Consider the following 144,179-nt stretch of genomic DNA (forward strand, 5'->3'; position numbering starts at 1 on the left):
ACGTGAAAACACTGATTTTTTTCAAAAAAGGACTTCAATAAAAGCTTCTCCCAGGTATAAAATCTCTGCTGAGCAGAGTTGTGTAGCTTAATTTGCCTCTGGGTTTTCCTCATGTGCATTTTATTTCTGGAAGTCTGGGTTGGTGCATGCAAAGCAGTGGTTCTCCTTCATCTAAGTTAATTGAGTAAGATCTAGTAAATTAAATTTGCTTAAAAAACAATGTTACAATAGTTATCTGGGTGAGCTAATGAATGCTTGTTATATATAGAAAAGATATGAAAGACGAAGCAAATTAAGGTTGACACAGAAACTCAGTATCTCTAATGAAAAATGGTCTAAGAAAATTGCTTTTACTGTACTTTCATCAACTCTCAGGAGAGATTTCAAAACTTAACAGAGACTTACAAAAGGTGCCACTTTATCTGATGGCATCCAAAAATGAATCCTCATAAGCAGCCCTGTTTCAGGCCATTTGTTTCCTTTGAAAATGCTGTAACATCTCAGTCAGATACATATGGATTTACTAAAGGTCTATTAAGCCAGGCTGGCCTTGTGTCCTCTTGGATACAGTGATTTGCTATATTTTTAGGTTAAAGGACATATATAATATTTCATCTGCCTTGAATTTATGACAGCATCTGAAAGAATGCCAAACAGAAAATTAATTAAAATGGCAAAGATGGGATTAACAGAAATATTATAAGATGGAGAAGGAATTAAAGGGAAAGGAAAATGGAAGCTACTGGCTTGGAAAGAACTTATTGGGATACCTCAAGGACCTGTCTGGAAATAACCTAATTTAACATTTGTAATCATGGCATGACCTCAGGTAATTTATTAGTCATATTCACAAATGATGCAAAGTGGGAAGGCATCATCAGTACAGAGAAGGCGGAATATTGTGCAAGAGGAACTGAATTGTAAAGCCTGGAATAAGAGAAGTGGGGTGAAATTTAGGGGTATAAATAAAAAGGTAATGCTCTTGGACAGAAAATGAGGTAGAGAACACAACACTAAGGGAAAACCCTGAGATCCTGAATATGGTGTAGTATTCTGACTGCTCACATTTAGGAACAATTACTTCAAACCAGAATAAATACAGGAAGAGACTGCTAGGATAGATAGGGGGAAAATGAAAATTTATAAAATGGAACAAAGAGCCATAAAATAGAAGTTTCTGAGAGGACATGATGCTTTGTCATGCAAACAAATGTGTCAGGGGAATAAACACCAGAGAGGTAAAATAACTATTTCTCTTAAAGGTCAAGAACAAGATTTGGCACAGAAAGAAAATGGATATAAACAGTCTGAATAAATTTCAGACACAAATTAGAAGAAGGCTTCAGCTTATCAAGGGAACAAAATTCTGGGAGAGCTTTCCAATAGTACAAGAGGAGAGAAGCAAACCTGATCAGCTTTGCAAAAGATTTCACAATGCAGGTAATCGAGGTATGACTGCATGATATGATCGCCTGGCATGATACAGGACTGGACATGTAGTCCTATTACCTGCATTGCTGATTGCTGGAGTTGTATTTGCAGCAACACCAGATTTATTATAATTTCATAGCTACTATTCAGTAACTACAGTTATTAACAAAGAAGGGTTAAGAAAATAATTTAAATAGTTTCTTACAGAAAATATTCTGTATACTCATGTAACCATCGATGTTAAAAATGTCACATTATTTCCCATAAATATTTTTCAATCTAGAAAATTACTAGACTACTGAAAAACTACATATGAAAGAGTACAGCTTCAAACAATGTATGGGAATACATTTGTATGGCTCCTATGGCTTTAAGGGATTCACATTGAGCTAACTCTCACTCCAGTCTCTTCATAGCTATCTCCAAAATAACTCAATTAAAAAAATTCTTAAAAAATTAAGCCAGCAACAAAATCTGCTTCAAGGACTGAACTATAATTCACAGATTTTCATTATTCTTCCTGGAGAATTAGACTGCCAGTGGAAACTTCTCCTTCACTAAGTTTGTCTTTTTCTGCATATTGAGTTTATAGGACTGACCCCAAAAACAAATGCTAAGCAACATGAAGTAACTGCAACAGGTTTTTTTATCAAAGCCGGTAAGGGCTAGAGCTCCACTATATGGAGAACGCATCCTGCCAAAAGTCTCAAAACAGACAAACGACCACTGCAGACATTGAACAAAGGATTTAGAATAAACTGCTGAAAATCAACAAAGTTAAATACCCAAATCCCACTGCTGTCATATGTCTCAGCTGAGTTGTCCTTCTCAGGTACCCTAGATATTGAAATTACCTGTTGTGAGATGGGTGCTGTTTCTCAAGAAGGAGCAGTGTTGAATGTGTCAATGGTGCATGGAACCAGAGGTGTTGGTAAGGCAGGGTCTGCATTGGGTAGTGGAGTCAACATGCTCCCCAGAAATGAAGGAGTCATAATTGATCAATTATTACACAGGGAGTAAGACTCAGTCCCAAGTCCAAATAACTTACCCTCTTTAAAACAGACATGCATGGTTACATTAAACTTCCATGACAGATATGAGCTGTCATCAGCCAGTTCTGGGAAGGGGGTGAGTTTGGCTTTCCTCTTGGCTCTGCTGGTCCTTTTTACCCCTGTATTTGTTTCTTTCTTCATGAGAGCACAAGCACTCAGGTCAATGTGTAGTAAAAAAGGCTGTTGACCCAACCTGGACTAAAATTAGCCAGATCTGAGTGTGTTTGTGTGTGCGTGTTTAGCTGGGATCAGTGCCCCTGAAGAACACTATATTATCTAATTATTCAAGTGTTTGCCGACTTCTGGCAAATGAAATTGCTTGTGGGGCTACCCAGCTAGATTATATTTGCAGTTTTGTTGTCCAGGTTCTTTCAGAAGCAGTTAATTTACCAAAAATAATTTCAGATTAATATAGGTTGCTTTACACTAACCAACTCAGTTTATTTCACACAAAGCCCTTCTTGAAAAATGCCTGAAAGTCAGAATGTCATTACATTTGGAAATGAACTACCAACTACTCTAACCCAATGCTTTCAGTTCTGAGTCTCAAGAGCTTGCAGCATTTGAGGTTGAGATATGGTGTCAACATGGTCAACAATGAATAAATAAATGAAGAAAAAATGTATTTTAATGTTCTGGCATGATGAGACCTACTGAGAGTGACCAGCCAGGACCTTGTTAAAGTTGTACTAAGCTCAGTCAATGAAAACAAATGTTTTATCAGCAAAGCCTGCAATGTGGTTGGTGGGCAAGCCCAACTGGACCGACTGTATGTCAGCTATTTTTCAAAATGACAGAAATAGTAATGGATCATCTGGAATGCTGTTATTTAGTACTAATGAATGATTGTTTGGTGATGGAAGAAAAATCAATTATGACAGCTGTGAGAGATGCTGCCCCCGTTCCATTATTCCGAAAATAAATAGCAAAGCTGCCTGCTAAGGTAGGAAATAAGCTCACATTCCCTGTGAGAGGCAAAAGTTATAGACAAAGAAGCAACTGGAACTTGTGTTTACTGCACATAAACGATGACGGGGCCCCAAGGTGGAAGCAGAAGTCCTTGAACTATTGAAAAAACCCACAACTTTTTCTTACTTATATTGCAAGAGATCAACATGCTTTCTCTCTCCAGACAGTTGGACAATTTTTCCTTGAGCATCAAACTCTGGGAAAACTTCTTGCCTGATCCAAGACGAACAGTGGCTGAGAGGAGATGATGGGTGAGACACCATTATATTTGGACTGCTAAGAATTTAAGGAACAACAAGGGTTTAAAAAAACAACAAAGAGAACCATAATTTAAAATAAAAAAGTCATTCCATTAAAAAACTAGTAGAAAGGCACACATTGGCCAGCTTAGGCGGAGCCCAAATAAGACTGTTTTCCCTCTGAGACTAGATGTGTTGCTTGGAGTAGGAACTCTGTGCAACTAAATGAAGCTAAAAGCCAAACATTAAATACAATTTCAGCAAAGATAGTATGCAGCATGTTGCTGCCTTCTAAAAAGACTACAGTTAATGCAAACTATTTAAGACTCCTAGGGATTTTTCTGTGCATCAATCCGCATACAGGTAGATATAGACAGATAGATATAGAAATACATAGATATGTAGACATAGACATAGATATATAGATACCAGAGTCATCTGACAACATCTCACTTGAAAGTTGTCATCCCAGAAGGATCCAAGGAAGATCTCAATTTCTATCTGCTTCCCAGGAATGAGGGAGCCCTGGTTCTCTTCCTGAAAGGAAATGTGGCAATGAAGCCATGGAGTTGGATTGTGCCAAAGCTCAGAGCTGAGTGCTGAGAGCTAGTTACCTCCTCACTGCCTCCTCAGCCCCAGCTCTTATCGACCAGACCCAGGGGACTATTGTCTTGTTCAATAGCAGCATGCTGTTACCTGTGCTTCACTCCTCTTTTTCTGTCCCACCAGCGCAGAGGAAGAGGGGGAAGACAAGGCATGAAAGGGATGGACTGAGTGTGCAGGCAATCAGGCAATGTCCACTTATGCATGGGCCACTTCTCTGGCAGTCTGCAGCTATAAGCAGCTGTCTCCTATGTGTAATGCCAGCCAAGCATGAACTTGTTTGAAAAGCAGCATATATATGTATGGTCAGAACCTCAACAGACTGGTCTAGCATCCACTGATTCAGCTGAAACCTTCCTCTTCCTATCAACAGACTTGTCCAGTGTCTGACCATATTGTGCAGACATGAGGAAGCAAATTGCAGCAGAAGTCTCATCTTTAGGATACCTAACCTGACAGGTGTCCACTGATAAATAGTGAAGAAATAGGACAGGGAAGAGAGAATAAAAATAGTAAGTTTATAAAATTTCATGAAACTAAGCAAGTTTAATTTGTGAATTCATTACTCTAGTGACAAGCTGCTAAAACATCAGTAGTACTAATGTGTCACAAAACTAGACACAAATTGAAGGAGACTAAACTTTCCATTAGCCAAAACTCCCTTGGTAATGGAACATGATTATTAAAGACAGTTGCTAATATATCTTACTATGAATTTATCTGGGAACTAATACCTTTGATTACCAATTGAAATTAGCATTTTAGTTATTTTAGCTCAATGCTATATGACAGCACAGCCAAAGGGATATTTGCCACTAAAGTCAAGGACAGCAGGAGAAGGATATTGGTTTAGTTATTGGACCTTTTGAGGGAGCTATTACAAACTTTAATGAGCATAATATATAAGTTAATGCTGGGAAAAGAATTCTGGAAGAATACAAAAACTCATGGTGCAGTTATCACAGAATTCTCTTCAGAAAAAGATGAAAGACTGCCAGGGAACTGACTATCCAACATCTGCCATATCTGGAACTACCTACGTCTTTCTGAGAATCTTACCTTGTTGGAGAATGACAGATTATTTGGGGGGCAGACAGGTGTTATCTAGCCTCGTCATTCTTAGGCACAGCATGAGGTGATAACTAGCCCAGTATATGCAGCTAAAGCTGTTACAAAAAATGAAAGTTGGGGTTATTCCCTGCCATCAGCCATGGAAATCATAAAGGAATTTTTTTTGCATGGATATTTTCCCTGGTATAAAACAATGTAATGCTGTTGCAAGGTGGAAAGAGGAAAGTTAGAGCATTTTATTTCTTCATCAAGAGACCAATATGGATTATGGTATCCAAAGTAAAATAAAATAATTTTCTCATTGATCTTGGATCCTTCTAGTGGCTCTAAGGTCTGAGAGCCCTATGACAGAGCCCTGTGACAGCTTGCCACAGAAGCCCAATGACAGTGCAGACAGGAGAATTTGACAAAGAATATGGATGAATACGCAATAAAGCTTCATGGCCAGAAAAAAATAATTTTCAGGCCTGCTGAGGATACCATTGGGCAGCTTCGAAGATATACAATTAATAATCAAGGACAACTGCAGATCTCTTGCAAGCCTTCAGTTCCAGATAGGATGAAAGATCAAGCTCCTTCTTCAATATAATTTTGCTGCTGCTAAATTTCTTTGAAGTCATTTGTCATGCTGTGACAAGCTATAGATAGGTTTCTGAGGACTTACGATTTTCTCAGATAAATATAATTATGGTAAGTATAGTCCAGGTTTTCTTACAGCAAATACAAGCTAATTGTCTTCTGGCTTGAATATTGCTTAAAATTTGTTGCCCTAACTGAACCAATGACAATTAAAAATACTCTACTTGGGATTAATTCACCGTATTTTCCATTTTCAGTCAAATGAAAAGTTTTACTCAACAGAAAGCAGTCTGCCTTACTTTTGGTGTTTTAACATTTGCATTAAAAATACGTATTTCGCTAGGTTTGGAAAAGAAAACATATTTATGCTATAACAAACTGAAATGTTGAAAATGTTGAACTGCAGCAATATTGTAAAATGAAGCAGCCTTCCCCCTTGTTCATCTGTTCATTGGAATTGATGCACGGTTGAAAAGACTTCAGTGAATTTTTTCAGTGAATAAAATGAGTAAACAACAATATTGAGGGGTTTATAAATTCTGTAAACATTACCCATGTCTATAATGTGGTTTATTAGTACTGTGTGTCTTAGTGGTCTGGTCAGAAACAGCTTCAAAGTAACTGCATTCCAGTGCAGTTCCTACTCTTATTGCCTCATCTAGGGTGGGCTTTTGGGACCGGATGAATCCCATTGAGCTTTAGAGACCTGACTGATTTACTATCATAGAGACATATTCATCTCATCTGCATAATGCAACAGAAGGACACAGGAATGTCCTGAAGACTGGATCTCAAGCAGACTATCTGGGCTCAAAACAAGAAAGTGCAGGTAAAACACAGAGTCTAAAACACAAGCCTGGCTGAAAATAAGTTTGGGGAAAGGGCCAAACAATGGCCTAAAAAAGTAAGTGTCATTAGTTTTCACTATAATGTTGAGTTTTATGTTATCTGGAGCATTTTAATATCTGCAGTTTCTGGGAGGAAATGGTTACAAGAGAACCTTCTCATTGCATTCAAAATAAATACAAAAAATACCCAAACAAAACAGAAAGAATTCTGGTCTGATTGCTGGGGAAGAAAAAGCTGGAAATAGTAATCTTAAAGGATTAACAACCAGAAGGAAATTAAAGAATCGGATATCTACATTTAGAAGCAGCAACAGCAATAAACTGTTACGAATTGAAGAATTGATGCAACAATGAAATATGGAAAAGAGTACGCAAAATTAGAGGCAACATTTGCAAACAAGAGTCTAAAAAGAAATTTTAATGACGAGCAAAAATGTTGCTATCATTTTTGATATCAGCTAAATCAGCTGTTGATAAAGGTACATTCATGGAACACCCTTCTTGGATCTGCCTCTCTAAATAACACATGGGAATTAGTGATAAACACTATACAAGATGTTGCATACCTGCATAGTAAACATAAATAAGATGTAAAGCTTCACCTTCCTTTTTGCTAAAGTCAGGCAAGCATTCCCTAACCAAAGGAAAAGCTTGAACAATTTCTTATGCTCAAAATCCCATGGGTCGGCAAAACAAAGTTGTTAGGAAAACAATTTCAAAACATACATATTCATTTAAGGATACAGATACAGAATATGTTAGAATATCATATTCTACTGGCTAAGCATTACATTTATGTCACATCAACATTAACAAGGGTTTGAGGGTCACCAAAGTATCATTATCAGAGCTTGGCCTTGCAAGCATCTAAAAATGTTTGGTGTCAGCACAGCTTGATTTTATAGCCATCTTGTAAGAATATTTGATGTTAAAACATCCTTATTATGCACTCTACGCACATTTCTAATCTAACAAATCAACACATTACAGGGCTTATTGCCTTATTACCCGTTTACAAAATCATGATCCTTCTCCTATGTTCAAGGTAAATCCTGACATGATATCTTACATATAATTATGGTATATAAATGATAAAACTCTTAATCAGCTAGGTCTCTCAAGAGCCTGATTGCTTCTGCCTACTTAAAGAGAAGCTTTAATATAGGTAACAGAGCAGTGTGGCTAAATATACACCCTTAGGGAAGAATATTTTTCCATATATTTTTAATGTGGAGATCGCAAGGATTTTGATCACAGTTTTTCTCTAACAAATTTTCAGTGGCCATAGGCAGGATGGAGAAAGGTAGGTTTGTTTCAGGAGTTAATTTGAAATTTGGACATATGATTTCTCATCTAATCTTGAGTGCAAGCCAAAAGCCAGTTGGCAATTCAAATGTTCCAAATGGACAAGTTGGCTACAAGATTAACGTGAAGCAGTAGAGATGGAAAACCAGAGGGGCCCAAGATATAGCTAATGCTTTCTTTCAGTTTTCACCCTCCTTAGATACTGAAAGTCCTTTTGTCCCTGTACCTGAAAGCACATATCGTGGTAACCGTACTTTACTAAAACCTGCCAGGTGGACAACTGATAAGTTGTGTGGATGGCTTATAGGATATTTTGTTTAAATTTGCCTCTTCAACCTTGGTAAAGTCATGCTGCTTCTCCTAAGAGTAATCAGAAAAATCTGAGTTTTTAAACTGAGTTTTTAAACTGAGTTTTTAAAGTGGAGTTTTTCCACTTTAACAACAAGAAAATATGATCCACATGGCACCTTCAAACTCTTTAAACTGTTTGCATCCTCCTTTTGAAAACTGTAGAAATTCTGGGCATGGTGTATCTGATTGGAATCCAGGGAGGCTTGGGAATGATCCAAGGGTTTGGAGTTATCTCCATCTGTTGAGCTGCTCGGTCACTTGTTGTACACAGAATGGACAGAGTGCCACTGTGTAGACAGACGTGCACACTGCGCTGCACTGCTGGAGCAAATTGGTATTGTTCGCTGGCAGTCTTTGCAGAGAGAAAACTGAAAGTTAGCCTGGTTTCATCTGCAAGAGGGTTTCTGCTGCAATTTAACATTTAAATAACCTGTGTGATTGATTTGTGCAAATAACCTTTTTTTCTCATCTTTCCTCTATCCAGAAACAGGTAAGATTCACTCAGTTAATCTCTCCAATGTGAAGACTGGACCATATTAATTTACTAATGAAAGGACAAGGTTTTGAAAGCAGCTTTGGAAAGCTCCTCCTGTTGCCATCTGTGCTCCTTTTTGCTTCTTCAGTATTTGAGATGTTTTGATCTAGATATCTTGTTTGTTGCCATTTCTGAGTTCTGACCTTACTCGGGATTGTTTTGCTGATACACTGTGAAAACCCAGATCCATTAAAGCCATTTTATGTACTTTAGGAGAAGGAGTGGGAGAAAGGGATAAAGAACAACAAAGAAAGAAAGAAAAATGAATCTACGTCAAGAACTCTTTTTTTTTTTTCCCCTGAAAAAGAGCAGAAGGATCAAATGTCACAAGCTTCCAAGAATAATCTCATGATTGATAGGGGTATAAATTGATGGTTGTCAATCTTAATGAGGAGGTAGCAAGACTGCTGTGTTTCATAACCAAAGTTTCTGTCCTTGTAGGAAATCAACACCACGCTAAGGATGTTTTCAAATGTATATATGAGAAAATAAACCATCTGTAAAACTTCATTTCTTTCAGGATTAATACTAGATGCCTTAATGCTGTTACCGTGCCACTAGAATGCTGAAAAAATTGCAGATGTAAATCTTCCCTTCTCTATCTACTCTGGCTGCAGCCAGAGACATCCAGGCATTTTAAAATAAAAAGGCTGTGGACATGCCTACAGTCTTTTCCTGGTGTTTTTATTGGAGGCATGGGGAGCCAGCAGTGAAGCTTCACCCATGTCTTCTGCTAGTTTAACCCTGTTGTGGATTAACCGTGGTCATCAGTACAAAGCCGCAGAGACATCAGTTAGACAGTGCCACTTCCCAGTCGTACCTGCTAACAATGTATTTCATCATATAAATCACCCCGTTGCCAGTGAGGGATTGTTTCAAACACTGTTCAGTCTAGTCTGAAATATTTTGCAACAATGAGATTTCCATGGAAGGAAGATTTCACAGGCTAATAATTTTCCTGGTATGTGCAAGTCACCAGGTATTCCAATTGCATTTTTCTTTTCTCAGTTCCACATCTCTTAAACTATGCCTAATAAGCAGTGCTGCTCTGATGTACAATACTTCCCAACATGGGATCTTGATGAGCTGAAACAAATATTAACTAGTTTGCAAGACCTTGGTGGAGTTGTAATTTAAATGTAGTAATTGAATGATATGAATGGATAAGAGAGTTTTAAGGGAGACTAGCAAGAAAATAGTCCTGGAAAAAATGCTGGAAACTACAAACAGATATCCATTTTTTTGTTAAAAATGTTTCTCTAGGGGGTTTTGATCAAAATATCCACAGTGTGTGCCAACAGTGGATGCTTTGAGTTGGGAGAATTTCACGTGCATTCCCACAGAGAAAAAATAGATCTAATGTAATTCTGATATAAAATTTTAACATGAAAATGTCCCAGTGTTCCTGAGGTTAGGTGACTCCCCAAACACGCAAAGAGCATGTGTGCACCGTGGAGGCTAGAATGCCAAAGCTGACTCTGTGTCCGCTAATGCTAGAAAGGAAGAGAATGAGCCACAAGAACCCATTAGCTTAATGACACACAAATGCACCTGCCAGACCTGGCGCACCTTACACACATACGAAGTGCACTGGATGGGCGCTTTGGGTAAGAGCAGCACTAATTCAGGGGGCTCTGCTCTGTGCTTACCAGTATAGTGTTGGGATACCATACCATGGTAACATAACTGACAGTAAAGTTTGGCAAGGGGTGAAGGTGTCCTCATTTTAGTTAATGCTGGGTTAAGCTCTTCCCCAGAGGGGCAGTAGGAGGTTTGAGGAAGGAAAGAAATTTCCTTCTGTGTTTGGAAATGGCAATGCAGATACCTTGGGTAGTAGTAGGGCAGTCAATAGAGGTGTGTTGGAAGACTGTTAAACATCCTCTTTTCCTCCCATTACTTCTGGAATGGTCTCTCCAGTATTCATACCTCCAGGAAATAATACTGCAAGCTCTCTGCAGACTCAGCAAGATGACATTACACTAGGGTGAACTTTCCCAAGTTACCTTCTTAAATTTGTATAAAAGCTTTGTCTTCTTGATAAAATAGAAACTGAAGTTTGGAGGTCACCCATCTGCTGCAGAAGTGGGGACCCCTGTTAGGGAGTTTAGCTCTCGACACAGCTCCTTTGCAGGAGACCTTCTTTTACAGCAGCTGTTTGCTCCCCAACCCTGCAGCAAAGGCTCAATTCTTTAGTGAGCTATCTAATCCCTGGGATTACCTATTTAGGCTTCAGGGCATTAAACTGTTAGCACTACCACTGACCATAAATGTCATTAACTTTAATTAAAAAAAAAAAAAAAAGATAAGGATCTCAATAATGACCTCTAGTGCTTCAGTTAATAAAATAGATTATATCTTTCTTTGTACTGCTGCTTCCATGAAGTAATTTCATTTCTATTTAAAGCATAGATTACAGATTAGAAAAGAAGATAAGTAAAGTATTTTGCTTGTACAGATAAAGTTCAGATGTCACCCATCTTTTCTCCTTTACTTCTCTTAGATGTCCGAATAGAGAATATGACAGAGTATTCAGCAACAGATGACGCATTGCAGGTCATTTCTCTCTCATCAAATCACACTTCACAGGATATTAACATTCCACATAATTAGACTCGTTTCTCAGAGATTACAGTTCTACTATTCTGCACATTATTTCTATCTCTTCACCTGTTGCTGCACCTCAAACTAGTGCTGATCATTTCAGAGATCTTGTAAACCCCCCTATGCCTTATATATACAGATATTTTTTTCTTTTTCTGGAGTTCATTTTTGGATTTTGTTTCCATTGGCCTCTGTAAACTCCAAATCAGTTTTTGTGATCAAATTCTGGTCTTTTAATCATTTTAATCTGAATGACATTAATTAAAACAGCTACAGTAGATAGACAACGAATCAGATGTTCATTTATTCTTCCTACAGCAAATGTTCAAACTTTCACACACATTTCAGTGAGTAATAAAAAAAAATTCTAAGGATAAAATGTGTCTGTCAACATGATTTTTAAATGCAGCATTAAAGAGGAGCAGAGTGTTTGCTTCCTATTGAAAAAGAAATATTTCTTCTCCACTAGTAAACAGGGTAGCTATTAAACAGAAACTGCTAAACATTTTTAAATTAAACAATCCAAATATCTCAAGTCAACAATCATAAAATTTGTGACAAACAGAGCTCCCTGAATCTGTACTGCTGATTTTTAACAGGTAGTAAAACAATACTGAAAGACCTGAGAGGACCAGAAATAAACTGGTATTGTGGCAGTATCTAAGAAAAGATAACTAAGGATTAATTAGGCCATTTAGTTTCAATTCAATCTCAAGCACAGTCATATAAAACAATGTGGGATCCAACCATGAGAGCTCATATTGATAATGAAATCAAAGCTACACAAATTGTTTTACGGATGTTACATCCTGTCACAAAATATTATTGGTTTTTACAAGATCAGAAGTTTGGTTTATACAGAAATGTTGGGTAGAGTCCCGAATGATGTTCAAATAAAGCTTAATATAAAATAAAATAATATAAATGACAAAATAGAAAATCAAGTGGAACACATCATTAAATTTCAGAATGTCACCTAAAATGGAGAACCATCAGCCAGTGGGAGTGCTTTAAGTGGAATATCTCAGAGTTTTTGTCTCAGCTTAGTGTTATTCATTACATATAGAAATGATGTGTAATAAAATCTAAAATAACCGTTAGTAAAATTTATAGATGAACAAGCAATTAAAGCTTAGCAAGTGGGGCTTATTTCAGCATAGGGCATTTCTGACGCATATGAAAAATTGATCATTTATAAACAATTACTATTAGCCACATTATCAAGCTAAGTAAGATCCCAGCATCCTCATGTCTAGTGACTTCAAAAGGTTACTAGACTTCAAAAAGAATTGTAGACCCTGGTATATAATTTATTAAATTCTTCCATGTATACCTGAAATAGAAAGCTAAACATTCAAAGATGGTTGAGAGAAAAAAGAAAAACACAAAGCAAAACACTCCCCCGCGGACTGATGGACGCAGCTTATACTGAGTGACTAAAAGCCTCTCTCTATTTAATAGTTAAACTCTATCTATCTAGTAGTATGTGATCTGCTAACAAATATGTGTACAGCAAAAAGATTTCTCACAGCTGATTATTCTTTAATTCAGGAGAAAAAAACAATTGGTAAAATCTACCAGTTGGAAACTGAAGTTAAACACACGCATATGAGAGACAGGGTGCGCATTTTGTAACAAGAGTAAGTAACACCTGGGACTCCCTGTTTAATAATGTTAATGCCTGGATATCTTCCAAAAAGATGTAATTTACCTCAAATACATGTACAGTCTTACTTCAGAAGAGCTTGGGTAAGACATTTAGGCACATTAGTGAAAGTAACAGATCAGGTATTTGTGACGGTTCTTCCCAGCCTTAGCTTTACTGGTCTATATAAATGGGGTGGTTTGACTGATGTCTTGAGTGCTCCCCAGTTCAACATGAAGATTTTGGGGGAAAGATGTTATATGAGATTTTGTGGCAAAGTTATCTGTTCCAACGTAGATCTCTACCACTGAACCCGTCATCCTGCATCTGCTTAGAGTAAATAAAAGAAACAGGGACATCAAGACATGATTGATCTCAGTGTTTCAACAGATGATGCAAGAAGGCTGAAGCATCTAGCCCAGCTGCAGAGGTCTGCACTGCAAATACATGTGAATTTGTTAAATGAAGCTACTCTTCCCATCAGAGGGATAAATCTCTATGATGGAAAGACAAATGGGATAAAGACAGGACTCAGGACCAAGGTTTCAGGAAGAAACTATTCACTGCATGAAAATATGATGGCTTCCAACAGTTTTGATGTCAGTTCTCAAACATTTCCCCATGGGGACAGTATCCCAGAAAATATTTTAGTGTCTTCCATATCTATTGTTTTATGCTTTTTTGAAGTATCAAGATGCTGACCCTAAAGTTATGCTTGCTCATTGTTTTAAGGTTATCTCATTGACTTTCAGTGCAGAAAACCTTTTTAAAGGAACTTCAGTTCCTGGAGCATAATTTTGCAACGTGAAGTAAAATCTACACAATCAGGATATCAGTTCATAAAAGTCATTTAAGACTTGACATGACAGGGTTTCAAAATGCAAAAAGAATCTTTGCTTTCAGGGACTGCTCCTATCTTCTGAAAGAGGTGTTTATGTGAGATTTTGTGTTGCATCAGTGATAGAATCATGAGTCCATCTCTCATTCTGCTAGTCTCTCAAGAAGGTAGTGTTTACACACATTAATTGGCAAAGCCTCAGAAGTAAAATGATGTCAGTCTCATGTTCTCACGCACTTTCATAGTTGGTCTTTCTATTATGACAAGTTGCCATGCTTAAGAATAATGAGAGAATTCATTTCAAGTAGTGTATCAAGCATTTGGAAAAGACAAAGTTACTGTAACTTAACGTTTACGCATCACACACATTGTACAGCTCTCTGTCTTTATCATTGTGAACCAGCAAAGTTGTATAAAGTAATCCAGTTGTGAAATAGAGTATTCTTTTCTGATGTTTCCCTAAGGAGTCTATGTGGTCCATGTGGATCAGGTAAAAAATTACAACTCATAGAAACACCCACAAAAATAAGACAAAAATCCCTAAGTATGACTCCAGACAGCTAACTTAATTGAACATGGCCATGATCCAAATTCAGGCCTTTGCTTAGGTCACCCAAAGTATTCAGACACCAACATCACACTAAATTTATTTAATGGACAGTGATAAACCTTAGCTCTGCCTTTCCATCAGAATTTTCAGAATAACCAGGAAATCCTGGAGAAACAAAAATGTATTTCTAACATTGATAACTGTTCACACAAAAAAATCCAAAGATATGAAATATAAATCTAGACAAATTGTAGTTTCTTTCCATGGAGCCTGATAATTTGCTGGACTAGTAATTATGCAAACCTCATTACAAAGAAAATATCTAAACATACACGAAATGCCATACTATGCATCAAATCATATACATTTTGACTCAGTCATGGTAAAATGATTTTAAAAAGGAAGAATCATCAATTTAGAGTAAATATATATAGTAACTTATCAAATTATAATTTATAGTATAAAATTACATACCGATGGGCTTTCAGTTCATCATTGGATTTTGAATTTAGATTTAAAATAAGAATAAGAACACTGGAGCAGAAATGCACCTGTATGTGTGCTGCCATTGGCAATGTTTCTGTTTGTGCTGCATGCATGCATTTATGTGTGGGCTTTGTTGTTGTAATACCTTTATTCATTAATGAATTCTTTTTATTCCTATTAATTTATTCATTAATTTACTCTTGTGGTGCTTCATCTCTGAAGTGTCAAAATCACTTTGGAAAGCATAATTTAAGCTACAAGGTTCTGCTAATATTTTTATTTTACTGCAGTCGTATGCAGGGAATTACAGCGTACCCGTAATGAAAAGTAGGTAATATTTCCATTAAGTTTGAGAAGTTTATCATGAACTCATCAGACATTAACTATGTTCTTTGTACCTAAATTGTACAAGTACAGCTTGTTAAGGTCAAGTAGTAGTTTTCAGGCTTTTGGATCACCTTGTCTGCTGTATCTCCTGGTGCACCATGGTAGGATGGAGATGAAGGGGAATTATAGAATCTGAGTGTAATTTAGGTTGTAAAGGGACTTTGGAGGTCACTTGGTCCAATGTCTTCACTGTACTGAAAATCCCCAAACTGGACATACTTTGCGAGATGTCCTCTCACAAGTGCGGAAGAGGAGGAAACAGCCGCTTCCCCTGTCCTGCTGGATATGCTCTTACTAATGCAGCCCATGGTTTTGTTGACCTTCACTGCTGTGAGGGCACATTGATGGCTGGTGGATTCTCCACTGCAACTGTCTGGTCCTCTTCTACAAAGCTGTCTTTTCTCCAGTCAGTGCCTAACTTGTATGGGTGTATGGGGTTATTCAGTCTCAAGTGTATGACTCCGCATTTGCCTTTGCTGAATTTCATGAGGTTTCTGCCAGCCTGTTGAGGTCCCTCTGGATGACAGCCCTCCAGCACACGGGTTGCTCCCTCCAGCTTGGTGCAGGCTTTTGCGTCATTCACGTTGTTAACAAAGATAGGAATAAGTTCACAAGCAGAAACTTTGTGGTACTCTCAAAAGTCCTCTTTTGGACAACCTAAGCTCCAGCTGCCTTTTGGAGGGTCACAAGGGCACATTTACCCCACAGAGCCACAGTCCAGAGCCAGAACACTTGAGGCTTGCCCATACTCTCCAGAGATAACTCTATAGCATTAAAAGGATATGCAACCACCTACAAACAGTATAGCACATTGTTAATACTAGTTATTATAGGAAAAATGATTAGGAAGAAAGAAGGAGAGAAAGAGAGAAGTGAAGAGACATACCTCACATTCAGGATGTCAGAGGACATTGCTTTTGGGAAAGGTCAACACTTTTTCTTTTTTAAAAAGCAACTCACAAGTGGTACATGAAGAAATGAAGAGGAGCAAGGATGACTCTGGAGTAAAGAAGGGCTTTGGGAATAATGCCCCAAAGCACAGAAAAGCACAAGGTTCCTAAATGACAGTAAGGACAAGAAGGAAATATCCTGAAGAAGGAAAAAATCCTGAAAGCCACACTAAACCAGAGGCCATAAACCAAAGGAGACATCCATAAAAGTAAACGGCTGAAAACAGAGAAGACATTAAGTATATGATTAAGAACATTATTGAAAAGCACTGGTAGCATGGTAGTATGGTTTTAGAGGATAGAAATTTGTCACACATACTTGAAATACTCCATTGGGTTCAAGAAGTTAGCGGTCTAGAAGCTAGGAGCCTCTATCCGACTTTCTTCTAAAGTCAGGGAGAGCAGGAAAATCCTTCAGATAATGACTGAAAAGTTGTCCTCTGGAGGCAAGTCAAGGATGACTACACACCTAACATGAATGTCTCAATCAAATTAGTCCTGGGATCATCTAACCTAAACACCTCAATCACCTTTTCACAATTATTCAGCTATTTCCACTCATGGCCTCCTACGTGGTTTCATGCCCTAAAGATGAAGTACACTTTCTTTACAACTGTTTTAAAAGAAGTGAATTTTAAAATTCACTCCATGTAGCAGGCACAGATATAACAAATGTACAGCTTCAACCAACATAAAAGTTATAGGAGCTAGCATCTCCATGCTTCTTCTGAAATCCTGCTATGAAAATTAAGCTTCTGTAATTTTTAATAAGAATTTCTATTTTATTTAAAAATAAGTAGCAATGGGATTTATAAGATTAGGCAATCAAGGTTTAAGTGGTGTTTATATATTATTATTTTGTAGCCTGGGTGCCATCTTTAAAATTAAATTTTTAATAACCTTTCAGACTTATAGCCTTAGGGAAATAATTTCCTTAACAGTAGTTCAAAGGTTTAATGTCACAGTAAAGGCTTTGAAATATGATGTGATGCCTTTCATTCTAGAAAATTAGCATTTAAAAAAAAATAATATATCAAAGTAAAAATACTAATGAGGAAAAGATATGGAGCCCAGCTCCAAAACATGACAGGAGGATAGGGGAATAAACTCAGCTATGACAATGCTTTTGTGAGATTTCCTCCTGTGTTTTCTAAACTGTAAGAGTTCCGAAATCTTCACAATCAGGCTGCAAAAATTTATGATTTAGGAATGTGAGAGGGGGCAATTACTCTGAACTTCACCTCCAAGTGAAGGCTAGACAAAACTTTGACCTTGGGAGCATTCTCCCTTCCCTCCATCCTATGGCTGATGTCCAGCCCGGATCCATTATGGTGCAAATCCTTCAGTGAATATGGAAATGAACTCACTGATGAGATACAGTAGGGCTTTTGGAAGGTTACACCCCATTCAAAGTAATACAGTTGGTCTGACCCTAAGTCTCTGCTTAACACTACATTTTTACAGAGGTTTCTTATTTGATCAAATTTCAGCAGATAGTCAGTTACCAATGGTAGCTCTGGATTTCAAATCCTGCCTTTATTTCTCAGGATAAGGTCATTGTTATTTGTGAAAGCAGGAGCATTATTTTGTGTTTCAAACCCCTTCCCAGAAAATTACTGAACCACTTGGATTGAAATTGTCTGTAGGAGTATGTATTCTTTGTTAGTTATTGATGGGGTTTTTTTTCCAAAACAGAAAAATAGTCTCACTAATCAAAGTTTGCTTATGTTGTAAATAAATGAAAACAGACTTTTAAAAGATTTATCTGTCAACTTCTTTAATAGCTTTCAGCTGACCTATAAACATTTAGACGGTCCATTTCAGAGCTTATCTGCATTCTTGAATGGCACAAAATAGATTTCAGTTATCATGATACTGCTCACATTCTTGTGAAGCAGGTTGGATGACAGTATACAGCCCAAAATAATAACAATGGTATAAAAATGATAATACCAAAAAAGTCAGCAACTGGCTTCAAGTAGAGTTGAATGCTGAAATGTTAAATATATGCTCAGCAAGAAAATAGAAAACGTGAATTATCCTTCATATTTTCCTGTCGCATGATTTTAAGTAATAATTCTGTCACAAACTTTGATGCCAACAGAGATTTCACAGCATTCATGCCAGTAGTAGTGATCATACACCAAAAGCCAGCATACTGCTATTTAGTTTCAAGGGTTAGGTATGGTCTCTTTTTTTTCCTTTTCACTTTCCACATCGCAAATAACTGACTAATACGGATTATCCACAAATCTGTTATCACAAGAACAGCAGGAATGGCTGAAAAACAAGTGTAAATTTTGGAGAGACTGCCACCTGTCTTCTTTATTTGAACTGATAGGTAAAGCTATGGAAATAGTGCGAAATAAATGAAAGATTTCAATGCTTATTCCGAGCTACAAATAGGAGACAAACAGATGGTTAAAGAAAGGAAGAGGAGTTCAAGGAAAAAAAAGGAAATCATATTGGTCAGTTTGATTCCTACTGTTCCCATAAAAGGACTACATAACCAAAGATCAACAAAAATAGTACTAAAAAATATATTAATAGCAGGCTAACACATTGCTTAACATAATATATAAGAGTTTATTATGTTTTCCAATTTAGTGTCTAAATTTTTGCACATTAAACAGGAGAAGTCATTGTTTTCAGTGGAGTTGGGCTACTCCATCTTCGAAATCAAGGTATAAATAATAGACTTGGCCCATGGGCCAAATGGGAAGAAAACAGGTGTCATCTACAAACCAACCAACAAGATTCTGCCTTTTCTGCATGCTGGATGTTGATATCACACAAGAAAGAGGAAAAATATTTGCAACTTTTTTTTCCAAATTAAAATATTTAAGTCCTTTGAGTTTCCCTCAGAACAGTTTTACATTTTGGTTTTTTTTTTTTTTCCCCAGACATAAAATAACCAAGGAGAGGAAGGGGGGAATAGGAAGAGAAAGAGAAAAAAGAACACAAAATCAAGAGAGGTGGAGACAAACCCATTCCATCTCTTTTGGAATTAGAAGGAACAATCTGTGTTTCTATTCATAAGTCAGCAGGCTTCTGGCCTAAATCCCATATTATTTCTATGGACAAATCTTTTTCCATAGAAAAGCAATGTTAACAAGTTTTTTTTTTTTTTCACAATAAGTTTCCTGTTCTTTTTCAGCAAGTTATTAGACATGCTAGAAACAATGCCATACTTAAACTTCTTTTTATTTTTCAGCATGTTTATTACCATGACAAAAATCAAAAGCAACTAAATATTTGCTTTACTAGCAAAACCAAAGTGAAAATAGAGTTTCAACACAAACTTTTCTTGATGGAAAATTATCAGCAATTTTTTCTGCTTTCTATTAGCAGGCCTTTTTCATCCTTTTTACCCCCCTGGGTCTCTTCCAGATGGAAACAAGTGGGATAATCAATAAATGAAGCTGCTCAGCATGGTTGCCAGATTTTAAATATTAAAATCCAGGCCCAGAGAGGGAAATCATGCGTGTACATGTAAATGTGCATGAATAAGTAAGTCCAATGTCTCAGACATTGCCCAGGCCATCTAGTGCTACTTTATGCCTGAACATTACCCAACACACCTGGCATTGGACCTAGTGCATACTCGTGATTTATCCACAAGTTTGCTATGACCACTTTTGCCTCCTCTATAGACATAAATTTGCTTTCTGTGCTTGCAACCAGTTGCTGCAAAAAAATTTTGGGGAAAAAAGTTATGTAGGGAAAGCATAGTTAGGGTCTGACTGCATCAATCAGGATAGCCCAGATCACATTAAGAGCTTTGGCAACTCTCCCATTCAGCTCTCTGCTAGTAAGCATCATCTGATATCGGGGCCATAAGGAACTGATTAAGAGCTTGCTTTCTCATGTCAATCTTCCGCTAAAAATATCTATGAGGATCTATTTTATGTTGAAGGAGAAATTCCAAGATATCTTGTGTAAGTCAATGAAATTCATTGCATGAATTTTGGCGTAGAAAAAAACCCCAACACTGAAGACAAGCCAAATTATGATCTCAGAAGACTATGTAAAGCTTAATGGCTTCTCTGGAATAACCTCAAGTTTATGTGAGTGTCACATAAATCAGAATCTGACATTTTTCAACTCAAAATCATCCAAGAAGAAAAAAAAAACTATTTTTTTTATCACTCCCCACACAAACACAAACCGTACTATTATTTTACAAGCTCATCTCAGCTCTGCATCCTTTTTTGCAAGGCCATAGGGGAGGATGGATTGGATAATTTGCTCCAGCATTGAATGGCCTGAGCGCACAAAGCAAAATGGGATTCATGCACTTCTTCCTAGACCTATCCCATGTTGTTTCACATGACTATGATTAAAGAATAAAGAAAATAAACAGCAAAAGATGTGTTTCTGGCTCACTGAGATTAACCAAATTCAATTATTCTGCCCACAATATTTTGGGGAATGCAATAAAAACACGAGCATAAAACAGCCACACCTCACCAAGGCTATGACATATAGTCACTCAGCATCCTGCTGTTAGTCATTCTAACTACAAGTAATCTACTAGCACAGATTGCAGTAACAGGGTAATTTTTTACTGTCTTTTTCCCAGTACAGAGGTTCATGCTTCTCTGATCATCTCACAAAAGGGCAAGATTGTCTGCAAAGAAGGTCAAGTCCGTCTCTTTTTCAAGCATGGGTACTGTAATGCTTTGACCATTCAGCGCAGAATTTAAACTAAGCCACCAGATTTAATACAAGTATGTGCCTTTACTCCTCCACTGCTGCATGCATAATGGCTTTCATTGTACTCAGGATCACAGCATGGTCACCACTTAACCTCATTACTTTCTAAAGCATTTTGAGAGATGCTCCGAGCTCAGAATGGTGCTACATAAAACTGTCTCCCCACTCTAAGGGTAGCTGGCAATTTAAGCAGCATAGAATGAGTGTTGTATATTGAAAAGAAAGATAAATCAGTGGCTGGAAGGAGAAGCCAGCAGAGGGGATTGTGTGGTCTCTTCTCAGATTTCCTTCTGCCTTGGTGACTGACTGCAAGGAATCTGTATATAGATCTGATGGGAACAATTAGTTGTGGTTTCAAAAGTGAAGGACTTCAAAATATGTCCCTGCACTTTGGCTTTGTGTCATCTAAAGAGTTCATTGGATTTTTCTGAATTGTCAGAGCAAAGGGGAGAAATATAGTTCCTCTCTCCAGTGAAAGCATCAGCTAGTAGACATTGCTTCCATTCCCCACTGTGCCATGGTGCCTCCCTAGTGTCCTTCATCTTCTCTCACTGCTCAGCACCTAAAGTTCAGATATTCTGCACTGGAAATCTCTGTGTCCCTGGAGATTTATCTTCAGGATCACCACAAAGTATCAACAGATTTCTTTCCACGCTCATTTCCCTGGCCCAATGTAATATTTGTGAGGTCAAAGGCAAATCTGAATCCTCTTCTTGTTCTTCACCTCCCTATTGCTCCCCCCATATCTCATATGAACTTTTAAGAATGAAGACGGTATGTATCAGATTCCCTCAGTAATGTTTTAGATCTTAGAGTGCAAAGAAGAAATTAGAGGATTATGCTAATGTCACATATTCAGTACTGTTCTGCACTGGAATGCGTCTCTCTCTTAAAATAAAGTAAAGAAAGTCCTTATTAATTGAAAAAAAATGCAATCCATTTCCATGGAGGAAGAAAGAATTAAAGATGTAAGAACATGACTACAACTTTAACTGAGACATGGAAAACCCACAGAGCAAAACAAAAAAAACCCAAGAAGCAGAAAACACCAAACAAAAATCTCCAGTGTAAGAGATTTATTTTTTCCCCCAGCAGCAGAGGAGATTATGTGTGCTGGAAAGAGATGCTGTTTCAGCTTTGCTTGAGTAGCTGTAGCCTCGTCTTTGACAAATTCAAGAAACATAAACCAACAATGGTGACATTGTAAGGGTGAAATTACAGAGCATAAAACAGAACGATGACATCGGAATGAGTATTGTTCCTGGCTTGCATCACGGTAGTGAAGGTGTAAAAAAAGGTTACAGTTTGTCTAGTGCCTGACATTTTTCTCCCGTTGGGACACCCTCATCACCAGTGACAACGCAATGACCTTGTATGAGAATTTTCAGTAGAATGGTGGAGTCAAAGGGTAGAACGTTCAAATGCAATTAGAAGTCACTTACATATGCTTGCGTTCACCTAGCTTGCTTCATTAATGTTCACATTAATTGTATTCACAAGCTACCCTCCTTATCATCTTTTTTACCTACTTGAAAAGAGCAAAAGTCTTCCTGATGTATGAGTCACTACTATACACTGCCAGCTCTCAAAAGACAAGGAAAGAAAAAAAAAAAAGAAAAAAAAAAGTAATGAAATTTTGCCACTCTTCAGCTCTGGATTAGTTCCAGACCTCCCAATTAACACCACTGTCATTTAAGTAAATGCCAGCTTCTGCGAAGATTTTTATTTATTAGCCTTTTGCTCATTTCAATATTCATTTATAAGTTAACATATAAAGTGTGACAGTCAGATAAGATACTATGTGGCAAAGCATAACACCAACACGAAAATGATTTCAAAAATTAAGCTGCAGGAAATTGGACATTAACCTCCTTCACAAATATTGTGTATAACAACACAGATTTCTCTAGCAACTTGCATCTGATTTAAGGCATTCAGCTTCAGCTGTTGTCTTAGAAGTGTGAAACAACCATTGGTGAAACTGTTAAGATAATTTTGTTGAGTTTCTAGAAATAAAATACATCAACAAATCACAAGTCATGTCTCTAAGTCTTGGCCAGGGCAGCTACCCTTTTTCAAACACACCTGTAATATTGTTCCCTTTTGCCTTGACTTTGCTTAGCTTCTCTCCTTGCGATTCCAGCTCCTTATTTTCAGCCCTGTATTCTCATTATATCTCTAACTATGGTCATTTATTTAGTGATTGCAGTAATCTAACCCTACTATATTGAATGTAATCACTGAACTGAAGACTCTTCTTTCCTCCTGAGGGAACATCTCTTAATAAGAGGGCTGCTTGCCCTTCTGGATAATCTTGATACTTTGACAGCATGTCACTTTTTATGTACTTTCATTTTGTTAATCTGTGGTGATGATGGCATAGACGACTGTGCCTTCAGTTTGAAAATTCTTCTGCAGTCCTGTGTTATAACTTTATGATTCTTCCAGATGATATTTTATAATTACTAACCCAGTTAAAAGTCAGAATAGGTTAGGATAAACCCAGAAGGTCAATCAGGAACTGAACTAAAAAGTTGGGGTTTTTTTTTTATATAGACTAATCTTTAATTTAGCATGGTACTTTGTTTTAATATATTTAATTGGTATTAAAAATGTTTGACTGCATCAACATGCAGTGCACAAATTAACACTAATTAGTTTTCTGCCATTTACAACTAAGAAAATCTTTCCCATCCTTGATATAAGAAACTAGTTGGAACTCCAGGCACTGCATTTTGTGATGGGTATTTAATTATTAGTAGAGCCAAATGTTCCTTTCTATCATACAACACAGAATCCCAATATGTTTTTAGTCTCAGATCCAAGCTTCTGGCTATAGTAGGATCTCTTTTTTGTCAGTGATCCACAAGGATGGTGTACTGAGTCTGCGTGGCATGGCTTTGGTAGCAGGGGTGCTACAGGGGTGGCTTCTGTGAGAAGATGCTAGAAGCTTCCCCCATGTCTGATAGAGCCAATGCCAGCCGGCTCCGAGATGGACCTGCTGCTGGCCAAGGCTGAGCCTATCAGCGACGGTGGTAGCGCCTCTGTGACAACATATTTAAGAAGGGAAAAATAACTGTGCAACAGCAGCCGGGAGAGAGGAGTGAGAAAATGTGAGAGAAAGAACTCTGCAGACCCCAAGGTCAGTGAAGAAGGAGGGGGAGGAGGAGCTCCAGGCACCGGAGCAGAGATTCCCCGGCAGCCCCTGGAGAAGACCATGGTGAGGCAGGCTGTCTGGAGCAGTCTGTTCCTGAAGGACTGCACCCTGTGGAAAGGACCCGCGCTGGGGCAGTTTGTGAAGCACTACAGCCTGTGGGAAGAAGTCACGTTGGAGAAGTTCATGGACAACCATCTCCCGTGGGAGGGAACCCACGCTGGAGCAGGGGAAGAGTGTGAGGAGTCCTCCCCCTGAGGAGGAAGGAGTGAATGAGACGTGTGATGAACTGACCACAACCCCCATTCCCTGTCCCCCTGTGCCACTCAGGGGAGGAAGTAGAGACATCGTGAGTAAAGTTAAGCCAGGGAAGAAGGGAGGTGTGGGGGGAAGGTGGTTTAAGATTTGGTTTCTCATTATCCTACTCTGATTTTGATGGGTAATAAATTAAATTAATTTTCCCTAAGTCAAGTCTGTTTTGCCCGTGACAGTAACTGTTGAGTGATCTCTCCCTGTCCTTATCTCGACCCACGAGCTTTTTGTTATATTTTCTCTCCCCTGTCCAGCTGAGGAGGGGAGTGATAGAGCAGCTTTGGTGGGCACCTGGTATCCAGCCAGGGTTAACCCACCACAGATGGTTATAGTCCTCAGAAACAAATTGACAAGTCCAATGTGAATGGCTAAAAATCAAAAGTTGATCCGTGCCAAGTTCCTGAGAATTCGCAGGACTTTGGATCTTGCTTCCAGCACAGGTCCTACTCCTAAGAATATTCTCTTGGCCACAACCCTTTTACCAAGGAAAACACCAAAATACATCTTGAGAAGATGCCACTCACTGCGCAAACAGAATGTATGCAGGAACTGTTGGAATCTACAGAAATAGGAAGTAGTAAAGTTTTTAACAAGACTTGTTGTCATTTTTCTTGCATTACTCTTTCAGGAAGCACATTCTTTTCCAGGTATATGTACTATGACATACTGGTGATCACAGCGACTAACCAGTAAATAAGAATCCAGTCATAACCATGAGCACACTATTACACAGAGGCAAGGAGCATGGAAGGATGATCCATCTATAACTACCTGTAAGATCTCTCTATATTCGAAATGACATGATGCCGTAACAAAGTTATTACTACCTTGGTACTGCTCTTTTTACACATGTAGATAAGGAGGAGCGCTGGGGTTTGTTCGTCATGCTCTTTTTAGGACAGAGATATGATGTGACAAAGTAAAAAGCAACTTATCTGACATCCTTTGATTCATAAATTCACTCCCAGTTGGCATAATTTTCTGTGTTTTCCTCAAGGCAAATTGCAAGGTACTGTCCTAGATCACATTAGGATAAACATTTCTTCTTCACTAAGTTTTCTAGTTAGAAATATGTTCTTTAACTACAGATAAAAGATTTAAAGTACTAAAAGCAGAAGAGGTACTGATCAGTGGCTTCATTAGGAATGACTGGCTTCTCTGGCTGTCAAAATGTCAAGTTACTTGCATTAAAGAAACTAAAAGATTTCTGCTTGCCATGTCGTTAGTGGAGACATGAGCTAATTTGAAGAATAAACATTTCCTTTGCACGTTTTACTTGTTAATCTTTCAAGTTCGTTTGAGGTACTTATCCTGTTGCTCATTTCCATATTCAAGCTGGAATGGAGCCAAGTGACTCACTTGTGCCTAGTTTTAGGATTTTTTTTCTTTTGAATATGAAAAGCCAAGAAATATTATTTCTAAAAACATAGAAGAGCATTAGAAATTCCAAATTCTGATTTCACAACTTACTTGGTCCTAGAACACAATGAATTTTACATTTTAAAGTAATTCTAGTGAATTTAAATTATGTCTTTAAGCAAAAAAAAAAAAAATCTGCAAAATACAGAACATTTTTTTTTCATTTCATGAAAAAGAAACACCAAACACACAAAACCAGAAAAGGCAAAATAGTTAAGAATATGTTTCTTCCTTCCCTTTGAAGATACTTCTAATTCAAAATTAACCTGATTTTGAGTGGTTCAGATCAGATAATATCCATGGGTACCTTCCAACCAAACCCACCCTCAGATTCTATGATTTACATGCTCTAAGTATGAAACAAGTCTACATTTAATTATTCATTCACTAGAAACTAAGATTGATTGATATTTTTTCAAATTTTAGCAGATGGAATAACTGAATTTTTCCACCAAATGTATAAACCTCCATAATTTATGAAAAAGAACCAACCTTTATTAACTGATAGAATACACAAAATGCCTGAGTCAATAAAAAATAAACTTATAGCACACAAGGTGATACCAGAAGATGTATATTCATGAACCTGAGATAATATCCTGAAAGTCATTAAAAATTGTCATCTAGTATCTTTCTGATTTAAAAGATAAAGAGTTACTTTTATAGTTTTATAAGAATGATCAAAATTAATAATTTAAATATTCAGTAGAAAATTACAATGCTGGTTAGATAACTCTCTGCATCATGTTTATCATCTTGGTCTAAATCTTGGAAGACACTTATACTTTTCTATGTCAGCATAGTTTTACTTTCTCAGAAAAAATACAGAGGTGAATTCCAAATTCTTTGCTTTAGCTCAGAGAGATAGAGAAGTTGCAGAAAGCTTGAAGAAAATTAACTGGAAACTGAATTTGTCCTCATTCCCAAATTAGTCACACTGGAAAATTCTTGAAGGCTGCATCTCCACCCCACTAGTGCCTCTGATTTTCCTTCTCATGGGCAGATGATGCTACCAAGAACTTGTCTTCACATAGCAGAGAAAGGCTTGAGACTGCACAGAGGACATGTAACCTGAGGTCCAAAGCTCAAGCAAAGAAAATTATATTTGCACTAAGGAATGAGAAAAAATCATCAGCAAAAGCCAAAATCTCAGCAACAGGTCCAGGGCTCAAACGCTCAGTTTCCCAGCTGCTAATGCACTTTTGAGCAAACAGATTATGCTGCACAGTCTGCAAGAAGCCAGTCACTTCTGAATAGGTTTCCTCTCGAAGGACCAGAGCATAATGTACGCAGCCAAAGCAGGACAAGTATTGCCAAATATCTACTACAAAATTCTTCTGATAGTGAGAGGTCCTTGATTCCTCAAAGACTGCTAGTGGGAACACTGCATTTGCTAGGAGGAATTTATAGGGCAAGACTGCAGTATTCTGCACTATGCTGGAATGTGTTTCATGCGTAGGGTTAACAGACTCCTTCCTAAAAAGATACTGATATGTCAGGAGGTCTGAAACTGCTTCGAGATTCTGCCACATCGTATGGCCGGAATTTGCAATGCAAAAGTCATTATTACAACTCAAATACCCCGTGTCTGAATTTTATTTGCATGTCTGATGCATGGAGATTAGCAGAAAGAGAAAAACCCCAACAGACAAAGGGGTAAGAAGAGGAGACGGTCACAAAGGTTTGCTTTAGCTCCAGGAGGCTGAACAGCCCTGAGTTTAATTGTAGTCAACGGAGAAAGATCAACATCTCCAAAGGGCAATGCTCAAAATTAGGCTCCTGCTCTGAAACTTTCCCCATTTCACAAAAGAATCTCCCTCCGACCACTAACTAGACCAGGACTCAAGGGAGTATGGCCTTGTTACTTTTGGGGAATATCACTGCAAGATGTCATTCAGAACTCAATAAACGTACGTCTGCAATGACTGTGCAGACAGATGTGTCTCCACTTTCAGGGGGTTTCTCTTTTCTTTTGGTTGAGTGGGTTGTTTTGTTTGTTTGCTTTTTTCTAGATCATTCTTGAGAGCTGTTGATATACTGTATTGGGTTTGCGTGGCAAGGTTTTGGTAGCAGGGGGGGCTACAGGGGTGGCTTCTGTGAGAAGCTGCTAGAAGCTTCCTCCATGTCTGATAGAGCCAATGCCAGCCGGCTCCAGGATGGACCTGCTGCTGGCCAAGGCTGAGCCCATCAGCGACAGTGGTAGAGCCTCTGTGATAACATATTTAAGAAGGGAAAAATAACTGTGCAAATGCAGCCAGAAGAGAGGAGTGACAATCTGTAAAAGAAACAACCCTGCAGACTCCAAGGTCAGTGAAGAAGAAGGAGCAGGAGGTGCTCCAGGCACCGGAGCAGAGATTCCCCTGCAGCCCCTGGAGAAGACCATGGTGAGGCAGGCTGTGCCCCTGCACCCATGGAGGTCCACGGTGGAGCAGATATCCACCTGCAGCCCGTGGAGAACCCCACGCTGGAGCAGGTGGATGCCCAAAGGAGGCTGTGACCCTGTGGGAAGCCTGTGCTGGAGCAGACTCCGGACAGGACCTGTGGATCCATGGAAAGAGAGGAGCCCACGCTGGAGCAGGTTTGCTGGCAGGACTTGTGACCCTGCGGGGGACCCACACTGGAGCAGTCTGTTCGTGAAGGACTGCACCCCGTGGAAGGGACCCACGCTGGAGCAGTTTGTGAAGAACTGCAGCCTGTGGGAAGGACCCACGTTGGAGAAGTTCATGGAGAAGTGTCCCCTGTGGGAGGGACCCCACGCTGGAGCAGGGGAAGAGTGTGAGGAGGAAGGAGCGGCAGAGACAATGTGTGATGAACTGAACACAACCCCCATTCCCTCGTCTCCCTGTGACACTTGGAGGGTGGAGGTAGAGAAAGTCGTGAGTAAAGCTGAGCCCAGGAAGAAGGGAGGGGTGGGGGGAAGGCGTTTTAAGATTTGGTTTTTATTTCTCATTACCCTAATCTGATTTGATTGGTACTAAATTAAATTAATTTTCCCCAAGTCAAGTCTGTTTTGCCTGTGATGGCAATGGGTGAGTGATCTCTCCCTGTCCTTATCTTGACCCAGGAGCCTTTCATTGTGTTTTTCTTCCCCTGTCCATCTGAGGAAGGGAGTGATAGAGCAGCTTGGGTGGGCACCTGACGTCCAGCCAAGGTCAACCCACCACATATACAATAGCAGTATTTAAGCTGACAACATTTCTGCATGCACCAGACACAGACTGAAGACATTGTTACGTTCAATATAGGATAAACTATTCCGCTAGATGCAGTAATTACATAGCTGGAGCCATGTAATAATATGACAGATTAGGATCCCAACAACGCAGTGGAAAGGAGAATGAGATCATTATGCAGTTACACATTTTACCTTAGCTTATGGGATGTCTTTCATACTGTTTTCCTCAGTGGGGTTACTTTGTAAATACAGCTTGTCTTCTCTCTGTGCTCACCTAACCCTTCTGACAGGAGCTTTACATACCAATAAACTTTTCCCATTCCCTATCTTTTCTTTTTGTGCTATGCCCATAATTTTAAGATGACTCCATCTGTACTGCTTATAGAGATGTGTTCCAATGCTGTCAGTGAATTAGGTCATGTTTTTACCAGGCAAAAATGATTTTTTCTCCATTACATTGTCAAAGAAGTTAAAATCTCAGGGTAGTCTAATTAGACAAAGTGTTCCTTTTAACTTTTGATATAGTGTCTGTGAAGGGTCTTGAAATGCAGAAGCAGATCACACCATGACAATTATAGACTAAATGTATCCCTTTGGTTTTACATTTATCTTTTTCTTCCCCCCCCTCTACAAAACTCAATTAAGAATTACTTATCTGCCTGTTCCAATTACTTCAGTACTTAAGTGGAGGATATAGGGAATACTCTTCTAGGAGGAATAGTGTAGAAGTTTATTAGTGACCCCAACAGCATTTTAGAGGTAGAACATAATACTTCAGAATGTCAAAGCTGAGTCTTACTTATGCCTTTAAACCCATAAGTGTCACTCCCAGTGCTGGTTTTAGAACAAGAGAAGACAATCACTTCATTGGTACCGTGCTGAAAATTCTGTGTGACAGCAGAAGACAATTTGGTATAAAATCCTTGAGAGAAGTGGAAGGAGCCATGCTGCAGGATTTATAACCATTTCAGTAAGAAATACAAAAGAGAAATCAACCCAGACTGGATTTGAGATAACAACCCAACATTTGTTAAAAATTTTTTGGTAAAAATTATGAAACCAGATATTTTTGCTTAACTAAAAAGTATTTTTAAAAAAGCTAAAAAAGAGAGTGAGATTTAATTAAAAAATAAAAAAGGAAAATTCATTAAAACAAATGGGTGTCTCAATGAACTTTGCACCTCATTCCTCAGAAGTTAGAATTGTTTTGTGGTCCCACTCTAGGTACACCTATGCATTTCAGCAAGAAAGGTTTGAAAAGAAAAGAAGAGCTTACCTATGTCAACAATTTCCGTAACTGCATCAATCACGTCTTCACTTCAGAGTCATCGATAGATTAATGTTGTCTGGAGGACTACAGTGTCCTGTAATGACAAGTTATAAATCATATGAAAAAGGAATCTATCATGTTCAGACAATAATAGCATAGAGCAGCCCAAACTGGGATCCAGAACATTGCATTCATCTACCATTTCTACATAGATGCTTACAAGACAGATATTACTTTTGTATCTTGTGTCTATATAACTAAGAAGTGGAAAGAAAACTTATGTTTTAATATGGGTAAAATATATTCAAAGGTTAAGTTTTAACCTTGACATGAAATTGCTGTTATTGTTTTTTACAGCAGCTAAAGGAAGAGGAATAATCCAATTAACACATTATAATATCAGTAATTATCTAAAACATATTTTTACATGTCATGTCATAATTTTGAGGTCAAATATCTGGAAGTCTTATTGTCATTTTAATATAAAGTAAAAATTCTTCTCCTGCCACGGTAGTATATAAAGATAATTCCTAACTTTTAATATCAAGAGGTACAAAACATAAGTAGGAGAGGACTGGATTAAAAAAAAAAAAAATCATCCAGTTTTACTACCAGAAAAAAAAATAGTATGAGCCTGGAGAGAAAAAAGAAAATGGGAATAGATCTCTGCAATTGTTAAACTGATATAGGGGACTTTTTTTTTTTTTTCCTCCAGGTTGGACTTGATGATCTTACAGGTCTTTTCCAACCGTAGTGATTCTGTGATTCTGTGATTCTGTGACTTAAGTCCTTTTCTTTTTAATTCACATCTGAGACTTCAGCATTGGTCTTTGACGTTTATGTTAAGTGCTCTAACAGTAAGTTGATTAACTATTCTGAGCTGAAAATCCGCAGTTCATCCATCTCTTTCTTACACACATATATGGAAATTCAATTCTGGACTGAAGAAACCTTCCAGGGTAAAAGTTTTGTTAGAATTGGCATATTTCAAGAGAAGAATTTGTTTTAGTGGAAATGGGTTTTCTTCAGTGGGAAAAGTCTGTCAGAATATATACAACCAGCATTAAAAACGAAGCTTTGACTTCTACTTATCCTAAACCACAAGGCATTCCAATTAAACTTCATATCACTGTAATTAAGATTTGGCAAGAACTCTACATTCATGACAAGTATAAGCAAAGTACTTCTTTCTGGATTTCCAGAACAATCATGGGGATACCAACACCTCTGTATTTTGTTGAATGATCACTTGGCATTTTCCAATCTGCACTGCTTTTAACATCTCATTGCCTCCCTAGGAGTCTTTAAGGTTCTCACACTAACCCTACAAGCCCAGAATTACAGAGTCATAGAACATTTTAGGTTGGAGGGGACCTCTGGAGGTCATCTAGTCCAACCTTAGATCACGTCCCGCTTCAAAATTCTTTCAAACCTGGTTTCTTTTACAGTACACTACAAATTTCATGAACTGTTAATTTACATTGTGCTCACAATTGCATCACAGATTGCACATAATGTTTTACTATTTTGCGGGTATACTACATCACAGGATTAAAAGAAAAATGAGATCAGGTACTGAAGCACAGAACAGAATATTAGAAACCAAGGGGCAGAATTGTTTTAGCCTTTAAAAGTTGAATCAAAATTATCTTGGGACTCATGAAATGCTCACCAGGTCCAATGAAAATTTCCCAAATAAGATCTTTTTTTCAAAATAAAGTATGTTTTTCCCGTGTTTCCACTAAGTGATTTAGGTCGTTGGTTGGCTTGTTGGCTTCCTGTTGATACCTGCCTCTGGGTTTTGACTGTATAGAGATCCTAGCATTGCTGTACCCCTATATATCTTCAGCACCTTCAATAGATACCTTTAATTAGAATGGATAAACCTGGGCCTTATGTCTTCATGAAGACTTGTATTCCTTGTTATTTCATAGGATAATAAAGCTGGATAAATTTCAGACAAGTAATTTTTTTTCTTCCAGGTATTATTTCCATAGTGCAGTTTTGGAATACTTCCAACTATGCAGATTAAGTTTTGGAGTGTATTTCCGTATGTTATGTAACTGCCAGTTACTAAAATTGTGTATTTTTATCAAATAACAGATTAAGTCAGCATTCTATTTGAAACAAAAAAAAAATTTAAGCTGTAAAGTATCAGTTTCAGAGGAAATATTGGAACACTTTGATTAGCAAGATGAAAAGTGAATTTGGGAAATAGTAAGTAGAATCTACATGTTGTATTATTTTCCACTGAGTAAGGAGGACACATGCACAAAAAAAACCTAGAAAAGATTGTTTGTACTATTCTAGAAATTATATGACTGGTGTTTCTTCTCCAATGTTCTGACATTTAGGAAAGAAGCTTATTTTCCTTCTTTCCATAATCATTGAAATAACTCTAAACAAACTGCTGTGCATCGTATCACTCACTTTAGTAATTTGCAGGGATTTACAACTACTAAAAACAGTGCCACCCACAGAGAAGACTGCTGTTGAATTATGCAAGAGCAAGCCACATATTTCAGCCTGAATGAGGAAAGTAAGAGCCATGTTGGATATTAAGAAAACATATCAGGTTCAGAGGTCTGTAATTAATCTTGTCAGTGCATGAAGCAGTCTAACCTGTGTGCAGGAACACAACATCTTGGCACATTTCTCTTCTATGAATGCAGAGCCAACCATGGACATCTGGGATTTGAATCCATTAAAGTGATTGGACACAGTCTTTGTGAAGTTCTTGAATATTATACTGCATTCTTAGAAGTATTAAATATTTACGTCATCGGTTCAAAAATGTTGTACAGAAAACAGGCAAACGGAATGCATTTTTATTAGCTAGCCTACAAGGAATAATACAGATATTTCTAGAAGAGAGTTCCATCCTGCTATCAGTGGAAGCACAGAAATTTGCTCTGCGGTTGATCACAGTGTGTCTGATTGATGGATAGAAAAGTCAATATAGCGCCCATAAATACATTTTTAAAACAACATTGTCCTTGTTTTGTACAACCAATACAATAACATAATTGAATACATTTACTTCTAGAACCTGTTAACACTCAAGATACACGTAGTGAAATTGACTGAAAATAAAGTCAAATGGATTAGTTTCTTTTATTGACCTTGACAAATGTACAAATGCCATACATGATGATTATGATGACAAAGAAAAACTATAACCAAGCATGTTGCAAAGGCCACTGCCATTAGCAGGGCTCTCTCCATTGATTGCATGGAGCCTTCAATGAGAAGTCCAATAGTAGGTATTTTTTAAGGAAATTGATTGTAATGATTAAAAAGACATAAATTTCCCTTTGATGTTGCACAAAAGAAATATTCTGGTCGCAAATGTAAGTGTCTAGTTTAAGTTCCTTAATAGGGACAAATGGTCCTCAAGAGGACCATTCATACTTACGATTTTTTATTGACTTAAGTGGTCTACATCAGAACCTAAAAGATAAGTTAGGGAAGGCATCTAATTTCTGGTGACTGAAGGGAGACATGAGAAATGCCACCTGGGCTACTTATGCTTGGCATGCAGGGAGCTTTTTGGTGTTAGAAAACTCTTTCAGTAAAGAGTGTTATAAAAAAAAAAAAGACACTGTGTACACAAAACTGAAGTACTATGATCGTGCAAAGCACTGCGCAGTTTCATAGGAAAAATGAACTCTGCCACCGTTACCTTCACAAATAGACAATTGTACTGATTTTTCTATAAAGGTGCATTTAAAATGAGAGAGCTTGCATGTATCAGTAAGGTTGGTTAGTTGTTTGCTTGTTTTTCGTAGAGAGTAATAAAAAACAAAAAAGGAAAGAAAGGAATGATCTTGGACGTAATTAATCTGGAAGTCAAGCTTGTACAAAAAATCTCCAAAAGTCTTAATATTTCCATCAAAAGTTCTACTTCTACTAGAAAGCAAAACTAATTTTAAAAAAAGGCAAAAAAAATATGTTGAAAAGCATATTTGGAAATGAACATTCTGTATCTCACATTCTTTAAAACTTTACATTCTAGTATAAAATAAACTATCACAACAATATGTGTCAATTTTGTCAGATTATAATGTTTTGATCCAGTCTTTTGTCTTCCTTCTGAAATCAAATACAGTTTACAAATCTTCAAATCGTTGCAAAGCTCTAACTTTCACAGTACATCAGAATACCCTGTGATGATGTTCTGGACATGTCTGAAAGGTGGACTTCTTAGTGTTGTTTTATTTTTCAGTGTCTCAGCACTTAAAGAGCTGATTATCTTATGCCATTCAGCATCCCACATGACAATATACATGATACATTTGAGTTTTTACCCATACATGGATCCAGTGAACCAGTATAAACATCTATTAAGACATTCAAGAACTGTGTAAAGTAGCAAAATAATTTTATATTTTTTTAAATTATTCACCAAGATGGTAGAATCAGACTTTCCCAGTCTCCTAAAATTTCATGCCAAGTTAACATTTGTAACTGATCCTGCTGATTACTGTACCTTCTGAGCACCTAGTAAGTCATCTGAGACAAAATCAATCTTTTTTACAAAAGTTTCCTATGAGCTCCATCCTTCAGGATTGCTATCCTTGTACAACAGATTTCTATTTAAATTTCGCCTCTGCTTTCAAAAAACTGAGTATGAACAAGACCAGATACATATGTTCTCAGGTGCCAATGTCCCCAGCTCTAATAGAGATAATAAAGTGAAAAGTGGAAAAGATAAGGTAATTACCACTACCTTTTCTTAGCTTTCAGAGCAGGTTATGAAAGTACGATTTACTGCCTGTTCCAATTATTAGAGTGATTCTTGGTTACAAGAAGCAGCCTGTGGTTCTCACACGTACAAATATTTAGATTAATGTCATAATTTTTGGAAGCAATGGAACACGTCATAAGCAATGATAAATTTCTACATTAAGATTAGAACTGAACCTTGAGTTGATTCTCTTGCTTAGTCCCAATGATTTCAGTAGGGCTACAATTTCCTTGCTACATTGGTCTGGACAACCACACTTGCTCAGTAAGAGCAAAGGAAAGCTAATGGCATAAGTAAGAAAAATCTCAGTTTTTCAAGTCAGACACTTTCAGTTGTCATAATGTGGGATCAGTGCATTTTGGACTGGAAAAGGGGCAAGGAAAGAGGGAGATGGGACAGCCGAGGAACAACCCAGATCCTGTGTTCAAAGAAGCGGAGAGGATATAGTAAAGCTTTACTTCAGCAAACCCATCAGTTTGCCAGTCACTCCTGCACATACTTAGTAGTGCTCTCGAGTTCAAAATGGAAAACCTGCATATAGAAAGTTATCCAAGTATTAAAGCGATGTCAGAGACCACACATTTGTTTGAGCTCTAAGCTGCCCAAATGTCCTATCAAAAACTCTCCAAGCCTTGAAACCACTTCTTTATTTTGTGGGAAAAGAAAAATTTAATGTCCCAATTTCTTGCTTCCACAAATATGTTTAAATAGCTTCTGAGCTTCTGAACACAGAAAAATATACTTAATGACCTAAGACAGCAATTTAAATAACAGTTTTAAACTTTAGCCTGCTCTGTGATGTTTCTCAGTAATTTAATTGAAGCCTTTTTACCTCATTAATTATTAAATGAATGTATTTTCCTTACAACTTGGAATCTTACTGACCCAGTCTACGTGGAATTTAAGAGTTGCAGCTACCTTGCACATACTGATAAAAAGAAGGTATGAAGTGCAGAGCTGACTAGTTGTTTTAAAGTACAAGCATTTCCAAATGAGATTGCTTGGTCACCTTTGGTGATCAAGGAGCTCCAATAGCACGGTTGGGGTGAGTCTTGATTTAAGGAACTGCAGTTCTTTAATCAGTGCATGAAGTAGACCCTTAGCAGAAGCAAGAGGAAAAGCTAAATATGTGTTCAGCATAATAATTCAAAGCTAAATATACGAAACAACTTAATTTCTGAGGTTGACAATGGTCCTTTGCATTGCATTCACTACAGTGCAGGCGTATTGCAGAGAGGTGGACCTCAAAGTCATCATATGTAGAACAAATTTTCAAACAGAATAGTCATTAAATGGATGTGGGCATAGTTAGCAGAGCTGTACTATGTTTTTGCAGAGTGAGTCTGTTTCTCTGCTCAGTGTTACAGTTTTGAGCACTTTCACTGAAGTTAGGTAAGCCGCTGAAACAAAATTGTACAACCAGCTCTTTAGATTTCAATTTTTTCATATAAAAGATGTGTTTTTTCTAGTAAACAAGTAACTGGGGAAACAAGAAAATCTCTACAGACAACATTCTTCACAGTTTTGCCACTTAGTCATGTGAATGACTGGCAGTTTTAGGCTTAAATTTGCTGGGAAAAGAGAATAAAAGAGAAGCCGGAGCTAAAAGGACATGGTTTCTTCATCTTCCAAAGTCCTGGTGCAACTCTGCTTGTTTAAAGACACATAAAATTTGGAGTCAGGCACCACTGTAAGAATTGTATATTCAGTAGAGTATTATATAATGAACTGATTCTTTTTTTTCTTTTTTTTTCCCTCCAGAAATAATTCTTAGCCAAAATCAGTGATGAAGATTGGATGAAGACATATGAAAAAAACATAAATATATGTTCAATCACAGAATCACTAAGGTTGGAAAAGACCTGTAAGATCATCAAGTCCAACCATAAAAAAAAACCCAAAAAAACCACACACCCACACACAAAAAAAAAAAACCAAAACCACCCACAAACCACACCACAACCCACACCAAAACAACCCACCCACACCAGACAGCACCATGCACATAAAGCCACATCCTACAATGCCACATCCACACGCTCCTTGAATACCTCCAGGAAGAGTGACTCTACCACCTCCCTGGGCAGCCTGTTCCAATGCTTCACTGCTCTCTCAGGAAAGACATTTTTCCTAATATCCAGCCGGCACCTCCCCTGGCGCAACTTGAGGCCATTTCCTCTTGTCCTGTCATTAGTCACTTGGGAAAAGAGGCCAACACCCACCTCTCTGCAACCCCCTTTCAGGTAATTGTAGAGAGCGATAAGGTCTCCCCTCAGCCTCCTCTTCTCCAGACTGAACAACCCCAGCTCCCTCAGCCGCTCCTCATCAGACTTGTGCTCCAGACCCCTCACCAGCTTCGTCGCCCTTCTCTGGACACACTCCAGCACCTCAAGGTCCTTCTTGTAGTGAGGGGCCCAAAACTGAACACAGCATTCGAGGTGCGGCCTCACCAGCGCCGAGTACAGGGGCACGATCCCCTCCCTGCTCCTGCTGGCCACACTGTTTCTGATACAGGCCAGGATGCCGTTGGCCTTCTTGGCCACCTGGGCACACTGCTGGCTCATCTTCAGCCGGCTGTCGACCAGCACCCCCAGGTCCTTTTCTGCAGGGCAGCTTTCCAGCCACTCGTCCCCAAGCCTGTAGCGTTGCATGGGGTTGTTGTGACCCAAGTGCAGGACCCGGCACTTGGCCTTGTTGAACCTCATCCGGTTGGCCTCAGCCCATCGATCCAGCCTCTCCAGATCCCTCTGCAGAGCCTTCCGACCCTCCAGCAGATCAACACTCCTGCCCAACTTGATGTCGTCTGCAAACTTGCTGAGGGTGCACTCTATCCCCTCATCCAGATCATCAATAAAGACATTAAACAAGACCGGTCCCAAAACTGAGCCCTGGGGGACTCCGCTTGTGACCGGCCGCCAGCTGGATTTCACCCCATTCACCACAAATGTTATGCCATGATGTCCTCTCCTGGCAACTGATCTTCCTATGTCCAACTCCTCATTTAGCAAAATGGACTATATAACGACAAAAAAATTCCCCCTAAGAATCAAAAAGGCAGAAAAGATCTGAATTTCCTAAGCGGTGCTTAACTATTATATGTCCTTCTCATAACAGACTTAGGAATTCCCAGGCCACTGTATACAGTTTTACCTAAGGGACATGAACTAACTTTTATACTTTAATATTATCCTAAGCACCCTTTGAGATCGCAGCTCCATTCTACCAGGCACTGAACAAATACACAGGTGGAGGAGATACATCCTGACCCAGAAACCGTATACTCCAAACAGAAGGAGAAATAAGAGCAATAATACATAATACTATGATTATTGCCATATAGTAACTCAGCTGTGGAACTGGAACGAAAAGCAGTTGTATCAGGTCAGCTCAAAAGACATATACCCCACTAGGACATGTAATAAAGGACATACACTAGAAAACAGCCTAAACCAGTGCAGCCTATACAGCAATACTTCTCTACACAGTGTACCAAGCACTTCCTGAGCCACAGGTGGTGTCTTTGTGTTTAATACCCCTGGATTAATTTTTTTCTTCAATAAATCCATCCAAATGAATTATTTTAAAGCCTAGGTAACCTGCATGTTCTCGATACCTGGTTGTGTACTACTTAAGCTAGCCAACACTGCTGTAGATATGAGTTCTATATCATCCTGGGATTTCAGTACCTTAAAGACTGAGGAACAGGACTCTGTCTGCTGGGAAGTGATGATTTTTCCTTTCCCTCAAGTGTCTGAATTCCTCATCATTACGCTATGCAAAGCACCTCCTTGGTAGTACTTGATGTGAGGATACAGTCAAGGATCACACTTTTACTTTAGCTGGTGTTGAACCTTTTGATATTCAAAGAGTATCTGGAATACTTCCCAGTCTATACATCTGCCCATCTAATTTAGATTTCAGCAAATAATATTTCACTGGGATGCTACAAGGATGATTAAGAACCTTAGTACCAATACTACACCACTTTCCCTCTCTGTTAGACCACCATGGGCTGTACTTTAAAGAAAATCAGGCAGATGGCTGGATGGTCAACAAATATGCGACAAAACACTTCTTCTAGATATTTGCAGTTTAACATGTGCTAGTGTTTATCCATCTGTAGAACAAGCCACCTGCCAGTTGTTTGAGTGATATGACTGGCTAAGCATTGCTAAGCACTCTGTAATAACAACAACAATAATACTGCCAAAAAAAAAAAAAAGTTGTATACAAGGTATGCACATTGATGGCTTTTACAGACAAAAGGTGCAAATTAAGACTCAGAAGAAAGCAATCTTATGTTGCCAAGATATTTATTCATGGCATGCATTATCTGCACAATTCAGAAACGCGTACGCCACTACCATATTACAAATTTTGCTGACAAGATGCAGAAAAGGCTATAACGCTACAGCGTCTATGCACTTTCTTTGTTACTATGCTGAGGTAGAAGTACATGCATACATTTTCAAAACTAGTTATATAGCTGATTGTCAGCAATTCATTCTCTAACATTTCTGCTGCATATTCTTCATTCAATTAACCCCAGAGCTATCAACATTTGGAGGCAAATGTGAAAATAAAATCTTTGCAGCATGCAATGGAAGCAGACATCATTTAGTAATACATGTGTTTACAGCAGTAATGATACCTCACTAGAAAGATCAGCTGGCCTCAAATCATAAATGGACTTGTGACATCAGGTAATTCTCCTTGTTCTATTACAGATTAGGTGTCTGTACAAGGCTTTAAAAATCCTCCCAGTTCCTGTTTTGGAGAGAATTCAGTAAATTTTCTCCTTGGTGTGTTTGAATGCACTTTGAAACTTTAAACACGTGAACAATTTCTATTTGTACTAATAAAATTCTGTTTCTGTATTCATAAAAGCAGAAGCATTTTTATTTCCAGTCATTCTTCCTCAACCTTTCAGCATTACAATGATATTACTGGATCCTAGCTGTTATGCAATACCCAAGTGGTTTATAATCGAGGAATTTTTTGGAGTAGGTGGTGTATCGTGGCATGAACAGCTTCCTTTCAAGGGTAAGCAAGGTATACTAGCCTGAGTAGGTAAAGCACCGATGCCTTCTTCTGAGACCCTAGCTAGTTTCAATGTCCCTTTTGGGATGCTATGTTCCATAACATGGTCTAAGAGCCCTTGTGCTAGAGTACCCAAAAATCGAATATTCTTTTGTACAGGTGTTTTTGGCACTCAGAGCACATGCAAGTATTAATGGGCTGATGCTCAGTGACAAACTTGGGACACTTCTCCCTATTTCTTTCAGATTAGATGGTAGATAACATGAACACTGCCCATCTCCATCTACTATTTCCTTAGAATACGGAACATTACAGGCAGAAAAATGCCTGAGAGACACGTATTGCTAAAGGCTGAATCCTTCCATAGCAGTCTGCAAAACAGATGTTGGGATTTCTCCAGCAACATCAAATCAAACACACTGCATACAGGTTCATTTAGTTCTGCAGTCCCATATTCTCTGTTTGATACAGATGCCCTGTGCCAAGAATGCAAACTGTTCAGCTGCCAGAAGCAGGCACCCACAACACATTCAAATGAAATCTTGAGAAGCATAGGAAAAATAAAAAGTTATGTCCAGGCATACAGAAGCCTCATTATTATTATAAGCTCTGCCCACTTTTCAGAGAGACTTCTTAGCTATGAATCTCTACCAATACATTCCTTTCTAAACCCTATTATATATTATTCATTGCTATACTCAAAGTCCCCAGTCAGGATGTTTTTATGTTTTAGAACTATGCTGATGATTTTCCTCAACTCTCTGAATTCAGAGATACAGGGGGAAAAGACTTGATTGCATTGCCAAGTTTATTGCAGTGCAGAGGGTTGTGATGCACAGAAAGGATACAGACGCTTTATTTCTTTTCCTCACAGTTTCGTACCTTTCCTGCCAAACTGTGAGAGCAGGATTATGAAGCTTCTAGAGCTCCCCAGTCAGAGGGAAAGGCTCTCTGCATTTTTGTTCTGCACATTTCTGTTAGCAGATGCTTGGCTTAGTACATTTTATGCTGCGAAGATCAAACCACAACAAACAGGTCCTGAAAAGAATTACTAGTTTTGCATCCCCACTGGAGAGGTCTTTGGTTACTAGCAATTTCCATATTTGTTAGCTCTACCCAGTCATAATAGACTCCTCCAAATAAAGAGAGGAATACCCAATATTGACTTGTTGCCTGACAAACTCAAGCCCAGGTCAGACTGAAATAGCAGAGGTGCAATGCTCTGAAATGGGAGTCTTAAAATGAAATCGCAATAACACTAGTTTGCTAAAGTAGTATTATACTTGTGTTGGAAACAGAGCAACAATCCGAAAAATTAACATAAAAAACTGGAGTCTGGTGCAGCACAGGAGCACAGTGGTCAAGGGCTGAAAATGTCTACACTTTCAATTTTTTCATTAAAGATGCTGGGACAAACCTTCAGTTTTTTGCAAGGTCTTGTCCAACTCTAAGAATTTAATATTCAAATGACATTCCTCAATATAACTATCTCATACATAATGAACATGAAAACACCTCAATGAATATCTGAACTTCAGTATCATTCTCTCCTGCTGAAAAAAAAGGAATTTAATTTGCATTGGGGATGGGTGTCCTTTGCTTGGGCTGGTGCTAGACCTTATGGATTCTAGCGTGGCTCTCATGTCTAGTCTGAAATCACGACTTTATACATATACAGTGTTTACCTCACTGTCTGTGAGACATGAACAAAACGTGATTGTGCTCTAAAGTTTGTTTAACTGTAGGAACGTGTGGGATCTGAGAGCAGGGAATACAATGAACTGAAAATTCACATAAAGGAGAGTGTTGGGAGTGAAGGAAGAGGACTGCACTCACAGAACAAAATATGTCCACCTGTACAGGGTCTGGGGCAGGTTAGACTTGCCTTGTGCTATCTGAGCCCAAACAGAGTATTTCCCATTAGGAAAATACCACCTGTCTCCTCTGTGGGAGTTTCCAAAATAAGCTATTCCACAAATGAGGCTTAGGGATCTACGGAAGAAACAATTAGAGTGCCTTATAAGATTCTTTCTACAACAAGTTGCAGTCATGTTGTTTGTGTTGACATATGGCTTTGGGAAAAAAGAAACAAGCAAACAAACAAACAAACAAGCTCAATGCTCTTTTCTCCAAATATTTAATGTTAGAGAAAAAAAAAATTAAAAAAATTCCATTATTAATGTTTATGACGAATGAGGAGGAGAGAAGACTCAGAAAGATTTCTGAGACTTGAAGAGTCTGTTTTGGTTTTGCAATAAAGTTGGCAAAATACAGTAGGAGACACAACAATTTAGTTCTCAATACATTTTTATGAACAGATAACATCAAAGGCAAAAAAAGGAAGCACAGTGGAGAAGAAGAGGTTTTGAGCCAGAAGTTAGTTTAGCAGAAGGAGCAGTAGTATGGCTCCTTCACTGGTACAGGACCCTCTGAACAATGAACTGGTGGCAATAAGGTACCAACTAATAAGGAAGCACATGTAAGGAGCAGGAGTTTAGTTTAATTTGGGAAAATAGGAAGCTTACCATAAGAGTGGCCGCAGCTTTTGCATGAGGTGTTTTAAAGCAGTGTTGCCCTGATGGGAAGCATGGAGACACATAAGTGAATCAGGAAGGAAGAGATGCAGAATTTGTTCATGTGACTAAAGACACGCTGGGGGCCAACACCAAGAATAACAACAAATCCCATTTGTATTATGAAAAGGCCAATGACAGCTGAAAGTTATTAGGAAAAGGCTGTCTGGTGAAGTCATTATCCATATGGGTATCCAGGTGTGCCCATTTGGGGTCTTGATGGATAAATCTACATACCTAAACCAAACAAAAAAAGGGCAGAGGCTTTGTAATGGTCCAACATCATGCATACTATCAGATTATTAATATAGTTCCTGCAGTTTTAGCCCAAGATGAATACCAGTCTTCCAAGCAGTGTCTGGGAATGGTCTGAGGTTGACCCAGGCCAGGGACGTTTGGAGATGCCCAACAGAAGCAATAGAGCCCGCCCCAGTATAGATCCCCCAGGAGCTGGCCTTGGACACGCAGTCCATCCAACGGCTGCTTCTGGATCCTCACTCTGCCCGAGGCCTCATCCCTAAAGACACCTACATACAGGCACACACTCTCGCACACACACGAACGCAACTTGATGGGTGTCACGCTGGGTCAATGCTCATACTCCTGTTATCTAATGCAGTGCAATTTGTTAAGTAAATGTGGAAAGGGTATGTTTTGTGCTTATACCAACAAACAGAATCAGATTTCAAATCATAAACATCAGCTAGGGGGGAAAAAAAAAGCAGATAACGTGAGTATGAGCATCCGAATTTGTTTCAGACTCAGAGAGCTGCTATTAAGGTTCTTCAAGAAAGTAAAGTGTTTAAGATTATGAGAAACATATTGCAAATCTTCTTAGTTTCTTTTGTTTACTGTTTTCACAAACTACTCTGAAGAACTCGTTAACAGAAACTAATTGGAAGAGGTTCTGTGTCCATGTCCAGTTTCTCTTATAATTGGTGAAGTCACTGACTTGGCATGAAACAGCTCCTATTTAATCTGTCTGATTAAAAAGGGCACTTTCTCTTGCTGTATTCATTGGAGTGGAAATGAATCGTTCGCTGTCATGCACCAGACTGTTCTCTTCATTTGATAAACCAAAGGATTAGGCAAATTTAGTCAAGGAGTCTTGAGGACTCTTCCCTCCGTCTATTGCCTTCATACCATGAGGTGAAACACTGTACTGATTATGAGATCTCTTTTTAATTTTTTGATTACCTGAATTAATTGGACTGTCAGACTGGACTGAATATATCCCAGTCTATTCTTCAGGAAATTATTTTCACGTAACTCTGTTCCTTATTTGAAAGGAGGATGCAAATTCCTTTGTCTTAAAGAAAAGCTCAATATAGAATGCAAGAAAGCATTTCATTCATGGATATCCCTTCTTTCGTGATGAAAATTAAAAGTGTGGGGCTGGAGAGCCCTGGTCTGCTACTGTCTGACAAGTGATTTAAATATTAACAACTGCTTGAAGTGGGAGAAAACTGCTGGGTTTATAGGGCAGTGCATTGTACCAATGGTATTGGCTGCAAAACTGGGAGGGAGCATGGAGAGGTCAGGCCTGAAAAACTTGTGAGGTTACCATCAGGGCAATTCAGAAAATCTACAACACAGTGAACAAGCAAACTCGTGCTTCAGGTGTGCTATTTATACACAAAGGCCATGCATTGCAAAGCACTTAAGGGAAGAAAAACATTTCCCACCAAGTTCTGCAGCAGGATTTACCAGAGATGTTATAACAAACCTGCTACTCGTTACCTGTGCACTTTCAGGATGCTCTTGGGACTCTGAAGTCCTCTGCAGCCAACTTGTCTCTGTGTCCTCACAGCAATGCCCTGTACCATCCTCCCACCTCCTGCACTATGTTTCTGCCTTGGAAACACAAACCGCAAGGCTGAGGCTGCACAGCAGCTTTCAGCGCGACTCAAAACCGAGGAGGGGAACCTAGGTCAAAAAAAAGGTCAAAATCACTGCCGTTAACATGAGTGGGTAAATGCATGGCATTACATCACAGCGATCGCAGCTTGTGCACATCACCTCTGAAATAAGGAGTAGGTGATTAAGCAGTGCTGAGAGAAAAAGAAGAAAGAAAGAAAAAATTTCATCTTCTTTTTCCCCCCTGAAGACCAAAGGAAAAAGGGTGGGCAGAAGAGCAAAACTATATTTCAACCAGCTTAAGTATCACAAAAAGTAATAACCTTTTATTTTTTTGCTTGTTTGTTTGTTTTTCCCCACTAAAGATCCACAAAAGATCTCCCTGCTGGTAAATTAATAGGTTTTTTTTTCTAGGAAACAGACACAAACTACATTTTCTGGAATGGAAAAGTTCCCCCTCATTTTTTCCACTTCCCAAAAAAGAAGTAAGTCATGACTTCCATGTCTAAAAATCACAGCAATTGCAGGTCCAAGAAGCGGGGGCACTTACAGAAGCAGCTAGAAGTCCACACAAAGCAAGCATAATGTAACTTTAAGAGGTGAGTTGCCTGTTGCAGAGATGTGGGACCTACCAGTTACCATGCCAAGTATGAATTAGAAAGCAGTTAATGTTATTTTTGGCAGAATGCCTTAGCTTCAGCATGATTTGATAAATCACTTGCTCCCCTTAAAGTAAAAGGCCTTATCTTAAGTTTAAAGACTCAATTTACTCCAGTGTGTCAGATGTACTTAGAATATCACCTCTCCTCTTTCAAGCAGCTTATCAGTATCCCAGACACTGACTCCTGGAGACAAGAAGTCCGCAATATTCAAGCTGACTCGTTTCTGAAGAGGACTAAAATTCAAGCTTTCTAGGAACTGCGGGCGCTTTTGTTTCCTTGGAGATGGAGTGACCACTAGACCACTGAGCTGAGCTCCTGTGACCCCAATCTAAACAGCTGTCACACTCTCTAGCAAGAAAGGGCTGAAAGCGGAGAGACAGATGTAGTAAAGCAACCCCATTCTCTTCCAAACACTCAAGACATTTTTCATCCCTTTGCAGGAAATTTGGTCAAAAAATGCTCTAGTGGCTTGTGTTTCGTTCTGCATTATTTGCAGAATAATCTGATTGCATAGACAAATCCTGACAATCAGGGACTGTTTTGTTAGATATGTTTGGCTGCTATTATCCAGCCTTATTCCCTTGGGAAGCCATCTCAAGTGTGATCATGGTCCATCTTGCAAAGTTTTTTTGCGTAAATGCATCTTCCATGACTCTAGCCAATCACAGTTTATTTGTAGGGTTAGATTAAAAAGAGAGGACCTTATCTCTTATACTCTCCCCAAAAATGGCTTTTCCCCTTGCCCTAAAAGTATGAACAGAAGCCAGACTGTAAGAAGTTTTTTTGTTCAATATTTGGAGGTACCAATTCTGCAATGCATCATCTGCTAGTAAGATTCTTTCTGAGAGTGCCATTAATAGTTTTCTGTCCCTGTCCTTGTTTCTCCCTGTCCTGCCAAAGTCTTTCATGAAAAATTCTTCTGTTTGTGCTCTTTGGATCCCTAAGGAAATAGGGAGCAGAACCCCAAAAGTGTGTCAGGCCATGCATGAAAGTCATGCTTAGTGTTTCCACCTGCGTGGTTGTAGGTACCTCTGGGCAGCTACAGCTTTTCCTCATGCGAGTTGGAATAGCTACAGCTTTTAGATGGTTTGGATACTTCTATTCACTATTGGTGAAACACTGGAATAAGCTGCCCAGGGAAGTGGTGCAGTCTCCATCACTGGAGGTGTTCAAGGAACGTGTGGATGAGGCATTGTGGGACATGGTTTAATGGGCATGATAGTGTTGGGTTGATGGTTGGACTTGATGATTTTACAGGTCTTTTCCAACTGTAGTGATTCTGTGATTCTGTGATTCTGTATTTGAAGTCAGGCAGAAGAAGGAAATGCTCAGGGCTTGTGGTCCAAAGAGCAACCATGCCTCAATGCAATCACAAGCCAAACTTTGCAACATTAGCAATAAGCTGTGATATTGTATAACTGGGAGTGTTGATCTGCTTGAGGGTAGGAAGGCTCTGCAGAGGGATCTGGACAGGCTGGATCAATGGGCTGAGGCCAACCGGATGAAGTTCAATAAGGCCAAGTGCCGGGTTCTACACTTTGGCCACAACAACCCCAGGCAACGCTACAGGCTTGGGGACGAGTGGCTGGAAAGCTGCCCCGCAGAAAAGGACCTGGGGATGTTGATCGACACCCGGCTGAATATGAGCCAGCAGTGTGCCCAGGTGGCCAAGAAGGCCAACGGCATCCTGGCTTGTATCAGCAATGGTGTGGCCAGCAGGAGTAGGGAGGTGATCGTGCCTCTGTACTCGGCGCTGGTGAGGCCTCACCTCGAATACTGTGTTCAGTTTTGGGCCCCTCCCTACAAGAAAGACATGGAGGTGCTGGAGCGTGTCCAGAGAAGGGCGACGAAGCTGGTGAGGGGTCTGGAGCACAAGTCTGATGAGGAGCGGCTGAGGGAACTGGGGTTGTTCAGTCTGGAGAGGAGGAGGCTGAGGGGAGACCTTATCGCTCTCTACAACTACCTGAAAAGAGGTTGCAGAGAGGTGGGTGTTGGTCTCTTCTCCCAAGTGACTAATGACAGGACAAGAGGAAATGGCCTCAAGTTGCGCCAGGGGAGGTTCAGGCTAGATATTAGGAAAAAGTTCTTTACCGAGAGAGTAGTGAAACATTGGAACAGGCTGCCCAGGGAGGTGGTAGAGTCACCCTCCCTGGAGGTATTCAAGGAGCGTGTGGATGTGGCATTGTGGGATGTGGCTTGATGGGCATGGAGCTGTGTGGTGTTGGGTGGGTTGGTTTTTGGTGTGTTGTGCCTTGTTGTTGTGTGGTGGTTGGCTTGCGTGGGTTGTTTGTTTGGTTTTTTTTTTGGTTGTTTTTTTTTTTTTTTTTTTTTTTTTCAGGTTGGACTTGATGATCTTACAGGTCTTTTCCAACCGTAGTGATTCTGTGATTCTGTGATTCTGTGAACTTAGAGTGCACTGGAGCTGTCTTATTCCTTAGTTGCAGAAGGACTTTTCATAATAGGGCCCTGCCTGCACACCCTTGAGGGCAATAAAGCTCAGTGAGTTTTTGGCAATAAGCCAGTGGGCTACAGTTTGCATTGCACTGAATCTCTCTTGCATTTTTTATCTGTTCTTAGGGCAAATTTGACTCTTAGACCTTCTGTAATTCCACCTAAATCAATTGGACTGCCTGATGAGCAATTCAGAGCTGAATTCAAACTTCTGAGACACAAGTGATCCCTAACTAATTAACCTACAAACATTATTGTGCATTGACAATTTGCCAAGGTATATTCTGTATTGCAGATCCAAATCCATCAACATTTATCATGTTTTCTCTTTCTTGCTTAAAACTGTATTCTCAGGTACAAGTCTTCTCCCAAAATCTGTGCTGAAGTGAACCGGTATAGACCACTGAAAAGCAAACATTTGTCCCATGAAACATCTGAGGGCAGAACGGCAACTGCTAAGTAGTTAATAAACAGAACCATTGCGGCTTCATTTTCCTTGGCATGGTTTATAATACTTAATAATGGCAAATCTGAGAGGGTTACTGTTCTGAAAATAGCACTTAGCACTTAGCAGGAGGGGTTCTGTGTTCACAGCATTGCAATGCCTTACAGCTTGGACAGCTTTGACCCCTACCACTCCTAAAATTTTGTTATAAACTTTGACATCAGACCTGCCTTATCTCTGCACATGCACAGTATTTAGCAATAAGGCAGTGAAGAGTAAAAATACATTCCCAGCCTCATCTGTTTAACACTGACCACACCATCAGCAAAACCAGTGAAACCCCATGAGAAACCTCAACAATTTGAGGATCACCAAGAGCATCAGTCAAAGGCAATGCTGCTGCAGGAAGCATTTTCACAGGCAAATCCTGATTCTGAAAAAGGATCCTCTTGTCACCCTTATGGACTGAAATAAATTTGTATAGGTGTTTAAAAGGTAGAGGAAGGGAAAGAGAAACAGCACTTTAAAGATGATAAAGTTAGACATTCAGTATGGTACACAGTATGAGGCAACAGGCACTTTCTTAGTAAAACCATTTTCAGTGACTGCTCTTTTGAAATGGTGTGAAAAAAATAGCTGTAAAATACTAGGGGTTTTATAATATTGATAATTCTTCTTTATATGAAGACCTCACATCTTTTAAATTGCTACGTACTTGTTCTTGTACTCAGAAGAAAACCACTTCTGAGTACTACTCCCTTCAACACTGAGCAATTCCCTTCCACACGAGCCCATTTCCAGTTTTCAGCATTCACATTCAGATCCATCACTCTTTTTTTTTAGTTTTGACTCTGCTGTTCAAAACAGAATTATTATATTTTAATTGACAGAGATGACGATACCATTTGCAGCTGTTAAATATTCTGTAAGTGCTCAGTATGCAAATTGAACACCAGTAACCTATGTTCTTGATATATTTAATTTCTCAAGTTGTCTGTGGTTATGAACAATGCAAAATGATTCTGCTCTTCCTATTCAGCAACTATGAACAAAATTCCACCATCTGGAAAAACTTTTAAAAACTTAAATATTTGAGAAATCTAATAAATTTGTATCCATTTTTTTCTTTAACTGTGTTTTTTGTTTTCCTCATAAATAACAATTTATTGAAAATTCTCCCAGTTCTCAGCTGTGACTTTTTATTTATTCAATTGGCAAGTGAGAAAAAAAACCCATTCTGATTTAAACTCTGATTCGGCATGTACCCTGTGTTATACCTCGTGTCAAATCAGACTGAAAATCTTTTATTTTCTTTTTCCTTAATGAAAGCTATGGACAATAAGAATAGCAGAAATATGAATAGTTATTCCACTTCAGTCATAATGCTATGGTTCAGAGCTTCTCCTGCTGTCCTTGTCTGGACTTTAAAATAGAAAGGCTGGGTCAGAATAGACAACAAAGGAAGGCCATTTTTTCTTGAAAATATAATTTTTAAAACAGATAACTGCTTTGGCAAGGCCTGAAGCTTGACAATATTAGATGTCAGTTTGCACAACTGAAACCAATCTGAATTTTGATACTATCTGGAAACAATAGATTAAAATTATTTCATCATCTCTTATCATTGAACTGATGAACAATAAAATGTTTTTTGGTATCGTTGATCTACATTTTTCTTACATGCCTAACCTTGAAGTGATCTACCTGTATAATAGTTTCTTAGTGCATCTTTATCCCAGGTTTTCTGATGCAACAGTCCCACTAATGCCAAATGTAGCCATTTTAAATATTTATACAAATTCCACTGTGAATTAACATGTTTTGCCCCCAGACTTGAAAAGGGAGAGCTGAGAAAAGAAAAAGAAAACAAACAATAATAATCGGGGGAAGACTGTTAATAGAGTTTTACAAGAGTATTAAATTCAAATAAAATATTTACAGAGGATAAGCAATGCTTTTTGTACACTAAGTAATTTACATTACAAGTAGGAGCAACTAATCTTCCACACATTCTGGTTTATAATAGTGAAGCATGCACACACCAATGGAAGGGAACAGAGTTTTCATTATGAAACTATTTAAAAATAAATGTGTGACTAAAAATGATCTATTTGTATCCAAGCTCCAGTAGATCTAAAATGAAAGCCAAAAAGCAAGATGGTGTTGAACAATATTGCTTTCAAGAACTGATTTATGTTGGGTTTTGGTACTAGAGTTATTCCCAGCTTATGAGTCCTGCATAACAACAATCTCAACCTAACAACAATGAAGATTTCTGCTTACTTAAATGGCTACTTACTTAATTTTCTTTTTAACAGTGTTGCTCATACCAATTAAACACAAGTGCACATTAACTGCTATATAGATGCTATTAGTTTTTCTTTTCCAGTTGGTAGCTCAAGACAAATAGCCAGGCTGCTGTTGTAAAGATTACTGTGTACATGTTTTTTCAGCTTGCTGACAATTTGGAGCAAGCGAGAATAAAATTATTTCAGTTGGCATAAACATATGGTAAACTGATATGCATATTTTACCAAACACAAAATGTAAAAATAAAGAAGCTCACAAATACCAATACATTTTCGAATGAACGTAATTTCCGTTTGACCTGAGAAATGTGATTTCCTCAATTTAGGAAAAAAAAAAAAGAAAAACTCTGAAAAAATACACATTCTAAACCAAAAGGAACCATTCAAGTACAAAAGTAGAGATGCCGACTTCTATCTAGTTTTTCTTTATTTCTCTTGAATTTACACCAATAAAATCAGAGAATTGTAGAATGCTTTGGGTTGCAAGGGACCTTTAAAGATCACCTAGTCCAATTCCCCTTGCCATGGACAGGACATCTTTCGCTAGATCATATAAAATCATAATAAAATTAACAGGAACGTCAAAATATATTAGAAATCAACAAAGCCATATTTTTCAATGAAATTTACAGTAAGTACAGGATGTCTCCAGTTCTAGCTACATGCATACATGTACACTAGGTGATTGCACAGAATAGACATATAGTAATACACGTACATATACACACATATATTTTACATCTACTTACAGAAGTCACAGAATCACTAAGGTTGGAAAAGACCTGTAAGATCATCAAGTCCAACCATAAAAAAACCAAACCAAACCAAACCAAAACAAAACAAAAAAAAAAACAAAAAACCCACCCACACACACCCACAAAAAACCAAAACCACCCACAAACCACAAAACACACCACAACCCACACCAAAAAACCCACCCCCACCACACAGCACCATGCCCATCAAGCCACATCCCACAATGCCACATCCACACGCTCCTTGAATACCTCCAGGGAGGGTCACTCTACCACCTCCCTGGGCAGCCTGTTCCAATGTTTCACTACTTTCTCAGTAAAGAACTTTTTCCTCATATCCAGCCGGCACCTCCCCTGGCGCAACTTGAGGCCATTTCCTCTTGTCCTGTTATTAGTCACTTTGGAGAAGAGACCAACACCCACCTCTCTGCAACCTCCTTTCAGGTAGTTGTAGAGAGCGATGAGGTCTCCCCTCAGCCTCCTCTTCTCCAGACTGAACAACCCCAGCTCCCTCAGCCGCTCCTCATCAGACTTGTGCTCCAGACCCCTCACCAGCTTCGTCGCCCTTCTCTGGACACCCTCCAGCACCTCAATGTCCTTCTTGTAGTGAGGGGCAATATATATATATGTGTGTATATATATATATATACATACATATATATTTGAGACATATATTTATATTATGTTTCTGTTATGTTAGAAATGTTATACAATCTATGTGTCTACATCCAAAAATGCTCCTTTTAGTTTGTCTTCTCTTGCTTGACTGAAGAGAGTCGTCAACTTGGCTTTCACTGCTGCTTTTTCAAAGCAAGTGTCCAGGACCCCACAGTTACGAACGTTTTTTCTGCCAAGTTAATTTGCTCTACTCAATGGGATTGTCCCAAGCAATTTCGCTTTTGAGTGTTTATGCAATAAGGCAAGGAAATTGTACTGTTGATGATACAGTGTAAAGTTTTAATATTTTCTTTAGTCGATGCAGATTTGAACTGCTGGAAGCTACCCAGGATCTCGGCATGTTCACTGCTTTGCTACTGTTTAAGACTACAGTCATTTTACTGAAAGACTGCTCCTGTATGGCATTGACCCAGCTGTGTATCTGAAGATCTTCACAATCACAGGTGTACGCCTCTAACATCTGGGCTAACAACCACTTTCCAAATATGGCCTTGGCTCTAAAGGCAGCCTGAAGTGGACAAGAGTGGCATTTTTCTTATGTTATAGTAAGTTAGCTTTTCTTTCATTTGGGCCAGTTTATAGAAATTGTCCTAGCTTTGATTTAAACTCACTTCTCTCAAATATCTGCAGATGATGATCAAAATCACTACTTGCCTACTTCAGCCAACATTTTCTATGTATTTATTTATTTTGTGAATGCAAAAGCTTCTAAATCTTTAATAAACATTTCCAGTTTGAACTCTTTACCAGCGTGGCTAGTAAAGCTGGTCAGAAAAGGAGCTCTATAGACTCTCACGTCAATGTCTTCCCATTCCACTCAATGGAAAAGTAAGAGTTTTTATGAAAAAAAAGCAACATGAAAATTTTCTCTTTTTTTGGTCTGAAATATCATTTGTCATAGAAAAAGACATCTCCCCCAGCCAGAACTGTCTGTTCTTTCCCACGTATGTATTATTCAAGTTTTGTGCATTAAAGTCTACAAAGTTCTGTGAATAACAAAATCCTACTGGGAAGACCCAGCTCCAAAATGTCCATAGCACCATCAAAACAGCACATTTTCCAATCCATCTGTAGTCAGGGGTACTTTCCCACACTATGAGTTGTCCTTTATGGAGATGGAGTTACAGTGAACACTTTACTGAAAGAGCTTTTTTTTTTTTTTTCCTAGTGAATACGTAAGTGCCTAACGTTTGCTGCCAATTAAAATAATAAACAAACAGCATAAACTGTATGGATTAGAAAAGGGTATAATTGCCCTTTTTAGTCATATAAATGAGTGGTTGCCTTGCTACAGGGAAGAGATAAACTAGACGGGAAGAGACAAACTAGACTGGAATTCATTTTCACCTCCCATGGTGAAATCTTTTATTGTTGTTTTTCTGTGCTACAATGGTGGAATACAAAGCCGAAGTCACAACAAAGCAATAAAGCTGCATTGATGCGTTCCCAGAATTGAAGCCAAAGGCAAGCAACACTACTTACTGCCGGGCCCCAGTTGAAGTCTCCTTACAGCCCTCCGGGCGTTTCCAGACTAAATAGCTTTGAAAAGGGGAACAGCACATTAGCAGCCCCTCTGAGACACTCTGAGCAGAGTTACTGCATAAAAACCCCAGTTTAAATTATGTTAATAGAGCTGCAAGCTGCAAAGAAATTATTTATCAGAACTAGTGCAAGACCCTAGAGTTTATGGATTTTTTTACATCAGACTACAATTCCCTTGCTGCAGTCCTGGGTCTCTCCAACAAACCTTTATATGCCACCAGCAAATGGGAATCTCTGGTTTATATCATCTATGCTTTGACCAGCTGTGGTCTTTAATGCCATTCATACCATGGCTTCTCTGTGTCTGTTCCCTAGAGTGCATCAAACCACTCTTTGTGCCCCAGAGAGCATCAAAGCCCTCCGTGCAATCCCAGCACGGCCATGACGTTGTGTGAACGATGCGCGGCAGATGGCATACACCACAGACCACGTCCATCCTCACTGCTGAGAAATGCAAGGTAAAGTGCTTCAAAGGAATTGCTGCAGTGGCCTGAATGGGTAACACGTACATTGGGAAGATAATTCTTAAATATTTGGGAACAAGGACTACCTTTCATTGCGTGTTAATAATTGAGAACTTGAGTTTGGAGCATGAACTACGGTATGAAATGACAATCAGCCAAGCCCAGGCTTCTCCCAGTGAATGTCTATGTATCAGGAGCCTTCATGGATCAGACAAACAAATGAACAAAACCAAGAGCAGAGTGGGGAGGGGGAAAAATTGTATATAAAGTATCCAAAGTGACCCCAGAAAGGTTAATTGGTTTGGTTCTGGGACAACTATGTGCCAGGCTCAGTGATTATGAGAATTTTCACCAGAGGATGTTTCTACTGGCAACAACCTGTGCTTTAAGGAAAGAAAATTCGATTGTCTTCAGCCCCAGTTTCATCCTCTCTGATTTCACAGTGCACTCAGCTGCTTGAAGGAGGGAGAATTGCTCAACAGAATGCCATCTGAGATGGCTGAATGGCATTGCTACAATGAGAAGAGGATTGCATTCAAACTTTCATCAAGAGAGACACCGCTGCGAGACAGGACCTGATTCCTGTCTCACTAACACCAGCTCAAATCAGCAGGAAGCCAATGAAGTCAATAGACTATCAAAAGCAATGGGGTTAGACCCACATTTAATGTGTGTAAAAATCAGTGGGAAGAGATAACAGCTCAACATATCTGTATGTACATTCAACCTTGCAATTCATGAAAATACCAAGCATGAGAAAAATCAAAGGTAATCTCGGATTATAAATGGGTCCATTTAGGTTTGACATTAAAAGGTCGGTGTCATCTTGCTGGCTTTTAGGTCTCTAATCATTTCATTCTGCTTTTCCATAATTCATAGCCTTTTACACTTTATTGAATCGTTCAAGACTACTCACCCTTTCTTTTTCATCTTTTTATTTTAGTTCTAAAATTTGTGTGTGCGTACATGCTTAGGAAGAAACGTGAAAGAGCTACTTAGCATTTGAAGGAGTGCTACAAACAGTTATTTCAAGCCTTTTGTTCTAAAATAAAATAAAAAGCCAAGGGAGGGGATTTTTCAAATTTGTTTCAGAAGAGTTTTTATCACTCAGGTTTAAGAGAAAGATTTTTCCCCTGGCATAAGCCATCATCAATCTATGGTGCTGCTCTAATTTACACCACCTGAGGATTGAAAATGACATTAAGTGAGCAACTAAAAAGAAAGAGACCACACGTGACTAACATCTGTCACATTGCTTAATATACTGTTGCTCAAGGAGTGAGGTGACAAGATTTGGTGTAGTGCCAAAAAACAGAGCAGGAGAAAAGCTTCAACTTCATAACTTACTGCAAGTTTTCATTATTCCTACAATTACTTTAAAAATGCAGCAAACAGAAATACAACCTGTTAATACTAGCAGAAAATGGTTGGACAGTTTTATGATATGACACAAGATGAGCTGCTGCAGGTGAGTTTGCAGAATGGCTTCTGCAATTTTATGCGGCCCAAGGATCTCTTGTAGGATCTTTCTCACGGATAACTTGTAGTATCTTCTATTGACTCACAGAATAAGAGACTCTGCAAAACCAAGTGTTGGATACAATGAGAACATGGGGACTGTGCACACATGCAATGGCATGCAGAACAGGCGTCACACAAGCAAAACTCACTTTCTTTTCAGAACAAGTGTCTTGGGGAAGCTGCAGGAAGAAGGCAGTCTCGGGGTTCATATGCCAATAAAGACCTTTGCTCTGGAGACCTTGTGCATTGCTTTGGAAATGAGACCCTGACCTTATGGATACTACATGAAAAGGATTATAGGAGTATAAAAAGATATTCCAGAAGAAACCTGGAGGCAGGCAGAAGTGAATGTGTTAGCCAGTTAAGGCATTCCTCTCCTAATTTCAACATCTGTAGTACCATGCTGGGTCTTCATACTTTGTTAACAGAATACTACTAGTTATAAATGTAATACTACATGGTATAATTTCTCATAAAACAATTTATGAAGCTGTACAGTATGTCTTCTTAAAGTTCTAATAGAAACAAGAAGACTGAAGCAGAAAATATGTAATTAAAATTGCCTGCACTTGTACTAATAAAAGAACCCGGGGGATGAGGAGAGAAGGTAAAACTCCCATCACGCCATCACAGTAGCAGAAACCCCAGTCACAGGAGTGAGGAATGACTAAGGGGCAGCAGAGGAGAAGTCTCGCTTCCAAGCATCTTTCCACATCCCTTGGAAACAAGGAAAAGAGGACAGTGATAGAAGGCAGGGAGGACAGCAGCAGTCAACTAACTTAAGCTAAGAAAAGATTTTCCAAGGGGAGAGTTGGAGAGTTCCATTTACTATGAAAGAAAGACAGATAAAGAGCTAACATATTAAAACAGCCAATATCATATCTAGATGAGGATTACAATTTAGTAATTAAATAATTATTAAAAGACCAAAGCATAACTTTAATAATGTTAACAGAACTTAGTATTTTGCTTCATTTATGCAGGTATGTCTGTACTTATTTTTCTAATGCCCTGTACTTTAAATTTATGTTTTGACATAAACATATTCTTTTAGCCTTAAATCTTGTCCAGGATGGAAGATGCCCCTGAATGACCTGACACACAATTCCATATCCATTGGTATAGTGAGTCTTAAAAATAATTTAAGTGGTCATCTTGACAAGTGTCCAGCTGCTTAGCATATACTACAAGGGTGAGTGGTGTGTGCCACCACAGAAAGGGTTGTATAGATTGGTTTGAGGTCTGATCCCACAAAAGTCAGAGAAGAGGGGTCTTCTGGAAATCAGTGACAACTGCAACAATTTTCTGCATCATAGGCAGGGAACAAGGATCAAGCTTGAATCTGAGGGACTGAGAGAACATTTACAGCAAGAGGCCAAATTCTTTTAAGGGGTACTTCTTGCAAGTAATTTTCTTTCTTTTTTTCCTGTTTTTTTTTTTCTTTTTTTTTTCCTTTTTTTCCAGGAGCAGGAAGAGAAAGGGCGGAGGAAGAGAGTATGCTCAGCACAGGGGCAATAGACAAACCTTGCAAGTTGTTAACCCAAAAGAAGGTGATGCCTGGGTTTCTGCTTTTTAAATTCTACATCAGCAGAGAGAGAACAAAGGACCTCTGTGTGTCTGTGTGTGTGTGTGTTGTTATTTACTTCTAGAAGAGCACTCAGACTCTTTCTGTACTGCAGCAACACCAACCCATCAATAAATCATAATGAAAATAAGAACGTGTATAAATGTTCCTGGGGGACAACTCCTTGTTTGATTGATAGAAAGTATCCATCTTTTATAAACCATCACGCAATATTTTCTTCGTGCATCATATAAAATTAATGCAAAGAAAATCTGGTTAACATTACTGTGATAACAGCCAGCAGGTATGCAATATACAATTTTCCCCCAAATCCTTTCATTTGGGAGAAAAACCTAAAAGCTATTTGCCCATAGTTGAGTGAAACCAGGGAGCATTGTTAATTACAGGGTCAAGTCAGCCACAAAAATCTCATCTGTCTTAAAATGCTGCAAAAATGTTTAAAATATTCAGAGATCTTGACTGAAAACCTCAAGACAACTTTGGGTTGGGTGACACCCATATTTGTCTGGCCATATGCCTGCTCTGGAAAGAGAACTATATAACCATGTCTCTTACTACTCCAAAGTCCATGACACCCTGTCCATGCCCAAAGTATTTAGGCTCAGAGCTGGTTATTAGCAGTTTTTCAGAAGAGTGGGTAAACGCAGGTTCCTTCTGCACTTGAACCAGGCAGACATAGGTGGAGGATCATTTGGGCTTTCAAGCAACGTTGCACATTGCCCCCTCCTTCTCCCAGAAAACAAGCCTGTAAAAATATCTTCATCTAGTTGAAAATATCATCTCTATATGACCAGTTGCATTGGAAAATGTTGGTCATATTGAAAATAAGTATCAAAGCTTTCTTAATTGCTACTGTCTTGGTTTATTTTCTTACATTCCTCAGGCATCCATAAATAACACGTCATTTTGACAGTCTAGAGTGATTAAGTACAGAAAGAGAAAATGAAAGAAACAGATTGGTGTGGGAGCACATGGACTGTAAGAGCTATACGGGTCACACCAGAGGTTCAGTTAGGCCACTGGTTCATGTGATCAGTAGTGGAGGCTCAGTAAAACAGAAGAGGTGGCCACAGTTAGAGGATCGTACACTCCCAGCAATATCTTCCCTCCTTCTGGGAATCTGTCACCTTCTTGGTGTCTTGAGCTGGTGGTTGTATCTTTAAATTTATCATCTAGAATCACTTGTATTTAACTTATCATTCCTATGAGGATAGAAAAACATTTAAATTAATAGAATGGCAAAATAATTTATATGGAAAGGATCTCTGGAGGTCATCTGAATTAAGTCCCGGTTCAAAGCAGGGTCAGCATTGGAATATTTCCAGAATACCTGATGTCTGTAGCAATTTTCAATCACAAGAGTCAAAAACCAACAAAACAAAACCCCCCACAATAATTAGCCACCAGTAAATTTCTGCTGTAGTCCACAGTTTGCAAACTTTTCAGAACTTTCTTCGCGATGTATGAGCTACATTTGTACAGTTTTAAAGGTACAATATACTCTAAAGCCAAATCACAGAGCTAACATGATGGGCAGAACTGAAAGCAGATAATATGTTGAAAGTAAATCTATAGAGAAAGAGAAATAAGCCAATACGTAAGGATAAATTATTTAGTCTGACACACATATTGTTGAGCATCATTTATCAACTATATAGCAAGTTACAGTCCTGTTACAGCACCAGTTATTCCAGGAAAAAAACTTCCAAGACCTGGAGGCATTCTGGATCCCTGAGTGTGCTATGTCCTGTATCCCCCCACCACCCATGCAGTATTCATGGCTTCACAAATCCCAGGCTTACCCAAAATCATGGAGAGACTCCCTCCCCGGCAAAATACAGGCATGTATTACATGTAGCAATTTCCCTCTAAACACCCCATGACTGTGCAACGCTATTTTGATGTGCTTCTTTTATACCGTAGTATGGGTGCCCTTTTTCGGGCTATTCTGACCAGACTGTCCAACAGATGGCAAGGAAAAGTCATGTATGTCCTCAGCAGCTAACCCACATGCGGCTTGAAAAGAAGATGCAGAAGGCTACAGTAATGTGACAGAATCCATTACTGGCTTTTAATCCTGAGAGTGATGCAGAGATGAGCCATGAGCACAGCTGTATGTGCCTTCAGGAGAACACTTTGCCCAGCTCTGGTTCAGAAACAGATCATTAGAAGTAAATCAATATAACCTGCCGTTCTTCTTCACTCTCTCCTCTTTCAGAAAACTAATCAGCAGCACAGCACTGGATATTGAGAGCTATATTCTGGCTGAACCAATTCACATCAGACTGAAAACCAGATGAAGCCAGCAGCAGCAAAAAGGGGAGGATTTATTCTTTCTAAAGAAAAGTGAGGGTAAAAAGTCACTTGCAAAGAAAATTATCATGCTGTTTCCAGGCTATGAAAACCCTGATGTGACAACCTGCATCAGTAATTTCTGTGCAGGAAGAAAGAGCCAGGGCTAGATTTTATTTTGCCAGTTCAAGCATTTGAAGTGTGCATATAATATTGCATGTTTCCATGTTTGTGTGTTCTTAGTAATACGCTGCGTCCTAACCAACATTTGCCATGCACAGTAAATGAGCGCTCGCATCAATAACTTTTAAACATATTGTTCTTTTGCCTGCTTTGTTTCATGAGTGAAAAAAAAATTTATGAAGAGATTAGGTGGCTTGTGTAAGGCTGTGCAAAATACCTATTTGGCAGTGCTGTGCTGAATTATGGAGCCCTGAATGCCAAGCCCCTGCCTTAACCATAGCACTACCCTTATCTTTCTGTTCTTGTGATCCTACAAAAGTCTCCATTGCTCTGAGCTAGATTTTTTTGCCCTCTGGGAGAAAAATGCTTTAGCATTTAAATTTCCTAAACTTTCAAAGTTACACATTGAACAAACTCTGAAGTTCTCAAGAGTCCCACCAGCCCTACTGGAAGAGCTAGCCAGGAAAACAGAATTTCAATTCTGTGAAAAATGTCACAGTTGAGGGAAAAATAATCAAAAAACAAGAATAAAATTGCTTGTCTACTATATATAGAAATGAGATGTCTTGATGTTCCTGAGAACAAGCTTCTGGATCCCGAAATATATTCCTGGCAGCCCTGCCCAGGTGGGTGCATTTCTACACTGGGATCCTGGAGGGTCTCACCCTCAGCTCATCTGCAATCTGCTTGCTGATCTCCTGCAGACACACACCAGTATCTGGAGGCATTTTGACTAAGACTGAAAGTTTCTTGGAAGGCAGATTGGCGGGTGAGCTGGCAGGAAACCAGGCAGGTTTGCTGTCAGCCTCGCTCCTCTTGGAATCGACATGCTCCCAGGGAACGTTTCACTTTGACAAATCGGCGTTTTTCCCATGGAAAACATTCTGTTAGAACATTTCTGCCCACTTCTGCTGTGCCTTCATCCTTGTCACTCTCTGCCCCAATAATAAAATTTGATTGTTAAGATTAGCACAGATCGGCGGCCCTTTTCTCCAGGCAAGAGGTTGAACTTGCTCATCCCCCATTCCTTCCCCTTGGGCAATGCCAGTAGGATGTGACATAGGAAAAATTTTCTTGTGCTCCTTCTCTGTTACCTTCCCTTTACACTATCCTGCCAGAATATTGGCTACAGAAAAAGCACACAAGCTATGTTTTGTCCCTTAACAATGGTTATGAGCTTTTGTGTAAGAGAACAGAGGTTGGGGGTGATATTTGTTTACAGTCTCTAGTACAACACGCTATCGCTTAGATGTAATGAAATGCGAGTGCATTATTTTTAAATACTGCAGCAGATTTAATTACTGCTACTTGCAAAAATAAATGCCACTTGTTGCCGCAATTATCGGGTACAATAGCAGACATCAAGCACTCTGCTGTTCTCACAGCTTTAATGAGAAGCAGTCACTTCATTCAGGTTCCCTTTTTCCTCCAAAATGCAATTAACAAACAGTGATTAGTTGAGCCAATTCCAAATTGTATTCAAATGAAAGCAATTTGGCTAGTTTGTAAGTCCAATAGGTGATATTTTCTGAAGTCCCTAAAAGAATTAATTGCATGTTTCCACCCAAACATGTTCTAGGGAGGGGAAAGATAAAAGTTCTCTTTGATAGAAAGGCTTTGTTTTTGACAGTGCAAATAATTTTTCTATAAAAGCATATCATTTGGACCAGCCTACGAGACTGCCTGAGAAATTTGTATCTGCACAGAACTTTCTCTTCTTTGGAGAAAGTATTGTCCCTTAATGTCCAAAATGTTCCTCTTCAGCACAACCGCACATCTGAAACCCTCCAGCTGTTGATAATTTAACAAACTTCACATAAATAAAGATGGTTTTTAATAGTAATTTCTAATTTATGTCCAAATCCTGAAAGGAAACATTCAGATATGTTCTAATAACTTCTAGTGACTGATAGATCAGTATGTGTTTATACGGATGTGGTTTTCTTATCTTCTGTGCAAAGCACTTGGTCAGAGATCTCAGCTTCACAGTAAATAGAGAACATCACTGCAGTTTAGTTTTCAGACAAGTTCAGACCCAGAAGCTGGGGCAGCATAACGACAATTCTGATGGCAGGATTAATGGCTTCAGCTCCTACCCAGAGCAAGCAGAAAGCTTTCTATTTATAACTGCATTATTTCCTTATCATTTATTATTTCTCAGTTATCCCAAGAGTTAAAAGTCTGAAAAAGAAACTGCAAAGTACAAGTAACCAAGAATGCAAGGACTTCAAAATGCTAAGATCAGTAACTCCTCCAAATCTCCCACGGACTATTTCCACAAACCTAATGGGGTCGATAAAAATCCCATTGTATTTTATGCAAGAATAAGATGGTTTTCTTTGGAGTCCTGGCCAAATTCTAATTACCTTCAGCCTACCTAGAATTCTCCCTGAAGTATTAATGGGATGTGGTTTTCTTCACTTTCTGTCCTAAATTGTTGTAAAGTGCTCTATTAAACAGCTGCCCAAACCTGGTTATGTTTTACTGGGGAGCAAAATAATAATGGATTTATACACAGCGCACATACACATGCAGTAGGTATGCTACACAGGTGGTAAAAACACTGTCATCGGAGGATGTTATTAGCTGTGCGGACTGACCACCAGCTGTCTCAAAACAGATACAATAAGAGTTAATAATAAAAGCAAGGTTTTATTTGTGATTAAGGACTTTTTACTGGTTTGCATTGAAATTTATCCCAGGATTTGCTTGCGACTCTGCTTGCATGACAACTAAGTCAATAAAGGTTCACTGAAGTTAAAAATGGGTCTGTTATTCCATGTTTTTCCCCTCCATAGAGCTGCAGAAGTAGCTGATCTGCATTCAGTCCCTGGTGAGGATGAAAACTCATTGCACATAGATGAAAAGTGAGACATAAAAATATTATTTTTTGATGGTACTCTCACTGGATTGTTCCTATGTGGTAATTAAGGTTACAGCTAGAATTGCAATAACCAAACCACGTTTTAGACTAGTGTTTTTCCTCGACATATCCACTCATCTCTTACTTTCTTGGACTCCCACCCTCAGTCACACCTCAGGTTTTGCAATTTACACAGATGTATGGAATAAAGGCCCATGAAATGTTCAGAGATTTTTCTTTTGTCTTTTTAGTCCTCATCACTCATTAATGACACTCACAGACACGGCTTTGACTGTTTTCATTTGTTCTCTTCCACTCCCCCTATTTCATGTTGCACAAAGAGCTGTGAAACAAAGGCTCATCAAAGTCATCATTACACTACATTTATCTGCACAGAACGGCCTTTCTCATCTATTAGCCTTTTTAAACATTCCAAGTCCTTCTGTGGCTGGATTCCCTGTCATTACTTTCGATTCCTTGTCACCCATTGCTGACTATTTCTGCAATTTTCCTCCTCCTCCTTTCCCCCCTTCTCAATTTTTTCTGGGCCAAATACCGCTATGCATAATATTCCATTTGTTTGAATTCAAACAAAATAGCAATTTTTGTTATTGTTAGCAAAATTAAAATTTTAAATGAGTTATTGTTTGCACTGATTTTCATCTGTACAACTTATTAGTCCCTTTTTCTTCTCTTTCAAAGAGTGAAAAATCTCTGCTGGTCAACTATTTATATATATTTTTAATAAAGTGTAAATATGAAACAACCAGATAGTCTGGGTTTTTTTGCATCAGATTAAGTGCAGAAATCCCTTTACAGAAGTCTTTTGTAATAGATCATAGGTTTTTATAGATGAAGAGCAATAAGTTAATAGTGAAAAAAGAAAAATAAAATATATATACATCAGTACTGTTACCCACAATTTTTTCTTGGCCCACCTAAAGGAGAATGTCCCAAAATCATTCTTCTGCCCCATGACCGAGGAGCTGCTCCATGAGGTGGTGACTCACTGGCTTTTGACAAGCTGCCTTTCAGACCTTCTCTGTCTGTATGTGTCCTGCTAACTGGGAGGTTTTCCCTGGCTCCACCTTCTTTACTCCCTGCTGTTGGATATTTATACACATTGATAAAATCCCCCAGGAGCTTTCTTTTCTCCAGGCTCATCAGTCGCAACCTTCAGCCTCTCCTTATATGTCAAGTGGTCCAGCGCCTTAGTCATCTTCACGGCCCTTCGCTGGACGTGCTCTGGTATGTCCATGTCTCCCTTGTACTGCGGAGCCCAGCACTGGGCTCAGCATCCCAGGTGTGTCTCACAGGACCTGAGCAGGGGAGAAGGATCACCTCCCTCAGCCTTTGCCGTGAGTGCACATTCCTCACTCATGGTCAGCTTGGGGTCCTCCTGGACCCCCAGGTCCTTCTCTGCCAAGAAGCTTTCCAGTTGGTTGGTCCCCGGGTTGTCCTGGTGCCTGGGGTTATTCCTCCCCAGAGACAGGAATTGGCATTTCCCTTTGTTGGACTTCATGCCATCAGCAACATATTGGCATTTTTAGACCCTGACACAGCCTTTTCAGTAAAACACATTGGAGTAAATTCTACTTCCATGAAAAAAAAAAAATGCCCAGCAACAACAGCAGCATCTGTAGCTTTAAAGTTAACACATAGAATTAAAGCAGTGTGTAACAGGATTGTGACAGGTCACTTCTCGTCTAACATAACATACGTGCCGCATTGTATTCTCCAAATGACATATATTTCTGGAAGCTCTACTAAAAAGATTTGTGAACATCAAGAATTTTTTCAAAGTATCTACTGGTGTAGTGATGTCAGTAATGTAAGGCTGAGATGTACCATTTGAAACAGAACAGCCACAATAAAAATACAAACTGCCTCTGACTTGGAGAAAGGTTATAGGCAAAATGCCCTTATCCTAAAATCTGTTATCACCTTCCAAAAGATCCTTTCACAGTGCTGGTTTAATGCAAGGCTCTGAGCCTCATCAGTGATTTTCATCTGAAGCCAAAAGCACAGGTCAGTCACTGTTACGTGCCAATGTTTCCTTGTAAAAAAGAAAAGGCTACAAACCAAAGCTGCTGGAATAACAATCTGAGCAGGAAAAAAAATTATAATTATTTCCTGCTACTGATCTGTTCACTTTTGCTGCACTGCTTTGTAATCTACAGGCAGTCAAAATGTGCAGGATCGATACCACCTGCATACTTAGTGGAAGTCCCATGGGTTTTCCCTTTATCTGTATGGATGACAGGAATCCCAGGCCACACTGTAGTGGGTGCAGACTGCCCGGGGAAGATTCACCCGTGCCTACTCCAGCATTCTGCAGTTTAAGAGATGGTTTTTTCCAGCATTATATGAATACAGAGACTGTGGTAGGAGCGGAATTATACCTAAAAGGAAAATATTTTGTGTGTATATCCAACTTACTCTTAAATAATTAAACATATATTTATAAGCTAACCAATTTCATTTGCTAACATTCAGACTTAAAGAACATGAATGTTTCTAAAATGTTTGCAAATTTTTCAGGCTACTCTATTTTTTCCGCATTGCTTAATAAAGCTTAATAGCTCTTCTCAAATTAAACTAAATTAATATGCCAGCTGTACCCAGTTTTGAGCACACAAAGCCCCCAATGGTTTATAATAAATTAATACATATGGTTATGGTACATCTTAACATGAAACTCTCATTTGCATGTTGGATGCCAGAATCTATTAGTTTTGCTTCACAGTTCTTACATTAAGTTTATCTCAAGACATCACTCTCCCTGCTGATAAGTACAATTAACTACATATTAATTTACCGTAAGTGGATTTTCGTATTCTGGTTTGTAACCGATGGAAGCGTGTTTACTGAAGAACTGTTCTAAATTCTAATGTTTTCGTATTGCCCCACTAAACTTGTAATCCCTCTCCCCTGTGGGTTCCATTATCCAGCTGTGACTTGCATTGATTATTTTTTTCAGTTTAGGACCTTTACCAGTTAATACAGGCACCATTGTTTTAAATGGGTATTGGTTCTGTTGTCACATGGACTCCAGGCTCGAGTACAATTAAGCGTGTGTACATAAGTGTTTCCAGAATCAGCATCTCAGCAGCAACCTCTCTTCTTCATTTGTCATCCACTAAAAAGAAACACTGGAAGCACAGATACTCTTAACCAGTTATTGAGCTTTAAGTTCTAGCAGAGACCAGACATGAAGGCATCATGACGACTTACAGTGCAGATGTCTTCCAAGATTAGGAAGAAAAAGTCAGATCCTCTGTAGTGTTTAGTATTTCAGTTCTGGGTTCCATTTCAGGTACAGATGTCTAAGGCAGTTTGAAATATTGTAAAATATCTTATTTGGCTTTCAGCTTCTGGTTTAGAAGGGTCCAGTCTCCCCTAGACCCTGTGTCATATCTGCCTGACTTGCATGGACGCCTCTCATATTCTATGGCAATTCAGATGACAAAAAGCACTCGTGTGGGCAATCGAGGGAAGCCATCAGTGCGTGAAAGGAATATTAAGGGTAAAATTCAGCCTGAGACAGACAACTTCATTTAGGTGTTCTCAAATGAGTGAAGTCTCCAAGTTCCCACTACAATCAAAAGAGAGCTATTCAACAGAGAGATTCATTTGTCTAAAAGCACTAACACCATTTTAGAAACAATGGGCTATCCTTCCTGACCTCTGCCTGATACCCCAGTTGATCATTCAGTGTAACATCTACCAGCCATCTAAGTTGCATCTAAACAAGCATCTATCCAGCTTGGACAACTAAGGGAATCCAAAATGACTATTATGTTTATGCATCTGAATCCCAGCCACGGATCGTGTTCAGCTCTAGGTTCTACTGGCTCTACTGATGTATTGCATCTGCCTGGGATGGAGTTAACTTTCCCCATAGCAGCCCTTACAGTGCTGTGCTTCGTATTTGTAGCTAGAATGGTGTTGATGACACACCAGTGTTTTGGCAATTGCTGAGTAGCACTTGCACAGCATCAAGGCTGTCTCTCCACCCACCCCCACCCCCAATGACCAGTAGGATGGGGATGGGCAAGAGGCCAGGAGGGGACACAGCCGGGACAGTTGACCCAAACTGACCAGAGGGATATTCTATATCATATGACATCGTGCTCAGCAATAAAAGCTAAGAGAAAGGAGGAGGAGTGGGAGCATTCATTATTTAGGTGTTTGTCCTCCAATGCAGCCACCACACATACTGAGGCCCTGCTTCCCAGAAAGTGTCTGGCCACCACCTCCTAATGGGAAGTAGAGAATAAATCTTTTTTGCTTTGCTTTGCTTTCGTGTGTGGCCTTTGCTTTTCTTTATTAAACTACCTTTATCTCGACCCGTGAGCTTTTAATCTTATTTTCTCCCTCTGTCCCACTGAGGAGGAGGAGTGATAGAGCAGCTTGGTGGGCACCTGGAGGCCAGCCAAGGTCAGCCCACTGCAACTGAGTGCCTACAGACATGCAGAAATCTAAATACAAGCATCCCATCCTAGTGGTCCAAATATTTTCAAAGATTTAGCTAAAAGCTGTATGTGCTATATGTGCTAAGGGTATATGTTTTAAAGGTCTATAAATACATATATATACACACACATACACACCTATAAGTATAGGTATATATATGTATCAATAGAGAAATAAAGCTTTAAAGTAACCAGAAGCATACATGCCTAGAAATATCCATTTTGATAGAACAGTGCTAATGAAAATACCCCCTACACCATATTTATACTATACTTACATGCAGTATTTGGGGGTCTGTGCAGAATACTAGCAGAGTAATGTCACCTTTCCTAAATCAATTTTCAAAACAGAATACTATACAGTGAGAGGATTTTTGTGAAGCTTCACTCTTACCAATTTCAAAGATGTCTGTCCTCCTTTACAGAGGTTAGGATGTTCCTATATTAATCAACTATCTTTGAAAGTTTCATGACAGGTATAAAAGATAGGGACAGTTAAACAAATTAAATACAGTTAGTCTATTTTTGTGAGTATTAGCTTTCAGTGTCAGCGAATTTGCCGTTAGATCGTTATTGGGAAAAGTATCCACAACATAGTTACAGCACTGTGACTCCTTTTTATGGGAATGAGAAAAAACGTTAAGTCAAAACTTAACAGTATGGATTTGCCCAAGATGTAACTGTGATTAGGATATATTAGACACTTCATGAGAAGTAATGCCTAATACATTAGCCAATTAGACAGCTTAATACTTGTACCCAATATTGCATCTTATCTCTAATGGTCTATTAATTTACAGCATCAAGATCAGCAGCTTTCTCCTCTACAGAGAGCTCAAGGTAAGTCTTCTGGAAGAATAGGCATGTCTGCAGGATTCCCTGGAGATTTCAAGAGAAGCTATGACTTTTTTGGGAGCCAGCAAGCCACAAAGTATTAAACATGCAATTCCACAGCTGAAATTGTAAAATTGTTGAACGGAAACGTTGTAGCAAATATTTTGCCTCTTCAACATTTTAATATGGTGGGACGTATTTGGAGGAACTGCGGTTTATTCTACCCATCTGTAGAGAATGAAACTGGACTTTAAGGGAGGGGACCAACACTGAAAACTCATCACTGGCCTGATGAACAACCTAACAAATTTGAAAATGATCCAAGAAAATCTTTGTGTTTCTGTTCCCTGAGCCAGTGACTACTTACGTATTTACTTGAGAGAGTCATCAGGTAAAATAGCATCGGAAGAAGCCACTGGGACCAAGACTCTTCCTTTCCAAGGGAATAACTTCCAAATCAGACTCCAGGTTCCCTCACTTCTCCTGGTCTGATGAATATTGCTTCCCATTCTGCTTGTGGCCAGATCCATAAGGGCTACAAAGAATGCTATCAGCACTTACAGCTTTCGGATAGGCACTCTACAGGCAGATATGAATCTTCTCAGACTGAGAAGGATATTGGATCATGATACTTTAGTTCCAATAAGTGTGAAGAGCTGGATATGAACGCCTTTGCTGAGCTTTAGAATTCTTGAAGAATTTTTCCTTAAATTACTATCATGTTGCCTTCAGGGAGTTAAACTGATCAACACACCTCAAGGCTCTGACCATCATGACAGTTAATCTGAATAACCTGGCCAAACTCCGCTCTAATTCTGTTCAGCTCTGCTGAGCAAGCTGAGCTCTTCTTATTCAAAATAATTGTTGAGAAGTATTGGCCAAAGGCCAAGAAAGACATAAAAACATGAAGGTTACCATGAAAACTCATAACTGTGTCTTTCCTTGCATCACAGAATCACAGAATCACAGAATCACTAAGGTTGGAAAAGACCTGTAAGATCATCAAGTCCAACCTAAAAAACAAAACAAAACAAAACAAAACAAAAACAAACAAACAAAAAAAAAAACACACCAAAAACCAACCCACCCAACACCACACAGCACCATGCCCATCAAGCCACTTCCCACAATGCCACATCCACACGCTCCTTGAATACCTCCAGGGAGGGTGACTCTACCACCTCCCTGGGCAGCCTGTTCCAATGTTTCACCACTCTCTCAGTAAAGACATTTTTCCTAATATCCAGCCTGAACCTCCCTTGGTGCAACTTGAGGCCATTTCCTCTTGTCCTGTCACTTGTCACTTGGGAGAAGAGACCAACACCCACCTCTCTGCAACCCCCTTTCAGGTAGTTGTAGAGAGCGATAAGGTCTCCCCTCAGCCTCCTCTTCTCCAGGCTAAACAACTCCAGTGCACAAGGGTATTCAGAAACTCTGTGGTCCTTCTAGAAATGGTCTTGTTTTCTACGACACCTCTGTTTGGTAACCTTAGCATCAGTATCTTAGGTGAGGGCAGCTGGGAGATGTCATCACCACAGGGACACTGGCCAAGAATGAATCACAGATGATGGGAGGATGGGAACAGGCAACAATTTTTTGTCAGGTTCTCTTGTACAAATAAAAACCAGAACTTTTGGTGGAAGCTCATCAAATTTTTCTAAGACTTACAAAGAAAGAAGTAGCTATACTTTGGTAGTTGCTACATTGTGAGATTTCCTGCTGTTCTTCTAACAGCAACAACCATCAAAAAGGACCATTCACCTTTTCTATCTATCTCTTGTAAATGCTCAAAGGTTTCCAAAGTGGAGGTAATACATGCCTTCCAAACCATATTAGGTGTTGTGAGCTGGATACCCTATTGGGGTTATTCTTCCCTTAACCATTGTTTTCCCACAAATATCTGGGTTTTGTAGCAATCCCATTAATAGCAAATCTTTTGGGGTCCAGGTGGTTGAGGTGTTAAGCTCTTCAAGCAGTCATTGTCATTCTAGAAGTCAGGAGATCTATATGCGGTTAGCTAGGTTGCAAAATAGCTACTGGGTAATGAAGCCATCCAGTAGACACTTCTCTGAGGTGGGTATCTGGTAAGTCGGGAGGTATAGTTTGAGAGAGTGAGGAGATTTTCAGCAGGACAGCGTATTTTATGAATCATACAGACATAATTATGAAATTTAGAGGATGACGGAGGATATTTTAAGGGAGTCCCTTTCTGAGCCCTGGCAGCAGATGACTGCAGCAGTTCTTTCTATTCTGGAACATCTGTTCATTCTGTGGAGTTTAATATACATACAAATGAATGTTTTAAAAATCAAAATAGAAATTGAGTTACATGCCTTCTAAATTTCACGTGTTTTGACATGACAAAAGTGAATAAAGAACAGTGTCTGTTTGTTATAGCCATACAAATATTGGTGTATATAAACTGTACGCAGTAAAATATAGAGCTGTAGCTAGCAGGTATGGCGATGGAATCTAGTAACCTTTTAGCCTGTGTTATTTGCCATTAGCATGATTCAAGGGATGCATAGTACTGCATGTAAAAATAAATGGCTGTCTCTATTAGAATGGAATAGCTAAAGTGAAAGGTTTTCTAAAAAATGCTGATGGCCTACTTGTGATAGAGCCACTATAATTGGCCTGGTTCCAGCACTTTGCACAGTTTGAGTTTTACCCTAAACCATTAAATTTCATCTGAATAATCATGACTCTTTCAACACCAGAAATGGGATTTTTAAGACGTCCACCGTTTCTCTAGGGAACAAAACCACTTCACATGCCACGCGCCTAAATACAACAGTTTGAATTTTAAGCAACCAGCATTTGCAAGGAAATGAAATGCAATCTAAAAACCAGGACGTTTTCAAAGCAGTTATTTGCAGAATAATAAGGCTTGCTGGGAACTGCAATGTGCTCTGGGAAAACCTGCAAAGAGCAGAGAAATTCACTGAATGGAATATTTATTATTTGCCTAGCTCTAGTCACCACCTCTCAAATGTTTCCGCTACGCAAGGGAAGCACTGTTCGGTGTCCAATAACATTAGACAAACCCCAGTAACACAACAAACCTTCAGTTTTACCTACGCTCCATAGACAAGTGCAGGATTTAGGTTCGTGTGTGAGACACCCTTCAGAGTTATGGTTTCCAGCTTTGTATCTTCTGTGACAAAGAGGACCGTGATTAATGCAGCATCTTCCACAATCTGACTGCTCAAAAGAGACAGAAAAACTAAGTAATTTCCTGGCCCAATGGAATTTTTATTAGTTCCCATCCTATCTCTCTTTATTTTCTGATCAAGCCGAACATTTTAACATCAGTTTTCCAAACTAATGTTATTAGAGAGCCGCTCCAGAATTCAACTCTTCTAATGAAGAGAAGTCACCTTCCAACTTTCTTTTTTTTTTCTTTTTTCTTTTTTTTTTCATGAGCCATTTGTATCCATCTGTTCTTATTGCAGTGTTGTCCTTTATTTTAGCTTACACTTTTCTCGCTGTCCTTAACTTCTTGATGCATTTACACTCTGCTGTGCAGGGCTGAGCACAGTCAAATCCAAAGGCTACAAATTAGCGAAGCATTCAAATCTGCATTTAATTTTAATTTGTGTGTAAGTGACTTGTCTGAGTTAGAATTTAAGTACATAAGGCTTCATACGGATAAACTGAAATCTGTTTTTTAGGGCAAAATATTTATCTGACAGTTATGCCTTTTCATACATCTGTTTAATCCACATTGCAAACTGGTGTCAATACCCACACAGTTACAAGGAGAAATAATTTACAAGGATGAGATCTTATTTTATGGATATTTTTATAATTTTATGCATTTGGGCTAAATTTTCCCATCAGGTTATGTGACTAAAGGATCATCTCCATGAACACAAAGGAGCACAGAGGAACGGTGGTGGGCACAGGGTGGTTACTAGTAACCCCATCAGAGACAGAAGCCCCTGACCTGGTCCTGCCCGGGGCTGTCCCTGGGGACCCTCAGCCCCATGGGCTGGGAGTGACACCAGTGGGAGAGCACATTGCAGACTGGTGGGGTCACTGCCTATGGGAGTTGTGGGATGAAGGGGAGCAAGAGTTGGGGATCGCACAAGGCTTATTATGGAATGTCTAAGGGAGAAACCAAAGGTGGGGACAGGAAGGGATCAAGGTACAGAAATGTGGGAAAAGAGATAAAGGGACAAAAAGGGCCAGTAGTCTAAACAGCGCACGTGTGTGGCCGTGCCCCACACCTGATGGACACAGTCTGTGCTGTCTTCTCATTTAAATCCACTTCTTTGGTGAGGGGCTCCCTGTTCTGCCTTTGTGCATGTGTACAGGGCTCCAAGTGCCAGCAAACGGGGAGGGACCAGGGCTCACGGGGGTCCCTGTGTCTGTGGTGCCATCAACAGGAGTGACCGGAGCACGTGCACATCATGTGGGTGTGTATCTCAGTGGGTGATCGCTAGCAAACATCAAGCCAGACTAGGTGGTGAGTAGGACTTGACACATGGAAGCCCTAAACCTGGATTGGACCCAAGGGGCTGTCAGTTGGCTGCTGGAGGGAGCAGGGGGTCCCAGCTGGGGGGTCCCAGCCATAGGTCTGAACCAGCTACTGGTGAGACCCATCGCACGTGTGTGTGTGAGTGAATTGGTCTCTGCCAGCAGCTGGGGAGACTGGGATCCAGGGGCAGGTACTGGGCAGAGTGAGGGTCTGATCCTAGCTGCTGGGGGGATCCACACTGTATATATGTATATTTATGTATATGTATGTGTGTATATATATATTTCCCACTAGCAGACCTTCATCCTGATGAGTCAGAAGATGAGGCTACTTGCGCTGATTGTGTTTGTGTGAGTGCTGTGGGGTTTTTATGTGCTGATAAGTGCATCAGCGACGAAGGGCGACGAAGCTGGTGAGGGGTCTGGAGCACAAGTCTTATGAGGAGCGGCTGAGGGAGCTGGGGTTGTTTAGCCTGGAGAAGAGGAGGCTGAGGGGAGACCTCATCGCTCTCTACAACTACCTGAAAGGGGGTTGCAGAGAGGTGGGTGTTGGTCTCTTCTCCCAAGTGACTAGTGACAGGACTAGAGGAAAAGGCCTCAAGTTGTGCCAGGGGAGGTTCAGGCTGGATATTAGGAAAAAGTTCTTTACTGAGAGAGTGGTGAAACATTGGAACAGGCTGCCCAGGGAGGTGGTAGAGTCACCCTCCCTGGAGATATTCAAGGAGCGTGTGGATGTGGCATTGTGGGATGTAGCTTGATGGGCATGGTGCTGTGTGGTGTTGGGTGGGTTGTGGCTTGTTGTTGTTGTGTGATGGGTTTTTTTTTTTTTTTGGGGGGGGTGTGTTTCCTTTTTTTTTTTGTTTTGGTTTGGTTTGGTTTGGTTTTTTTGTTTTTTTTTTTTTTTCCAGGTTGGACTTGATGATCTTACAGGTCTTTTCCAACCGTAGTGATTCTGTGATTCTGTGATTCTGTGCGACCAGGCATATGCATATGTAGAAATGTATTGAATATGCTTATATGTCTCTGTGTGTGTGCCTGTGTGGAATACATCTTTAGCCTCACTCCTGTCTGGACCTGAGAACAGGTCAGGCTACTGCATTAGGAAACTCATAACATCTTACACAGGTCTTTCATTTGCCTTTGACAAACATGCAAAATAATGAAAATAACAGAAACATTTCTCAAATTTAAGTTGGGGAGAAAAAGCGTGAGATCTTCAGGGCCTAAGGAAGGCATTAGAGAAAGGCAAATTGGCTTTTGTTAGAGATATTTGTTTTGAAACTGTTTTTAAAAAAAAGTTACTTAAATTTAACCAACACTATGTGTCCAAAAGCCAAACAAACCCAGCATTTTCCTCAAAGGAGACTGAGCACAGTATATGTGTATGCATACAAGCAGGGAGGCTAAAATAAATTTGCACAGGGTTGTACACACATCTATCTGATGGGCGCTGGGAAAAGCAGGAGTGAGCGTTCTTGCAGTGCATGACCCTGAATATGTGCAGCACCGGACATAGGGGTAATCAGAGACGCTGAAGCCCCTTGAGCAAATCTGAGTCTACAGGCACTAATTCATTCTTGACCCACGTGAGCTTTTGAAGACTTCGCTTGGCAAGAATAGCAGCATTTGTACCACATGCGGCATTTTACTAAAATGAAGAGATACTACAGAGGCCATTAGGCACACACCAGGTTTCTATATATTAAGCATGCATGTGTGCGAGGAGGCTACATTGCTATTGCAATTTTGCAGTGTCAAAAGTTGTCAGGTACCAAGTAGGAGATGACAAGAGAAAAGCATTAGTAATGGTGCCATCTTGTGTTTGAAGTCTGAAAATGTTGCATGACTTTTCCTTGTCATAATCCGTTTGTAACGAACTGTATGAAGCCAGAGCATATAGGAGACTTCAGCCTAAATTTGATAGTCAGAGAAGAAATCAGCCTTTATTCTGCAAATCAGAATCCTATATAAACATATGGGATTGTGTTTTAAATGAATGTTAGGGATGTTTGTTCTAGAAGAAATAAAATAGTACTAGCAGTGATTTTCTCAGTCTCCCAATTAAGAAGTCTTTACACATTGCCTTTTTTTTGTGTATTTTAAACTGCGTATAGCATTCCAAATCTAAACTTCATCATAGAAATTTTAATGGAAGAGATTACTATAAAATTTTCAAAAGAGGAAGCCAAGTAAATACAAAATCTTAGGAACACCAAGAAGGGTCTGCAAATTGCACAAATGTTTCCCACCTCTTTCCTCATACCTGAAGTGAAATAAAAAGGCAAGAAAAATACAACCTTTTGCAAACCGAAATAAAGATAACAAGCCAGCACCAGGGCCATCTGGCTGCAAACACACAGGAAGTCACAAAAAGTACTTGCTTTTAGTGAAGGTGATTTCGTTTGATGTAGGCTTACAAGATGCAAACCATGCAAAGAACTATGAAAACCTCTCGACATTCAGATGAGCGCCACCATATATGCAAAAACCCCAAATATATTTCAATGCACACACGCGTGTCCCAGAATACTGAGAGATCTGGCCAAAATAAAAGTACACTTTTTTGGGGCTTTACATATTAAACAATTTTTATCTAACCACAAACAGTCCTGGAATGTGAAATAGTTTGCATTTGAGCATTTATTTCATCGGTTGTACTTATCTTGGGCATGCAAATACCAGCCTCAAAGACTCAAAGTGTACGTATGAACTTAACCTGGTTTCAATGGAAACAGCTCGAGGTCCATTTTACTTAGGTATCTATTATTCAATGCAATATTTCAGTTATATCAAGTAATTAATTGCACTGTGTGACGGATAAGACTGCACCACCTACTGAAAAAAAAACTCCACCCAAATCAGCTTTACTTAAGACCTTAAAATAAATAGTTACTTGCTGAAATTTATAATGACACAAATTTGTTGCGTACAGTTTGCTGATGGATTCAGGGAAAGAAAGAACAGCTTATATAGCTTATTTTTTATGTTAGCTGTTGATGTTTGAATTGCAAATCTCTGGATGCAAAATGTTTTACAATAACTGCTGAGCTGCAACATATCCTAAAGAAGGCTTTCAGTGCGGTAATAAGCAGAGTATGTTACCCTTGATCTGACCATATACTCCTGTTGGACAGAGTTCAATAGCACTTGGCTGGGCAGTAGTCTCATTTTGCATGGAGTAAAATGTGACCACTTGCAAAATACAGGCTTAACTTAGCTTCTTTCTAATGTTGCTAGATACGCTTGGTGTATCCTTGCCATCAACTTTTTATTTAAATATGGATTATAAAACCCAATCCATATTTCTATTAATATTAATAAGAATGCGATTGCAACAACGATGGAATAATCTACACAAGTTGGTTTCAGTGACAGCAGCCTTGATCAACTGCTTCTCCATCACTCTCAGAAATGCTTCTGGGTATTTTTTCCATAATGCTCTCAGGGCATGGGGAAAAACTGTCTTGCAAGTGATTAACCTGATATTTTCCCTTTTTTTAAAGCTGTCACAACATCTACAGATTACTTCATCATGGCAGTGGGTAGAAAACTGATGAATTTCACTCCAGCACTTACTGCAAATGTTACTACTTATTCCCAAATGCCTTCACTAACCCCCCAGTTTGTCCCAGTACCCACCAGGGCCCAGGTCCACAAATTCCTTTAGTCCCTTAATCTGCCCGTAGAGGGACTGCCTTTGTACTATGTTGTTCTCTACAGTGTTGTTAACACTCTCAATTAAAAGTGTAAATTAAGAAGGAACAGTTTATGGGGGTTTTTTTTGTTTTTTGTTGGTTTTTTTTGTTTGTTTGTTTGGTTTTTTTTTCTTTTGTTTTTTTTTCAGGGGTTGCTGTTGTTTTCTTTTAAGGGCCTCTCAAGCTCTACCACAGATCTGAACTTCCATCAGCTGTCATGGATACTCCTCTTGGTCTACTCCCAGCTCCACTCTTTAACAGTTACCTTTTTTATTTATCTGCTCTTAAAGTTATTTAGATACGCACACTGGTACCTAGTAAAATATATTCAGGGGATCTGCTTATATTTATAACCTAGTTCCAGACCAGGCACACAAAACAAAGTGGTCATATTTTTATGAAACTAAGTTATGTTCTGATTTTGGAGCTGCGGTTCACTTTTTATCAGGCTATAAATGAAAAATACTTTTGGAGATAGACTTGATTTTCTGAGTTATGGTTTAAAACAGTGGTTATTATGAATATTTTGTTCAGCACTATTTGTGTGGGGAAATTGAAGCTCATATTACTTTCAATAAATTATAAATAAGATCTTTAAGATCTTTCCTTGAGAAAAAAACAAACAAACAAAAAAAACAACAACCCCCGCTGTGCCAAGAAGTAGAAAGATCACTTCAGTGCTATGGCATGATGGAATTTGTTAACTAACTGCTAACATTTATGAAATATTGAGTGGAGAATCTGTTTACTGACCTGAAAATCAAATGAAAAAGCTATAGACAAGGCAACAAAGTATTTAAAACAATCTGGCACAGAGGAAAAAAAAAACCACAACAAACCTAACAACAAAAAAACCCACAAACCAGCAACACCAACAAAATTCTTCTGTTCTTTAGAGTAAAAGGACTACTGCAGTAGCTGTGAGGGGCTATGAAGTGACAAATCCAGGCTCACTGGTCTCTCAGAATCACAGAATCACAGAATCACTACAGTTGGAAAAGACCTGTAAGATCATCAAGTCCAACCATCAACCAATACCACCATGCCCACTAAACCATGTCCCACAATGCCATGTCCACGTGTTTTTTGAAGACCTCCAGTGAGGGTGACTCCACCACTTCCCTGGGCAGCCTGTTCCAGTGCTTCACCACTCTCTCAGTAAAGATATTTTTCCTAATATCCAGCCTGAACCTCCCCTGGTGCAACTTGAGGCCATTTCCTCTTGTCCTGTCACTAGTCACTTGGGAGAAGAGACCAACACCCACCTCTCTGCAACCCCCTTTCAGGCAGTTGTAGAGAGCGATGAGGTCTCCCCTCAGCCTCCTCTTCTCCAGACTGAACAACCCCAGCTCCCTCAGCCGCTCCTCATCAGACCTGTGCTCCAGACCCCTCACCAGCTTCGTCGCCCTTCTCTGGACACCCTCCAGCACCTCAATGTCCTTCTTGTAGGGAGGGGCCCAAAACTGAACACAGCATTTGAGGTGCGGCCTCACCAGCGCCGAGTACAGGGGCACGATCCCCTCCCTGCTCCTGCTGGCCACACTGTTTCTGATACAGGCCAGGATGCCGTTGGCCTTCTTGGCCACCCAGAGGAAGCCACTTAGAAACAGAGACTCAAAGGATATGAAAGGTCTACACTACATGGTGCTTCAAGATCTGTGTGATTTCAGTAGGTATGACATCTTTAGAAAAGATAGGTGCTTGGATGCCTGTAGCCCTTCAGTGGCTCCCCAGCATCTCTAAGACAAAGCAGAGGTTATATAAATACCTTCAATACTCAGATGTTGCTGCCTGCTGAAACACACCTCAACACAGATGTAAATACTTTTGCAAAGATAACAAAGAATTACCTAGAAGGTTTGTGTTTTTTAAGCTCTCTTGCAAAATTCAGTCGAGGAGAAAGAACTTAAATATCAGTATTTGGATGTGGATATACATGTGAAAAGATTTTTTCACTACATCTTCAACAACTGGACCTCAAAACATCACCCAGGAAGTATGATGCATGTCTACATGTTTAGGAGAGAGAAGGTTTAGGAGACATCATGCACTAACCTCCCTTTATACTTCACTGCAGCCCCAAAAGTCCACATTTTCTGTGCCAGCTTCCTCAAGCCAGAACTCCAAATGAACTTAGTTCAGTGGCTTTGCAATTGATAGACACTACAAAACTAGCTATTTTCATTAACATTAGTTATTATTTCCTAAAAATGAAAAAAATTCCAGCAGACAGAGTGCTATCAGCTAAGGAAATATGTTAGCAGAAATTCTGCTCTGCAGATATTTGAAATGCCTGTATTTCTTTTCTGCTTAAGCCCAGGTGGGACATCACTCCTCATGACTGGACAAAACCAAAGTCTATGAATTTTACAGCAGCAGAAGAAATAGCATGATTGTTTTTTATGTGATCAAAGTCAGAGGGAGAAACCGAACATCAGCTCAGGAATGGGGAGTTTCCATCAGAGAAACACTGAGGATACTGGGCATATGCTGAGAAGACTGAAGAGGAGAAAATGAAGGTATGTACAGGAGCAGTAATGCATCTTCATTCTCAAAGTCTTCTTCATTTAAAGAATAAATTCTGGCAGCCCTCTTTTTCACAAAACTATTGGAGGATGCAAGCTCTCAACGCGATGAAATGTGTTCAAGTAACACCCTGCTGACTCATGGCTACATTGCATTGAAAGGATCTAAATATTTTATGAAGCATAAAATGAGCAATGAACTGTGTAGCATTTCAACACTTGCTTACAATTCCAGCAATTACAAACTGAAGCACGGTAAATCTTTAAAAGGGGAGAGAGAGGGAGAGAGAAGAAACACCCTAAACACCAGTGTTGCTGGCTAATATCTTTTACAAAGAATTCTGACTGACTCCATAGAGGAGCAAACCCTAGAGGGTGATATTAAGAGGTTGCAGGGTGGCAGAAGAACCTTACATCGGAACAACAGCACAAAACAAAGGAAAACAAATTTAGTAGTTTAGGGCAGTGTTTGCGTCATCAGATTGCAATTCTCCCACGGCTTACGGTGATGTATAGCAGGGATGCCACAGGCAACTTCGGTGGTGATTCTGTGCAACGTACACAACAGAATCCTTTGGACAACAAACTCATGCTATAAGCAATAAAGCTTCATGTTGCTTTCTTTGATCCCCATCACTATGGTGGCTGAAACAGAACTACAAGCAGTGATCGAGATAATAAATTTGGTCCAAGCAGCACTTCATAAATGTTTTTTTATCTTAGTCTGCTTACCTGCAAGGCAGAGTCCATTTGGCTGTAAAAATCCCGTTGTAGCCAGTATTTCTGTTGACATCAGAAGATTGGTTTGGTTCTAGGTGAGTAAGGTGTCTCTCAGACTTCATCCTCACTTGGTGTGTTGGAGCTTCAGTATGACAAACTAGCCCACCCTCCAGAATATTTTCAGATTTCTGGCTTGTGTTTGCTTTGCAGTTGTGTACAGACATGCATTGTGTACAGCCAGTGATGAGTTATTCTCTGAGGAAGAATATACTTTATATTATTTTTTTTCTTCATACTTTGGATTTCAGTACAAACAAAACAGATGTGGACCAGTTAGGTCTGTAAAAGGTTAAAAGGCTGCACTCTACTGTTCAAAACCGATACTGCACAACGTTTCTAAAATCAATCTATTCTTGAATGCTTCCTTTCTTTATGCAACTAAATTTGCATATCCTGCAGCTGAAAAAGGCATAATTAGTAATTTGTGATTAACTTAAGCGGGAGCAGCTATAAAAATCCTAGGTATTTACATAGTTCTCATAAATTAGAGTCACAAACTGTAATTTGTTAAATTGAAATTCTGCTAAAAGCTTGCATTTACATAGATGTTCAGATGTTAAAGTGTTGACACGCATTTTAAAATCAACACTGCTGGCACATTCATAATTCATGCCAATGAGCTGGAAGGTTTATTTGGGAAGTTATTTGGACAGTAAAATATGATGGTCAGTAAGAAACTACAGTTGTAACCACTCTCAACCAATGAAAACATGCATCTTCTTTATTAAGAGTCAAAGATGTTCCTATGGAAGATCTGCATGCATGATCATGGCCAAAAACAGAGATACACTGACTGATGTAGTATAGTATCTTGGATTAACCCCATGGTCCTGCTTCATATTCACTATTTACAAGAAAAAGGATGAGGAAATGGGCTGCACAAACCTGTCTGGACAAGCCAACCCTCGGTACTTGATGAAAGTTTGCAGATGAAGACACCAAACAAGATGTTCTCTTCAAGAATGGAATATGAAAAATGTAAAAAGTCAAAACTGTCTCATTTTAAGATCTGTGTCAGTGCATCTGAATTCAAAGTGGAAAGGTCTGTTAAGGTCTGGGAAAGCTCTTTTCTATAATGTTGCAACTGTCAGTGGTACTAATGCAAATAGTGAGATGGTTAATGGACTGAAAGAGAAACATCAATGCCAGGTCACCCATTAACTGACACAAGTCAGCATAGATCTACAGAGGCATAGCTAGCTTTACGTCCTCTAAGAATCTGTCATCTAATCTACTCAAAAGAAATTAAATTTTACTTCTTAGCACTGAAGAAGCAGTGTTTTAGTACTTCAAAATACTAATATCAAGAGTTTCCTGGGTAGATCAGTGATTTTATTTTTGTTTTCAAGTAACACGCTGTGTAACCAGATATGACTAACTTATGACTAAGTGGCTATGCATACAAATATTTGTATATCTATAGAGAAGTAAGATACTATAGAATTGCCTTCTAAAATGTCAACATGGTTCTGTAAGAGCATAAACGGATAAAATTGTATTGAAATATGCCTGCTGTATAGATACACCACCTGCAGCAAAAGATGGAAAAGTAAAATGCCCAGTCAGTGCTTAGTAATGGTGTCAGGTGGGATGTTCTCCCAACCATCTTCAGAAATCTCTGGGAAAACAGTTTTTTCTGGCACTGCTATTTATCCACACAGAACTGGTGAGGCAACATCCTCTCTCTTGACTCAGCAGAGGATTTGAACAGAGTTGCCCAGATTCATCTCACTTGGTCTGAAGTGCTGACAATAGGAACAGTGTTGCTCTTAATGCAGTCAAGGGTAAAGACAGACCACTCCAGGCCCAGGTAAGATCATAGGTGGGCTGAAACTCCCTCTGAAGACATCTGGCTCCTTTCTTTCTCTCTCTCACTTGCAGAGAATTAGCTTTTTTCCCATCCAGGTGCCTAAAGTTTGGTGAGATGGATCAACACCATTGTATTTCAAAGGAAAACAAGAAGTACAAACTCTTGCCCTATTCTCCAAAACTTTCTTTTAGTTTTTTCACTCCTTTTTGGTCTTGTTCCTTGTTGGAAAACTGGATATGCACATCTCCATATACGCTAGCCTTTTACCCACAGAGATGCTATACAAATTTATATCTGTCTTTTATTTTACTGAATTGCCCAACACAAGCTTGATGACATTCTCTTAATGGTGCACTCATGTCCATGCCTATATCCAGAGGCAATCTTCCAATAGGACAGTCTTCTCTCTCTTGGGCTCCCTTTCTGCCCAACTGCCCTGCCAGAGCCTTTGCAACCTCTAGTAGCTGCACAGTGATCTATCCCTTGTTAAGTCAAATCCCTAGTGAACGCAATAGGAGTTTGTGCCTGCCTCTGTCCCAAAAAGCACTGAAACAGTGGGTTGCATACTACAGTCCCATCAATGTTGGCTTGAATCTGATACCATTTAACATTAGATCACAGGCGTGAGCTAAGGCAGTGCCCTGGAAACCGGCTGTAACAGTAAAATCCTAGTGGGTCCAACAGTATGGAAGAATATCCTCTGACCAGCCAGAGCTGATGTGCAGTCCGGTGCTTTGCACTGGGGTACTTATGATGGGGTTAGGTTATCCATAAGGTTTAACAGATGTATGTGACAGCAGCCAAGCTGCTGATTTTAGGTGTTGAGAATACATGTCAATGAAAGCAAAAATCCAATAGAATGAAAAAAATTACATAAGATACAATTTTCAAAATAATAATTGTCTATTTTAATTTGATTTTATTTATGAAGTATTACATTTCCTTTCTTACTCTGTGGCACTTTACTTGAGATTGAGTCCCACAATCTAGTGTACTGTAAGCTCCTCAGAGAACAGAAAATTATGTTATCAGCGCTTAATTTTCGTGCACAGCTTGCCACAGTGACTAGTTCCCCTTAGAAGAGAAGTTGAGTTATTTGTTACTGCAAAGCATGCTGCTGATAATAAGATTAGAGGTGATGCATGCTCATATTTTCACCATTACGAATAAAGCCTAGCTCCCATGTGTTTAACCGTTCAAATCTTCCCAGTGATCTGCTTTATAAAATTCCAGGGGCCCAGGAGTTTCCACAGAAGTCAGCGGAAACAGTACTCATCAGTTTTGAAAATAGATTTTGGAAACAGAATAATCATATAATCTAACATTTTTCATCCTGTTGGCCCCATAAAATCTATTTAGATGCCTACGTAAGTTTTTAAAGACTTTTTAGAGACAGCTGTATCTTAAAAGAAATTAACATTGTCTCTGGTTTTTAGTATTGGCACTATTAAATAATGCTACAATGTTCAAGGGACATTTTAAAATTTTTACCTATATTTCTTGGGGGAGGCATTAGATTGATTAGCTTTTGCATCATTTGAGTTGTGAGTTTCACATAATCAAAACATATATACCTCCATTTTTGAGTTTTTATCTTGTTACTTAAATACAATGGTCAAAAACTGCTTGCCAGAGGTTAAACACTGTTTTTACAAGATGTTAGAAGTTTTGGAAATGTTTGTTGTGAAGAACATATAACATACAGTATATAGTGACAGACTTGTTATTCAGTCTAAGAAATTTACAGTAGACCCATCACCATGGGTGAAATGGTCAACACTCAATGAGAGCTAAATAATCTTCTTTTTAATTTTCTTTTATTTTTGAACTGCGTGCCCATATATCATTGCATCTTATCTATTGTTAAGTCACTAAGAGAGTTTATCTGGGGGACCATCAAATGCCTGTCAGTGAATACTGTGAGAAGGAGATTAGCCAAATTTCTGTCAGGAATGGTTTAGGCTGAGGTAGTCGAGGGAGGAAAATAGGAAGAAATGGCCACTGGAAGTCCACTGCTTCTATCAATATATTTTAATAAAGAGAAACAGATCAGCTTATGAACACCGTGCTAACATACACAGTTCCTTACATATACCCCTCTATATATGAGATTCTTTGCTTCTCTATAGTGAAGGGAAAAGGCAGATGGTTTCAGAGAGAAATTTAGATTAATGTTTTAATGCCCAGCCGGTAAAAACTGGCACTTTCACCTGCTCTCAATCCATTTCACTACTGCACCGTCAATACGTAGCTTCGCCTCTTGTCTCTGGTACAGATTATGCAGACAGCCTGAATTCAGATTCTCCTGTCTCTAGTACCTCTGATGAGCAAGCAGGGAATAAAATTGTACTGTTGAAATGCAACAGGAGTTTGACTATGGTGAATGTGCCAGATGCAGATCTGTCACCAAGACCTCGTTGTCTAAGCAAACACACTCTTTGGAAAGTACCTTCTTAACTCCACCCAGTTTAGTGGACACACATGTAAATAGAAAACTAGGGGAATAATTTGGCCAGGCCTTTGTCCCTGTCCCAGAGTATAACTCAACTGCAGATCAAGAGAAAAGCTACCAATTTTCAAAAATGCTTAAATTCTGAAGTGTGGTAGACACTGTCTAGTGTTTTCAAGGAAATTTTAACACACTTTTAGATGCCTGAGGTTACCAAAAAGTCCAATCCAGCAAGGGGTTTCTGAAAGTACCTTGCCAAGAATTATTACCATCACATCTCCCATAAAACACAGATGTACCTGTTTTCTTTCCAGGGTAATGATGGTGTTGCCCCCTCTGCCCTCAGGTTGCTCAACCAGGACACAGGAGGTGTAGGTTCGACCAGTCAGAACCTCCAAGCGTTTAAAAACAATTTGCAGGAGGATTCATGAATCAGCAAACCAGAGATTTGGCTTAGGGTAGGGAAGTTTCCATTCCTTCTTACTGAACTCCTGCTCCTGAGCAGAAGGCAATGAAGAATTCAAGTGGTCAGAAAAATAAAGGATAGAGGGACTCAGCAGTGGAATAATTACAAATGTCTTTGGAGATCAGGGAATTTTGAGAGTCTGCTTCTGTTCCTAGCACTGTTCAAATTTTTCTATAAAATTGAAATTATTTGGGGTGCAAGGAAGGTAAGTACTGACTAAAACCTGTCATATACAGAGCCAGAAGAATTTTCTCCAACTTACTGGTTAAAGCAGAATCCAAACCACAGACAAATGTCTGAGCTTTTGTGAGATTATCTGCCTCAAACAAGTCTTTTGGAGCTATATCTGGTGAAATGCATCAAAAGCGTTGTGTCAGCATCTAAGGATGTCAAAGAAAAATGCTTCAGCTTGTGTCTGGTTCAAGAACTAAACCAAATTTTGGAAAGCTCTGCAGCATTCTTAAAGGCAGTGGAGGTTCATGGGGGTAGATGTAACAGTTTCCAGAAAAGGTGTATGCACAGATACCACTGCACTTTATTTATGCATCATACTTGCAAATCTAAATCAAGATCCAAATCCAATCACTGCAGCAGTAGCTTGCTTGGTCCCTAACCAGAAACCTCCAGCAGTGATTCAGTCTTGCCACTCAGGATGCCATATCTTAAGTACTGGCCACAGTAGCCGTATCCTCCTTCAGTATGCTGAATTTTTTAAATTTAATATTATTATTTTTAAAATAAGAATGAAAAATAATCTTGTCTGGTCTGTCCCTATATTTAATTAATGCTGTCCCCCCCCACGTCTGAATAGCCATTCCTTTAACATTCTCCCAGGCCTACTGAAGATTCTAGTTACTATTTTTTTATCTCCAGACTCCAGCTCTGCACAGTTATTCCTGCTCTTGGGAACATTAGAAAATCTCTCCCTAATTGGTCATATGCTATCTTTTAAAGGTCATACCCATGATTCTTCTTATTCACTTGAGAGCAATTCTTTTAAAGGGCAGGCCTGGGTGCAGATTTATAATCATGTTCCTATATTGTTGCTGGATGGAAAACAAGAAAAAATGTAAGCAATCCTATAGGGAAGTCAGCTGTCATAAGATTTCCAATCCGTAAGACTCTTGACTGAGTTCCAGCAAGTTTTTCAGAAAAGGATCCAAACTCCTAAATTCTTCCCCGTGCTGTGAAACTTTAGACGTTTATGGCTAGGCGTATGAATTTACTTTTATACAAGTGATGTAACATCCCAGAGCTGACTTCTTATCTGTCAATCAAGAAGTTCTTTTAATAATATTTGAAAATACTAAAGGGCATTTATTTATCCTTTGAAAGAAGCAATTTAGGTCTCAGAAGGTAGTTTGCATATGTCAATAGTTTAACTAAGCAAGGATTAGCAAATTAAAATGTAAGTAGGCTTTTGCATAATTTGTCAAAATTATATGGTTTGTGTGAGTGACAAGGGGGTGGTAAAGCTTTTAATACAAAGTGTATTCCAAAAGTTTCTCTGACTTTGTAGGGACTTCAGTGGAAAAGTAACTATTTATTGTATTGTATTATTTTATTTTAGTCAATAGGGCTCTATCACAAACTCCTGGTTAATATAGAGGAATTAGACAATAGTTCATAAAGTTTGTCCAAACTGTAAGACAATTTACTTTTTATTTTCATAAACTCCAGCAGCACTTTAGGATCCTACCCAGAAAAACGTAGAGTCTCATCAGGCTAGACAGCTTGTCAGACAAACAACAAAAGAAATGCAATTATCATTTTGCTAGTGGAAAACCATCGCCCAAAGGGATTATGCGACTTGTTCAAAGTCATGTAACAAAACCCAGGAGGTGGAACTGGATTTTCTGGGTCTCGCAGCAGCTCCTTCACTGCAGTCAGTGCCTTCAAACTCACCTCAGATGGGCTTTCTCCCAATCACTGCAACCCTTTCAGGTTCATGCTGCATTCGGAATTATGAAAAGAGGGGATTTAGGCTATGCAACCTGAACAAATGTGTGCAGTATTAAGAAGATATAAATTTATAATTTTGTATATTAATCCCATGGAATGTCAAAATAGAGGAGCATCAGAGAAATGTTTTGGTAAAACTTATGTGAATTGTCTGTATCTGGTCACCCTTCATAGAAACTGCTTCATCTCATAGATGTGTGTTTTCTATTTAATAGGATGACATGGGATATTGTAAAAAGGCATAACTGTGAGACAGCCAAGAGGAGAAAGCTCCTGACTCTTATTAGTCACACAGTCTTAGAGCATTTCCTACTTTGTATAACAACATAATGCAGGGTACTTCTGCAGAGGCCTCTTAAATTCAACTAATGAACTGCCACGCACAAGAACTTGCAGCATTAACAGCACCTACTCATTAGTCAGCTGAGCCACCTGAAAATGAAGGTATACTTGGAATCAGGGTTCTTAAAGCCCCGGGAGTTGAATGCATTGCAACGTGGTCCAGGGAGGCCTCCTTAACATATTTGGTCTTTAGTACACTCCAAAATGTTTATTGTTAACAGTAGTGTATCTACTCATGCTTGCACAGCATCATTTTGAGAGGATAGGGAGGAACACCTGTTGCCTTTGCAGAAGGAAAGAATACATGGAAAATCAGTTTGGGCTCGTGGCCTGATCCAAAATGCATCCAGGGTCAATGGAGCATGCACTGATTTTAGTGGATTTAGGCTGCGTCCTGTGATGAAAAGAACAAGGGACTACTCTGCAGAAACGATCCTGAACATTACAGATTTCAGCACAGGGAGAAGTACAAGGGTAATGCTGGTGGCTCATTTTCTTTCTTCACTGACATCATGTCTCCACTTGGAAAGGATGCTGCATTAATTCAATTCAACTTCTACAAATAACACAGCTGTTACAGAAATGGAAAAACTTTCCAATGATGTGTTTCACCGGCTAGCAACCACAAGGGACATCCTGAGATGTAGCAATCTACTTAGGTACCAGAGTGGGAGGACACCAGCCACAGTTACTCTATGTTTACACTGCGTTCCAGCCAGCAGCTATAGACAGGCAGGTATTCATACCTCTTTTAAACTGATAAAAGTAAAACAATGGTCTTTTTTCAAAACACATGATATTATTTTATTACCTGAGCCAGATTTGCTAATCCAGGAAGCCACCTTTGACCCTAAATGTCAGTCTAGAGTAAATATCTTAGACTCATAAATAGGTTTTGGCTGATCGAAGCATGAGGAGGTTTCAAGAAGTGTTTACAATGTGGATGCAGGGTATCATGAAAATGCCTTGTATGTGGCTAGAAGTAAGATTCAGATTTACACAGACTAGAAGCATGAGACATATCTCTGAAAATAGCTATTCACTTGCTAAGGGTTCCACCGAGGCTTGAAGGATGACAGGGTGTGATTATAAATAAGCTGTTGTCTGCTCAGCTTTGGATGACAAATTTAGGTGCTATAATGCTTTGCCTTTCGCCATACATCATTTTCTTAAAACATGCAGTGGTTTAGGCAAAACTCCGCTCAGGTGCTAAAAATTCACAGAAGGACAATTAGCAGAAGTAGGACGATTGTATCTGACATTTCTATAATAATACAAACTCTGTTGAGTTGCCCAAAAGAATAGTGGCAGGTAAACCAGAGCCATGGTGTGTGTTTGGTCTTTTGTCTATAATTTAAGGGATAACTTACATCTCCTGCTGTGTGATAACACAATTAATTATATTTTCCCACAGGTGCCTATTTTCAGTGTTGGAAAGGAATAAGGAAGTTGTGACTGGAGAAGGGAAAAAAAGTTTTTTTAAAAAAAGCACCTGAGACAGTGGTGTTTTGTGGCTGATACGGCTCCTTGTGCAAGAAGTGGCAGCGTGGCCACTTTCCAGCAGATCACCAGTTCTCCCTTAGGTTAACATCAGCTACCTCTGCATCTGGCAGTTGATCTCTAGCGCAGCTTTATCGTTCATATCTAGTTGCAGCAATTAAATGGCTTAAAATTAATAAATTAAATGATACCATAAATAAAATTTTAATAAATTATACCCCTTCTCGCCACTAATTCTCCAAGGAGCTTCAACAGTTGTCCTCAGAATAACCACCTACACAAGATGCAGGGGCTGCCAGGACTTTTAAAATATTTTCCACTCTGGAATAAAATACACAAGCAATCCTCTCCCTCTCCCTTATGCTCACTAACCTTGCATACAAGAGACCAAGATACTGTATGCAGTTGGTGCTCTCTAAAAATCCCATAAACACTTTAAAGGAAAGGAATATGTACATACTCTGAGCTGATGGCTCAGGGCTGTCTATTCTGATGGGTAAATGCACATCCCTGCAAGCCAGAGGGATGCAGCTCAGTTCAAGACTTATGCTTTTAGCATTTCTCTCTGGCTAACACGAAGCAGCTGTAGACCATGTACTTTGACTTTAAGTGCCAGGTTACTTAATGCCCTGCTTTGATCCTTATTCTGAAGTACCCCCTTCTCATGTACCGCAACAGAAATTAGCATTTGTACAAGGATCACAAGGGGTCAGGGTCCTTAGCGTTCTGCAAGTCCTTTATTGCACCTACATACTTGTTAAAGAACTCTGGATTTGGGTGTATGATCACTCAGTGGTTCCTGTCCACCCAAAAGGGAAACAAATTATTCTACCTTTACACACCATCTCTATGTCCACAGTCAAACACATGCTTAAAGTCCTCTTTCTCATGGAAAGATTTGACTTAGTAAGATTTCAGTGTTTCTACAATATTTGTTGTTTCAGAAGTTTAAAGAATAGAAAAACAGGTAAACAGATACAAAGGTTTTATTTTACAGGGAAGGGAAGGGAAGGGAAGGGAAGGGAAGGGAAGGGAAGGGAAGGGAAGGGAAGGGAAGGGAAGGGAAGGGAAGGGAAGGGAAGGGAAGGGAAGGGAAGGGAAGGGAAGGGAAGGGAAGGGAAGGGAAGGGAAGGGAAGGGAAGAAGAAAGGGACTGAAAGACGTTGTTTTAAATTCATATATCAGAAGGTATATCTGCAACTGGTGAAGGGCAGCCAGTCCATGGGCCTTGTAGTTTATAAATATATTGGAAGGATGGAGTAGCTTATATACTTTGAGGAATGGACACCTTTAAAAAAGCCCCAAACTTTATAGTAAAATCAGATATATAACTTGACTGATCAAGAATTAGTACAGACTGAAATCCCTGGAATATATAAGATATTTCATTACTAGAATGAAAAAGGTTCTGGTAAAATGGTAATAGACTAAGAAATGCTAGAGTAGTGAGGACAGGAAACACAATAAAAATAGAAGAGTTCAATTATCCTCAGTAACTATGTAAATATCACATGACAGTGTGATGGTGAAACTCCATCTTAGGTATCATAAGTGCCTTCCTCATGGGTCAAGTAGTTAATGATACTAAAGGGAAGAAGCAGCTCTTGACTTGATCCAGAATAGAAAAAAAAGAGCTGATTTAAAATTTTATTATTAAAGAATATCTCAGTTACAGTGCACATAAGATGTTTAGAGTTAACAATCCTCATAAGTGAATCAAGAACCAAAATACACTCCAAGGGCTTTTAATTTCAAAAAGGGTGACCAGTGCATAAACTTGTTACAAAGGAACTAAGAGCTAAAAGGTTTAAATGTTTGCAGGTGTTGTAGAGATTAAGGACATCATTGTAGGCACTCTAAGCAAGTGTATGTCAGTTGTATGGCAACCAAAAACCACTATAGAAAGACCAGAAAAGAAAAAGAAGAAAAAAAAAAGGCAGTAAGACTGGAGAGGAGGACCAGGGAGGCTATTAAAAGTAAAACATTCCTTAAGAAAGCTATACTTATGTTCAACCAAGGAAAACAGAAAAGGACACAAATGTAAGCAGGAAAAATATATAAGGCTGGCCAAACTAACTCTGAAAAAAGAACTTGCTAAAGGCATAAAAGCTAATGTGGTTTGGTTGTTCTTTTTTTTTTTTCAAACACACCCAAAGCAGAAAGTTTTCCTGCTAGCCGTTAGAGCCAGTATGCACTTAAGACACCAAAGCAGCACAGGTTGGTTGTAAGTATAATACTGACCAGAGCTAGTGAATAACTATAAAGTGTGATCAATACTGGATAACAGGAAACAGCCAATATGCCAAAGGCAGGCATGCGTTGCAATCCACTTGCAGTTCTCTGAAGATACTGAGAAGCATGTTGCTAAAAAAGACTCAATTGTTATCGTTTGCCTTTTTGGATGGCCAAAGGCTTTTGATAAATCTCCCATTAATGATTCCTATAGAAACTAAGCTTCTGTAGGCCAGGAAGAAATTTACCTTCTAAATTAATATAAAAAGGTGAAAATACAGAAAACAAAGTTTAGGCATTGATGATCAGTTTTGGGAATGTTAGGAAGATCACCACTAAAGTCCCACAGGGACTAGAGACCACTAAAATGCTAGACTTGTGCTAGTAACTTATACTGGTTGACATCTTCATAAATTACCTAGGAAATGAGTTACTAATGAGGTAATAAAGCTTGCTGATCAAACTAAGCCATTTAGACCAATAAAACTGAAAAACTGATTGAGAAGAACTGCAGAAAAACCTCATAATACTGAGAGTGCCATTCATTTGAACAAATCTGTGCATCTGCAGTGCATGGAGGCCTTTGCTCCCTTTTTACAATCAGTAGAAGGAAATAGGTACTTTTATGAAGTGACTTATCTCACTGTAATGCAGGGTGGGATAAATCATCCCTTAAAAAAGGCAGTTTGTCTCCATTGATTATAAAGGGAGCCAAAGGCAAAGAGCTCAGATGTCACCGGATAAATCTCACCTTGAAAGACTTGGACATAAAATGTCAGATGAAATTTAATATAAGTATTTACAAAGAGGGGTATGGGATAAACAATCCTAACTTTTCATACACAATATGGAATATCAGCTAGATATTACCACTCAGGAAAGAGGTGACAGAGATAATGACAGCCACATAATGAGACCAGGAGTCTCTGGTCTGAAAAAGAGAGGGTGGAGGGGACTGTGATAGTAGTCTATGAAATAGAGAGTGGCATAAAAAAAGTGAAAAGGCAGTGACCATTCACTGCATTTTTTTTACTACGTAGCCAGGTACGTTAAATTAGATTACTGGAATGAGAAGTGTAGCAGAAACAAAGGGAACAGCTTTTCCACACAGCTGGAGTTAAGGTGGGGAGTCCGTTGCTGCAGAAGACTGTGGACTTTAAACATTTCTATCAATTCAAAGAGCAATTTGAAAAATTAATGGGGGAAAAAAAGATAACAAGTGCTGCTAAAAACAAAAATACCCTTCTTGCTCTTGCCCCAGAAGTCTCAAGATGCAGAATTCAGGTTGCTGGGAGGATATAGTGGAGGAAGTGTACCTGTGTGTTTGCCCTGTTATTATATTTAGTCATTTTTTCTAGACCACTGCCATAGACAGTGCACTAGAACTATATGAACTATAGTCTGACTTAGTAAACCTGTTCTCACATTCTAATGTAAATCTTTTGACCTATTATTTCCTATCACATTTTCCAAGGGAGGTATAGCTCCCTTAAGCCTATTAACAGAGACTTGCCTTTTATAGTTATATTTCCATAAACTGATCTGCAATAAGGCGATGATTTGATATTAAAATATAAAGATTCTCTCAGTAGTAGGGATGGTGTATATAACCAAAGGTGAAAAATGAGATTGTTGTAAAAGTGTTGCCTTTATAAATTTTAACAGATGAAAAAGAGGCAGTGTCCATTATGTATTCCCAGACTCAAACTTTTCATTAAAGCTGCTCTAGAAATATTTTGACCTGCTCACAGCACTGCTATAATATGTTAAATAACAAACCTCATATCATAATGAGCTAAGCTTCATCTATTCCTACTGAAAGCCAAAGGTTCTGAAAGAACACAGCACCTGGCAAGATGAAGCTAAAAGATAAGTTACCACAGGCATGGGTTCACTTTTGCTTTGGTTGAGAGTGATTTGAAGAGGAATTCTGCTTTAAAGTGAGCACTTCATGAATTCTGTAGATCCCATAAGGTTTACTAGAGCTGTATTCATAGAGGTTAATATCATATTGCTCGCTAAAAGTGTTTTTGCGTACACCTTGCACTTCACATCACTGAGTAACTCCATTATTAGATGTTTCCATTTCCTAGAACATTTCTTTACTAGCCAGACAAGAGATCACATACTAAGGTGTCTTCCCTTGCTGCTCTGCTCCTGGCAGGGGGGATTGGATGGAGATAAATCCCTGTCTCTCCTGCTGCCAGAGATTGTTTTACCCACAGGTTAACAGAAATCTGTACAGAGCCCCCAGAAGTGATATGCACTTACGACTGACCCTGGTCACACGTAGGGCAGCAGTCGGACATCACGATGCTTTTGCCATGGAGGGAGAAATACTAATGGGTGGAGTTATCAGCTCAGTAGGCAAAGAGCATTCAACAGATGAGCAGAAGCAGAATAGAGCACATGAAAGGAATCTGTATTCTGTTAATTGAACATTGTGCTTCCTCCAGAGTAACAGCAACGTCTTTTCCTTTTAATTTTTCCATTTGAGTTTGATCACAACCCGTGCAGATGTTGTTTCATGCTTCAGGTGTTTAAACCGACTAATTTTGAGAATGTCCATGGGGCATGCATCTTTTAGCACTCTGAGCAGCTTTTCACACTTTTGCTTTCTATAGGCTTTGGGAAATATTGCTTTACACTTGAAGACACTTTTGTTAAGTGGCCTGGAAGCAGGAATTCTGTCCTGTCATTTTAGCAAATTTAGACTTAAGCTGAAAATAAGGAAGCCTTGAGAAAGTCAGTTTTTCCCATTTTAGAAACCTATCAAATATTTCCTCTCTGATTAGTTAACATGAACAGCATGACAACTCACAATTAAACTGTATATGTTAAAAGCCCTTTCATCAAACTGCACTTATGGAAGCAATTACCTCAGTGAAAGACAAGAAAAAAAAGCATTATCAGGACACAATCAGAAGGAACTAAGACTCTTACACTGAAACAAAACAGAGATGTGCTAAATTTCATGAGCATATGGAAGAATCCAAATAAATTTCAGTGGTGGTCTTAACTAAAAATAATATATACCATACCAGTAATAATTATACATATAAAAAAGTAGTCCAGAGGAAATCTCAAGTGAGTGGAGATAATCAATTTGGGGTCAGAAAATGACTGATATGTGGCTGGAGACTGAACTGGTGGTGACTTAAACAACAACTCTGAAGTTGAGAGCAGTTCTGAAAGGTGCCGGCTCTCGAGTTTGATGGACGTATTGTGTATATATGAATCCCATCTGTCAGAGGAATAAAGAACCAACAACTTAAAAGTCAACAGCTGCTGGTGGGAAAGAGAAGGTGGAATCAAGATTCAATTTCTTTTTTCAGCCTTAAATGTCTATGTGCCTCTTCTTGGGAAATTCACTTACATCAAACCTTCAAAATAATAAGTACTTCTGCTTTGGGCTGCAGCTTGAGACGTGCAGAGCCTGATTTTCAGGCTTGTGGACTCTGCTGTTGTCATTGATTTCATGGCCCCACCATATGACTGATCCAAATCTCAGTATTCCTCACAACTACTTATACCTCCTGAAGGATTGCTTAAGGGTCCATTAATTCCCAGCTAAATTATCTTTAACTACTTAGCATCACAGGGCTAGATAATCTGCAGGACAGCCAATCCAGTCCCTTGTACTGAGTCGGAACTAGTATATAAAAATCTCCTTGACAACTATATGTCACACCTATTCTTAAAAATCTCTGATGAAGAAAGTTCCTTAATGTTGTGATACTGGCTATCCATTAGTTCAAGAAATACCTTTATCACTAAAATTCCTGTAAAAAAAACAATAGTTTTTTCCTCTTTTTCTTCTTCGGAGCATGGAGAACATTTAATTCCTGTCTATAACAGAAAAACTTTAATAGTAGACTTACATTATGCTTACTTACTCTTTACTTTTCAGGAAGAAAAGAAATGCAATTCACTTCAGTGTTTTCCTTTAGGTTGTATTTTCTGATTGCTGATCATTGGTGGGTTCCTCTATTTTCTCTATTACTTGTCTAAATCTGTGTTAAGGTATGTTTCCCAACATTTGACACAGTATTCAAATACTAACTGAAGCAGAATAATTACTTTAGACCTCTCTGACATTCTTGTAGTTTTATTCTTATGTATAGTTTAGCTTATTTGCAAAGACATTCCCTTAAATAAAAGCAGAATAATTACCCTTGATCTCCTGACATTCCTATTAATATATCCATACCTACAATTCACCTTTTTTGCAATGACATCACATTAAATTAATCTATATCAATATTTTAGTTTGGATGAGGAATTTTGAAGTGGATTTCAGGCATTTCCATTTATCATGCTTTTTTTATCATCAGAGAGCGGTCTCAGAGTAGACACACTGAATTCTTTTAGGATGAAACTCACCTGGAAGCCGTGCCCACGAGCACGTGTGAGCATAAGAGCTTCAGCTACTACCTGGCTTTAAGATCACAGAAAGGACCAATCTAGCTGTAATCTGAATTTGCCCCCTCCTGGAAACACTTTTTGTGTTGATTTTGTATTTTCAACATTTTTTCTCTATAAAAAAGCATTTATTCTGGCTGCATTACTTGCTAATGTAAAAGTAGATACTTTGGACTTTCACTTGTTTCAGGCTTATAGGCACATTTGTATCAGCATCCTCTCCAACCTAAAATAATCCTACACCAAAGCTCTTCTGGGGATTCAGGTTTAAGTAACTTTGTGTTACAATGGAAGTGGGTGGCAGAATGGAGGGTGGAACACAAATACCCCAAATCATATGCCGCTACCTCATCCGTCTCTCTGCCACATTAGCAAAGGGGACTTTGTGGGGTTTTTGTTTTGTTTCTTTTTCTCCCCCAATGCTGTCAGATGAAATCAAGTAGGCATATGCTGTATGATGATCTGCTATTGCAGGAAATATGCCTCGATGGACATAGGTTTTTCCTATTACCTTTACTGTACGCGTTCTCAATGCTGAGGAGAACTTTTCCCCCCATTTTTCATTACTGTGTTAGTAATTTTGATGGACTTTCTGTATCAGGAGACCAGGATTCAACACCCACAAGTGTTACTTGAAATAATATTTTAATTGAGAATCTTCCACATAGATGCTGTAGTTGTACTGGACCAATTTTTTATTAGTCAAGTACCATTAGGCTACTGCAACAGTAATCTGATTTTACAATATAATGTAAGCTGGAGGAAAAGAAACACTAAGTGTTATTTGTCAAGAAGAGTGATTTTTATTAGATCTGACCTTTCTCTAAGCCAACACAATAAAAAGGTGAGTGTCATTTTTATACTTGCAAAGATTAGTTTTGCTTACAGTAAGCAAAAGACGAGTCTCTCAGGGGGCTTAAAATTCTCATTGGAAATAATTGAATCTCATTACCGAGCATGCACTACGAAGCTCTTATGATTTGCCCCAATCAACTATTAAAAGCATGTTCCTACTCAGAGCGCTACCTTTCCAACCTCTGCTGCTACATAGTATAGTACCAGCGAATTGACCTTTTATGAAGACTTAAAGCACCATGTAATTAACTTTTTCTATGTACAGAGTTAAGACTTAATGAAACAGTGAGGTTAAATGTCAATACGTCATTTGCACGCATTTTTTATGTTATAGTTCTCGGCTTTCAGATGTTAATGATACACTTTCTGTACCCATTTTGTTTTTATAAAAAAAAATTGCAAATTTGTACTGCAGTGCACAACATGGTCCAATTTCACTCTTTGAGCCACCCCAACAGCTCTGAAATGCAAAGCAATATGCCATGTTGGAGATTGTTTTACGATCCTGATCCAAAATCCATTGAAGTGGATGGAAATGTACTGTACTTGAGGTTGCATGGTTTCCACATATCTCGTTCTGTACAGATTCACTTTAACATCCAGGGCAGCTCTGTGTAAGACCTCTAGGTGGTCATCAAAATCTTTTTGCAAGACCAATAGTTTATTTGCACACCTCTGAACTGAAGTGATTACGCTAGAAATAGGCATGCGTAGATAGCAATTTCCTTGGCGGTTGAAAAGTCTTATTAAAGGGACGAGTGAGTATTGTTTTCCCTATATCTTAGTAATACTTGAAATTCAGAGAAGAGAATCTCCCATTTCTCATTTCAGGTTTTTCTATTCACACTTCAAGATCTTTCACTGACTGTAGGATTTTTAGGGTACAAATGGGTCTTCTCGTATATTTACCAGAACACTCTGAATTCAAGTAGGAACAGGTTGCAGTCTATCAGATGCTGTAAGAGTTGCTTCCTCTTGTGTACCACAGAAGCTGAATGTATTTCTTGATTGAATTAGATCCATAAATATTAGCTCCTAAATTGCAGCTACTATTGTGTCTCAGTGTCATATCAAATTAATAAACTCCTAGTACCCAGACTGTAATCTGCCTAAGTTGACATGCACTGTGTTTAATAGATAATTAATTTTAATTAAGACAATTAAGAAAGATCATGTTTCTAGGGCAATTTTGCATTTATTTTTTTAAACGCCATTGACTAATACATTTAATGTAATTCTGAAATCCATACATAACTGAATGAGCTCTGGAATTTATAAAAGCCACTCTCCTATCTTATCAGCTGGTTCACCTCACACACTTTATGATATATATCAGCGATTTTCATTCACATCTCACTGAAAAAAAAATCTCCATGCTGCAGAACTTGTCAGACCAGAGCCACAACCAGTTTTTCATATGCGTCAGGACAGCAATTGAAAGTGTACATATTACTCAGGAGCGATGAGTTGTTATAAGGAAATATTTAAAGCCAGCTAGGAGGCAACAGGCTATAGGCCAGAAAGTGAAGGCTAGACAATAATCTGCTGAGTCCTCTTGACTCCAAAGAATAAAGTGACCTTCCAAAAAAACCCCAAAAAACAAAAACAAAAAAAAAACCCACCAAAAAAAAAAGAAAAGAAAAAGGAAACAGATTTCTGAAACAGCTAGAAAATAAATATTAAATTGCATGGGAATTGTGCTTCAAACATTGTCTAGCCCATGGTGCCACAACATATGAAAAGACCAATTGCTTCAAAATCTATCTTTTCAGGTTTTCAGGGAAAATGTCTTTTATTATAATCAGCAGTGGAGTACTTTTGGGAAGCTTTACAATACCAGTAGACACACACTTGCCTCCAGCAGACAATTACAAAGTATTAGGGAAAGAATGTTGTAAATTATAACTAATACACTGCTTATGGGCTCCTGGAAGCTGCAGCAAATTACTCCTGAGTTAGAACACTGTGAACATCCAGCACTGTGTACGAGAAAGAATGCAACTGCATTACGTAAGAGGGATCCTAGGAAAAAAAAATCCAACCTATGCCCTTATTTCTCTGTCTTTCAGAGACATGTCTCTTCAGTTTGCAGCTTAGAAGTTCCTTCTGGCATTGAGTTTGCTCTGTTTAATGGTTTGGCTAGTAATCTATGTATTACCTGTGCATTTCTCTCTCTTCCATACAAATAATCATGGCAATGGGGAGAGTTAGAGAACATTAAGGACATACATAGGCCTTCTGTAATCTGATATTTTAGGCCAAAATCTAGGGTGATCTTCCAGTGCTACATGAAGGATCTGATGGAGACTTCAGCTTCATTAGTACAAAACACTGAGTCTAATTAATAATTGGAGAATTCCTTTCCATTCTTTCATGACTCCATTTCCCAAGGCTGAGGTGTGGCATTCAGTCTAATTTCATTCAGTCAGAAGTTAAATACCAGGCCCTCCTAAGGTGACAATGGTAAGGTTAGAAATTCTAAGATAGGTGGCATCTGCTAACTTTCACAATAAAACGACAGTGTCCAGAAGGGGCAGTTATGCAAAAATGAGAAGAGTACTCTTGTGGAAACGTTGCATCTTTAGATGCAACGTAAAGGACGTTTCTCAATAGTAGCAGAGAAGATTCTGAATTTCTGAAAGTTTTGGGGTTTGTTTTGTTTTGTTTTGATTTGTTTAAAACAAGCAAAAAGTGCCTGTAATAAAGACACAATTTAAAGATATTTTTTTAAGTCCAAATGAAAGAAAAATCTTCTTCAAGCATTTTTATCTATTGCACTCTCTCAGAAGAGACATATGAATATTATTTAACCTTCTAGCAGTTGAGAAAAGTGTATAAGCAGAAAGTGCCTATAAGCACATGATTTACATACATAGGCATAGTATTTATAGGCATCCTAATGTCAGACTGCAAAGCAGACTCAGAGCCAGGTCAGATATAACATAGGTGCAGCCAAGGAAGCTCCCAACAGAGACTATAGTCTGGCTTTTTTATATTCCCATCTACCTACTGAAGATTTGAACTTTTACATAAGTTATCCCCTAAACTCTTCTAATTGTTCACCCATAAAATAAATGTTATTCTCAGAACAATTTTGCTTTAAGATCACATTGCATCAAGACAAACAAAATAATGTTCTTCTGTGCTCCTGAAGGAAAACTGCTGTAGCATATTGTGCCTTATTCTTTTTATTAATTTAATGAAAATCTTCAAGACCTTCTTTAGAATGTCACTAATTCCTGATTTGAATATGAATTATAAATGACTAATAAATCTGTTGAAAGTTAACTTAAAAACCCAACTTGATATGAGTATCCCAGAAGAGAAACAAGAAAGCCAGGCAGCGAAAAATTATACCAAACTTTATTTCTGACAGAGCAATTTTCATCTCTACATGTGAAAATGCATTACAAAGGAAGTTAATTATCATTATTACCACTTTCCTTTCAAATTGGTAAGCTTAGTCAGAAAAAGATTATGTAACACAACAGAGATCCAAGCTAAAAAGTGTGGGAAAGAACCTGTATCTCTCTGAAATCCTGCCTGTTTGTTTGCAAGTCAGCCAACCATGAAATAAGAGAGAAATATTTAAGGCAATGGAAATGTAGCAATCAGCACATCACAGCAAACGTGTCAAAATATGTCCAAAGTTTGGTTAGACCTCTCCGTTTTTCCTAGGTCTGAAGTGCAAGCTAAAAGAGGAGGACATGAGGGCCAGTTTACAGTACTATACTTGGACCAGCTTTTGATAAAAGTCTGCAGATAATACTGAGCAATGACATAGAAAGACCTGGTCTTGGAATAAAAAAAAAGTAAGTACATTACTTATTTTCTTTGTATTATATATATCTTCCCTTTTTATTTCATTTGTAATGTGGAAAACATTCTTGATTATGATTTTAAATCAGTTGCTGCGTATCTCTAATGTCATCTGCACAATTGCATGTTGTTGCATACCTTAAAAGATCAAAAGCTACATATAAAGGGATAGAAGAAACCTATTGGCTTTTTTCCAGCAAGTTCAGCAGTAATACCTGTTCTTGATGCTGTTCTTTAGACAAAAGAGTTGTTTCTTCTGAGATTAATAACAACCAATAACACAAAGCCACGAGTATAGGTGATATTAGCAACTGCAGACTCCAAAAACGTCCTGGTTCTATGCATTTAGTTGGCCTCCTTTACTTTAACTGCCTTTTGCAGACTGTGAATTGTTCATAGTCTAGCTACAAAGGCAGCTTTCCTTCTGCAAAGCCATGAAATGCTGCACTCTTCAATCTAAAACCTCTCAGAAACCATTTGGCAAGAACTGTGATAACAGTTTTTTCCATAAAAGTGTGGTTTCAATAAACATTTTACAATTAAGCATCCACTTGCAAGTAGATCTTGATGTCTGTGTAGATCTGCTTGTGAGCAGAGAGGTATTGTGGAAGAAAGTTTCATTAACCACAATTTTCTCTCTTACTAGATCTCTTTAGAAGAAATCTCTTTGCTTCACTTGGTGTCCCTTCCTGAGAGACTTCACTCTCTAGCTTTCTTTCCTTCTTTCTCTGGTTTCCTTCCTCTTCCTTTTCACCTATTTTTCTTGTCTTTTTTTGTCCCCTCATTTTCTCCTCCTCAAATTCATCTTACTGATGGTTTTTTATTGACCTCATACCACACAGACTGTCAGATGGCACTTACCACTGTAGTCATATTATCAAAACAGTAGCAATACTCTGACCTTTGTTTTCTGTAAAAAAAAAAGAAGAAAAAGTTTTCATGTTCCGAGGGAATCAAATTGCTCTGTAAACTCTGATCATCATGGCTTGTGTTCTCTGATATTTATGTCTGCTGATACTAATAATATTTGTAAATATCACCAGATACCATTGCAGATTCACATCTTGGTACTATCCTGGAATTGTTCACTGTGTGAGCATGAATGTTCCATGTTCACGTTAGTGCCATGGACGTCACTTGGGCTCCTGATCTTCTCACTGCACTCTTATAATCCAGGCATTTTTTGAAGAAGCAATGAAAAATTATCAAAATACTCACACTAGCTGATGGCAAGAAACAGAACGGCTGGAGCTCGTGTCACATCAGCTGAACATCCAGCTACTTTCATCATCAAACTAGAACTAAGCCTTACTTGATCCTCTGATAACAACATTTATAAGCTCCTTAAACACTCTGAGGTGTACAACAGAGTATGATTTTGTGAAAGGCACTTTTCAAATTGTGTCTAAGTCTATGAATCAAGTAGCTTACGACTGATACAGTAACGACCTCTGGTTATCAAAAAACTGCTCTTGTGAGCAAGGACTTTGATTAGAAAGCCTTATTACTGGGGGAAACATCTAGCCCTGAGAGCAACTCAGGTTTCAGAAACAAATACTACAAAAGCTAACAATCTATAAAAGCTACATTATTCAAGAATTAACAACAAGAAGCTCTTTTCTTTCATCGTCTTTCTCTGCCTTGACCCAGGTACATACAAGTTCAGTGGTTTGCTCTCTGGTGGTGTCAGCAGCTGACATTTCAAGAATAACCTGTGAAATTAGTGCAGCCCCCTACCAGCACCTCCTATAGTTCATCCAAAATTAGCGGAATTTTGAGGGGTCTTTTAAATTCAGTTTTATTCTGGAGCTTATCCCATAGCTCTTCAAAGACCAAATTAGGAAAAAAAAAAAAAAAACAACTTATAAAAAAAAAGGCTATGTCATTCATCAATTTGACATTCAGAAAGTTTTAAGTTGGGATGAAATTATACCTTTCTCTACACTTCTTTTTTTTAATCATCTTTTTCCATAGTTATGATCCTGTTTAGTTTTTTGTTTGGTTTCTTTTTACTTATCGACCCCAGTTTCCATCACATTCACTAACACATCAGTTCTCTGCCTGTGAGATAGACAGCACTCAAGTTTGGTCATAAAATGGGGTGAAGATGGAGATTCCAGCTTCTGTATCCAAAAGGGATTTCCTTCATTGGCACTTTGACTTCACACCAACGCTGGTTCCTTTTGCAGTGAAGCACTCTTGCAGCTCTAACTCTGCTTTGATGTTCCCACCTAAGTAATGCACTGGGCTGAAATATTGGAAATATCTTCACTAAGATATTTTATTGAAAAGTACCTTCTCATATACTCTAGCTGCCTCTGGCTAACATTTGTGGAGCGTATATCTGCTGTAAAGAAGGGAGCACGCAATGGCAACAGAAGAACAGTGACATGTTATTAAAGAATTTGGGATAAAAGTGGATGTTCATTGCTTTTAAAAAAGCAAGATAATCACTTAGAGGATATCTAAGTTAATTAAATATACCATGTGGGGGGAAAAATTAACCACAAGGAAAACCATATGGATAATTATAAATGAGATTCAAATACTAATTATAGTAATAGAAGTTCACTTAAAACTCACGATCAATTTTATTGAGTCTATGCGAAGCAGAAACACAGGCTGCAGTTTTAGAAGGTGATAGCATTGGCAGCAAAGCTATTGCAAGAAGTTCACAACCCCAGATCAACTCTCGCTGTTCACTGCTTGTAATTCGATCATTCCAGTGAGGCAGTTAACCACAAACCCACAAACAGCTGTACTAGCACAAGAGAGACCAAGTCAAACAGCATCATAGGAAGACAGGACTGTAGAAATATCCTACGCTGCCTTTGTATGCCAAGCAAGCGTCTTGTGAAACTAAAGGTAGATCCATAGAGGAATTTCAGATATGGTGAAAATATCTGATATACTAATACTTCTTGGGTGCCTGCATCCTGATGTGAAGCCTGTAATGTTGAGTTAGCTCAGCATCTCAGAGTCAGATTGAGAAAAGCCAAACGTTAACCAGAAGAGTGTATGAAAACCCTCCGCTTCACTGTCCCCTGAGCACATCCTGGGGCTCTACTTATGTGTACTGGGTCTGCCTGAGATCAAGTTAATTTTCTTCGTAGCAGCCCGTATGGTGCTGTGTTTTAGATTTGTGGCCAAAATGACCAAAGGGTTATTCCATACCATGTGACGTTGCGCTCAGCAATGAAAGTTGAGGGAAGGAGGAGGAAGGGGGGGATGTTTGGACTTACAGCGTTTGTCTTCCCGGGTAACCGGTACACATGAGGAAGCCCTGCTTTCCTGGAAACGGCTGAACAACCGCCTGCCGATGGGAAGTAGCAAATGAATTCCTTAGTTTGCTTTGCTTTATGTATCAAACTGTCTTTACCTCAAGCTACAAATTTTCTCACTTTTACCCTTCTGATCCTCTCCCTGTTCCACTGGGACAGAGCAAGCTGCTGTGTGAGGTTTAGCGGCTCACTGGGGTTAACCCACAACATTATGTCAGATTATTTTACTCAGGACTCTATTCTCTCTGAAGAGTGCCCTAATCATTGGCCATGGTCCCTCCTCCAAGCTCTCTCTCTCCCTTCTGGTCCAGTTAATCTTGAATTAATATACTGATAAGAAGAATTTCAGAAAAAACAGAGTTTCCCCACTCTGTTTCGTGCATGCACACCATGTCTCTGTTCGATTCCTCAAACTCTCCGTTTGCGGAAGGACTCATGGACAAGTTCCTCTGAACAGTGATCTTCCACAGCAAGTGCAGTGTTGTGCAAGAAGACCTGGGCAGGAGCCTTGAAACTTTCAGACTGAGAAAGACAGAGCGCGTTTCTGCAAAGCAGCCGTTTTATAAAGGAGGACACTATATTCTTTTTTTGATATTTTTCAAGTGACAGTAGCCTTGGCACTATGCTCTGCAGAGAGCTTAGGCCTTCCAGTAGACTTTCTCCAAGGCTTTTCATGCAAGGGAGTGCCTCAGCTAAGTGTTTCCATATGGGCTAAGGTTGGCTGTAATCATTCGCTCCTTTACTTGTTAAACCCACAGAAAGATGGATAAGCACAAACGCACAGAGAGAGGTGTCTGCTGACTGCAGGTGTAGGTTCTATTTGCTCACGTGTAGGCATCTATAAGGAAAATAATCATCTTAGGCTCCCGTACAGCCTGAAGAGGTAATGGATAATTTGTCTCATGCTAAAACAGATGTTTAAAAGAGACCAGGTGAAAAATATTTTTAATATTCTTCCTAAACTTGAGGCAGAATAATATAAGGCATTAATATCCTTGGTTTTGGATCTGGCCTCAACTTAAATGTATGAAGGCTGTATTGTGTGACATACGGAAGACATCTTTATATATAAATGATGTCACCAATCACCATTAGAAAAAGCTGCAAAGCAAGTCTACTTAAAATTTGGAAGTATTTTAATTCCAGATAAAGAACTACATTTGAAGAGTGCCTGCATTTTATTTACTAAGAGGATCAAATTCTTTGGCTGAACTTTAAATGCAAAGCCATATCTGATGGCTTGTCTTAAGGGCCTTACCCAGGACAGCATTTAAGCTTTAAAGAACTGAAGGCCTTCTCTAATGTCCCTGGGACTTCAGTTTACAGCATGCTGAATTGTTGGCTTAAACAGTAATGTTTTTCTGAACTGCCAGCTGAAATCCAAGTGCTCCTTTAGGGTCCACGTCTCCTTCAGCAATGTGTCAGCACTCCTGTTCAAAATCAGCAATAGCTTGGTATACAGTAGCGAGGACAATGTTGTCCCTTTGTATGACAGTCATGAATCATATTTACCGCAATGTGCACTGATAAAAATAGTAAGGTAAACGCTTCGTTATTGGAAGAATCTGAAACACATTTTTGTGTATTTATTAATAAACTAGGTTTTTGTATCTTGTGCAAAACCAGCACAGCACTAGCTCATACACAATGTTCAAATTTGCCTGTTTTATTATTTGACCGCTGTATGCAGTTATATTTCTAACCTACTCTCTTTCATCTGTAAACACTCATCAGGAGAAAATATCTGCAGGTCATGAGGGAATTGTGTTTTTCTCCATCAGATATTTTAAAAGCAAATATTTTCCACAGACAATAAAATGAAACCAAAACAAAGGCTTCCAAACACTTTTAGACAAAGTAGCTATGCGGCATTTTCTGAATAATTGGCACTGAAAATCCCCTAGTAAGCTTCGAAACAAGTCAAGATTCGCATGTGAAAGTCCCCCTTTTTTAACACAGCAGCAACCAAGTGTCAAGGTATTATGTCACATGTTCTGAACTTCTGTCGAAGGTTTCACAGGTTGGAGGGTAGAGGGATTAATGGTTTCTGATAAGGTGTTATTACAGTATGATGAGATTTTGTTTCTGATTTTTTTCAAACCAGCCTAAACAAAAAACACATAAAACGTGAGGTTTATATCTTAACCAACTCACTGCTTTTGAGATGTTCGGGTGAGAGTGGCTAGCTCTGATTTTTTTCAAAAAATACTGACATTAATACAACAATCTTGCCACTGTCTTCCTCTTACCATTTCCCTGAGTCATGAGTAGTTTTCATTTATTTCATTTCATTACTGAACCACAGGAATTAAAGGCAATATTGCCAACTATTCACCTGTGTGTTGATCTGGGTCCTCTCAGAATCTCTCCATTTCTGTGCAAGGATCCAAAGTGACAGAGACACTTTCATCTTCTCTCAGAGTCTCTGCCAGTGACCCTTTATCATCACCTTTAGAAAACGCATTTTATTTATATTCTGGATTTGTACAGCTTTCAACTCCCAAACATGGGATTAGTAATCCTTCAGTCTCTTAAAGGACTTCTGTTGTCTTCTCTGAAGATTAGCCTGTGCTACTTACTGTGTCAATAAGGCTTTTATCTGGACATCGTTTTTCATCTAGCATGTCATTTTTTTTTTTTGCATTTATGGTGTCATGTAAATACCTGCCAGTGATAAAGAGAAATGGCAGCTTGATCACGGATAGTAAAAGTCTACTTGGGGAAAATACTTTTTATAGCGAAGTTTTTTTAATCTGAGAAGGAGAAGACATAACAAGATCCAGAGGTGAAAATTGAAACTACGTAAACTTATTTCAGGCTAGAAATAATGAAGAGAATTTAGCACTAAGACAATTAACAAAAGCACATCATGCATTTTTTCAGTACTTGAGATGAAGACTGAATACCTACTTCAACACATGGAAGTGCACTTCGCTAAACTATGAGCTTGAAATAGGAAGGATTGGATGAACATCTGTTCCTGTGGTGTCATGAAAGCAAGTTCAGTAAACAGGCGGGCCCCTTTTGGTTTCCAATTGTTCAAAGAAAAGAACTACAATAAAAGAGAATGAAACTGGATAGCAATGTAACCTACAAATAACACGGTCACAATTTGAATTTGTCAAATTTATTTTTTCGTTTCCCAATAAAACAGGTATCTTTAGTCATAAAATGGTCAAAGAGAGAAACAAACAACACCGTTTTATGGTACAATTCATTTTGAGATGTATTATTAAATTACACAGGTCTGGATAGCTACTGGTAGTCCCATATGTCTGTTACTGCAACTGCAATATTGGCTTTATATTTTTACACCAGTAAGGATGAAAGCTTAAAAATATTCAATTAAAAATTGAATACCAGTTTAGACTGGAGAACACATGACTGCCAGCTCTGTGAGGGAGACTTTGTCCCAGTTTTGGGAAGGCTGGTGGAAAAAAAGAGATAGGGAAAAGCTCTGTAGAACATTTCTCTTTGATAGATGCTTTTAGTAGAATTACTGAAAGGCTACATGTTACTGAATCGAATAAGGGTTCTAGAAATCCACAGGAACTGATTTTTAAATCTGATGGGCTTTCTTGGAAGAGGAAACAGTCTGGTAATTTCTACACAATTCTGTCACTTTATATTTGTTTAGTCCCTTTTCAGTTCCTTTCACTAAAGGAACCTCAGGAAGAGCTGCCATCCGGTGCTGCTGAGGTTTACGGTTCTCAGAAAAGAAAGTTTGTTTTGATGTCTGAGGGTGGAGAGACCACAGTGCTGCTGTAGCTTCTACACGTTGCTAACATACATTCTCTGACAGCTCACAGGAGTATGAGGTCTCAAGCTAAACAACACAGACCATCAAAACAGAACATCTGGAGCATGTACGACAGATCTACAGATTCATTCCTGTTATGATTTTCAATTTGATTGAAGCATTAACCTTCAGAGACCTTCTCCTCTATCTACCCATGCAAGCATGAGAAGGGTGTCATTAGCCACCTGATTTCATACTGGTTTCCATTACTGTTCCTTAAATGTTTCATACGGTACAACTGCATGGACAGAGGCATCCAAGATTGGCACCTGGTTCTGTCTGAAATGGAGGAGAAGAGCAAATCTTAACACTCCATCCCACAGATTAGGTTTTACCAAGACTATCCAGCTTTTATCATCTCCAGAAGAGCATTATAGTCTTGCGAAAAGTTACGCCAAAAAGGTATTATATATGGAAGTAACTTAACTTTACAGGCAAGTTTAAAATTATATATACACTGGGGAAATTAATGTGGAAATGACTCATTTACAGCAGCAATATTTGATCACGAACCTTGAGTTTTACATTCTGCTGATACCTAGCATCAGCCAGGTGAGAAAACACATCTTTAAATTATTAAAATGTGTTCTGTCATGATCAGTGCAGACATAAACAGCTCTTAAAACAGCCAAACAAACAATAACTTGTTTAAAAGGACCAAAATCTCCAGTCAGTCAATTCTCTTGCTTTGGACCTCTTGTGTTAACTTGATGTGATAAACCGGGGTGGGATGTTATTGCACAGAACAAAGAGTGCAGGTCCCTACGCAGTGATTCATCTCACTTATTTATTATGAAAGAGTTTAAAGAAAAGAAAGATCACCGAACTCTGTGTGTCATCTATCTCAGTTCACATCTCAAGAGGATAATAATTATGGGTTCATATTTATCCTTTCTTCATGTGATACAAAAACTCCACTGTTTTAGGGAAGATCAGAGATTCAGGCAGGAATCCTTCTTTGAATGAAAACTCTCATTTTATAAACACAGAGGAGAAGATACTACGTAAAAACTCCAATATTATACTGACATTAAAAATTCCCCAAAACATAGAATTTATTGCATAAATATGCCTAAATGAAAGGTATTTTAGAGGGAATTTCTTCACTAGTGCTAGTAAACTCAGAGTTAACAGATAGGAGGATCATCAGTAATGGCAACATAAAAAGAATATTCCTGATGGATCTGGTTCTCCCATCCCTCTGATCAATCTTCTCTAAATGTAACACTTGATTTCACAGGTAAAACTAGTTTAAAGTTTTTAAAGTTTTCAAGGTTTTCAGAAGAATAGGAAACTTTCAAAAAGTTGCAAATATCAGCTGAGAGTAATCTTATATTACTATGAGTTCACTTTAGTTTTATATACTCACAAGTTTTTTAGGACTTGGAATAACCGTTTTTGAAATCACAGTAATAAATATTGAAGGGAAAAACATTGAAAAAAAAAATCTGCTGTAGGCAAGGCAAGAAATAATTTCACAAACCACCAGTTCAAGATTTGAAAACAAAAATGACGATACCAAATCTACACTATGAATTTGCTTCTGAATAAATTTACACCAAAGTGAATCAAGAGGAAATCCAAAGGAGCATGTTTAACATACAAAGACACAAAAGAGGGGACTATTTCATCCGAGTTTCTAAAACATAAATTATGTTAGGAGACTTCTAACCTCTTAATTTTAAATAACTGCTTTCTTCTTTTCCTTATTAAAACAGCTGATTTCTACTAGGTCTCTCATCATCCACTCAGCTCAGAAGTTTGTATATGAAACCAAAGGGAAAGGCATAGATATCTATGCATGTTTTCTGAAAACAGGACTCATGCTAGCTTAAAATGCCATTACTTCTCTCTTATATTTTTGCCAGTGTTTAAACATCACAATATAATCTGGTTATTCAATAGCCTTTTCTAAAGAATTGCATACACTGGAGCCTTTACCATACAGATACTCTACATCTTGGAACGGGGAGACCAAGGGATTTTTTGATGCAAAGACAAACTCCGCTTGCAGGAACAGAAGAGAGAATTGCTGAAACTATTAACTTTGTGAAATATTTTTATTAGAGAATCTGATTTGTGATTCAATCTCTGCCAACAAAAGGATTGTATTTTTTTTCCCTTTTCCTAGACAACTTTGTACAGTTTTCATTTCTGACTAAAACCACAATCTTTTTGCTTTCCTATTACTACTTCACGGTTCCACATCTTAATTTGCTAACCATATGCTCCTCTTATCAAATCAGCAGATGTTTCTTCTTTTGAGCTCAGCCTGCAAATATCTCTGCAGTGTCAAAAGAACTATATCCCAGAAACGCTAACTAAACTAAACATGTAATAGAAAGAGATAAAGCCTTTATCGGTCAAATTCCTGGGTTATTTTTATTATCATTTCATAGCTATCATTAATCTGATCAAAAATATAACTGTGGCTTCAGAATTTGAAATTCTCTTTGTTCTCAGCATCAGGGCTTCAGAATTCATCTTTGGGACGTGATCTTGTTTATTATCTCAGGCACTTTAAAACCAGAAATCCAGCTGCCTTTCTTAAGAGGTGACTGGCCAGAGTTGGGCTCAGCATGCTCCCTGGGGGTACTCATTTTTACATCATTTCTGACCTTGTATACTAGGCCTGTCACATCTTTCTTATCCCTATCAACACACTAAAGTATGTATTTAACATTTCAACCCTCTTTCCTTCCACCCTGTTTTATTCCCTTTGAGCTAACAATCTGTATGTAGCTGTAGTAGCCTGTGAAAGAAGTTCACTGTATTATTTAGTTTTGTTTGCTTTGTCTGAGCACTGGAGAGAATACTGATGTACATGGCTGTCTTTTATTCATAGTACTAATTCCTAAGTCATATCTCTTCACGGACGTATTTTACAGTCGGTGACTATGTCCTCAGGGATTTTTAAGTAATATTGTTTTCCAAAATGCTATTCTTTCCTAGGCAAACCACGAATGAGTCTAAGAAACAGTAGTGCATATACTTCTCTGCAAATAAAGAAAAGGATGATGGATGACTTGGACCTGCAAACATTTTCACTTTTCTCTTGAGATACTGACATGCAGTAAGAAACATCTTATCCAAAATTCACTGAGGCTTTGAATTTTATTTCTTTGCATTTTGGACACACCTGTACTGATGGTCCTATGCTCCAAATTCTCACTTCAAGAAAGCCATATTTACTTCTATTTCTAGAAACACTCTGATCCTTGCGACCATGAGGGGTGTACTGCTGATAATATGTTTATGTCTACGATTGTCTGGAAGACTGGATCCTCCAGCTGCTGTAAGGGATGCTGAGTCCCTCCCATCGCCTATATCATAACCTGCCAGATACACTTGAACATAAGTGATACCATTCTGTCACGGTCCTTTTAATCACTTCTAAGGTCCTACCTGCAGCTCTGTTTACTTTAAAATGTGCATGGCAGATGGCAAGGGTAACCTCAAAAATGACATGTGTCACGATGCTTCAATTTATGCCCTAGCCTTAAGGTTTGTTTGGCAAAAAAAAAGGAGTTATTCTCATACATGCAGAATCTAGCCTCGAATACGTTTGACTTTCTTTAATAGTCCAGGAAGATTGTAATATGGTGGACAGGAAGGAAAAAAAGGCAGAAGGATTTTTATGAATGCAGAGGAGGGCAACTAAGTAACGTTCCATAGGACCAGGTAGAAATAATAGTTTCTAAAAGTGGAGACACCTTATTCACCTCATTCACCAGCAATCCTGTTGCCTTCGTTCCCATTTGAATGGCTCTTCTGAGTACCTATAGCACAACAGAGGTTGGTTTTATGCTAGCCTTTTCCCCAGCATTTAGCTGCTAAGTTAGCCATATCTGCACAGAAAAAGAAGCTAACCCACCAGTAAGCATTTCTCTCTCTTCTAACTATCTGTTGCTGGGGTTTTTTGTTGTTGTTTTTTTGTGCATTGTTGGGGTTTTTTCTTTTAAACTCTACTATTGAGACAAACACAAATGAAGCTGCCATTATTTGGTCATTGAGAACCAAGCAGATAGTAGATAACTATGTTAAATCAATGACACTAACTTAAGGGATCAGCTTGTCAGCAAAAAAACTTGCCAAAGGCTCTGTTCTGGAGTCAGAACATGCCCTTCAAATCCTGATGTACATCTGACATTTTTCATTGGTCAGGAGTTGAAGACATCCAGCTGGGGAAAAACAATTGTGTATGCCAACAGATAAATTCATATATCTTTCCTAAACTTCTAGCAATTCTAAGTTTCAAGAAAAAACTCTTCTACAGGGTCACTATTTTATTTAATTGGATGTTGTGGTAGGCTAAGCTGAGAACAGTTGAGCTGAAGAAAGATGTCTGAAAATCTTCATGAAAATGCACTTTTTTCCCTGCACCTCTAAGCATCTAGCAAAATATAGCTCTGATCAATAATTAAGGATATAGGAATAGATTTGGCAGAACTAATAAACAGCATTCATGTGAAAGGTGCTGCATAAGATATTGTTCTCTCTTCTTGGAGTCATTAATGACCACAGACTCCTCATTCATGAGATGTACATCGATAATCAACCCACTCATGAAAGGAAAACAAGAAAGCCTAATAAACAGTTAAATACACAATATTTCTCCTATGACAAAAGATTGCACTTTGATAGGAAGAGAAACCATCAGCAAGCTCAGAAATGACAAATACAATTCAGTTTATTCACAGTGAGATGAGCAGTTCACTTTTGGCAGTTTCAGGTTATTGAACTGAAGAAAATGGACACATTTCCTTTCAAAGCTAAGAAATGCTCTTTGACAGGTGTTTAATATGACAATCAAAGTAAGCACATTAAAAAAAACCCAACATAAAAATTGGGACTGGATGGGTCAAAACTTTTGTGCTACTTCTAACCCTGTAAGTCAAGGGTCAGAGCTTGCAGTCCACTGGGTTTTAGATGGGTGACAAAGATCTAAAGTGAATAACAATGAAAAATAGTGGGGGAAGGAAGGTTTGGTCAGCATGAGATTAATTTCTTTGACAAGTATAATATTTTCTATAACCTCAGTTTCATGGTTGAGCATTTTTAGTGTAATTAACTTTCTATAATAAATGTTGAGGAATTCCCAGACCATGTGTGGTAGAAATAAATTTTGATAAAATGCATACTTCACCTCATAATCAGAGGCAATTAAGAGGGCAACTATTGTAATACACAGGGGCTTACACATATTTAATACCATAAATGTAAATAAACCCAAATACGAAATTTTAATCTATTTTTGGTTTTCTTCTGGGCCCCTCACTACAAGAAGGACATTGAGGTGCTGGAGTGTGTCCAGAGAAGGGTGACGAAGCTGGTGAGGGGTCTGGAGCACAAGTCTGATGAGGAGCGGCTGAGGGAGCTGGGGTTGTTCAGTCTGGAGAAGAGGAGGCTGAGGGGAGACCTCATCGCTCTCTACAACTGCCTGAAAGGGGGTTGCAGAGAGGTGGGTGTTGGCCTCTTCTCCCAAGTGATGAGTGACAGGACAAGAGGAAATGGCCTCAAGTTGCACCAGGGGAGGTTTAGACTGGGTATTAGGAAAAATGTCTTTACTGAGAGAGTGGTGAGACACTGGAACAGGCTACCCAGGGAGGTGGTGGAGTCACCATCACTGGAGGTGTTCAAGGAACGTGTGGATGTGGCATTGTGGGACATGGTTTAGTGGGCATGGTGGTGTTGGGTTGATGGTTGGACTTGATGATCTTACAGGTCTTTTCCAACCTTAGTGATTCTGTGACTCTGTGATTCTTGAGAGATTACAGTGTACACTTCTTTAGGGGTAGAAATGGAAGGTTTTTAACAAAAATTTTATATGTAGTTGTGGCTATTTCAGCTCTTTAATGACTTGACCACAATGTAATTATGCTAACTAAAATAGATCCCTCTAGCATTTTACTTAGTAGTTGTAGACTGAAAATAAGATCAAAAGGATGATGCTGGCTGACATATGGGGTAGTATGACATTGATCCTAATAAGCGCTGTTATATATTATCCACCAGCACCTACATCTGATAACAAAACTGACTTCTTTGTTTACTCATTTCTTTTATTACCTGGGTCTTCAACTTCTGACATCACTCACCCTAAAACTTGATATAATCCAACTGCTCAACAGCTGAGTTACCTGCATCTTATTAACTGGCATGTCAGGTTACTGCTGCTGGGGTCTAAGACGGAAATGCTAATGACAAGAAGAGAGACTCACCCATGTACCTATTTCTATACTACAAGACAAATAACAAATAAGATAAGAAAGCTGAAGGCAACTACACATAGATAAAATTACAGAACTATTGATACAACTGGAACTTTACCTGAAGGCAAAAGAGTGACAATAATTTATTTTGTTCCTATGAAGAGTTTTAGAGAGGTTAAATAATTTTGTATGCAATAATGTCACATTCACACCCACTACCATGAGTCAATGGGAGCAGGCCTTACAGACTGGAGGGGGGGTTCACTACCTATAGGGGTGAGACACATTGCCGAGGGGCTGGAAAAAGTCTTTGACTTGTACAAGACTTTTCATGGGATATTTAGGAGGGCAATCAAAGGTGGGGGAAGAGAGGGATCAAGGTAAACAAATGTGCGGAAATAGAGGGAGAAGAGGAATAAGGGCTGGTTGCATATGAACAGGCTGCTAGTCCTTGTGCTTGTCTGGCCATGCCCTGCAGCTGGTAAGTGCTGTCATCCTGTCTTCTCACTGAACTCCACTTCTAGCTATTTTCTTGGGTGAGGGGCTCTCTATTCTGCATGTGTGCATGTCTATGGGGTTCTGAGTGTCAGCAAATGAGGTGGGACCAGGGCTCATATGGGCCCATGTGTCTGTGGTGCCCACTGGAATGGCTGGAGCACGTGCACATCGTGTGGGTGCGTATGTCATTGGGTGATCGCTAGCATACATCAAGCCAGACTAGCCAACAAGTAGAACTAGGTGCTTGAGATAAGCACTTGAGATGCTTGAGGTACAGGAGGGACCCAAGGGGCTGTGAGTTGGCTGCTGGAGGGGTCCCAGCCCATGACCATGAGGTCTGAGGGCCAAATGGGAGACCTGTTTGCATGCTTATGTGCCTGTGCATGAGGCAACTGGAGGAAAGAGGATCCAGGGAAAACTACTTTGTATCCTTATCTAAGGTAATTTACTGGGGAGATCCACAGCATGGGTGAACACAGGCATGTATGGGGGCATGAGTGAAGGGGTCTCTACCAGCAGCTGGACTGGGGCTGCAGCCGCAGAAGCTCATCTGTTCAAGTTCCAGTAACTGCGAAGACTGGGATCTAAGGGCAGCTACTGGGCTGACACACAGGGTCTGAGCCCAGCTGCTGAGGAGGATCTATATTGCACATAAATATGTACATGGATATACGTCCCACTAAGAGACCTTCATCCTGATGAGGCAGATCAAGGAACAGGATGGGACTGTTGATGTTGTTTGGGTTTGTGTGAGTGTTGAGTGTTTGCCTGTATGCTAGGTCATGTGTATACACGCATACACATGGAGCACAAGCCTTATGAGGAGCGGCTGAGGGAACTGGGGTTGTTCAGTCTGGAGAAGAGGAGGCTGAGGGGAGACCTCATCGCTGTCTACAATTACGTGAAAGGAGGTTGCAGAGAGGTGGGTGTTGACCTCTTCTCCCAAATGACTAGCGACAGGACAAGAGGAAATGGCTTCAGGTTGCACCATGGGAGGTTCCGGCTGGATATTAGGAAAAATTTCTTTTCTGAGGGAGTGGTGAAACACTGGAACAGGCTGCCCAGGGAGGTGGTAGAGTCATCGTCACTGGAGGTATTCAAAGAACGTGTGGACGTGGCATTGTGGCACATGGTTTAATGGGCATGGTGGTGTTAGTTGATGGTTGGACTTGATCTTACAGGTCTTTTCCAACCTTAGTGATTCTGTGATTCTGTGATATGTGTTTTGTATACATGTGTTTGTGTGTGTACCTATAGGGGGAATATACGCTCAGCATGATTCCTGGCTAGAATTGGGAACAGGGAGCTATGGTATCCTCGCATCTGCTGGTCTACCAGATTTCACAATTGCTAAGAGAAAAAGTCTGACTCGTCCAGAGCTACAAAATAGACTTTAAAAATTGTATAGGACAATATCAATACCTGTGTTCCATTATCTAGGGGATTTTTCTTCCTTATATAACATGGAAGTTTATGCTCTGGATGGTTTAAATGATTATTAGTTCTTTAAGAGTGGAGATGTTTCTATACAAATTAGCTATAGAAAACAGATGTTGATAGCTCTCGGAGTCCTGTAGCCCTGCAGTACAGCACTTCTGTTCTTCATAAGAGGCCATAAGCTTTGTGCTGAGTTTGCAAGGCCTCAGGACTGAGACTTGTCACGCTTGCTTTACTTGGTTTAGCTGTGACAGCAATTTCTCTAGTAGACCAGGTGTCTGTCTATATGTAATTTGTAATACTTTTGTTTATCTTTATATGGTACAACTATAGTTTTATATAAACAGAAATAACAACCAGTTATTCTATGTAGAATGAGATATTTACGACTCTAACGCAATGATGTATTGTAGAGAAATTCAAGCCTAGTAGGATAGCAGAGGCCTTGAGAAGGGGAGACACAGGACAGTCTGGAGAAGAGGAGGCTGAGGGGAGACCTCATCGCTCTCTACAATTACCTGAAAGGAGATTGCAGAGAGGTGGGTGTTGGTCTCTTCTCCCAAGTGACTAGTGACAGGACAAGATGAAATGGCCTCAGGTTGTGCCAGGGGAGATACAGACTGGATATTAGGAAAAATTTCTTTACTGAGAGAGTGGTGAGACACTGGAACAGGCTGCCCAGGGAAGTGGTGGAGTCACCCTCACTGGAGGTGTTCAAGGAACGTGTGGACGTGGCATTGTGGGACATGGTTTAATGGACATGGTGGTGTTGGGTTGATGGTTGGACTTGATGATCTTACAGGTCTTTTCCAACCTTAGTGATTCTGTGATTCTGCGACACAGCACAGAGGATTACAGGCAGGGGATGATAATAGGTGGGGCACAGGCTGGCATTAAAGGCAGCTCACCCATGGTCAGTTAAAGAAATGCAGACCTGGAGCTGGACAAAACTGATTTTAGGGGTAGCAAAGAGAATGAATTCATATCTGACATAGGTACCATACACAGTAAACTTGGATGTAATGTGGAGTTGCAGACAGATGAAGAGCTAGGTATGCATGTTAGCAAACATCGAAAACGGACCCCAGGTGAACCCTAGGGCAAGGAAGAGAAAACCAACAACATGAATATTGTATGCTTCTTGGTGAAGGACTCCAGATGCTGACTATTTTCTGTAACACCCTCCCAAACAACCACCATAAGAATGAAACTGCCAATCTCGGGACCCAGAGGAGCAGGGGAAGGGTGAGAACACCAGGACAAGGGTAGAGAATGAGAAGTGTGTGTATAACAGTTTTAACTGCATAATTCCATCTTTTTCTGTAATATTTAGATCTCAATAAATAAGGATTCCTGAATTTGACTGTTGAGATTTCACTTATGCAAACAATAAATTTTTGGGTTTATACATATATAAAAAATGTGTGCTTACTCTTTTCCCATAAACAAGATTTTGTGTGTAACATTCTTACATGAAAGGTACCTAAATTACTGAATTATACTGGCTGGAATGAAATCTGCATTGTGCCCAAAACAATAACGCATGATTTCCAAAAAACTGTACCAAAGAATGAAAGAAAATTAATCTTTTAAAAGCCCCACGAGACATATAATAGTAACTACAGAAGCATTCTAAGAGCAATATTTCTCATATGGTGCATCACTGATTTTAAATTTGATATAAAGGCAAGGTTTTCAACTCATCTTTAACTAGGCATCAATTTTATACGTGTAATTTTGTAGACATAAATAACTACAGACACCTTTTATGCTTGCTGTGATACAAGGAACTAAAATCAACTAAGTAGCTTATGTAAAGCATAGCAAAAAGAATACAAATATAAATGGAGAAGACAATAACCACTGGGCCACGGATAACCACAGGTTTAGCTCATTCAGACCTTTTAAGAGTGTGTACTTTCACCTGAAGACCAAAGCTGGCAGTGTTTTGCTCCCACTTTTGAAAATAACTCTTGGTGGCAGGAGATTTAAGTCACCATTCCTTATATGAAATGCAGGCACTAATCATCTGCATGCTCTCCATCTGTTGTAGCACAATGTAGAATGGGTAAGTGAAATGCAGAAAGCAATGATAATTTCTTTAGACTAATATATTTCAATTTATATTTCAGTTCATTAGGGGCATGTCAAAAAGAGTTATTCAGGCTCAGCTGAACGTTGGTAACATTTTGAGAATAGAGGAAACTGCTTCATTGAATGTCCCTTCTTGATCATGTGTCCCCATTTGATCACGTCCTTAATATTTGTTACCACTTAATAGGTCTCCATATAAGTGGCAGCAACTGATTTGCTCATCTCAAAACAGCACACCTATTCAGTCCCAGGCAAGGATACTGTTTTTTTCTTTTTTTCTTTGTGTGTGTGTGTGTGAGGACATGGTCTGAAGAAGGAAGAAGTGATTTAGGGACTTGGTTAATTTGTCTGTGTAAACACAGGTGTCTTGTGCCATTTGAGATGCTCTTGCTTCCAGCTGCCACTCAGGGGATGCATAAAGGGTCTTCCCTAATTCCCATGTTTTGTCTGCCAGCCCATGTGAATGCCTCAGATACACCAGGATACCTCATAGCATACCTAAAAATGTCACTACATACTTCTGTTTAGGCACCTGAATTACTCCCACATGGTCTCAAATAACTTCAAGCGGGAATGAATGACAACTGACACTGTCAGAGTAAAGCCTTTGAGAAGTTATTATTTCTGGAGCTGAATCCTCATTGGGCTCTCAGTTAAACTTCATGCATTAGGAAAGATGCCAGTGAAATCACCAAAATTATGTCAATAAGACCAGGAACATAACTTGGAATTCTAAAAAAAATTATTTTCAGGACGTATTCCTTCATGGGCTACTTCAGTTTTTGTGTTTCTGAATGTCAGCACATTGCTCTGAGTCATAACTCCTTTATATCCCTTTTTCTTGCAAAGCTTTCAAACAAACAACAGTTCTTTTTCCTGCTCCCTTTCTCTCCAGAAGTACATCTGCATATATTTTCCAAGGCTATTATCTGCCTCTGCTTTCAGGGGCCTGTTAATCTTTCTTTGCTATTGAACTTGCTCTCTTTCAAAAGTGGCCTCTGCAAGATATCACACACCAAAAGAAAAAAAGAAAACTCACATCACATATAGTCACCTACCAGCAGGAAAAATGTGTGTGCCATCAGCTCGCTGAATGTACTTTATCAGGCAGCTTTTACTATACTAGGTGATGTCAGTGTCAGCAATTCATAACTTGTATGCGGGTGGTCAGGTGAAATAAATATGTTTTTATAGCCCTCCACAGCAAGCTCAAAGGAATCACCCTAGATGTGTACTCTAAGTCTGTAATTTCTGCATGGGTGCCTATTCTTGCTGTAGTGCTGAAACAAGGGTTAAATAGACATGAGATAGAAGTATTGTGTTATCATTATACCTACTCTAATAATCCCTCAAAGTATCAAGGAAAAATCAAGACTGAATTTTTTACCAGTCTACATATGCAAAATAAGACCCATGTTTCCAAACCTTATCCTTGAATAAGTTAAAAGAGAAAAATGTGTGAAAAACAAAGCATTATGAGTTCCCTTTATAGTCTACAGTCAGCAACAAAGAATCTCAGAGTTTAAGGATGTGAAAAAAATGTGAAAAAATATATCTGAAATATATGTGAAAAAATACATAGCGTGGATGAGAAATGGATGGGAAATGAGCACAGTTCTATCAATCTGGCATAGATTAAGATGAGACAAACCTCGTATCATTACAACAGCAAAAAATGCATTGTTAGATCAAAAATATTTTATTTTATTTTATTTTATTTTATTTTATTTTATTTTATTTTATTTTATTTTATTTTGCTGAATCTCTCAGTAGGAACCTGGATACGAGAGTTCTCACCCATCTGGCCTAATAACCAAGTGTTTCCTCCCTGAGGTATAAACACTTAAGCTCACCCCTTTTTCTCCATTTTTGCTTGAGGCCATGAACGGTGACAAAGTACACAGAAAAGGGATTTTGTCTTTTCTTTTTCAAATGTGGCAGATCGACATTAACAGCATGTGCACCCTAGTCCACGTGGATGGATGCATCTAAATGTCCATATATTAATCTCATTAGTAACTAACTCAATAGCAAAAGTTGTAACAATTTTCAGCAGTGCAAAGTGCCTGGAAAAACTGAACGTTGAGCAAAAATAGACCAAACTAAAGACAACTTCATATATCAGTCAAGTTAACGAAAATACGGTATTTGTCCTAGTCCCCACTGAAAGCAGTAGTTGATCTGCCAAAGTCAACACGGTGACAATTTTGCTTGAGACTGACATTGCATTGCTATCTAATCCTTATTTTGCCATCCCTATCCCTTTCCATTCATGAGGTGTCACATTGGAATTACCCCTCCCTAAATCTTCTGTAAAATATTTTGTTGCTATTTATTGAGTAATAGTTGGTCATTACTTTGAAATCATGAATTGTGATCATCTGGAAGAGAATCATCATTTTTTTACTTGTTCTGTGTTTCATTCTAGCGATACATGTCTCTCCCTATACTTACGAAATAGTTCTTCAGGAAATCTTGACACAATCTCTATTTCATTCCGAAACAGGGAAGTGGTTGTTCTTTTGACTCTCTGTCCTAGAGACTCAAATACAACTTTTGACTGCTCTGGCAAGACATTCCAAAGAGCCTTGTGAGTGTGTTTGCTTCTTTCTAAATGTCATAGCACACCTGGATGGGCCAGATTCTCAGCTGGCACCAGCAACCTTAATTCTCCTGAATCAATTCATCTACACCAACTAGGAATTAGAAAACCACTCCTTCTAACAGTAAGGGTTTGAGAACAGCAACATCGACTGAAGCAGATATTTTTATGTATCTTAAATAAGTTCTCTGTATTAAAAACATACATTTGCTGATTTTATTAAAAGTAGGAATGCATTTTAGCCTTATCACACAACTCCTTTAACCAACAACAGGTGAGAGTTACTCATACTGGATATGAGTCTACTGCATAAAAGATGTTTTAAAAAAGCAAAAGCAGTGCAGACTGTTGTGAGCCGATAAATCACAGAATCACAGAATCACTAAGGTTGGAAAAGACCTGTAAGATCATCAAGTCCAACCATAATTTATTTTTGGTCCAAACATGTATTTCAAGAGTAAGTTTGTATGTGCCTTCTAAAGCAACCACCTTAATTTATACGTAAACCTTGGACTACTCTTTTTTTTTTAAAGGATTTTAGGCAAATTCTTCTTTCAGGGGAAAAAAATTGCTTATTTTGAAAAGAAGTGCACAAAGTTAGATAGAAAAAGGGTGAGAAATGCTTTTAATGAGAGGGAAGCTGGCTTAGGGACATCTTGTCCCTTGCATCAAGCACGTGCTAAGTGGTTTCAAGTCAGTCACTGTGACCAGGAGAGAGAGTCTGGAGGAAAAGAAAGAAATTATATAGTGAGAAAAGTGTCCCAAAAGCATTTGAAAATGATGTAAATTAATGCTGAAAGCTTCAGGAATGGCACAGGCCAACATGTCCTTCCACTCAGCTACTCAGAAGAGTGGGGAAGTTTTTGCATTGCCAGGCTTTTTTAAATGTCACGTTTGATAATAATGAGGAGGTGCAGGGTTTACTGAAAATGCATAAATTACATCTCAGCTGCGTAGAGGAATATGGACTTGTTCTGAATTGCATCCTGCAAGGACCATATCAGTGTAAGTTGTGCAAAATGCTGAAATTAAGCACGGTTGTTGCGCCTGATCTTTAAAGCCCCTGAACGCTTCAGAAGAGATCCTGAACAGTTTTAACCATCACTAACTCCGAAGTACGTGCAAACAGCGGAGGGAAAAAGCAGCATCTGTCCCCTGACATCTGTCTAGTTTTCACAACACAATGCCAGGCAAAAGTATCTGAGTGGCTTCTGAACTAGCCCAGCCAGAAGGAGCAATAGGATGTGGTGTGATACCTCACCCAGAGAAATTAGAGCCTGCAAAAGTGTTTTGGGATATGGGATTATTTAATTCAGCTAAACTGCCTCTGGCTCCCTAGCTAGCAAAATGGGACAATTTGTGTTTGGACTAACAATAGTTCTCAGTGCTTCAATTATCCCATATCACGTTCAGAGTCCCAAATGCACATTCACTACCAAATTGTACATTAAGCTGTCTCAACCCTTTTTCTCGTTCAAGTGTATTGCCTAGGTTTAGTACCTACAGCATATTAGGTACAGACAGCTCCAGATTGAAAGAAAAATCACATTTTTTTCCAAATATATATCCAATAAAATACAACTTGAGTAAAATTATATAATTTACAGGAAAAAAATGTTAACACATTCAACAACCCAAATATTTCTTCTCAGCATAGCCTCAGTTAAAAAAAAAAGGTTTTGATCTATCGATGGTTTTTACAGTTTAACATGACACACAGGGCAATGTGAAAGCCCATCTCTACAATCTAAATGGAAAATCTGTAATATCAATGTCTCGTCTGTTATCACCAATAAGCGTAGTTTGTAAAAGGATAATGAAAATAAACACGCTCTAAAACAAAAGTGGGAAATCATTTTTCTTTCCCTGATTCAATATCAGAAACCAGTATTGTTAAATTTCTTCATTTTCTTTATAAATGGAAATAAAAATGACATAATGGAAAACCGAGTCTTTAAAGTATTTATTTTTCTTGTTCTCCTGGAACAGCTGGAAGTGAGCCTGGCCTTTAGGATCTCCTCTGGGGGAAGTACTGTTGGCCAGGGTGGCCACTGCCGAACCAGAGCTGGGGAACTCAGCAAGCACCAAAGAGTGCTGATGACTGTGGTGTGGGAGCGGATAACACACAAAACTCAGAGAGGCAATGGTTTTCGGTGGCTGGTGAGGCCAGAAAGATCAGCAAACAGTGAGGCTGGTACAAAATTGGATCTAAAAAATTCTCAAAATGTCAAGAATAGAATGCTCTGTTTATGGAGAACAGACTAATATGCTTAAGACTTAGACTTTTCTGAGCCTGGACAAGAATCTAAGAGTGGACTGAAACTGAAGCAGGGAGAAGTTACGGAATGAGACAGTGTTTAAAAAAAAATTAGTGGCAACCCCAAACAATGGAACAAAATTTGTCCTCTTGTGAATTGAGCCCCAGAGGAAGGGTCAGGTTCCTTACATATTCTGCACAAGGAAGGGGTAGCACAGGTTTATATTAAGAACAAGAGGTCGAAATTCTACAGTTAAAGCACATTAGTATCCAGCTGCTTCAATACAGTAAGAGAACCCTGCCCCATATATTAATGTGCAAATAATATGGCGAATGATCATTTCCATCTTGCAACAAGGGAGCAGAAACAGTGAAGTTAAGCACCCAAATTCACACCAATAAACATATCCAGACTGCTAGTCTCTTAATGACAAGACCAATGCCTTAATCACTTTTCTTCCCCGATTTCCATTTCTTCATAGGCCGCATTTTATGACTATAATCAAGTCCCTTGACTTATGTGTATCATCGTTTAACCATCCATCATTTAAAATATTTGCCTCACAAAGGCTGCCGCAGACAAACATTCCATGAATCATTAAATACTTTCATTGAAAATCACTCCAAACATGACTGTTACTATTAGCCGTATTAATAATAATTAGTAATGGCCATTAGATAAGACGTTTGCAGTGCTTATGATTCTTTTCACTAAAAAGCATCTGTCTTTTAGAGAACAACTGTTGAAAGTTAATTGTCAGGTGGTCTTAATGACATACATTTATATTGAGGTTATAATGGACCATAAAGTGAAGTTCCCTAAGGTGCTAAATCTTCAGTCTAAAACATTACACTTGCATAATTTTTGTATTTCCAAGACAAGTTTAAGACAGGAAAAAGAAGTGCTTAATAAGTGATAAGCATATAAATGTGTTTCTTGCTTTCTGGAAACCTATAGGAATATATCATTGATTAAAACCAAATCAGTAATGTGTAAGAAATGAAGCTCAGGTATTAGATAAACCATAAGAGATATCATAAAAGATTTTTCTCCTGAGACATGGGCATACAGCGCTGAACAGCAATATAAATACACAGAGGGATTAGAATGTAATTGTCCTAACGAACAGGACTTGTTTTTTTAATACAATTTCCTCTGTCCAAATAAGCTCCAATTTTGCATTGAAGCAAGCAAACTTCTCCTTTAAGCACCATCAATAAAACTTCCAGCTGACCTTTTCACACCTTCTATAAGGAAGCTAAATGTTACCCGCTTTTCACATTCAATAAAAACTATTACTGTGTTCTAGTTCAGTGCATATCTGTGTCATCATGGGGGAAAGCCACTTTGCACTGCGTGTTAATCTTGCCTTTAAAGTTCGCTTCCAAGCTTTTGGGTTGCTAAATGTATCGCCTTGGTTTATTCATGAGCCCCACATGGTGTGTGACAAAGTACCTTGAAGTTCATCTGAAGGTCTTCAGATGTTTGGGCCTTCAGATCTATTTGTCACAGGTTTTCCTTTTTTAAAAAATAACCAGAAGCAACCAGAGGATATTCTGTGTTTAGCCTAATGCCAGACAGAATGCCATGGATTTTCAAAAAAACTGATGGTTATTCTGGCCAGAACTTCAACTGGTGCAAAATGATACAGCAGCACTGTCTTCAGCAGAGCTATATTCCCCAGCTAAGAATAACTGGACACTTCTGATGTGTCTCTGAATAATGTTCCTGGTCAACATTTTCAGTGACTGGAGTCAAGCTGTGGATTTTGAAACTTCCTCAGATAATCCCACCAACTGTATCTTCCTCATCAGATTTTCTTCAATTATGAGACCCTCTAATAGCCGCCTGAAATCTTAGTAAGTAACACTTTACATGTGAGTATCCTTCTAAGCAGGATACTCATGCACATAAGAACACTGCTGAATTTTTATTTTTTTTTGTTGTTGCTAGGCAGTGAGCCATAGCAACGTATGGCTGAAGGCACAAAGAGTTAAAAGCTATGTCATAGAGTCATAAATGCTTTCAGTTGGAAGGGACTCCTAAAGATCATCTAGTTCCAACCCCCCTGTCATGGGCAGGGACATCTTTCACTAGTCCAGGTTGCTCAAAGCCCCATCCAACCTGGCCTTGAACACTTCCAGGGATGTGGTATCCACAACTTGTCTGGGCAACCAGTTCCAGTGTCTCATAATCCTTATCATAAAAAATAATTTATTTCCTATATCTACTTTCTTTCATTTAAAAACTGTTGTCCCTTGTCGTGTCACAACAGGCCTTAGTAAAAAGTCTCTCTCTGTCTCTCTTATAAGCCCCCTTTATATACTGGAAGGACACAATAAGGACTTCCTGGAGCCCCACAGGGACAAGGTAAACAAAGCTTTTACATTCACTGGAGCCAGGATTCCTCTCATACGGACCATTAGACTGTAGATATCTACTTTTCAGTTCGTTGCCCTATATTCCTTTTATACCAATGAAAAGAAATCGGTGTCTTTAAACCTATCTAGTTTTGATGTATATTTTTGGCTGAGATAAATCATACTCTAGAAACACCTATATCTTTCAGGGACTATAAGAGAAACCATTATAACTAGCTCCCACCCTGGAAGCTCTTCCTTTTCATCCCTTAGTCCTCGAAGGTAGGTTTCAGGAAAGTTAGAAACTATGGAAAAGTCCCTTCTTTACTGCATCTGTCAGAATCCTCCTTCTGCTCTATAGCAGGAAGTATTTCAGAGCTGTTTGCTCTAAATTTGCTCTAAGGAGGCCTTTGACAATTTTTGTGCAATTACAATATTGCTCAAAAGGTGTGCATTAAAATTGCTTATGTAAGCACTGAGAATTCATATTTCAAGTTCTTAAGACTCTAACAATGTAGAAACATCCTAGCTTATATTTTCCTAAAATACCATCCTGATGTCATTCTTTGAAACATTTAGAAATTGTTTCTATGATACATACCATGCAATAGAATATATGAAGAAGCTCTAAAAATTTCTTAGAAATACAAACTGGGAGTAGTTAATGTCTCAGGTGTTTGCATTTCAGCTGATTAGTCTCAGTGATCTTAAATACTCTGAGCTATCCTGAAAGCTGTAAAAAAGAGTGTGTCCCAAGCAGAAGTACAAACCAACATAAATCTTACAAAATATCTAAATCTATGTGAATGCATATGAAATAAGAATTAGATTTGCAAACATTTTTGGAATCTCTGTTAGCAAGCACAGTGAACCAAGAACAGATTTCCCAATACATGCTTTCAACTGTGATAATTAATTTAATTTTAATTATGCTGATTATGGGACTTGAACCTGAGTTGCAAAGGATACTCTGCTTCAGGGGGCTCTGTCCGACTTCACCTCCATGTCATCAAGATCCTTCTCAGCATCTGACCCTCACCTTCACCCAGTAAGTCCAAGGGTGGCAGAGTGAACCAGGTGCTCACGAGACAGTCGATCCAGCCCACGTGTGGGGAAAGCAAGTGAGACAGGCTATGTGCATTTGTAAAGAATCTTGGTGAAACTTGAGATGGGATCAATAGGGAGAGGCATAAAAAATTCAGTATATATGTGTGTGGATGGAAGATTAAGATTTCAAATAGCTTTATATTTTTTCTCATTTACATTCTTGATTCTGATTGGAAGTAAAAATGAACAGCCTTGTTCTCTGTCACTGGCAAGAAACGTCAATCTTTCCTTCTGCAAAGGCTACCTATGCCTTGACATTTACTCCACGTGCCCAAACAAGGATCACATGCCCCTTAGGAAAAGTCAGTTAAAGAAAAGGGAGAAAGGCAGGATCAGAAAATATTGTGTCTACAGTTCTTTAGTGGTACCACTGCCTTCCGGTACAAAACAAAACTCTGAGCATGTCAGGTTTGTGAGGAACACGCTCCCTTTTGTTCATACAGTTCTGCAGAAGAGCAGTACCTGGCTCCTCTTGTACACAGCTTTCCCCTCTTTGTAAGAACCTGAAAAACCTGGTTGATTAGCAGGTGGCCTCAAGGTTTTACTGACAGTACCAAAAAGCAAACACCAGAGTTCTGCCAAATGCCCTAAATCTAGGATTTTTTTTTTTTAGTTTACTACACGAAGTGCTGAACAAACTTAACTGCTCAAACTTGGTGTTCAGATAAATTATTAGAAATATGAGCACCTCTCAAATGTATGATGAAGGGCTCTTTTTCTTTTTTTTTCTTTTCACAGAAGTCTAATGGCTGGTAACTTAAGAAATAGTAACCAGGATTACACTGTAATAATGTCTTCATCAACATCAGCGTTAGTTGGCTGGTAAAATGCTGGACAAAGACAAACGGGATCTTTTAATTATTTCAAAGAGTGTGCAGTCAGATTCTGATGAATGTCAGCAAAACCATTGTGTAAGACTAAAATTTACTTCTGTGTTTTTAGCAGCATGTGCAGTGTAGAAAGAAAATTCTCTCACCTCATGTTATATAGTATTATATAAATAAATAATAGCAGTTTCTCCCAGCAGACTAAGTCAGCTTATGCAACTGAAGTTGACAACTTAACATGAGAAGTCTCAAAGCAAAATTTCATCCAGGTGCTCTGAAAAGGGCAATTTCAAGTTTAAATAAAAATGGCCAGATCTGAATGGGATTTCCTACAAAACTATCCAGTCTTAATGGTGATGTCTTGGAAAATCCTTGGCTATTTACTCCTCCCCCTAGCTCAAATCTTCATTCTTTTCCTTTCCTCCCTTCCTCACCTCATTTTAAAAAGGGCTGTTTTAAAATGCTAAGTCACCAGTGTCTTGCATTTTCCATCCTCTTTACCTCCCTCGGTTTTAATCAAAATAAACCCTGAGTACTGTTCTATAAAAAATACATCAGCCTCTATTTTTCTGTGACATTAGTCAGAGTGGTTGCAGTAAGCTTGTGCCAAGTTTTCAGGGTCAGCTCCCTCTTCTTGTACCACAAGGAGGTAGGCACTGTGGTAATACCATGTTTCAGCCTCTCTGCTTTTTCTGAGTACGAGTTTAACTGTTTCAATCACAGGGGGAAAAAGCTGCTTTAACTTCAGTATTATCCACAAAACACTATACAGATTTAAATAACAGACCCATGCTCTGTGAGTCCTCAAAAGTACTTATAAGCAATGGTTTCCAGAGAGCGCCACAGACAGAAAAATTCTTCATGTACAGAAAACACTCTATTAAAAATACTTAAAGGCTATTAAATCAACCAGTGATGTGTGAAGTGTATCACTCATGGAGAGATTTATCCTGCTTAACCACAGACATCTGAAGGGTCAGTGTCTGCCTAAGATGGTCACCAGATGCTCCTTTTACCATGCATGGGGAAAAGTAGGTTCTTCCAGTGTGTAATCTGGCCAACTTTTTAAGACATACTCTAGGATGAGATGAAGCGTGTCATAGGACTGCTGTGTTTCTCAGCTGATAAAAAGGCATATGGAGATGTCAGCATTTGGTCAACTTAAATCTTCAGAGGTTGAAAAGAAGGGAAACTCCTCCATTCCCCTCCAAAAACACCACAGTCCGAAAAGAATAGCTTTAGGACCTTAACATGGCCTCACTCTAAGTTACAGATGAAAAGCTGTCAATTCAGCAAGAGTCATTGAAACAAAACCTATATATTGTATCATGAATGACGCATACACCAAGACACAGGGCTCAGTGCACACACAAGTCTTGCTCATGTACTAGCCATCAGCTGAATCTCCATGACTCTCTTTAACTTCCATATTTACAGCTTTCTTCCTCTAGCATTGATTAGATCATCTCACAGATGCAGAATGCAGAGTTTTCATTCCCTTCCATTGAGCCTCAGAAATAAAAACAAAGAAGTATGAAGCCCATGGGTCACAAGTGCAACACTTGCAAGTGTATTTTTGGCCACTTATTCTCAGAGCAGTTACAAATGCACAGCTGAATATGGACAAAAGATTGCAAATGTAGCAGTGTTTTGCATATTTCCCCACACATTTCTACCATAATAAAACTATGTTAAGATTTTACTGATCACCAGCGAACTTTTGGGCATCTTCTGCGAGCAAATGAAAAGCAAAACAAAACCAGGTGAACATCTGGTTGTGAACGTCATCCAGAGTTTACTGCACATCTTCACACATCTGGAGTTTATTCACTTGGGTGCAATATCTCAGTTGGGAATGTAACATTTTAATATGAATTTCATTTCCTATATAGCATTAACACTTTGCTGACAGACATCAGACTTATCAAAGAAATATTTATAATGTTTTCAGGGTTTCACTTTAAAGTCCTGTAGCTCCACTGGCAGTGCAGTAATGTGTAGTGTAAGGAATCAGTAAAATGAGTTCCTCGGCTACTAAAGGATTACACCCTTTTTCCCAAAACCCCATTCCTAATCATTCAGGACAATTGGAAAAATATCTGTAGTTCAGAAACAACAGATAGAGAAAAAGCCCAAAGTGTCATCCAGTTTGCTTACTTCACATTATTCGAAGTGGCTTAGAAGACAAAAGCAGCAATTTCTTTCCCAGTGGTGCTCACTACTGCAGTTGCAGAATGCAATGCAAACAGTAATGAAAATATTTCCAAAACTTATCTTGAGTTGTGGCATATAAAAAAAGTTAAAATAAAAGAAAAAACCAAGATCAAAATTGCCTATTTATGTTCTTTATGTAGATTTTTGGGGGGTTAGGATATTCCACTCTGTTTAGTGCTTTATACATTCATGGCAGCAATCCTATAGACTTCAGCAGCAGTTGTAAATGATCAGCATTTCCATAAATCACAACTAATATTTTCTGTCAGGCATCGTATCCAAACCCTGGCTGCATCCACATCTGCGTGGGCCACATGTTTGGCTTTAATTCTAGATCTTCTTCTGCACTCCTATCAGATTTGATTCTTTTTCCATGCTGCCACCCTAAAGGCAGGACACAGGATAATGAGCACAGGAGTGGCAAATCCCCTGTTGCAGCATAAAGCAGGGGTTTCCCTGCATGTTCTCTACTTTCTGGAAAGGACCATACCCAACTGAGATATAACTGGGAAATAAAACCCGAACATGGACATTGAGGTGCTGGAGTGTGTCCAGAGAAGGGCGACGAAGCTGGTGAGGGATCTGGAGCACAAGTCTGATGAGGAGCGGCTGAGGGAGCTGGGGTTGTTCAGTCTGAAGAAGAGGAGGCTGAGGGGAGACCTCATCGCTCTCTACAACTGCCTGAAAGGGGGTTGCAGAGAGGTGGGTGTTGGTCTCTTCTCCCAGGTGACGAGTGACAGGACAAGAGGAAATGGCCTCAAGTTGCACCAGGGGAGGTTCAGGCTGGATATTAGGAAAAATGTCTTTACTGAGAGAGTGGTGAAACACTGGAACAGGCTGCCCAGGGAAGTGGTGGAGTCACCATCACTGGAGGTGTTCAAGGAACGTGTGGATGTGGCACTGGGGCACATGGTTTAATGGGCATGGTGGTGTTAGTTGATGGTTGGACTTGATGATCTTACAGGTCTTTTCCAACCTTAGTGATTCTGTGATTCTGTGATCATGAACTGCCTCAGGTTTCTATTGAACATAATAAACTGAGATTTCTGCAGATAAAAAGTTCATAGCAGATGTCCAGAATGGAGAAACTCAAGCTCAGGCAAACAGCATTTGAGAAAATGAATAATAACTGAAAATACAAAATTAAAGTGAGAAATTTTATATAACCTTCTATTATGACTATGTTACCAGCTGCATCAATAAACAGAAAATCCCTCTGCTGAAGTTAACATCTTAATACATTTTGATCTGCAATTATCTCACATGAAAACTGTCAGCAGGTCCCCAGAAGATCCCTCTGAAGCAGTACATTTATTAATCCTAAAGACTTACAGCATGGATTTTCTTTTTTTATTAAGACTTTTTTAAAATTTATTTTCCTATAGTATTAGAAATCTTGCATTTAAAGACACTTTATATGAACACAAGTCAGGACGTCTCTCATGGATCTCATCATTTTACACACAATCTCCTTCAACTGTCAGAGTAAATAGATAAGCTATTAATCTCTACTTTTTCAATTAGTAAAAATAAGCCATTCAAAGACATCTCTAAAGAGGTTTTTGATTATACTGATACTTAGCAGAATTACAACAATGGTCTTCAAGCCCTTATAAATTATTCTTATAAATTGCTAAAGCCTTACAACAAAATTATTGTGAAGCCTGAAGTGTTTATTTTAGTCATATCAAGAAGTTACAACTGAATATAAATCTACTCATAAATAGTTTCAAATAAAATCTGGCTAATATATTAACATTTTATCTGGTGATGTTTCCACTAAAAACATATAACCTTTAAAAAAAAAATCCAGATCCACCACTTGTCAAAGTTTTAGTGATCAGAGTTAAATTTTTAGTAATAGGAATGCGCATTATTAGAGTATGAGATCACTATCCACATTTTCAAGCCAAAGTACTGTCATCTCTGAACAGCACAATGCAGGACAGACCATGGAAATAGGGATGATTACCATCTTTGTAAAACACTTTGACATCCCAGGACAAAGATCAGCTATATAGTAGTTACGGTTACTGTTACTTCTGTTGCTTTATTCCAAGCCTGCAGGACGGTTCTCAAGACGGTATGAGATGATGTCACAGAGAAGTGGTAAGGAAGAGCTTTATCCATTCATTTCTTGTGACTGACCAATAAACCCCTACAGTGGAGGAGGTTTCAGTGGACACAGGCCAGGGCGATGTGCCCATGAAGGTCAAGGAATAATACAGGCTGTGGCTGACCACGGCTGTTGTGGAGATGCTGGCTCTGTGTCGGCACGGAAGGGACTGGATGGTGGCCTTTGTTTTAGGTGGACATCTGTCAGCAGCTGAGTGGATCAACTGGAGGTGTTTCTCCTTGAGTTCGTTAAAAATGTGAATGTCTCCATGAGTTAGCCAGACCAACATGGGGAGAGTGAACACGTGGCACAGCCCAGAGTGGAGCATGGAGTTCTGAAAAACTGTCAGGAGAGTTTCGAGGAGAACATCAGGCTTGGGCTGTCTTCAACCCATGTGTTCCTTCCCAGTGATTGGGGATGCCCAGCACTACAAGAAGGACACTGAGGTGCTGGAGCGTGTCCAGAGAAGGGCGACGAAGCTGGTGAGGGGTCTGGAGCACAAGTCTGATGAGGAGCGGCTGAGGGAACTGGGGTTGTTTAGTCTGCAGAGGGGGAGGCTGAGGGGAGACCTCATCGCTTTCTACAATTACGTGAAAGGGGGTTGTGGTGAGGTGGGTGTTGGTCTCTTCTCCCAAGTGACTAGTGATAGGACAAGAGGAAATGGCTTCAAGTTGCACCAGGGGAGGTTCAGGCTGGATATTAGGAAAAATGTCTTTACTGAGAGAGTGGTGAAACACTGGAATAAGCTGCCCAGGGAGGTGGTGGAGTCACCATCACTGGAGGTGTTCAAGGAACGTGTGGATGTGGCACTGCGGGACATGGTTTAATGGACATGGTGGTGTTGGTTGATGGTTGGACTTGATGATCTTACAGGTCTTTTCCAACCTTAATGATTCTGTAATTCTGTGATTCTGTAACGCTGAGCAGATTATAGAGACTGGTAATGGGAATCACATTGGTATGATGATCAAACTGTGTTTTGCAATTGCTATATATATTTTGCTAAGTGTAACTTACATTTGTGTCTAAAGATAGACATTTTTAGACTCTTGGAAAGGAAAGGGATCCAATACTGTGGGACCCACAGAGGTGTCACATACCACAGCACCTATGCTGAGATCCCATTTCGTAAAAAAACAGCAGAACACTCTCAAGTGACAACATGCAATATTTTCTCTTCATCAAAGTTATTTATCCTACAACATTTCTGCCAAAACACGGAAAATGCCGATTCTGAGCAATGACAGTGCCAGTATTTTCACCTCGCCTCTGACTATCCACTAAGTACACAAATTTTCCTCTTTGGTTGCAATCTGCCTGGAGCATCCAGATGATCTCTGGCACTTCAGCAAGTTGCAAGGCTAAAAATGGGAGAGGAAATAATAAAAGAAACACAGCTGAAGGTCAGCCCATATATGTTAGTCCCTGGTAGTGGCTGCTGGAGGAGGCAGTTCAGAAGTTTCCAGGAGCAGTCAAACACGGGAAAAGCAGATGGCTTAGACTTTCTCAGGGCAGAGACCTCGCCTTATATGATAACACATAATTGCACAAATGTACATGAAATGGTTACAAGCAAACATTTCTCAATAGTTCTTCCATTTCTGATTATCTCTTTCCTTAGAGAGCACTGAGTTTTCACTGCTAAAAATATTCTTAGCCTCCTTGAACGGACCTGACCCTCCCCTTCATTAGATTGCTTTTACACCAGTATTATTCAGTTCAGCATTGTGCTTCCACAGATTTCAATTATTTTTTCCAAGATCCCTCTGTGCTCAAGAGATTATAAGAAAGGTGTGTAAACATATAATTATGATGCTGGATGAATGAGACCTGTTTCAATATTTTGGCCCTAATGACCCTTCATTGCAATTGTTTCAGGGAATGAACTGCCTCTTAATGTTTGATAAATGCCCCTGATATCTGGCTGTAACTGTATATAACAGAGTGTGAAAACGATTTAACGTTTCAAAACTACCTGGAACGCATACTGTGGCTGACTTTCTCAAATCGATTTTTGACAAAGTAATTCGAAGTTATGTGCTAAAACCGTATTATGCCACTTGGTCTGGAATCTGCCATTGTTCACTGGTTCCTCTGCATGCTCGCAGACGACGACACGTACCAGATCTCATCAGCTACACAATTTTCTGCGCAACAGGAAGATTTAAAAAACAAACAAACTGAAGCAGAACAAGTATCAACAGAGACAAAGCTGGTGGAAGGCATTATTTAGCCTTGAAGATAACAACAATAGCAAAGATTTAGATGTCAGATAAGCCGCTATCACAGATGATCTGGATTCATAAAAGATATCTACGACAGGCTGAAACACACTATGAAAGGCCTGAATTGTACTCGCTTGTCCGTTTGGGCAGAACAAGAGTGAGTTTGCTGAAGTCTATTAATGTTAACATTACTGAAATGGGAACTTGGATCCACATCTCTGCTTCTAACAACATATGTAGTTTATCTTATATATCTTTCCCTCAGAGTTATCAGAACCCTTTCTTTTGCATCAGATTCTTCCCAGATACTTCTATAATTATGTTTGCAAACAGCGAATCAATATGAAATCATTGTTCTTTTTAAAAAGCATTTAATCAAGCCAAGATGTGAGATATCCACCCTAAATGAGTTTTGTCCTGCTACAGTAAATTTTATCCTGCTGTGCAGACTATATATCTTGCTCACTATTTCACATTCATAGTGACAATGTGAACAATTTTTTTATTAACTGCGGTGGTAAAGACCCCAGCAGACAACGAGCCCTTGAGCGCTGTGAAAACTTTGACAGATTAAAGAGACTTAGACAGGACAAACATAAATCTACGAAGGTGAAGTCACTTGTCCAACAGCTGACAACATCACATTTACTCCACAAGAGACCTGGAACTGAACTGGAGAGCTCTCTCCAAGTACTTTTTCTTCCCATTTACTATCACACTTGATTTTTTTCCCATCTCATTTGCAAATAGGGGAATATGAGTATTCAGTCTTCAAAGTAGTTCAAAAGTACCTTGGGTTATATGAATTTAGGAAAAAATCCTCTAAACAACAAACTGCTGCCTTGATCTAAGACTGAATTCCTCACACAATTAATAGCTACAATAATAAAACAACACACACATTACAGATATATAGTGCCTATAATCCTTCATCAAGAATAGCTTGCATCTTAAACTGTTTTCACAGATCTGGCTCTCTATACAGAAGACAATGTTATGTGACAACATAAAAGTTTTATTACAACAAATTTGAAATGGCCAGGTGAATTATGCTGGCCAGTCCAAACTTTTTCCAATAAAAAGCTTTATAACTCCATCCTGTATTTTGCTTAAGTCTCACATTTTATAGAAAAGCTATTTTAGATTTTTTTTCATTGAGTCTTTAAAAATGTATTGGCACCATAATTTATATTTCTATGACTGTAAAATCCAGGCTACCTTGATATCATGCATCTAACGATACTGTCAATAAGAAAAAAAAAAAAGGCATTGATTTTTTTAAAACCTGTAGAAAACATTTAAAATCATTTAGGCCAGATTCTATGCTGCCTTTCTGGTGTAAATAGAGAAGTAACGCTTCTCATGTTGACAGAAGGATACTGGTGAAGAATGGGAAACAGAGAAGAATCAGTCCCTTTTAATATAAATCAAAATGTCACTCCTGTTTTAAGGTTCAATATTTCATCATCTGCCAGGTTTCTAAATAAATACTGTATAACACTTGATATATCTGAAAAGCTGAAATTCCCAGCTCTCCAGTGAAACAGAGAACCTATTTCTAACCCTGACAATTCTCAGGAGATTAAACCTTAAAATTATCAGTAGAACAGAGCTGAATACTGCATTAATAGGACTTTTAGCAACATAATTGACAAGCTCTACTTTTAGTAGACCCACCACCGAGTAAAGAAAAGGGGAACAAGGGGAAGACATGGGTAAAAAGACTAGGAAAAAAACATCACCACCCCCATATTAAAAGGTCAGCAGATATGTTCTGAAAAACTGAATTATATCTGTGCACATACATGTATGATATTTTTTAATAGGGCTGGTACATTGACAAACAAAAAAAAAATTGTGTAGGTTGTTAGATGTAACATTATCTTTGTTGGGTTTTTTTTAGTGTTCAGGTACTAAAATATGCAAAGTGCTACATTACAGAGAGATGGTTGTACATTGTAGCACAAGAATGAGACGAACAGAAGGAAAAGAAGGTGGAAAATAATTACAATCTATTTTATGTTCCTTTGATATGATTTTTGCCAGCTAGTCTTTTACATTTAGTTATACGTTTCTATTCAACAGAGTTTTAGGTTAGGATCCCCTCCCCACATATTTATTTCAGAACTGGAGGATTTTTTTTTGTTTTTTTTTTATTTTTTTTTTCTAAGATCATGGGAAAAAATGGGTTTTGGGGAAGTCCAGAACTTCTCTTGGCCTGAAAGCAGAATCCCTGCATTCTGCTGTGGAGTTGTAGCATTATCACGCTGTACGTTATAGTATGTTAGTGCATTGTACTCTATAGTGTTTCACCTTATTTTTTTCTTCAGGAGGCCCCAGAGGTTTCATTACACAATGCTGTTTGTAGCCTACTATTATTTCAATGAGAAACACATCACACAGTGCATAAATACCTAAGACGTTACAAAGGAATGAAGTTGAGGAAAAGACACTGGCAGCAGGTGCAGTGACCCAGCAGATCCCTGATCTAATCCCTGAAACTGAGGTCACATTATGTTCTCCAAAACACAGGATTCAATGTTTCAGGTGTGTGACCTGAAACACAGGACTGACATCAAAACACCCTGATTCCAGGGTGTACTAGAATCTTGCTTTCAGTGTAACCTGGGGAGGAATAACCCCAGGCATCAGCACAGGTGAGGGGCTGACCTGCTGGAGAGCAGCTCTGTGGAAAGGGACCTGGGAGTCCTGGGGGACAACAGGGTGACCATGAGCCAGCAAGGTGCCCTTGGGGCCAAGAAGGCTGATGGCATCCTGGGCTGCATCCAGAAGAGTGTGGCTAGCAGGGCGAGGGGGGTTATCCTCCCCCTCTGCTCTGCCCTGGGGAGACCGCATCTGGAGGACTGTGTCCAGTTCTGGGCTCCCCAGTTCAAGAAGGACAGGGAGCTGCTGGAGAGGGTACAGCAAAGGGCTACGAAGACCATTAGGGGACTGGAACATCTTTCTTCTGAGGAAAGGCTGAGGGACTTGGGTCTTTCTAGTCCGGAGAAGAGAAGACTGAGGGGGGATCTTCCCAATGCTTATCAATACTTCAGGGGTGGGTGCCAGGAGGATGGGGCCGGTCTTTTTTCAGTGGTGCCCAGTGACAGGACGAGAGGTAACGGGCACAAACTTCGTCATAGGAAGTTCCATCTAAACTTGAGGAGGAACTTCTTTCCTTTGAGGGTGGCAGAGCACTGGAACAGGCTGCCCAGAGAGGTTGTGGAGTCTCCTTCTCTGGAGATATTCCAAACTGGCCTGGACGCATTCCTGTGCAACCTGCTCTAGGTGACCCTGCTCTGGTGGGGGGGTTGGACTGGATGATCTCCAGAGGTCCCTTCCAACCCCTGTCATTCTGTGGTTCTGTCATTCTGTGTAACTCTGACATCTGTGGGCATGGCTATATGATCTGGTATGGACTATTGCCTATACTCAACATATATATATTTAATATATATATTTTTTATATATATATTTTATATATATATATTTAAAATCCCTTTATTTAAATATCTAAGATCCTATTTGTGAGAAAAGAGGTTCCCTGCCTTTGACTTTGTAGGCTGCCTCTTTGAGATGTTTCTTCATGCATGAGTAATTTTATGAATCTAGATAAAGATAATCTAAATTTTACATTAATTCCAGATAAAATGTATATATCTGCATGGATATAGAAGAAAAGGGAGACACCAGTTAAAGACTGCAATAACTTTGGAAAAAAATCCCAAAAGATGACGAGTGAAAGAAATAAAAATGTTTATAGTTTGCCTTTAGAAACAACATTAGGTGTGTATATATATATACAGGCACATGGAAAGGATCTGTAAGAGTAGGCTCTGCCACCTACACTGAAGTCTCTGTGTTCACAGTGAACAAACAGATAACCAGTAGTCACAACAGATCAGTTTTTTGGGACAAAACCAGAAAAGAGAGTAGCTCAACACTCCTGAGGATTCAGGTTAGACAATATATATGCTTTTGTTTAGAGTACAACATATGCAATGAACAGTACTGGCAGACACAGTATTTGCAGCTTCAGATGATTGTTGCAAATGCCGTACTGCGGAAGCACTCCGAGTCCCTGTTGGTTATGTGCTTACGAATTCAGCAGTACAAGCTACTTAGCAATAAAAAAGCAAAATTAGAAAAGGGAAAATGTAATCACAAAACCAAGCTAAAACTGTTTATTGCTGATCAGAAGTGCATTAATTCAAATGAAAATGTATTATATTACAGGCACTAAACAAAGACTACCAACATCCTGGAGGTTTTTCTGCATTAACAAACTAAGCTGCAAAAATCACGTACCAGTGGAGAACGCATCTGGTTTGTAGCTAGCTCTTAAATTAATAAATCAACTGTCACATAATTGTGACTTCTACCTGAATGACAGCTCCAATTAATTTTGTATTGGTTCTCAGTGCAGAGGTGAGGTCAAGGTATCTTTTGGCTGTATTCCTAAATTTAAACACCAGACAATCTCATCCTTCTGGTTAAAAGTAATAAATATTAGCAATTTATCATAATTTGCTTTGCAGTGTGCACTTGTGCTGTTTAATCAAGTGTCCTGCCTGGTTTGTTTGTTCACAGTTGCGTGAAAGACATCCACTGAGCATGCCCAATACATTTTTCTTTTCCTCACAGCATCACTACAGTGCCTATTGCCCCTTGATTCATGATCCGGGTGAGTTGCTGGATGACTTATGCAGATTGGCAGGGGACAGAGATGAGACACTGCTCTAAAGATCTCATGATAAATAAATTATTCTTTGCAACAGGTTCCCCGATGAAAAAAAAAAAACAAAAAACCAAAAAACCCAACAAAAACCAAATAACCAAACAAAAAACAACCCCCTAAAAAACCCAGGAGTTTGATTAGAAACTTTCATGTATTAAATGTTCATCAATCTTCAATGAGATTTAACAGTAGAATAGCAGAGACTGTCAACGTTATCAGCTGTGACCTTTTACAGTCAAAGTGCAAATACGTTTCTGGTTAGGAGATACTCAGTTCACTGTAATGGAGTATATAGACTCTTCAAGGATCAGGAAAGCAGCTGACTCAGCTCTTTAAAGAAATGGCCAAAGGGTGTGATTTCCAGCTCAGGAATTTAACAATCTGTGTCCCAGCCCAGAGTGAAGGAGTTAGATGAGGCACAGCATGACCTATTTCATCTAATTTCTCTTGAAGAAGTGCCCCTAAAGTAGGTCTCTATCAGAGATACCTGGGAGCCACATTGGGGCATGCCCTGGGATGCTGTCCAGTTTGTAGCCCTGCTGAAGTATAATAATTTTCTTCTTTGGCTTTTGGGTCTAGGCTTCTTTGGTTTGGAAACCGAAGCATGGGGAAAGGAAGAAGGGTGGATGCTCTGGTATTGCCCTGATGTGAAGTCTGGACATAGGTAGGATGTATCCCTAGATCTAGGAACTGGTAAGAAGAACTACCAGGTTCTGTTAAAAATATAGCTAGGAAGACTTCTTGGGTGAAGCAGCTCTGTTCTAACTAACTGAGGAGCCATCAGCTCCCAGGAGAGTTGTTGTTACCCTTTTGTAGGAAAGACAGCCTTGCCTGACCTTTTATTGTTAGCCTGTTAAATACAATTTGACTGAAGTCCTTTTTCATTAGAGTGGTAGTAACCATCCTTGCCGATGTCCTAAAAGAAGAGTACCCTAGATTCACTCAGTTGAAAACTGAATAACTGAGGTTTTGTAGGGGAATAGAATCACAGAATCACAGAATCACTAAGGTTGGAAAAGACCTGTAAGATCATCAAGTCCAACCATCAACCCAACACCACCATGCCCATTAAACCATGTCCCTCAGTGCCACGTCTACACGTTCCTTGAACACCTCCAGTGATGGTGGCTCCACCGCCTCCCTGGACAGCCTGTTCCAGTGTTTCGCCGCTTTCTCAGGAAATAAATTTTTCCTAATATCCAGCCTGAACCTCCCCTGGTGCAACTTGAGGCCTAGAAGCTATTTGTTTAGCGGGCTCCTTCCTAAGGGCAGTATGAAGTGTAGTGTCTTGTCTTGCAGTTTGCCCATGCATTGAGAGCATGTCCAGGAATTGAGGCAGCTGCAGTGGTGGTGGATGGGTTATACACAAATATCTTGTAGTGTGAATTGGTTTCTCCAGCACAGGAGTAGCAGCCTTGATGGTCATGTAGGTATGTGACTACAAAATACCCCCAAAAAATGGAATTGTACCTCCATGACTAGGGATCTCTGCTATTACTGTAATCCAAATTGGTAGTACAGTCCTCAAGCACGCTAAGAAAGTGGGCCAAGAGAAGCAGGGAGCAAAAATGTTAGCAGAAACCCGTAAAAATACAGCTTTTCCTGTATTTTTATCTAAAATTTTACATTTTTCCTATTTGTCACTGTATCTTTCTTTAGGCTGTTTTTCGAGTGGTGGGGTGGTGGTGGTCTGGTTTTTTTTAACTGTCTCTCTTGTGGATTTCAAAGTTAGAGTGGGTTTCATATTTTTGAGAAAGCAGGAGTTAAAAAGAGGTAAAACCTCTGTAGATATCACTCTGGTTTATGCCTCCCTCTGTGAAGGCAGTTTTCCAAGTTTCCCAGTGTTCCCTTGCTTTAGAGGAGGATGATTGTCCGTGGCACTGTGCCATCAATGTGTTGAGTCTGAAAACCATCCAAGGTCAATACTGTTCTATTCTGGAAAAATATGTGCTATTTTTTACCCTGTAAAGCTAATTTGCACAAACCACTAATACTATAAGTTAGGGCAGATAGTCTGGAAAGCATCTGTGAGCATCTGAGGAGATACAGCTTTACTAAAAGAAGTGTAATATAGTAGATCAGCAGCGTGAAAGTTTGCTTTCATTAAACTATGTGTCTGTTTATCACCTACTCTAAATGCTCCACTAAAGCCAAAACAAAGCATCAGCTATACCCCTAGCTGGCAACTAGAAAAGATAATAATTTGCAGGACACTGCACTTAAATCTTCTTTCCATTCCATCATTTGTCACTCAGATCCCAAACTACTGTAAATCACTCAACTTCTTTTGGCTGCATCTAAAGACGTATTTTAAGTAGAAATTTTCCAAAAGTGCTACTCTAGGTTTATCATACCTGTGGAAAGCTTTATAAAATATACCTCTAATGCCAGTAGCTTGGGGAAATTCATGGTTTACATGCTTGAACAGACCTTGCAACAACCCATCATTTTCCATCATGACTATGTGATGTCTCTAAGACCGGGGGTACTGTGAGGATATTAAGCCATAATGACGCCTCAGGAGCACTCTGGGACAACAAATTAGGTGAATTCCATGTAAAATATTAAAGCTGAGTCCATCTAAAAGGGCTGGAGAGTGGGAAAATCCCCTCATTAAAGCACAAGGAAATGTATTTTATATATATTAGATCTTAAAAAATTCTGAGGTTGAGCAGTGAAAAGAAAGCTCAGAATTACTCACAAATAAATTAAAAAAATACCTAGGACAGAGGAATATGATGTTTTTACAGGTTAGGCTTCTATTTCATTATAAGATTAGCTGAGAAAAACTGAGTACTATGAGAGGAGATAGCATCCATGATTTGGAGGAGTAGCCACTTGCATAAGGCAAAATTAGAGATTGCTTGTTAGATTGTGGTCACAGCCACTGAAGACGTCACAGCAGTGAGCAAATTAAGCTCATTATTTTTGACCAGATCTGTACAACTTTTCTGATACTTTTAAAATAAAGAGGACCTTTGTTCAGAAAACTTTGCAAAATCTTTCTGTCCATTCCATTTCAGCTGTTCAGAGCTGAAGTGGAAAACCAAAGCATCCAGAGACTTGGAGAATCAGTAAAACTCCTGTCCAGACTCTGTGGTCATTTCTGGGCATGAGACATTTGTGGGCTCTGGGGAAGCATCCCAGTTCCATGCAGAAGTAACATCCCAAGTTTCTACCCAAAAGAGGCTGTAGATCAGCCAGAGAAGGTCACTTGAACCTGCTGAGATCCAGAGAATATAATAGCTACAAACACAATGGACTGAGGCCCAAACACAGCAGTTTGGTCAGCCTCCACCCTGGAGAACTTAACCTGTGGTAGACCTTTCAGGGAAAAATTCTTCACCTTTTAGTGCGTTTTCCACTCTGTCTGTTAAAACCCGCAGAGGAGATCAACTTCGACTGGTGTACGTCTTGAATGACAGCCAACCACGTCATTGCTGCTAACTCACAGGAATGCGCAGATATTTCAGAGATTCTATGCCTCAACAAGGGCACAGCCAAACAGTTTGTACCAATAAACCTGCAGTGATGGGCAAAGGTTTTCAGGCTGTACTAGCAAAGGAGCAGCTTCTGTAAACAGCTTTTTTGCAAATTTTTCCATTCCACATACCTTTGCTCAAACCAGCAACAGCAAATAGGTTGACCATGTAAATAAAACAGGGCAGGATATATAATTTTAATTTGAGACCCACACCTACATTTGAAAATGGAGACACAATCTGGAATTATGGACTTTTTAAATCTGCACAAAAATGAGCATATAAAGCCATTTTCCTTTGTGGTTGCTTTTCTCTTTATAGATATAGGACCTGTCTGAAGCCAAGTGAGAGTTTTTCCATTTCAGTGGGCTTTAGATTATATTCATAATACACAGAGGGAGCATATGCACTTTATAATAGGGGGATAAAAACTACATCCACAGAACAAGATGACAGGGTACAACTGCTGGAATCTTTGTGCAAGAAAATGCGTATTACACTCTTTTCACTACCAGTTGATGATTCTTATAATCAGAACTGCAGATGATGTGGAAAAGACATTGTTTTCACTGAGGACAAAGCAATTCTAAACATAAAATTAGAAGACAATAGCTTTAAAAAAAAATTAAAAATGCCCTATACTACAACCAAGAGGAAAGACAGGTTCACGAATTTCTCCTTGTAGATATGTTTCTTCCTCTAGGTTTGAACACTAAATCACAAGGTTCACAAACCGAGGCTGCATCTGATTATTAACAATCAGGAGAACATGAAATACAGTGGATTTCTGTACCAAAGCACTCAGCTGTGTTTCTGTCTGATCCATTAACCTGCTGAACATGATTGTATTATTAATACTAGATATTTCTCTCAATGTCGTTTGCAGCCCTGAGATGTAAATTACACCATGCAGGTTGCTAAGAACTTCAGTGTTTGGAGGTGAAAATCATATTGATGGAATGTGTCATAGAAAACATAGGAAGATATTTGGAAGCAAGTGCAAAAGATTAGTTATTGGGTAAAGAGAGGGAAGCTATTTCAGAACCCATGTTATCTGGAGACTGAAAAGCTCTAGCTACTGCAATACAGATTCAAGCAGAGTAATTTTTACTTTTGTTCTAATTATTCCTCAAGTTCATCAGCTGAATGTTTGCCATGTAAGTAGTGGGATGCAAACATTTTTTGAAATGTGAGGTTACACAGTGTTTCTGTGTCTGTGTTGTGAAACACACTGAGTTGTTAGATCATCTGTTCAAATCATGTTCTTGATCATCAGAGCCATAGCCTCTGATTTGTTTGTTTATCCTCACACTCCCATCATTTGATTTTTTTGTGTTTTGGGTTTTTTTAACTTTTAACCTTATCTTTTTACATTTCCAAGGCATTAACATAAAATCACTGTCGGTGACTGAATGCTTTTAGAAGTGGATTATCTCACACCCATTGAGTATTAGATGAGGGTAAGGTTTCTGACCTGTTCTTCTATTGTTTTTCAAATCTTTTTTCCACAGAGCACTTTCTAATCTGTGCTGTTCTCATATTCACTTCTGCAGAGTGAACAAGTATCCCTTGCAAGGTGTTTTGTTACGCATCTTTTGTCTAGAATAGAATAGTTCCAGTTAGAAGGGACCTACAATGATCATCTAGTCCAACTGCCTGACCACTTCAGGGCTGACCAAAAGCTAAAGCATGTTATTAAGGGCATTGTCCAAATGCCTCTGAAACACCAACAGGCACGCGGCATTGACCACCTCTCTAGGAAGCCTGTTCCAGTGTTTGACCACCCTCTCGGTAAAGAAACACTTCCTAACTTCTAGTCTGAACTTCCCCTGAGGCAGCTTTGAGACATTCCCATGGATCCTATCACTGGATACCAGGGAGAAGAGCTCAGCACCTCCCTCTCCACTTCTTTCTCGAGGTCACCCTTCAGCCTCCTTTTCTCCAAACTAAACAAATACAAAGTCCTTAGCTGCTCCTCACAGGACATCCATTCCAGCCCTTTTCACCAGCTTTGTTGCCCTCCTCTGGACACATTCAAGGACCTTAACCTGCTTTTTAAATTATGGGGCCCAGAACTGAACACAGCACTCAAGGTGAGGCTGCACCAATGCTAAATACAGAAGGATAATCTCCTCTTTTGCCTGTTATACTGTGTTTGATGCATGCCAGGATGCGATTTCCCCTCTTGGCTGCCAGGACACACTGCTGACTCATATTGAGCCTGCTGTCAACCAGCACCCCAACTCCTCTCCCAATTTATACTTGTGCCCGGTGTTACTCCACCCCAGGTGCAGAATCTGGCATTTGTTTTTGCTAAATTTCATGCCATTGATAACTGCCCAATGCTCCAATCTATGTAGACCCCTCTGCAAGGCCTCTTGTCCCTTGAGAGTCAACAGCACCTCCCAGTTTGGTATCATCTGCAAACTTGCTAATGGTGCATTCAACTCCTGCATCCAGATGGTTGATAAATACATTGAACATAACTGGCCCAAGAATTGAACCCTGAGGAACACCACTGGTGACCAGTTGACAGCCAGATGTAGCCCCATTCACTACAACTCTTTGAGATCTGCCCTTCAGCCAGTTCTTCACCCAGTGCACCATGAAGAAACACAGCTGGACAACTTGTCCAGAAGAACGCTGTGAGGGACAGTATCAAAAGCTTTACTAAAATCCAGAAAAATTACATCCACTGTAGCTTGCTCTGAACTGGAATTCATGTAGCCTTGGCCAATACAGCACTGAGTCTGAAGTAATAAACTTGCTGAAAGAGAGTGCATTAGCCTTGCTCTCCAATGCTTGGTTTTGGGACAACTCGAGGAGAGAGAAAAGAGAAAGCCCATGTTTGCCTAGAAAAGGCTTGCACAGCTATAACTCAATATGCCCAAGACTTAATTGTGAGGCCAGGCCAACCTGGTGTAGAGAAGAGTTGCTCTGTTAAACCATGGCTGATATAGACCTTGGCTTTGGGGATGCAGCTGCGTCCCCATGTACAGTGATGCTGCCTCTTCCGGACACTGCAGTACAATGCTGCAGCATCTTCTTCCCCAAATGGGAACATGGCCATGAATCTGATCCTTCTTCTGTCTAAACGTCTCTCCCTCTTGGCACTGAGGGTGAAATTCCCTTAGGACACATGTGTTTGTATAAATCATCTTCGCAACACTTACGTTAAACAGTCATTTATAGCTCATGGTCTGTGTCAAGTTTTCAGGATATTTCTTTGCAAAACAGATCAGCTCTTGTGTACAGGAATGTATTTGCTTGTGTTCATTTTAAATAGCTTCTTTACCTGGTCACTGCTTGCTTTTTCTGACTTTCTGCTTTTTCCTTGACATTTCTTGACACCACCTTGTTAAACTTACTGAATGCACTAATTGTTTCTTTAAGTAAGAAGTTCCTACACCAAGTGTCAGATCCAATTCGGTATCTTCATTCATTCTTTATACTCTCTTTCTTACTATTTACATTCTAGTGCTGATCTCAAGCAGTCTGATTGGATTTTTCTTTGAGCTCCAGGTAGTTTTCCTTTGTACTGTTGGGCAAGTACATAATTTATTGGGTACTTCTAGCCCTTCATACACAAAATTGCTCTTATGCAAGAACCTCAGATTTTCCAAATCTTGACTTTGCCTAATTTTTTCTCCTTTAGTTCCATCTTTCACTGCAAAATATATGAGATTTATAAGCCTTGACACTGACATAACAAAGACTCAACGCCTTGCATCAATTGCTTTTCTGAATGCTCTCAGTTAGACATCAGCCCCACACTTGAAAGTAGTTCTCAGTGACTGTTTGGCAGCAGCTAAAACCTGCCAAAAGCCAA

This window comes from Gavia stellata, chromosome 1 (genome assembly GCF_030936135.1).
Source record: "Gavia stellata isolate bGavSte3 chromosome 1, bGavSte3.hap2, whole genome shotgun sequence".
NCBI classification, from domain to species: domain Eukaryota; kingdom Metazoa; phylum Chordata; class Aves; order Gaviiformes; family Gaviidae; genus Gavia; species Gavia stellata.